The following is a 144,179-nucleotide window of genomic DNA, read 5'->3' on the forward strand; positions in this document are numbered from 1 at the left end:
GAGTGTTTGGAGTGGATTTCTAGGTCACATTAATTACAACAATCCCCGCTGAGTATTTGTAAACATACATAAAGTAAGGTGTTGCCCCACTTTATATCTTTCCTTACAGTGTAGAAGTGCTTGTAAGAATATCTAGTATGTGAGCAATTATCATATGTCTCAATTTGATTTCCTAAGGCTCGCGAGATAATTAATCTTGGATATATATATATATATATATATATACTGGTTTGACGTGGGTGCCGTACGTCGCTGGTTCGACCCCGGGCTGGGGCGAAAATTTTCAGTACCTAGTTGTGATTATTTAGTGCTTTATATTAATTGATTATCACATGTATCGTTTAGATCCTAGGGGTAAACGTAAGGTTGGGTGTTATAATTGTTTGTTTGTGCTTTATATCAAATATTCTATACAATTGCATCGAGAGATCCACTCTCCTTATAAAATATCTTAAGCACTGAATGACACAACGACTGTGTGAGATTGCATCAGTGTGTATAAGTAGCGCTTTAGGCGCATAACAAAACTTCCTTTTTAGGGAAGTCGTTGTGGCAGAGTGGACTTACGCACTGGTTTGACAATGTTGCTAGGCTGTGGGTGCCGTACGTCGGTGGTTCGACCCCGGGCTGGGGTGAAAATTTTCAGTACCTAATTGTTATATACAAAATGTATATATACAGTGTATATATATATATATATGTGTGTGTGTGTGTGTGTGTGTATGTATCTATACGGCACCGATAGTTATCAGAATCTCCATGCAACACCTCTGTATAAAGAAACAAGATGTACTAGTTAGTGATGAACAGAACATGCTTATAGGTGTTTTGATGTGCAAACTTTGGGCTATTAAGAAAGATCTCCACAAGGGACGCCTGCTGTTCCCTCGAAAGGCACACGCAAGACGAAATAGATCTTTCACAAGGCAACTGAGAAATACACTGGGGCAGTGACAATTTGGGTTATGAAACTAACAGCAAAATTTTTAATGCTGTTCACAAATTTATACTTAATTCAGGCAGATTCTCATGATAGTAATTCACTTTATGCTAAATGTACATGTATTTATTTTATCTATACACATGTTTTATGACAATTGTTATCAATCAATCTAAGGTGAGAACCTCGTAAGTTGTAAGAACTTGTGTTCAAACCTTTTGTATATTATATATGCAATAAAATATGTTCAAACCAACCAAATACAAATATTCCTCCCAATGGCCCACGATGAATATACAAGACACACAAGCGGGTTCTTCAATGGACATACGAGAGCCAAGAATTGGTCCTCCATATAAGGAACTCGACAAAAACCGTTCATTAAAAAGGAACACATACGACAAACCATTCTTTCAAAAGGCCACAGATATAGCGAAGTTATTCTACCAAATGGCGAACGAGAAGCACAAATGTTACTTTAAGGACATGTGAGAGATGAAATAAATATAATAAAAACTGGAAATGAACTTTAAACGATCTTGAAAATGGTGTGCGATGCATTTTTAAAAAAATTCAAAACAACGTGGTAAACAATTGCCCTGACATAAACATGAATAGGTCCAGAATATAACAAATAAGATCAAAGAGAGTATTAGCCTCGGTCTAATAAAAGTTCATAAACTGCAAGTGGCGTAGAGTCATTATTTGTAATGAGTCGGGCATGTAGCTGCCAATACGCAACTGCGTACACGTCATTTGCACGCTCGCGAGAGATTTTTGTCGTTCAGATATCTGTGCCCAAAATAACTGCATTAAATAGTACCGGTTTATGATTTAATCAGCATCATGATATTTATTCAATAAAATTTAAAGTCTTTCTTGAATTTCAAATTATTAACACTTGAATGTATATCGTATTATATGTACATGTGATAGACCGATAAGGATTATTTGTTATCAGTAATGTTTACCATCAGTGGTGGATTTAAAGGGGACGCAGCCGTCGCCCCCCCCCCCCCCCCCCCCCTTTAACATTTTCAAATTTAAGGTAAATCGCGGCATCTTGTTTCGGAAAATGTACTAAAAGATAAAAGAAGCAATAATTTCTTCCACTCCCGAAGAAATAAATGACAAAATCCTTTAATTTCTTGAATTACTTTATTAGGAGAACTTAATTTTTTCCAAAAAACCCTTAGAATTTGGGTAATTTGATTAATTTCACCTTATGAAAATGATAGAAAATAGTACAAATGACTTAATAGGAGAAATGTTTCAAGCCCCATAAAATCTGTAAAACCCAGGAGCTTCCTGGACCCCCTGCCTCATAAAGTGGCGCCCCCCGTAACCACAATTCCTGGATCCGCCCCTGACCATATATACATGTACTATTCGAAACTATAAACAATTCTTAGAATGAATGTAAAGTCAGTTCTAGTATACACGGTTGGCATAATAAAACACTAGAAAATCTCTTTATTTTGGAAATTGACAAGAAACCCTGTTTATATGAACAAAAAAGGTGATTTTATTGGAAAAACCCAAGAACTTCTGAGAGTTTCGCCCCCTGTGACCCTACCAGGGCTTTGCCTTGAACCCACTGGGGGTCTCGAGGCGGCCACCAGATCACTTGCCATAATTGGCGCACACTTCATTTTATTTCTGGCTACGCGCCTGTGTGTAGCGTATAGAACACTCTTCACTTGAAATAGAGTATGCGCATGACCTAAGCATGTTCATGCAAAGTAAGAAATAACAGCAAACGTTTTTGTCTGTAAATAACGTACATATCTGTGGACCGTTCCAATCCAACACTAAAACTCCAAAATCGTATTAACCTTTCGATAAATATAAAATCTTTCAAGGCTCATTTAAATTTCAAATTTGTATACATGTATATGATTCTATATATCGTACATTTAAAAAAAATCTTACTTATTGCACTATACATGGATAATACTGTTACAAGTTCAATCTGTAAATAAATATATTAAATAAGTTGAGAATTTCATCTTGATTGGTTTGCAGTAAATACTGACAAGTTCACTCTACACGCCTGTCTCCTGAGCTCCATGTTTTATGACGTCATCTTCCACTGAAGACGCATGAAAATCTAAAACTTCGATTTCTCCAGGTCTTTCTTGGACGACTGGTTCTCCTCCACCCAAAGGAACGGGTTTGTAGTCTTCACCCAAGGGAACATGTTCGTTACTCAAAGGAACATGTTCGCTACTCAAAGGAACATGTTCCCTACTCAAAGGAACATATTCACTACTCAAAGGAACAAGTTCACTACTCAAAGGAACAAGTTCGCTACTTAAAGGAACAAGTTCACTACTCAAAGGAACATGTTCACTACTCAAAGGAACAAGTTCGCTACTCAAAGGAACATGTTCACTACTCAAAGGAACAAGTTCACTACTCAAAGGAACATATTCACTACTCAAAGGAACATGTTCGCTACTCAAAGGAACATGTTCGCTACTCAAAGGAACAAGTTCGCTACTCAAAGGAACATGTTCACTACTCAAAGGAACAAGTTCACTACTCAAAGGAACATATTCACTACTCAAAGGAACATGTTCGCTACTCAAAGGAACATGTTCGCTACTCAAAGGAACATGTTCACTACTCAAAGGAACAGGTTCGTAGTATCCCCGTGGCATTTCTTTTGACGATGAGACTCCGCTGTCTTGTGACGTCATTTTGCGTTTAAGGGTGAAACAAAGTACATCATATCCACGATCTGTCCTGATGATCGGAGCACGCGAATCGGTCGACGTCTGACGTTGAAGGGGGGTTCTGACAGTGACAAAAAACCTCTAAAACGACATCAAAACGTCATCAAAATGTGTTGTATTAAAGTACCTTAATTAATTATGAATGCATCGTTATTTCCTGCAACATTGTGAAAAATATAGTATTATAGCTTGCTACTTCTAGACTTCTAACAAAAGTTAAATCCAACTAAATCTAATACTCATGTAAAGCACTTAATGATTTAGATACACAATCTCTATATGACAGTATGCAGTAAATCCAGATTACTTACACGCCGTACTCTCAAAGCGACGAACAACACACCAATCAAAAGTATTACGCTAAAAAACGACAAGAAAGAAAAATATGAACAAAAATTAGTGTAATAAAAATTAATGCCAAAGACGAAAATCGAAATTGAAACTTACAAAATTAGTATAAGTATAATGAAGATGGCGGCGTGAGAGGAAGAGGACTGAACTTTTGTTGAGGGTGTTTCCAGGTCCCCTAGATTATGAGTATTATTAGTAGTTGACACGGTGTCATTATCCACTGCAAAAATTGAGGTGAATGTTGTTACTTGTGTTGTCACGTGAACCTCTGTCGTCTGCGTGGTAGTCTTGTGAGTTGTCGAATGTGTCGACGTTGATGGCGCGGTACTTTGAATGTGATTTGTCGTTTGGCGACACGACGCACTAATAGTTTCGAAAACATTTCTCGTAGCAATATCACAGTGAGGACGCTGTTCCAAACACGCTTCTTTCTGATCGCACTTTAGCTTAATGTTGTCTGTGAAGCTTTTTGGGTAGTATCGGTCATATTGTGAAAGACAAACATCAACAAGTTTGGACAAAACCGTGCAATTAACGCCGCATTCTTTATAGTCTTTTGAACAGAGCAAGGAAAATTTTCTCGGTGGGGGACAGGGTACGCACCTGAACCACTCATCTTCAGATGGGAGGCGTCCCTGAAAAGGAAAAGGAAACGCTTCAGTACTTCAGTACCACTCATTAGAAGAGATATACACGATCCTATGATTTCATGTACGTTATACGCGAGTACATGTAAATACTTGCGACACGTCATTGCTCAGACTTTGGGTACATAATATTTAAACCATATACAGTCTAATAATTTTCAATATAAGATATTTTCTGCATTCATCAATATGATATTTCCAAGTGGTCTAAACTAAAATATTGTTTGTCCTTTGCGATCCACCACGTTGACATTTGGTACATGTACAGGAAAATATTTATCTTCTCTATTTAGGTCACCTGAGTGACTCGGGTGACCTATTGCTGTTAATCCCAGGGGTAGGATTTTTTATACCAGGGTGGGGCCAACACGGTCAGAGTGATTAAATGTCATTATTATTTGAAAGACTTCTTTGACTTTGTTAATACGTATTACATAAAGATAGTGATCAATCTTATAACTCCCATGATCAATACAAAATAGAGAGTTGGGCAAACACGGACCCCTGGATATACCAGAGGTGGGATCAGGTGTCTAGGAGGAGTAATCATTCCCTGTCGATCGGTCACACCCGCCGTGAGCCCTATATCTTCATAAGGTAAACAGAATTATCCGTAGTCAAAATTAGTGTGCCAAGAACGGCCTAACAATCGGTATGGAACACATCAGACAGCATTTGATCCAATGATAGGTTGTATTGGCAAACTAGATTGTTATATCGACCACTTGATAGAATTTGCGAAATGCTGACTTTAAACGAGACCGTTAGAACCCCTGCACCATCAACTTGTTTGTCAGTAGCCTGCTTCAATTTAAAAACTGACCATTTAAGCAGAACAAGAGTAAAATGTATTGAATCTTAGAAATCGTTTCTCTTTAATATTCCTATATAAATGGAAGGTAATTTGCATGTATTATCTTAATGTACATAAACTCCTCTACTTAAATGTGTGAACAATTTGCGCCCTCTCCCCTCTCCTGGTTGGGACTCAGATTTTTGGGTGTGGCCAATATATAGTGATATCATATATACAGATTTCTGAGTGAGGCCCACATATAGTGATATCATATATATAGATTTCTGGGTGAGGCCAATATATAGTGATATCATATATACAGATTTCTGAGTGGGGTCCATATATAGTGATATCATATATACAGATTTCTGGGTGAGGCCAATATTTTGTTTTATATTGCTGCTGAATATTAGAAATTAGTTTAGATATGCAGGACAGGAAAATTATCACAGATTTCGCAGCCCTCTACCCAATACTCAGCTAGGTGACCGATTAGGCCTTTGGGCCTCTTGTTTGTTAAAACATTCAATGAGTAGACTTGTAGAGTGATATTCCTCTACAGGAAGACATGTCCTATCATTTCCGATTTATAGTAAACCATTCCGGAAAAGGTTTCGTACAGATTTTTTATTTTTATTTTTTAGAATTCCTTGCGAGAAATGGTAAAAGGTAAAAAGCCTGGGGAAACAAACATACAGTAGTAAATAAAAATATTTGCAAAACTCTCATTGCCCTCCTTTTTTCAACGCAGACATATCTAATGAATGGATATACTATATGTCCCTCTATCAACTCGGAACTTGCGTAATTTGAAATTGTATAAGATCGAAAAGTAAAGAGAGAGAACCACAGAGTGATAGGAATATGACACATATTTATAATGGCTGACTTCCTTTTGAAACATGAATGAAAATATAAATATCAGCAATACTTGTATATTCCTGTTATAATCCAATTCATTTGAATGTAACTGTAAATCTGGATAGCTCAGTAGTATAGCGTGTTGTTATCTTGGGTTCGAGTCCAGCAGGGGCTTTATTTAAAAAAAAAAATTCTAAATCCGCCGGTGAAAATGAAAGTATCTGTCGCAGCGGTAATACGCCGGAAGCGATTCACATTTTAACCACAGGGGCTAAGCCCGTTTTGGGCTCAAACTCTGTGATACCATAAATATAGATCTAGATATATGGTACATGTACAACAGAGTTCGGACCCAAAACGGGCTTAGCCCCTGCGATTTTAACCATGAAAATCCTGTACATATTCTGGGGCCTACATCAGGTTTGTTCCGCTCGAAAGTGAAGTGTGACGGAATTTAGTACTTGTACATTAGTATGTTTATTGTATGCGTAGCATCAACGTTAGCAGTGCTGAGAACTTGCCATAAGTATTATGAAATGTTAGAAACAACCATACGCAAAACTTTACTAATCATCACAAGTGCTTGAGGGCAGGAAACAGCACCTAACCCAACCCCACCCAACCCCCGAGAATGCTGATCCCCGGGCCTCTTGTGACTTTTTAGTCAATACATTATCGGGGAAGGGGGTAGGTGCTGTATCCTATCCTCAAGCATATAATAGAATACTTTTATTCCTAATTCAGAGTCCAAAATAGACAAATATGAGATGATTACAACAATGAAGAGAAGTGATGACAAATGATAGAATATAACTATTAATCAGTAATAATAGCTGACAAGGCATATTCAAGAACACATAATTCTTTTATAAAGGTAAAATGAAATCAGAAGCCCCTATAACGGAAAACTTCGTCTGGTAAGTGTCTCTCGTGTAGGTCAATGGTGGTACTCTTAGCGGAAAATCTATCATGGCTACGCCAACAAACAAAATTATTTGAAGCTGTGAGTTTTTAATTTGTTTTAATGAATGTTTAAAGGCATCTTTGGACACAAATGTAGTGGAAAAATTAACTGCAGATCTGTAGCTGTCTTTGAAAACACCAATGACTTCTGGTCTGTTCCAATATTTTGTCAGAGAGCTACAGACCTGCAGCTATGGGAAAATATATTTCAATTTTTTTTTTATAATTCAGCTGTGAAAGTGATGGCAACAATATTTTTTTCAGAATATCTCAATGGCATAGGAATATATATTGATGACTAAGGAAAACATTTATTTTGTACAAAAACAAAAGAAACCTAATAAAACTATACATTATATAATCGCTTTTAGTGAAATGTACATGCATCAGGAAGAATTATTGTCTTGCAATTATTTAATCACCAAAATCACATATTCATGTGCCCGTTTTGAGGGTAAATTTTTTTTGAAATCATTAAATACTGTTATTGATTACTGAAATATATATATAATCGATAAGATGGGACAATTTTCATTGAATTACATTTTTGGTGACAAAATGACAGCTAATGCATATGCCCCTTTGAAATTTGGAAATTTTGTGAAAGCGAAGAAATTGCAGTGATATAAAATTCTTCAATCGCATTCGTGCACAGAAAAAAAAAAATCTCCGAGAATGACAGTTCTGTAGTTTATAATAAAGCCATTGTGGTATAGTTTGTTACATAGATATAGCTTTTCTTTTGCCAATGTTACCTTGAATGAACACATATGCAGTGCTTCACTGGTCCAACACAAGAGAGCACTGGCGTGTACTAGCCAGAGGATACCGCTCATAGCCTCATCAGTTCCCAGGAACCTGCCTCATGATATCACATCAAACAAGGAAGCATATTCCTACCCTATGTAATGACAACACCAACTTTTGAAATGTCTTTGATGCAAGAGTGGCCAACAAATCGTGATTCATGGACAATGTTAAATAATGAAATATAACTGGCACACGCTCCAAATATCCGGTATAAATTGTCCCCTAATATTAGCGATTCCTTTGTAACTTTTCTCCGATGTGCGCATATGTATTTTGCACTGAACTTTATACACTTGATCACTTCATATAGTATATTGTACCACTGAGATCTAGGCACGTGACTAAATTAATCTAGGTCGGTATATGAGGAAGAGAACAGGAAGAGTGAACATAAGCAACTAGGTTCTCAGGGAGGGGAGGGGGAGGGGGAGGGAGCAGACAAGTGACCAAAGAACCACCTAATCTGTAGAATATATATAAACATGCAGTGATCAAATCCTAACCGAGTTTCAAATAAAATCTGCCAGAGCCAGATTATTAAAAATGAGATGTTGCATGCCATATCAGCTAAAAATAGCTAAGGATATTATGTCATCAATAACACAGGGGCTCGGTTGTCAGATATTGAAATTTTGTATTATTTGTTCTTGAATAATATATAAATAAAATCCACCACCAAAACCCGCTCTTTTCGTCGTTTTAAAAAAGGTATATCATATACGTACATTTAAAAAAGTATACATATGATACACCTACAAACTAATTCGCCCCACGGAGCGAATAACATGATTAAAGTGGACCTATACTATCAAATGTAAATGCGGAACCACGCTTCTGTTTTCCGGATTGTGATATTTTAACGATATCCATTTGATTTTTACATGGCGATACGAGATATGAATATCCGATATCAATTCCTTCCTGGGTGTTCTTATCTTCTTATCAGTCAAGTCTTAAGTTGAGATTTTGTGTACATTACCTATTTATGTATGTAAAAGTTTTACTATGATCCAAATGTTCAACATATGGAATTGCGGGGCACCAGAAAGTGGGCGAGACAATTGCGAAAAGGGGGAGGTCAAACCAATTCAGATTTCCACAAGCATCATGATAATATTTCTTTTGTGAGGATCCCGGTTAGAATAGGTTCCAAATTATCATCAACAAATACATGGTACGCTCGTGTAAGAATGAAAAGTTCACATTTTGCTGCTTCAGTGACCACAGATATCGCAGTTGTGTTCGCGGCACTACAATGTTGCACAGCTATTGACGCAAGCTTCAAAGATCAGCTGCAAATAATGTTTTATTTCACCGACCGTCATGAATTTGTCATTTTTTCCTCATCCTCTCTCCTTTTTCAAAATTATTGGGGCGGCATCTATTAGTTCCTTATTGAGATTGCATCTACTTAGACCGGCGTAAGTGGTGTACGTGTACATGTACATATATCCAATTTATGTACATGTAAATGATTTCATGACCTGTAAAGATTCATATAAAACTTTGTCTCAGGATTTAAGATATATCACACATTACACGTATACATTAATCATATAAGTAAAATCATCAAAATTCAGTTTGTTACTTTTGTTTTACATTTACATTGTGCAAAGCCTCTCTAGAATATTTTTTTTCCAGATAAAATGTAAAATTTAATTGTAAACCACATGTATCTTATAATAGTTACAGTTTGGCATAGTTCAAATTATTATTCAAGGTTGTAAATATGCTCAAACTTCACATGTCTTACGAAAATATGATAATGTATAATTTTTCAAGATTTTAAGGGGGGTGGTTGTACTTGTTGTAGAGCTGATAGCTTCTAAAATAATACGTCAACATATGATTTTCCTACTCAAATCCTTATTCTAAGATAAAAATCTGTAAATCAAAAACAATTAATTCAAGGTTTAGTCCATAAAAATTAGAGAAAAGACCAATACTGACGTCAAATGGAATTTCCTACAGTATTTCCCTTAACATGTTTGGGCTCACAAATTATACATTGTGAAAATATTTATTCCAATTTATTAGAATAAATGATAACATACCATTAAATAAAGGGTATATAGTCTATGCTGCTTATTACAGCCCATTTGTTTGGGAAAATAATAATTAATAAGAAAAATAAAGAAGGAGGAGTGCATTTTCCTTAATATTGATGGGGTGCTTACTTTTGAGAAGCAATAACAATGAAAATAGCGTGTCAACATATATATTTTTCAATGTCTATCTATTACTGGAATGTATATTTATCTTGTAACGGCAATTTGTTCATGGTTGAGTCCATTTAAGGCCGAGTATAGATCTACCTTAAGCCACTATATGTTACAAAATCACGTTTATATGATACATTGAGAAAAAGTTAAAATATGTTAAGGTAGTGATTGCACGGCATCACGTGGTTTATTCATGTAGTATCTAAAACGAGACTATTTCGTTTCCGATTCCGGAATACGTCAAGCGCTTTTATTAAAGCATCAGTAATAATGACAGGCGATGGAAACAAAGACTTGTCAACTATAACCAGACACAGGGTAAAGTGAAAATATGTTTTATATAAATATACAAATAAAATACAATACAAATGAAAAATCCCTTATGTGTTAATTATCTTTTTAATAATAATCATTAGGCCCTAAGTCTCAATGATACATATATTCATGTATAACCCCTCCGGTTATTTTCCGTGAAAACCGTATATGATACTTTCATAATGAGTTACAATTACTGTCAACTACATAATATGTAAAAATCAGAAAAATTCATAGATTCATTAATTTTCAATGCTTCCCGTCGTGTTGAAATATTACTGTATCAAATCAACGTATGATATTAAGTCGTCATATATATGATGCTGTGTTCCGACGATTTCTCTCTCAAAAGTGGATGTTTTGTATGAAATGAGTATTTTTTGAAAATGCTTTAATGCGCCACATTTTGGGAAAACTTGGCTTTGGAGGGCATTTCTCCTGTGTGTTTATTATTAGCACGAGAAATAACGTTTGGGGAATTCAATTGATATGCATGCGTTTCATATGGTCTTCAAAGACCAAAACAAGATTTCTAGATTTAGTCCAAGGGAATTTATAGTTTCAGAAAATGTTTTAGAAAACCTTTTAAACGACCATTCAATATTAAAGAAATTTCTACTTTCGATCTCTGAAAGCACGATCTATTGCAGAATAAGAAAGTTTGGAATGTCCGATATTACTGATACTGAACTAGATAATCATGTGGATGCATCGAAGGTTTCTATATTGCGAAGAGAACATTTAAGGAATGACTTTAATTCTGGGGCAAGTTATACGAGTATAACCTGGTTTGGGTCAGTTTACGCTTTATAATCCGCGATTATAGTAGACGCTAGCTGCGAAGCCAAAGGTCGCCATCTTAAATCTTAGTTCTACGGAGCCTAGCCATTTATCAAAATATTGTATCGAAAGTGAAGTTTATCATGATAGAAAATATGTGTAGACTATCCATGTAATGCGTATTTCGCTGCCCTTTAGAGATAGAGATCGACTTTGAAGTCGCTCTTCTCCGACAGATTGAGAAAATACGGGAAATTGCATTGTTTAGGCCTACCCAAAATAAATCTTGAAATATCAGAAAATGCAATAATTTACGGCTTTCAACTCTGTGAAAACTTCTACTAAATGAAAACTTACCCTTGTATGCAATGTTGTCGCTAATAGTAAATCCGACACAAGAAAATAAGTAAGCAAGTAACAAATAGCATCCACATGTCAATGTGTCTGACGTCATGTGATAAAATGTGACGTATGAATTTTTGCTTGCTTTGTTGAAAGACGGATCAAGGAATGAAACAATGCACCCCCCTTCTTTTCCCCAGTGAGAAATGTATTTCAAAATGAACAGGGTAATGCTTACTTGCAATTGGCAAATCATTAATTCGAATATAATATATTTTGTTTTAATCTATCAATAGTATTATTCGACCATACATACAGAGAAAGATGTTTAACAAAAGTGATTTGCGTACAAGTAGGCCTAGATGCTAATATTGACAACGAGAAAACAACATGTGTATCAAACCGAAGTATTTTATTGTGCACGTTGACTTTCTATCCCATAGAAGTTTAGAGAGAGAGAAAAAAATAGTTCCGACATCTGGTTGTCAAGGGGGTGTGTCCCCATACCAAACCAGCTGACCAAACCAGGTTATACAAAAATAACCTGTGTTCCTCAATTGGAATTTGACCAATCAGAGACAAGGATACAATAAGAATTAAATTATTTTAGGATAAATAAGAAAACAAAATTTTTATTAATATCCAATGTTGTCGTCTAAGACATAAAGTCTGCATTCCGCATCATGTGAATGAAACAGATATGAACGAAAGAAAAATGAGCATATTAAAAACGCAGTTTATGATGTTAGAGGAACAATCTCATTTATGGCACGTAGATACCAACCATACACTTATACTATGACATTTGATCTTTTAGCATTGCCCTGGAGTCAGAACCTCTACCCTGGGAATAATGATATGAAATTTACAACTCCTGTGCTATGTACATGACTATGTGTTTTCTTAGATAGTTTTCCAAATGTCGCACATTTTTCTTTAATGTTTAATTCTCCAGACTATTCAGGCTGATTAACTACAGCTTCAGTGAATAGATTCTCTGTATTTGTATATACATATATTGTCACTTGGGGTTCACATTTATCAGCAGTTTTCTAGATGGCCATGAACAGTTTAAAGTTAACTTGTTACAGTTTTGGGGTAATTTGAAGTAATTCACCCCCTCCCCATTGACTAATTTCAGAAAGCCCACATTTTCCCCATCTTCGTTTACCTCGTTCAAAATATGTTTTTCTGCCAATTTCTTCTCATAGGATTTTTTCAACCTAATGTTTTCCTAGTCTTGCTTTATCAGAAAAACACCATATTCGTTTTGGACGATCTTTTGTCCTGTCCACACTAAACAGAGAAAATGCATAGATAGGCCTATAAACTTTTTTAGTTGCATGATTTTTCCTGTTAATCACATGATATAAACAATCATTCTCGTTTCCTTTCCCTTTTAAAGTTCCCGCAACATGTGATACATCAGGCTGTTTTTATAGCCCACTGACACTCTGATAAAGTTCTGCATATTTACCATTTAGTTGTTTGTCTCTTATTTTACAATTTTTTATTGTAATTTTACAGCCTTTCTTACTTTTGATTCCATGTAAATACATTTAAATCTCCACCACGTGATTTGCCAAACAAACTGGTCTTAACATCAACAACAAAAGGACCAAGGTGATGACAATAAATGCTCCAGTGGAACCTGTGGTTTTAAATGGAGAACCGCTAGAGGAGGTAGAGGACTTCACCTACCTAGGAAGCATACTTAGCAAGGACAACGGTGCCGGGAAAGACATAAAGGCAAGACTCAACAAAGCACGTGCAGCATTCGCCCAACTCCAAACCATCTGGAAATCAAACAGCTACAGTCTGAGGACCAAAGTCCAACTTTATAACAGCAATGTGAAATCAGTCCTCCTGTATGGGTCTGAATGCTGGCGTGTTATAGACAGTGATATGAGAAAAATTGAGGCCTTCCACAACAGCTGCCTTAGAAAAATAAACAGAATCTTTTGGCCAAACAAAATCAGTAATAAAAACCTACACCAAAAGTGCAAAAGCAAGAACATCAGCACAAAGATAAAACAAAGAATGAGATGGCTTGGTCACGTAATGAGAATGCCCCAGAACAGGATTCCCAAAGTAGCTCTACACGGGACACCACCTGGAAAGAGGAAAAGAGGCAGACCACGTACCACCTGGAGAACCGTAACATCAGAACTTGAGGAAATGGGCTACTCATGGGGACAGGCACAGTATATTGCCAAGGACAGAGGTAGATGGAGACAACTTGTTGAAGTCTTATGTCCCACTGGGGACGAAGAGGATAAGTAAGTAAAACGTGAATGTCCTACATTAATGCGCATATTACGAAGTACAAATGTAGTTCCAAAATTACATGTAGGATAAGAAAACGGCGATTTTAAACAATTTACAGTAAGCATCAATTTAATTGCACCAAATTCATTTCATGATATGACTAAATATTTAGTCCAAGACATAAACGTTGGATATTAGAAACTTTTACAAGATTTCTGGAAAAAGCCGTTGACAGAGGTACAGAGAATGCTTTTCTCATACTAGCCCTTTTGGTACGAGAAATTCCGAATGTTTTTAATCAACCAACATAACGGTGCATTACCTTGACAGTGTATTATAACGCAGCGTTATGTAATGTACGAACAAGAGAATGAAACCTAATGTGGACAGTGTATACTACTCAAAATTTGATAAGGATCACTAGGTTATATGTGTGTAATTTACCACTAACATAACAAAAGACATAAATCTGATTCAGAAACGTGTTTACTCAGACTGAGGTTATGAATGAAAATTCATGAACAGCATGAACTTTTATCAATACGGAATGCTTGAAATCTGATAACAACACCAAAAAGCATTTCATTACAAAAAGTTAACAGCAAACCAGAGAAAGAATTACACAGTTTGGGGGGATGGTCCATCATTACACTTAGTCGATGAAGTGTCAATACCGGGTATGGCCTCCCCTTGCATCAATGACGGCTTGACAACGTCGAGCCATGCTGTCAATAAGCACCCGGATGTTTCCAATGGGAAGGTTGTTCCACTCTTCCACGAGGGCGTTTCCGAGCTCTGCCAAAGTCGTGGGTTGTGCTCTACGGCGTGAAAGGGCAACCTGCAGCATGTTCCATACATGCTCAATCAGGTCCAAGTCCGGCGAGCGCGCTGGCCAGTCCATACGGACAATTATCTCCTGCTGAAGGTACTGCTCCACAACCCTGGCGCGATGAGGACGGGCGTTATCATCCATCAGGATGAACTCGGGGCCAACAGCACCAGCGCAGGGTCTGACGTAAACATCAAGGATCTCATCCCGGTACCGCACCCCCGTCATTGTTCCTCTCTCCAGGACATGAAGATCTGTTCTTCCATCCCTGTTGATTCCATCCCAGACCATGATGGAACCACCACCATAACGGTCATGTTCACTGATGTTGGCATCATGGAAACGTTCACGTTGTCGTCATCACACTCGGTGCCTCCTGTCTGTAAAGTCCAAACAATACCTGGACTCATAGGTGAACAGAACTTGAACCCAATCGTTCTGTGTCCAAGTGACATGATCTTCAGCCCAGTCCAATCGCTCCCGCCGGTGTTGAACAGTCAGAGGGACTCGAACACATGCCCTTCTCGAGTTGAGACCTGCATTGTGAAGCCGATTCCGTATCGTCTGAGTGGACACATTCACCCCCCGAGGCGTTCAGGAGGTCGTTACGTATACTGGTTGCTGTCCAGAAGGGATGGCGTCGTGCCTGAAGAGCCACAAAATGGTTTGGCGTTGGGTTGTTGACCTCTGACGATCACCCCCATGTCGGTGTGCTGCTGTACCAAAAGTTTGCTGTCGGTTCCAGGGCCTGTTTACAACGCTCTGGCTGACATTTAGTGCATTTGCAACGTCACGTTGTGAATAGCCAGCGTCAAACATTCCAATACCTCTGCCTAGTTGTTCTGTCGTCAGGCGACGCCTTACACGTTGAGGGGGCATTGTGTTGATAAACGTAGTGTAAACACTCAAGTGAGTTTGAAATTTTAGAAAGAATCAGACACCGATGCCTGATTGAAAATCGTGCAATGGTAGCAAAAGCATAAACTGTGATGAGAAACGCATTTCCCATGGCATGAAATGCACGTGCAAGTTTGTTGAAGACGTTTTTGATTTCACTTGGACACAATATTGCCAGTTATGCAGTTATTAATTTTTTAAACAGAAAAATATCTATGATCCTTATCAAATTTTGAGTAGTATATTATAAATATTTCATAATGCATCATTTAAAACAGTATATAATATATAGAGACGACAAACCGATATAAGAAAATTACTTAATTATATATCGTTTTGACATCATTATTGCACATTTAATCACATGTCATGCAAAAATTACTTAATGATGTATAGTCATGACTTCATATTATAGTTTTTTCACTGCATATCATATCAAGTGGAGTTGATAGACTTAATATAATATGGTTTTAGTGTCATTATTTAAAAAGACCGTATGACATGTTGTTTTGATATCTTATAACGTGTGAACCCATTGCTTTATGAATTAATCGATCCTCGTGTGATGTCATAGGTTTTTGCAAAAATCTTTATCAAATTAAACTTTGCGCATGAAAGAAATATATCTTCAGAGGAATTTTATTCACTGCATAAAATAAAAAATCTGGTATACTATTAATATTGAAAAAGTGTATATTTTCTATAGATAATTTTTTTATAATTAAAAAAATGTTGTCAAGGGCAATAACTCCTATGCTGGTATTTCTTCTACTGCATGTCTGTTATGCATGATTTCCCTAATAATAAATTTATACATATTTATGAATTAACAGGTTTTTTTTTAACTGTTGACATTTAAAATTTGTCATTTCAACAAGATTTTATCTATTTTGATTAGTCTGTATAACGAAAATATGTGATTTTCTGATGTTGACATATACTTCCGATTTTTTTATGTCTGACATCTTTAAAAATGTGGCAACATACACATTTTCTTTGGTTATTGTTTAAATTTAACTATATTGAATGGAAATTAATACAGTTTTTGCACTTTTAACCATTATTATTGATAAGTCACATGAGGATCGATCCATCTTAATAAAATACAGTTTAGACGAAATGTTATAGATTTTAGACTGAATATTATGCGCATTCGGCAATGTAATACATTGTTTCGACATCATAGGATAGGGTTTTCACTACATATCATATCAAGTAGACTTAATGATATAAAGAATAGACTTAATGATATAGAGAATAGACTTAATATTGTATGTTATGACAATATGATGCGTATTTTGTAGCCTTAAGACAGCTGTGGCGTTCCATAGCTTGTAATTACAAGAACATTGAAGCAAGTTAATCTCGCTTTAGTAAAAAAAAACCAAAAAAAACAAAACACTGAGAGTTCGAAGTTGTGTACTGTATTGAAGGTATTCAGTTTAAGGTTATGCCTCTCGACTTCTCTAAAGAGAATATATTGAAGGTAATTTATAAACAAGCTTGAAGAACAAAATCAATAAACAATATACTGTCGATTTCCACCATTACATACTCACCAATAGATCTATATCAGTCCTCCAGCGACGAACACACTGAATGAACTCACCACAAAGCATCTCATCTACAAATTCTGTTTTGCAAAGGAGTGTTCTGCACAACAACAAAATGTATTTAACTTAACTATCTGTCGACGTAAAAGACTGCCATAAAGCCTGCTTCAAACAAACTGCATGACGCATACTTCGCTCCCCACTATTCAGAACAGAATCACGTGTTTTGAGAATTTTCCGGCTGTGTTGGAATAGGATCTTTGTATCGAGCAAAGGCTGAGAAAAAGAGATACAGTCAATCTGATCTCGAGAAACGTAACAACAGATGTAAAATCTTAACACGAAATGATCCATGAAGTTGTAAAGCAGTACATGGATTAATCTATCTAGTTTTTATATTAACACAAAATAAATGTGATTTTTTTTTTTTACCTGTGATAGAATTTAAGATTCAAAACTTAGCTTACCTGTTGGTGCGAAGTCACTTTCGTATACATGTATATCTGAAATAATTCATCCGTACCTGTACGTGTTTGTTTTTAAAGGCGGATCCTGCGGAGTGTGTTAAACAGTACTATTCACAAAATCTTTAAAATAAAGAGGGCGAGCTAATGATAAGATAAAATAAAAAATGAAGGGAAAAAATGCTTAAGTTGATAATTTGGCTCTCTACTTTGAATCATACACCATACAGTTTTCTTAAATGTAGTATCTTTACAAAAGTGTTGGTTATCCTCATATCACGTCATAATTATCTTCGACAATTCCCAGATTTTGAAAGAAAAAAGATCTCAGACAAAGATGAGGGAGGTGGGGGGGGGGGGGGGATAGAACTAACTTGTTTGCCGCTCACAAAGATGTTTGGGCCGAGGTTTGTTCCTTGTGACAAGTTTGTTATATATATTTTTTTCCATTACAAGTTATGGACCATGCACAAAGTGGGATGGGAGGATAGAAGATGGATTATGGACACAGAGATACGCCGGTGATCCTTATATATTGTCCAAACTTATATATAGTATCTATTAAATTATGCGTTGTTGACTTTGAGTAAAAAAATACCGGTATTCAAAGATGCACGTTTTCGGCGCTTGAGTCGTATAGTTTCACTTTGATGGGACCACAGGGGCATCTTATCCGCTCTAATATAAATATTTGTGATAGAGAACAGAGCGGATAACATGATGGTATCACGGGCACTCGACGTTTAAAATATCTATAATAAAAAAAAACACTCTACGTTTTAAATATCTAAAATAAAAAAATTGTCTTCCTGTAAACAAAATATTATGTTTACAGGAAGACAATTTTTTTTTATTATAAATATTTAAAACATCGAGTGCCTGTGGATGGGACCTATATATATAAATCCCTCAATCGGGGGTCCCAATTTGAGTCGAGGCCTGCATGCTCGATATAACTGTGCACTCAGTTTATCTGCTACAGTACAGGTTGCATGATCAGGAGAAGAAGAAATATTTTGAAAGATGAAATAAATGTCCTCAACGTAAGCTATCTACATCTGGATTGGAAGAGTACATTTTCTGTGTATTCCAGATACTTACATTTTCGGATCAAGACTTGCAATGCACTATGCGCTCCTTGTAAAAAATATAGGTCATTGGTTTGGCTATATTTAAGTATGGTATTAGATATTCTGTCAATTTTATCATTGTCGTTTAACATTTCAATTTCTGAAGGAATGTTACATGGCCATTCTAAAATCGTGATGAGTACAAAACGAGATCAACCGTGGCCTGTGGGTATCCAACGAAGTTTTAATATACGAATAAAAATATGAACGATGGTGGTGATGGATCGGGTTAACCATATCATTCTACAGCCTCAGATAGGGTTCCTATTGCAAATATAGACTGTCACAGGGTTTTCATCAGCATTCATTATTTTATTTTAAATGTTTTGAGAAAAATTCTATTACCTATGTTGAACTTGGGAAGATAATACAAATTTTAGATTCACTGAATGCGTATTTAATGCATTAATTTGAATGTAAAACTATAATCGTCTATTGTAGTCCCATCCTACCCCCAGAGAACCATGATTTGAGCAAATTTGAATTTACACTACTTGAGGATGCTTGCATATCGATATGACTAATTATGGCCCCAGGGACGGATCCAGAAATTGCGATTAGAGGGGGGGGGGGGGACTTTTTAAAGCAGGGAATCTGAAGACCGCCTTGAGACCCCCAGTGGGGCCAGGGCGAAGCCCTGGTGGGTGCCCAAGGGGCGAAGCTCCCGGAAGTTCCTGGATTTTACAGATTCTATAGGGATAAAGATGTCTCCTATGCAGTCATTTTTACTATTTTCTGTCATTTTTGACAAGGTGAAATTAATAAAATGAAGCAAATTTTAAAGGTTTTTGGAAAACATTAAGTTCTCCCAATAAAAGTAATTCAATTAAAAAAAATTGTCATTCATTTCTCCAAGAGTGGAAGAAATTATTGCTTCTTCTATCATTACATTCTTCTAAATGAGAGACCACCCATTTACCTTAAATTTGAAAATTTTATGGGGGGGGGGGGGGGGGGGGGCTACCGGCTGCGTCCCCCTTAAATCCCCCACTGTTCTTGAGAAAAAGACTTACTTACGCTATCACAATCTTATGTAGCGATCTGTATATAGGGAACTTATACTACCTCATTATTAACGTACTTTACCCTGGTCCGTTTCTACACAGTGATTATAGAGCTAACATTTCTAGTGACGTGGTAGTCTCTCTAAGCAACAGCGAGTGTGATCAGCACTTGACTGGGTGACCGCTACTAGTTACAATATTTTCACTACATGTATTTCTTTATTATTCCCCTTTGAAAAGGGTGTGACCTTTCATTAGAATAATTTTTAATCCCCTTTATTAAAGGATGACTTATGGCAAGTTTAGTTGAAATTGGCCCCGTGGTTCTGGATAGTTCAAACAGGTGTAACATGTATAATAACAGATAGACCGTTTATACATCATTGAATTTCTTTTAGTCTTTGCATGGTCACAATAAGATGATGCCAACTATTATAAATGGTACAGACCTAACAAATTGTAAGCTGTTATATTCCATGCATATTACACTTGAATCCGTGTATTTGTTACAAAATAAATCATTCATATAAGTTTAATTCATGTTTAGAAAGTAATGAAGAAATACACACTTTTACGCTTGTAGGCGTCTTTTTTTTTTTTTTGTTGTTGTATATTATTGTTATACCAGTATTTGAGATACCTATATACACAATCCACAAGATCTAGCTGCTACCCAGTGTTTGTGTCGTTTCTTCTAAGTATCGGTAACAAAGTCAGTGGTAGAGCGTTCGCTTCGTAACCGGAAGGTCGTGAGTTTTAGCCCACTCGTACCATAGGCCGCGTACAACCTCAGTCTGCGTACAACCTAACACGTAAAAAAAAAAAGATTCCTCCTTCGCCTTTAGAACAAGAATCGCGGGAAGTAAAACAAAACAACCAAAAATCTTCTACGCGTACTACGGCGTACACAGTTCCAATTATCTAGCACATGTTTTGATAATTTCATGTTGTTTCCTCTAAGTATGCCATGGTGTAAGGGTAGATTACACAGTTCCAGTTGTCTAGCGCCTAGTTTTTTTTTTTGTTTTTTTTTTTTTTATAGATTCTAATAATTTCTGTAACAGGAGCTAGGCACTTAGAGTGTACCATGTGTTGTCCTTTGGATTGGAAATTTAACCTCCATAAGAAAAACCAAATTAAAAACCCGTTCTGACAATTTTCGACTTTTGAAAGCCCAGAAAAAGACATGATCTACTGATCAGCTGTTGTTTCTTTTTCTAATTTTCTCTCTCATATTAAACTACTATTGGGAGAACTTTCAGAAATTTTCTTATTTCAAGAAAATAGACAATATTCATTAAAATTCCTTTTTTATGTCATGCATAAAATTATATAATGATATATATATGTATACAATAAAACAGCAGACAACAGTAGATTTATACATCTAAACAGTTTAAATCACAACTTCCCTATAAGTAGATTTGATAAGATTATCAGTTTCCTTTCCATGAACTGTTACAAAAAACAGTATGAACACCTCACACTTCTTTATCCATAGTATAAATATTTACATTATAATATTATGATCACATCATTTCGTTATAACATAGACTAGTGACAGAATACCACATATCCTGTGTATTAGAAATAATGACATTCCCAACACAACCCATCCTCTCAGGACACTTACATTTATGGTGCCACATACAGTCCAACACCTGTCAACGTCAATATACATGTACATGTTACAAATTATGACTATTAACAAGCAATATATTACAAGTTAAAGTGTCTGATGTATGGAATGGACTATTTTAAAACAGTTTGTACAGTAACCATCAATCTGGAAAACTTTTGCTGAAATTAATATTTGAAAACAAAGAGTCAAACACTAGAGATTTATTTTTCAAAATTGGGTCAAACTATTTTGAAACCCTGCAACTAAAAGAGGTAATAAGTAGTTTTTAACTTTTAAGGAAAACATTGTTTTGTAAATTCAATAGCCCCACAAATTGCTAGAAATCTTAACTTCAGCGAACATACCCAGATTTACAGAAATAACATGATTCACTATTCATCAGATGAATAATACAGTTAACAAAATGCCTCTTTGTTTCAGTGTAAAGTCATAAAAGCAGAACATTAAATATGACCATTAAAGCACCATGTACTTTTAACTTTCATATTTTTTTTTCAGATCGTCTCTGTAAATTCCTCTTGATGATGCAGCTCACCTCACTTTGTCCTTGCATCGTACACCATCTTAAATGCCTACAACGAAAAACACTGCATTATAATCTTTTCACCTGAATTCTAAGGTACTATGACAAGGGGCCTTTGAGCCACATCACTCTCCTAAGCTACCACATTTCCCCCCATGTATTCTTAGCTAAAACTGTAAACCCCCATTGTTACACCATCTTGAATATAGAGACCATGCTGTGGACAGATTTAATTAGGATACATATCAATTTGACAAACTTGATTCTTGAGAAGATTTCTATGTAGTTCTCTACAACACTTTATACCTTCTTGTTCCCCTAACCTGACTGCAGGATCATGGTATAAATAAACTTGAAGCTACACTCAATGGGGATGCATGCACTCTACTCATGTGAACATTTGGCATATGAAGATGTCCCCACCTTAGCCTTGGAGGTCATCCAGTGAACAATACTGAATCTTCATTACATATCTAATGGTGCTTTCGTATCAATTTGACATATTGCACTTATAAAAGTTCTTGAGATGTTTTAATAATTTCAATATATACATTTCTATGTACAGTGGAATCCCATTGTTACATTTGATATTTTATCACATTTAAATAATGTACAGTGATACTGGGGTCAATGTAATCAAAGATGCCAGAGACATCCAATCAAAACATTCAGATATTGTATTTTCTCCAAACAAAACATCATTTAGGAATTGTATATTCTCTGTAATAAGGGTGAGGGTTGGGAATACTTCTTTATTCTGCTTCCTTGTTTTAAACACTCTGTGACACGTGATTATATGTATGGCTTATCGTAAATGTCTATATTTCTTCATGTTCTTATATTGCTAATGTAGGAACCATATACTTTAAATAAACTTGGTTTATCCCCTTCTGTCTCCATCATGCGATTTTCAGTAACTTTCACTTCCTTGCATAATGCTTTAGGTTTTATATAGTATCAGCAAACTTAAAGAGGAAGTCTTTCAAATTTTCAAATGATAAAAACCTTTAATCCCTATGACAATTTTGGCCCACCCTGGCACCAAACCCTACCCCAATCCCTGAGATCATGAAATTTATAATTTTGGTAAATGGCTACCTGCTCCTTCTAAATATTCATTCAGTTTCAATTTAGTATCAACAGCATTAGAGAAGCTATTATCTATTAAAATGTTTTACGCATAAACATTATATGACAAGTTTGGCTCCACCCTGGAGCCAGAACCTCTAACCTGGGGATCATGAAATTTTACAATTCATTTTAGTAGAGGCCTTCCTGTTCTACATGACTTTGCAATCAGTTTTTCTTTCAAATGTGCAGATGTAGAGAAGAATATGTTTGAAAATTGGTCAATGTTTTGCAGTTTTTGTCAGATTCCTATGGCCAAGGGGTGCAGGATTCCTAAAATTTACAATTTATATCCCTTTTGTCCCAAAAATGCATCATACCAAAATTGAAAAGATAGCTATCAAGAAGTTGAAAATGTTCAATTGTTTACAGATAATGCAATATGACAATGAACAGGTGACCTAAAATTGAAAAATGAACGTATAGACAGACAAGTACACAAATTTCTATCAGAAAAGCTCACTACAGTTTTGAGCTCAGGTGTGCGTATGAATTGCACTACAGTAAATGAGAGGCAGGAAGAGAAGTGCAGTACATGTTTACATGCCACGCTTCCTGGTTCTCTCATCAAAATGGGAAAGTAAAAAGTTGACGCACATGGTTGTGGTTTTGCTCTGAAGTGTTAACAATATGTAATTCACTATGTCATTTCAATGTACACAAAAGAAAACTAGACTTGTAGAAAGTAAACACTATATACATACATTTTTAGTACACAAAGTTTAAAGTCCAAGGTCATAAAAAATAAACAAAACATGTACTCTATATTTCAAGATAATTTGTTTGCGATAATGAAATACACTTTAGAGGTGCATCTTAGTGTTGTTTGTGATTAATGCACTCTAAAGGTGGATCTTAGTGTTGTTTGTGATTAGAGGTGGATCTTAGTGTTGTTTGAGATTAATACACTCTAAAGGTGGATCTTAGTGTTGTTTGTTATTAGAGGTGGATCTTAGTGTTGTTTGTGATTAATGCACTCTAAAGGTGGATCTTAGTGTTGTTTGTGATTAGAGGTGGATCTTAGTGTTGTTTGAGATTAATACACTCTAAAGGTGGATCTTAGTGTTGTTTGTTATTAGAGGTGGATCTTAGTGTTGTTTGTTATTAGAGGTGGATCTTAGTGTTGTTTGTTATTAGAGGTGGATCTTAGTGTTGTTTGTGATTAAGGTAATTCCCCAGACCACGTCAAATAACGTTAGAAACGTTATTCACGAGTCACGAACGTTATCACACATTCAACGAACCTGACGGCATTTTGGTGAATTTTGTAGACCGTATTAGGACTGATTGTTTGAAAGCAAACAACAAAAATTTAGAATTAAAAAAACAACAACATACGAATCGCAATAATACAAACAAGCCCTTTTCATACACATTGCGTTATGACACAGAGTCTTTTAGTAATTCCCGTGAGATTTCTGCAAATATTACAGATTATGATGTTAAATCTTGATAATTGTCAAGTTTCAATGCATCTATTGTAGGCCATTTCTTTTGTGTGATTTCTGATTATTAATGACGGGTAGAAATATCGAATCTCCTATACAACTGACAAAAGGCAAATTTTTGTGTGCTACGTGTACTGACAGTCACATATTTTGTTATGTTTTCCTTATAATTTATCTAAACCTGAAAGAATACAATAGATGTCGTCATGATCTAAATGAAATACCTGCAGGCCTACATGCATAATATAAAGCTATATATATGACATTGTAACACCCTTGCAAATTTTTTATATTTATTTACAAAAATCGCTTTCGAGGCCCTCCAAATCCATAATAAATGTGCATATACATGTACATGTATGTGTATATCTCTGTTGTGTCTAATCATTTCAGGGTGTTCAATTTAGATCATACGCTGACAGATTTATATTTAGGCCCTATATCTCTAGGCCTAGGTGTCGTACGTTTGTGTTCTTGTACGTACAGTATGGATCATGGGTGTTGTAATGTAATTTTCTTTTATCTAAAACACTTTTTTGGCCGGACATGACCTTCATTGATGTTTCGTTAAAATTGTAAAAATCAATCTGATCTACATTACTTTGTTCCAACTAGATCTGACGACATAATTTTATTTTTTCATCTATTGTTACGTCATGTCAGTGTTTGTGTGACGTAGGCTAAGCTCCATAGTAAAGTTAGGATTTTTCTAACTTCAAGCCCGATCCCTAAAGCTTATGGCAATCAATGAAAGTGGTTTTTAGTTATTTGAAGCTTTAATGTTTTAAACTGTTTTTAAAAAACTAGCCTGTGATATTTCTTGAAATGGTAATTTAGTAATGTAAATGGTGAATGAAACATGTTTGCAGAGATAGGAATTTTAGACACCATTTTCCAATATGCGTTTTTTCAAGGTTTTTAACCTAGATGGGGTCATTGGACTCTCAAATTATCCGATACCCTATCTACTTCTTAGGTCAAATGATTGCTGGAGTGTAAAGGTAAAACATATTGAAATGTTTCAAAAATCTGAAGGTTTTTGAAAACACAAATTTCCGGATACGGTAGGCTATGGTTAGTCAAAATTTGACTACTATACGTGCATTTTCATCACCTAGAAACCAAGAGCATGGTTCAGTAGATGAAAAATTATTGAAAATAGTCAAATGCATTACATTTTCTTTAATTCATATGAAAGAAACATATTTCTATCGTTTAGATAAAAAACAGTGCCTTAAAATGTGTGTATGTTAAGACTGCTTGTTTTAAAGTTATGTGTACTATTTTTAGAAGTGGCTGTACTCTAGGAAAGGCCGCTGAACATATTTTTCTTCGGGAATTTGGTCAATATACATCCTTGACAAAATACATCCGAATTTTGATAGAAATTTGTAGGTTTTTCAATATTAAGATGTGGTATGGGGAATTACCTTAATACACTCTAAAGGTGGATCTTAGTGTTGTTTGTTATTAGAGGTGGATCTTAGTGTTGTTTGTGATTAATGCACTGTAAAGGTCGATCTTAGTGTTGTTTGTGATTAGAGGTGGATCTTAGTGTTGTTTGTGATTAATGCATTCTAAAGATGGATCTTAGTGTTGTTTGTGATTAATACACTGTAAAGGTGGATCTTAGTGTTGTTTGTGATTAATGCATTCTAAAGATGGATCTTAGTGTTGTTTGTGATTAATGCACTGTAAAGGTGGATCTTAGTGTTGTTTGTGATTAGAGGTGGATCTTAGTGTTGTTTGTGATTAATACACTCTAAAGGTGGATCTTAGTGTTGTTTGTGATTAGAGGTGGATCTTAGTGTTGTTTGTGATTAATACACTCTAAAGGTGGATCTTAGTGTTGTTTGTGATCAGAGGTGGATCTTAGTGTTGTTTGTGATTAAAGGTGGATCTTAGTGTTGTTTGTGATTAGAGGTGGATCTTAGTGTTGTTTGTGATTAGAGGTGGATCTTAGTGTTGTTTGTGATTAGAGATGGATCTTAGTGTTGTTTGTGATTAATACACTCTATTAAAAGGTAGATCTTACTTTTTGCATGGCAGCAATCCAGACCTGTCCAGGTTTTCTATTGCCCCCACAGTCCACCATCATCTTGACCACTGTAATCCCTCCACTGGAGTCTGTGTACTTTATTGCAATGCCTCCAGCTACAGTGTTGCCTTAATAAAAAAAAAATTAAATTAAAGTTTTCAACTAACTGGTTATGACAGCTGCATATTTATTAAATAGAATGCCTTGTGTCATGAGAAAATCAATTTAAATGTATATATACAATGTAAAATTCCATAAGTTCATTAAATATAGTATGACCACGTTCATTAATTATAGTATGACCACATGTGAAAGATTTCAATTTGAATGTTGTCATCTACAAAGCAGAATCACATGGAATACACAACATTAATTAATGTGACATCCTACATCACATAAATCATAATACACAACATCAAATATCAACAACAACAAATAGTATACAAGTTTACCTATATATATTTCATCCTCTGAGAGCATTATAGGATAGTAATAAAAAAAATCATTAAATCATTTTAAAACATAACACAAAAAGAAATGGGCAGTAATTGTATTTTTCAAGGTTTTTTTTTTACTCCTTGAAAATAGGGGCCCAGGCCTTTCCAGCTAGGGAAAATTAGCAACATTTGGTTAAAATCTGGAAAAACAGATGTACAGTTATTTATTTGTACTACTCAAAGTTACAAAATGAAGGTGATTTTGGGAATAAAAACTAAGAGGCCTATGAACCACAGTGCTCACCTGAATTGCCTTGGCCTTAATTTTAAAGACCTTTACCCTCTTTAATCCCAGACAAATTTTGATCCCCTATTATGACCCCAACCTAGCCACAAGGTTGTAATTTGAATCCACTCTACATGGGGATGTCTCAAAATCAATATTTACTAAAACATGGCCGCACTGTTCTGGAGAATACTTTCAAAAAAGATTTTTACCCTTACATCAATGTATTATGTAAAATTTTATACCTGATTTTAGCCCCACCTTGACCCTTTCCCCAGAGTCCATGAAAAAAAAATCTTAAATTAGAATGTTTGCATATTGATATGATTTAGTGTGGCTTTACTACTCTTCAAAATATTTTTTCTAAAATTTCTTATATATTCTCGTATAAAGCTTCGATTCCCTAATGAGGCCTCATCCTAATCCAGATCATGATGTGAAGAAAATTGAATCTGCAGTACACTACCTGAGGAGGTTTACATGATTACGATGACCAACTAAAGATTGTTTTCATGAAGAAAAAAAAGTCTCCCCAGTTCCCCAAATTGGAAGTGCTCCACATGAAACCTCCTCCCCTTAATGGAGGAGAAAGCATGAGCAGGAACATAGACATTATGAACTCCAATAAGCCATATAGAAGAAGTGTTCACAAACTATTTTACACCCTTCACCCCTCAGATCCATTATAACTTTTAGCAAAACAATTGGATCCTCCTGTCCCTACAATATGCACATTTGCAAATGGCATTGAAGTATTGTAAAAAGTTTCAAGTCTATCGATTAAGCCATATAGGAGGAGAAGTGTTTACAAGTTATTTAAAGATGGAGGACCCCTCTTAGATACACATTTACAAATGGCAATGAAGCATTGTATTAAGTTTCAAATCTATAAGATAAGTCATACAAGAGGAGAAGTGTTCACAAGCTATCTTACATCCTTCACCCCCCTTAGATCTACCATAACTTTTAGGAAAATAATTGGATCATCCTGTCATGACAATATGCACATCTACATATGGCAATGAAGCATTGTACAAAGTTTCAAGTCTATCTGATAAGCCATATAGGAGGAGAAGCTTTCACAAGATTTTGTGACAGACAGACGGATGGACAGAAAGTATAAAATAATATGTCTCCTCCTGGAAGAGGGGAGACATTATCATGACCCTCCAAAATTTTGAGTAAATTTTTAAATAAAATTTCCTAGTATATTGCCATGTATAAATTCTATCCCCTATTGTGGTTCCAACCCCAACCCCCAAAGGTCACAAACTGAATAAATTTGAATCTGCACTTTCTGCGGACACTTGCATTATGAAATGACTAATCAAGGCGTTGCTGTTCTTGAGAAGATTTCATTTTAAAAAATCCTATATATATCCCAATGTAACACTTTCATCCCCTTTTTGTGGCCCCATCCTATCACTGGGGACAATGATTCCAACAGTTTTGATCTCAACTCATTAAGAAAGCTTACATGCAAATTTTATATTTTTCTGGTCCAGTGGTTCTTTAAATGATGCCATCATATTTCTCTTATTTCTTAATTAACCCCCACCCCCTTAAAAAGGGTGTGACCCTTTATTTGAACACTTTGTTAATCCACTTTACCCAAGGATGCTTTATGGCAAGTTCGGTTGAAATTGGCCCTGCGGTTCTAGAGAAGAATTAAAAAATGTGTAACGTTTATGGACAGACAGATGGATGCTGCACAGATCAGAAAAGTTCACCTGTGCTATAACCTCAAGAGAGCTATGAAAGTGATATACTACAATCTCTTGCTCTATCAGACATTTATTTTCTTTTTTTTGAACGTGATTTAAAAATCTTTTTCTTTCCTTTGCCAAAACAAAGATGCCCAAAAGTAATGAGGTTGACTAACAAAGCAGCCCCTTATCAATTTTAAAATCAATATATTTATCACTTTAAAATATGGGTTTCGTAAATAGTGTTAAATCATTAAAACATTTCCTTTACACCAACATCAGTTGTGAGGAATTGTTAGCACTTGATTCCTCTGTAACTATGTCCCTATGAAGCACTATGTGCCTATATGCATCACCAATCAAGGTATCTGCCAGCTCCAAACATTGAACATTGAATTGCAGTGGATGCTTTTGATCATGAGATTTTAATTCAGATCAGATTTATTCCTGATAGTACGGAGAATGTAATAACTTCCGAGAATGTAATAACTTATTGTTTTTGTATGTTGCTTTATGTCCCATTTGAGAAAATTTTGTTCATATAGGCTAGCATACATGCCAGGTTGTTGAATTGTAAAAGAGGAAGATTTTGTTTGGCCGGGGGTTTTGGGGCCGCCTATGCGATATCGTCTTGTCCTCCATGTGATACAGAAAAATCACACATACATTTTTCACAATTAGCAAATCTGCTTCCGTTTTTGGATTGATTAATGCCCGGATACGTTTTATATTTGTTCCTGAAACGCTGGCCGTATTGTTTTTTTTATTCTTCTGACCGCTATCCGACTGGTTGTCAGATATTTACAAACTAAAACTGTTTGAGTTTGATCCTCTGTGCGTTTGACATTACCATACATCTTCAACACAATTACATGTGCTTACATGATTGTAAATATACAAGATTGCTATGCGTAGCCATATGTCTCACGCCACCGCAAAAAAAAGTTGAAGCACAAAAGTCCCTTAACTCCTGTAAAACTTGTCAAATCAAAATGCTGGCACAATATGATAAACTGCATATGGTGACTAACAATTCTACAAAATATGAACAAAATCTGTTGAGCCCTTTCTGAGGAGTTGCGTCCACAAAGTGTTCCTAAAGTGTAGCATGAAGAAATGCAACAAAATCCCATAACTCCTGTAGAAATTTGAGCGGTTTCTGGGGATTTGCGTCCACAAAGTGAAGTGGGACGGACAAATGCACAGACACCATTATTTCTATGTCCCCTTCCGCGTTGCAGCGGGGACAAAAATCAGAACCAGTAACGGACGAATCAGAAATCCGGAAGACATCTGGAAACGCGTAGGGCGCAATTATGCATAAATCGGAAGACATGGAATGTATGGGGTAGCCACCAGCTTTAAATGAAGTCTGGGTAGCGCAGAGGTAGCGCTCTCCCTTCTCACCGCTGCAACCCGAGTTCGATCTCCGTGATCGGCAGTGGTTGTATGTGATGCTGTATGGCGGTCGCCCGCTTGGACACGTAGGTTTCCTCCGGTTTCCTCCCACATAAATGACCCCCTAGCGCAAAGGACCCCATTGGAAATAAGCTTTCATGGGCTATCCTTGTTTTTTATGTATGTATGTATATACCGAATAAACATTTTAAAATCTGGCAAACTGCCAAATAATGTGAGAGATTTTTATCCCACTGTAACAGGAAGGAAGAAAATGCAACAGACCAGACAGGGATTTGAACCCGGGCCCCCTGAATCTCTAGTCAGGTGCTCTACCAACTGAGCTATCTGGCCACCGGCGCTGATCGAATCCGGCTGACCACTACAATACTAATGCCCACCGTGGCCGAAAGACATGTTTTATTTTTAGTGTTTTCTTGGATAAATCCTCTGAAACATGACTTAGTTATGGAGAGCCTATCACACAGTGACATTCTTTCTGTCTATGATGTACTGTAGACTTCCTTCAGCACATCTTCACCAAGTTCACTATCTGCCTCAGTTTGTTTACTAAAGCTTTTTGTTTTTCCTATGGTAACATTTTCTAATGACGTTTTATAAACACTTGTTTCACCCATATGATACATCCACATAGTTTTCAGTTCATGTAGGCTGTAGTTATTGTTGTAAACTTTTTTGAAATTTCCTTCTTTCTAAGCTTGTTATGCCCTCTGGGCCTAAAATTGGAATAAACTTATCTTATTTCATTTATACATGCAATTCATTCACCGATACTGACTGAAAAGAATTTTGTTACATAAAACACAGAAGTTCCAGGAAATATGAATATTTAAAGCAACGCCTTTTAAAAATGTATTTTCAATTTTAATATAGGTAGATTTATTCTTAGCGCAATTCTTCAGGGAAACTTTCAAAGGTAATTTGAGAGAAAACACACTTTTTTCTACTGGAAATGGGGCCGAATACAAGCACCCCCCCCCCCCCCCCCCTTCCCCAGTTCATTCAGATATTTCTGTATGTAAATTATCATACAATATTTACAGTTCCAACTTTGAAGTGCCAACGTGTTAATGTGTTACTTTCCCCATATACTACATCAGCATGTAAAGAACAAGAGCCAAATATGGCCCTGTGATTTTGAGTAAAATAAAGTATCTTCATTCCAATATTTCATCATGGTATGAAATAGCTTAGACCTTCTTCTTTATAAATCCAGTGTGTTTTTTCCGAGAAAATCCACGCATATAGAAATTATTCTTGTAAAAGCTGATAATATCCAACAATATGTACCAAAAAATTGTATAACCCCCGATCCAATAAATCTTAATGAATTGTAAATCAGTATATTACATACTGCATAGAAGTTAAGAGTTTTTTTGGATCGAGGCCTGGGGGATAAGTGAATTTTTACTTTTTATGTTCTGCAAATAACCGGAATTTCACATTCCATGCAGGAAATCCAAATACTTTTCCAAACTATAGGTTTAATACAAATCGTAATATTTAAATATTATAGTTGGGGATTGTTCCATTGTCTTTTTACGAAACCAGTAATTATTCAAAGTTAATAAAATATGATTATTTCAAACAATATCATTGAAATAAAACCGGATCCGCGCCATCGTCGGAATTGGGCTATGTACATCAATCGATTTTGCCCCCAAAATTTCTATGGAGCGCCAAATTAACATAAACTCAAATAATTGAAGATATCTTCAATTATTTGAAGATATCATCAATTCATTTGATGCGCGAAACAATTTAATTAAAGATCTCTTCAAATAATTAATGATATCTTCAATTCTGAATTATTGCGCGCATTAAATGAATTGATGATAGCATTAATTCTTCAACTGAATTGATGCACGCTTTAACTGAATTAATGATCTCTTCAAATGAATTAATGACATCAACAATTGAATTGATGCCCGCTACAATTCAATTGAAGAGAGCAATAATTGATATAATGCGCGCATTAAATCAATTGATGAGAGCAATAATTGAATTGATGCGTGCATTAATTCATTTGATGAAAGCAATAATGGATTTAATGCGCGCATTAATTCAATTATTGCTCTCTTCAATTGAATTAATGATATCTTTAATTCATTTGAAGAGAGCAATAATTCTTTTAGAGAGAGCAACTAAATAATTAAAGATATCTTCAATTCAACATATCCACAATTGAATTAATGATCTCTTTAATTGAATTGTTGCTTTCTTTAAAAGAATTGATGCTCGCATTAATTCCTTATACAAAAGCATTGTAAATAATTAAAGATATCTTCAATTGAATTAAAGAGATCATCAAATTATTTATACCAAGCTCTAAATCAATCATTGCGAGCAATATTTCTACGAAATTAATGCTCTCATCAATTGAACTGAAGAGAGCAATAATTGAATTAAGTGGTGGATTCAGTGGTGGATGTAGAGAGGGGTGGATTGCATCCCCCTCTTAATTTGGGTTGAACTTTTTATATAATTAAAATTCATCCCTCCTCTTGTTTTGTAGGATGTCCAGTTAATCATCACTTTGCACTTTGTTTATAGTCAAACAGGATGATGCGTCGGGGTTGATGGAAACCTGATCCTCGTTAATTAAAGTGTCACTCACTGATCCTCGTGGCTTGTCACAAATCTCGGTGTCTCTTTTCAGTTTTAGTGTCCAAATTCTTCGAAATTTAGGGTCTTTTGGGAAAAGAAACATACTTAATCCATGTCCCGATTTCACATTGCAGTTCAAAGCAGCGCATTGTACCATAAATACAGGACTTTTCTATGTAAACACTATAAAACCCTATCAATGCAATCGAAAGTTGTCTCAGATGACGTCATAAGCTACGAGCAATAACTCACGTCACGACACATTTATCGATCGCTCAGGTAAAAGTTTGATAGCGCCGTGTACTTCACGCCAAGTGATTTTTATCAAAATTGCCATGGAAATTAATCCATAAGTGTACGACAGACATTTTTCTGTGTAAAAGTCAAGTTTTAGGAAAATCACCGTACTTGACCTTTAATTCAATTGATGCTCTCATCAATTGAATTGAAGAGAGCAATAATTGAATTAATGCGCGCATTAAATCAATTATTGCTCTCATTAATTCAATTGATGCGCGCATTAATTCAATTGATGAGAGCAATAATTGAATTGAAGCGCGCATTAATTCATTTGATGAGAGCAATAATTTATTTAATGCGCGCATTAATTCAATTAAAGACAGCAATAATAATTGAAGATATCTTCAATTATTTGAGTTTATGTTAATTTGGCGCTCCATAAATTTCAAATAGATTATATGCTCAATTTATGAACTTGAATATATATGTAACCATGTTAGGGATAGTTACAAAAACCTTGCACTAGTTAACAGTTTTAGTTATTTGATCAACCAATTACGAAGCTAAGTCCTCCAATCCACTCCAGATACAATCGAAATCCACCCATCGTCTGCGCCGTGCCTTTAATTCCACTCATTTTCTTTATACGTTATCACACTAGATCTATATATATTTTAATTATCTGAAGGCCGTTGAATTTAATAAATATCTGGCTTCACATGTTTCATCTCCGTGCATTCAGTTTTCTTGGTACTGATGAGCATGTTGAAATCGCTGTCGCAGTACATAAAAAGACTTGGAGGACCAAGAGGTGCCTAACTCGATAGGTTACTTAGATGCGAAGATATATTGGCCTATCCCGTATTGTTTAATGATTTCTAAAGTTATAGTACAATATGTGGGTACCAGAAAAAAAATTAGGCGTCCACATAACAATATAAAGAATAGACTGTAGGCTACAAGTCTCTGAGCTACAGATCTACAACATTCGTTCCGTTGTTTACGTGTTAAAACCGATTTGGACATACATTATCGGGTACCGTTATATTTCAACACACAGCTATTCCGGTCCATTGCATATTTCATCCGTCAGAAATCAATATATAGAAATACATACAAATATGAATACGAAAAATTTATCTAGCAATATGGATCTTGTTTTACTTTTAAATGAAATTCATTGACAAACAGAATTACATTTGATCTAATTAGCAAAAATACAAGGCAGTTAATAAAAACGGATAATAATAATGAATAATTCGAAAATGTAAAAAGAATGTTAACGAAAATAGTGTATATTTCATTGTTTCAATTATATTTATCATTGAAAATTCAGTCTTAACAGCAACTATTCAAAACCACAAATCTTATAACAAAATAAAAAAGACAAATGGAAAAAAGAAGACGATATCATTAATACTGATTAAAATAGAGGTGAACATATGAATCACACTCGTTCCTGAAGTAAAAGTTGATGTATTTATTTTTTAAATATATTATCCTACATAATTAAGTAAAATATTACTAAGCATTATATAAGGAAGAACTGAACACATTATTAAACCACTGTCCTGCTTAGGAGGTGTCTGATAACGGAAAAAGGTTTCCCTCATGCATTTTATGTAAGATAAGAACTAAACCTAATGACAGGAAGAAATGTGAAAGTGTTAAGATAAGCAAATTTTATGGTGTTAACCCCTTGATTGATAAAATTCTTGTTTCTATTTATGTGAAAATAACATCTGCTTAATTTTGTTTGCACACTAACCAAATATATGCGAAGAGGGAGTTTGGTTCTATTATATGTAGCAGTATCAGAATAAGACTTTTTAATTAATGAATTCGTTTCATAGATGTTATGGAGTTAATGATAATAATTAAGGCATTTTGAAATACACACAGGTCTAGATATTATTGTAATAAATGATCCGGATAGGAAACTAATGAAATTAGATAAATGGAACATATTTTACCTGATTATTAGTTCACGTGAACATTTTCTTAGCCTAATGTAAAATAAATTATATCCATATGGCTAAACTAAATGTTCATGTGTTATTCTGTACATGTACAGCTACTTTTGTAACAGTTTCCCTACCCCCCCCCTCCCCCCCCCCCCCCCCCCCCCCCCCCCCCCCCACCCACCCACACACACACACATCATAAACGTAACTCCCTATATAGCAAAACACAAATAAAAGTGTGAAACATAGGATTAAAATGTTTACTCACTGTCCAAAGTTGTACATGTAGCAAAGTGTGTCTGAAATAACGCCGCTGTCCGAAGCCTGGATATTACTGTTTTTGGCGTGATTACATGTACATGCGGGATAATAATAACACACACACCCCCCTCCCCCCCAAATAAATAATAAAAATAAAAATCCGCAAACTTATAAAAGATTGTTAAAAGAAGTGATCAATATGCAACATAAACTACATGTAATATTGAAACGCACACACATAAGTCAATAGATCTTATTTGTAAGTCAACGGTTGGATCCACCGTGTTTTCGTGTACATTTTAAGATCCCCCCCCCCCCCCCCCCAAAATATCGGTATGTGCAATAAATGGTTATAAAGTTAAAATATTGGGATTGGGTTTATCTTCATGTCATACTTAAATAACAAAGCTAAGTAAAGAGGTACTGAATTGATATTACTTTAAAACTGTTGAATGGTTTCATATATAAAAATTTTAAAAATATAAAGAGAGGGAAGGAGACAAACAGAGAGAGGAGAAAGAGATGTACAATTATACTATATAGGTGTGTGTTTTAATATAGAATTAACATAGACAGATTTAAATATTTACAATATCATAATTAAATTGCACTGAATAGTGTTTTTGTTTCACTTTTATACCTAGAGAACTTTCACGTAAAAGTACATGAAACGTTGTAAAATTGTGACGTTACGTTGCAAAATTGCGACGTCAATAACAATCTGGCCAAAACAATGGGTACTTTGAAGGTCAATAACTAAAAATAATGAAAAGATATCGGAAAAAGGATAACATATTTGAAAAATAGATATTCTTGGTTTCTGTCCCCGAGAATAATATCATGTTCTGACTAAGGGCCATTTTTGGCTATTCGTGGCTCTGGTTCTTTCTCACTTGCATGAAAATCAGCAACTTGTGGATGTAGACCATGGAAATTAACATGGAATGCCAGATGTATTTCAATTCCTATACTCAGTATTTTTTATATGTGAATTTATATTTTTATTTTTATTTCAAACATACATGTAGATACATTATAAAGAAATCACTGTCTAGTTTGATGGGTATGTGAGGTGATTAACTACTGTAACAATGGAAAACTTTCTAATTTATGCACGACTTTGTCGTTTAATGATGTTATACAAAATACTCGTATCACATTTTCTTTTGTAGTTAATCATCTCACACATCCCAAAAAATTAGACAGTGATTACTTAACTACAACCATGAGCCTTTACTACTTTGCACAAAACTTTGTTGCCATTCATCACTGACCTTCGTCATCCTTCCCAGATGGCAAAATCTGCAAGGTGTCGATTTTCTCGATTTGTACAGGCTCATGTTTATCACTGTCACCCTCAAACAACAGCTGTCTATAAAAATGTATACAACCAGTGTATAAAAAGTGAATCCAAATACAATGAATTTCAAACTGATTCTAATGGGGCATTAGCTGCCAAATCATATTAGTCAATTGTTACCAAAATGTACATAAAAATCAACATATTAAAATTCATAAGTAATTAACTTGCAATCTTCTGTTGTAATTTTGACATAAGAATTTCTTGTTTATACAGAACAATAGCCAAAATATTATTGTGTAGAAGGAAATAATTCATAGTGGAGAAATTTTACATAATTTATCAATTCGATTGGATGCTGCTGTTTTTTCCTTTTCAGGTTTAATTTTCTTCATTTTTGAATGCATTCCAGCATTTTAATCGTGGTTCAGAAGCTAAGGCCCCTTTAAAAGGTCAACAAGGTCAAATCAAATACCTAGAAGATCCATTTAGTGTCAATTCATTCAGAGTCAAATTCATTTCTTACTGTCTGATGCACAACTTTCATACTTTCTTAGTTTATGACTTGAAGTCTACATACCCTCTGTATAAAGTTTTGATTTTATGTACAAAACAAGTTTTCATTTTGGAACTGTTTATGTAATTTCACTTTGTAGATCTTTAGTCTCAAGGTTGAGGATTCTATTTGATAAAACAGCAGAGTCAGCCAAGCTCCTTTATAGAGAAACAATCAGAACTTGGGCTAAACAGTGGTGACATGTTCTAGAAATTAACATTACTTGTGATGTCAAACTTTAACTGACATTTCCTGTGATATCAAAAGTTAGACATTGGGTATGATGTCAAAAGTTTGCCAAAATTCCCTGTGATGTCAAAAGATAACCAAAATTTCCTGTGATGTCAAAAGTTAGCCAAAATTTCTTGTGGTATTAAAAGTTAGCTGATTAATTGTGATACATTTTTTTTTCAAACATCAGACAAAATTACTTATGTCATACAGTTTAAGATTATTACCTGTGAAGTCAAAAATTGACAAATGTTAAAGAGCTATAGACCATTATCTCTGATATTTAAGAGGCTTCAGAGCTATCTGAAAATTACCTGTGGTTGGCCGATAGCTTGAGGAAGAAGAGGGATGCTTGGTCTGGCCCCATGTCAGAATCACTCACCAAGAAATAACCTCCTGGAAAACAAACAAAGTCTGAGTAAATGGATGAAAAGACAACGATGTCATTTAATTTTCTTTATCTACACATTAAGATAACAAATAATACCATTTTGAAGTGTCTTTAAATGCTTTTCGAAGAAGTCCTCCTCTTTTCTGGAAACCTCTATGCAAACTTGGCAGTGGCGGACTGGGTCCAGGAACAGCATTCTGGGTAAATTCACTTTTTCTTGACAACAGTCATTACAGAAGCACTTCCCACATCGACGGCAGTGATGCTGACATGAAAATGTCAACAAATTTTTCATTATCAACATCAAATACTTTATCACTCCATACTTCTGAAAGCTAACTACAACATACTCCTTCATTAACTCTATTTTCATGATGCTTAATAAGACAGTACCACACAAGTTCAAAACAGGAGACCTTTATGATGTACATCTGTAATTTGAAATTGTAGGACACAATTAGACTAAAATTGTGAGGGAAAAGAGTCCAACTTATTTTTAAAAGCACAAAAAGCATAAGATGTCTCTTGTTTGACGTCTCTCTCTCGAGAATTTTTCACTCATATGGAGACATCACCAAGACTTGTGAAAGGCTTCAAATTTAGGCCTTTGCTCGGCGCTTATGGTCATTGAGCAGTGAGGGTTCTTTAGCGTGCCACACCTACTATGACACGGGGCATCCGTTTTTAAGGTCATCCCCAAGGACCTGTAACATTCACATCTGATGTTGAGCGTTTGGTAATGGAACTGTCACTACCCGTTTTAAAGACTTAGGTCTGCCGCGGCCGGGATTCGAACTCTGGCCTTCCGCATGCGGGTGAATGCTTTAACCTCTAGGCCACCACAGCAGTCGTTCTCCGATAGAGATTTTATTAAAATCTTGATATAAGGTAGAGTAAGCATCAATGAGTTAGAATCTATACAAAAAAACATATGCCTGGGTCATCTACTTTGACTTTCTGTAGGGGGTGTTTCAAAAGTTCAATGGCTATGACAAATTTGTAATTGCAAAATGAAGTAACAGGAATCCCCCTTGTACAATATAAAAGTTAAAATTTGAAAAACTCTACAACAGACTTCTAATCCAAATTGAAGTACAACTTTTAGAAGACAATAAGCTTACAAATTATAAGAAAAAATATAGGTCATCAGCAAAGATTTTTCAGGGGATCCGGGAGCATGTCAAAGGACAATTTTTGAGACATAACATATGTACTTTGTCATTCTGATGAAAACTCCTAGAAACAAAATGGAATTTTATTCCTTAAACATTTTTATGAGTTAAGAGTAGCATAAATTTATTTCAATATAAAAATTCTAACATTTCTTGTACATGTATTGAATGTAAATGCATGTACATATGTACATAATACATAGTACACGTGTATTGGCTATTGCAATCTCAGACACGAGTAACTGAAGTTCAAGAAATAGACAGCATCATTATACCTTAGTGTATTTTTTTCCGTATAAGCCGACTATTTTCACCAAAATACATGTACCTCTGCCGTGTGATCGGTGCTGTACTATCAGCGCCCAAGGCATGACAGTCTTCAAACTATTCAATGTCAGCATCAATTTCCCATACAAATTGGCATTGTGATGTCAAATACAAAGCACAGAGGCATCTTCAACATCACAGCTATAGAAGCTGTTCACAATATAATGACAGAACAATTTGCTTTGTTGGCAGGAGGATTTATTCTACTTTGGTATAATAAGACACCTAATCTATGGCTAGGAGGGCGATAGTGTGTTTATTGTCTCCCGAGAGAGAAACTATTCCTCTCTCAGCCTCAGCTCTGTCAATACACACCCTATTGTCAGATGGGAATAGTTGTTCTCGGGTGGGGTTTAACACATAAACACTTAATATACCAAGTTTTGCCCCGCTCTGGAGTCTGAACCCCTACCTCAGGGATCATGAAATTTATAATTTTGGTTGAGGCCTCCTGCTCTACATGACTAAGCATTTACTTTTTCTTACAGATGTGTGGTTGTAGAGAAGAAGATTTTCGAAATATGGTCAATTTTTGGTTGTTTTTGTCCTGCCCCTAAAATGCAGAAGTCTTGGAATTACAATTGATATCGCCCTTGTTCTCAAGATACCGAAAGAATAGGAAAGATCGTTATCAAGAAGAAGTTAAAAATGTTCTATTGTTCACACATTTAATAACTGACCATTGATTGAAGACGATGGACACAGTGGGTCACCCGAGTGACTCAGGTGACCTAAAAATAAGAATTGCAGATCTCCTTATATTCCAAGTAAACACACAAATGATAAATTTTACAATGCTTTTTCTTTTCTTCAAATGTTGAAAATTTACGAATTTCTATATAAATAATAATGACCCTATACATGTATAATATACTGTTTAAAAAAAGGATAACATCATCTCAGGATATCAAGAAGAAATTCTGGCATATTAGTTTTTTCCACAGCAGTTCTGGCAGCTAGGTCATATTTCCTCTTATAAAATGTCATGAAATTATAATATTGATAAAATTTACACATGGTGCTTAAAATACATAAGCATTCAGATGGAACAAACAATGTTAGCATACTAAGAGCAAAAATCAGCAATTTTAAAAAAAAAGAAATTGTATGCAATCATAACATTTAGAATACTCCTAGTTACATCCATTATGGCATTTTAAATGACACTTAATACTGTATAGATGTGCCAAAGTCTTTTAAAATACTATTCATTTCTTGCTACATATTTCAATCCATGTAATTTTTTATTTCTGGGTTTACACTTAAACAAGAGACCCACAGGCCTTATTGGTCACCTGAGTACATGTATTAGTTAAAAGTATCACTCCCCCCAAGGGCTATGAAATCTACAAAAATTTCCTGTTCTGAATATCTAAGCTAAATTCTAATGTTCAGCAACGGTATAAAACAGGATGTGTTTTTAAAACTTCACTCCCCTCGAAAGTGCCTATACTGATGAAAGGCTTTACATAATATAATATATTGTAACATTAACATATATATGACTAATCTGGATCCGTCCTAGAGTCAAAACCCTGGGATTGCAAAATTCACAATTTGGTACATCCTTTCTTGCTTTTCCTAAATATACATTTAGTTTTTAAACTGTATTGGCAAACTTTAAGAAATCTTTCAAATGATAAAGACAATAATCACTATAATTATAAATTTGGCTCCACCCTGGAACCATTGATTAAAAACCCTTACCCCCTAGGATCATGAAATTTACAATTTTGGTAAAGGACTACCTAATCCTTCTAAATATCTATTTAGTTTCAATTTAGTATCAATAGCATTAAAGAAGACGTTATTTTATTAATGTTTTTACACATATATACTGAATGTAACAAGTTTGGCTCTGCCCTGGAGTCAGAACCTATTCATGAAATCTACAATTTCGGTAGAAGTCTTCCTGCTCCATTTAGTTTTTCTTAAAGATCTGTGGTTGTAGAGAGAAGAATTTTGAAAATTAGTCTAACCCCTGAAGCCCCAGGAGTGCATGAGTCCTGAAATTTACAATTAGTCCCCGTTGTCCAAAAGACGACAACAGACGCAGACCAACTGCATTAGGTCATCTGAGTTTGCTCAGGTGACATAAAAATGTAAACCAATTTTGGACATGCTCTTTCAGACTATGGTATTTAATGACAAATGAGGACTCTGTATGTATATCGTTTTAGTTCTGTAGCTGCCCAGTAGTAAATATTGTGGTGTTGGACCGGTTTTATGTCCCAATATTTACAATCGGAGAGCTGCAGAACTACAGCTATATAATGAATTTCTGTAAAGGACTAAAATCCCACTTTATACCCTGCTTGCACGCTAATTCACACTCCCTAATGGTTACATAGGCTGTTGCATTTTACCTTTCTTCTTTTGAAGAAGTCAAATTTGGCTCTGCAGTTTTGACACTGTTTGCACTGAAAGAAAGATATAACAATTTACATGATATATGAATTTAAACACCATTCTATTATCTTAATACCCTCTTAAGTGTGCATATATGTTCTTACACGATTTTTCATGGATCATTTGAAAGACTCACAAATTTGGATAATTAATAAAAATCAGTATATGCACCCAGGGGTGCATGAGCTGAGTTGCATGGGATACATTGTAAAGCCAGGAATGATGTGGTATATTTATAACTGTGAAGAACTAAATTCAGTTTTAAACTTTTCGAGTTACTGTCCAGAAACCATATTTGTCTGAAGTTTTCAATCTGTAAGGGGAGAACATTTTTTATCTGACTTGGATGTGGGACATGAAACATTCACAACAGAACAAAAGGATAAACTACGTGAACTGTTTGTCAAACATCATGATGTTTTCGCCAAAACTGACGAAGACTTAGGATATACACAAACTGTCACTCATCCTATTACCTTGACAGACGATCAACCAGTAAAAATTCCTCATCGTAGGATACCACCAAATCAGATAGTGGAAGTGAAACACACATATAACTCAAACAAGATAAAAAGTTGGGAGATTTGTAAGGGGAGAACATTTTTTATAAAAAAAAAAAAAAAAAAAAAAAAAAATGTTCTCCCCTTACAAATCTATATTCGGTCACTGTGACCTTAACCTTTGTTATCCAAAATCAATAGGGGCCTTGCTTTGCTGGTATCCAACAATATATCCAAGTTTCATTTGATTCAAATTAAAATTTTTCGAGTTATCCTCCGGAAACCAAAATCCTTTTGGAATTTTAAATCTATTTTCGGTCACTGTGACCTTGACCTTTGACCTATTTTCTCCAAAGTAAATAGGGGTCTTCCTTACCTGGTACATAACAATATCTTCAAGTATCACTTGATTCGGATTTAAACTTTCTAAGTTATCATCCGGAAACCAAATATTTCTGAAATTTTCATTTTATATTCGGTCACTGTGACCTTGACCTTTGACCTTTTTTCTCCAAAATCAATAGGGGTCTTCCTTACCTGATACCCAATAATATATCAAAGTTTCATTTGATTAGATTGTAAACTTTTCGAGTTATCATCCGGAAACCAATTGTTGATGCCCAACCGCCCACCCGCCCGCATCACCAAACCAATAGCCGAGTTCAACTTCGTTGCAACTCGCCTAAAACTATCTTCCAGCTGATGAATAAAGTTTCACTGATTTTCATCAGATCATTTTTGTAATTATATTCAATGAAATATTGAAGAGAATAAGTTTTTCATGAAAGCATCAAAAGCTCCTCCTTTTTATCATCATCATCAACAGGTTTTGATTATACAGGCCATGTATTAATCCTCATATTGAGGGTGTGGCCTGTCTGTCTTTCAAGAGCGAAGTCTTCCTCTTTTATCTAAGCACAATAGGCCCATGGGCCACATCGCTCACCTGAGTCACATTGGTCCTGCCATTGTTCTGATTTTTAAAAGATGTTTTTTATCAATCTTTATTCCAATGAAAATTCTTGACCCCATAAATGTGACCTCAATCTAGCCCAAAAGGATCACAACATAACAGAAAATGAATTCAGATAACAAAGAGATGCATTAACACCAATATGACTAACATGATCTTGCTGTTCTACATAAGACCAAGGTCACAAGGTCATAGATCATAGTATGATATGAAAGACATTGTTAAAAGAAATCTATATACAAAATATGAAAGCTCGATATTAAATAGTTCAGGATATTGAATAAGTCAGATTTTTATTTAAAGTAAGTCAAACTTCCAGGTCAAGGTCACAAGATCAAACACCAAAGTATATCAAGGTATTCCCAAAAAGAATCTACTAACAAAATATTAAAAACTTAATCTTAAATAGTTCAGGAGATATTGATTATATCAGGTTTTTAAAGAAAGTATGTCAAGGTCACAAGATTAAATATGAACATGGATCTACTTTATGTCAGGAAACTTTCATGTAAATTTGAACTTTTCTGGCCCAGTGGTTCTTGAGAATAATATTTTTAAAGATTTTTCTTATAATATATATTCTCATGTAAAACTTTGTCATAAAAAAAAAACTATAATAAAATTATGAGAGCCCTTAAATAATTCTGAAGATATTCAACAGGCTATGTTTTCTTAAAAGTAGGTGAAATTTCAAGGTCAAAAGTTATAGTATGAAATAAAAATTATTGCCATAAAAAAATCTATAAACAAAATATGAAAGATCTACCTTTAATAGTTCAAGAGATACTGAATAGGCCCCGAGATTTAAAAAGTAGGTCCAACTCCAGGTTCAAGGTCACATATCAAAGCCTTACCAAAAAGAATCTATATAAAAAATATGAAAGCCCCACTTGAAATAGTTCTAGATATATTTAATAGGTTATATTTTCTTAAAATTATGCCAAAATTTAACTGCAAGGTCACGGGTCTGTCATGATATGAAATGAAAGGTTTTGCCATAAGAAATATATTTATAAAATATGAAAGATCTATCTTAAATAGTTCAAGACATATAGTATAGATCAGATTTTTATTAAACGTAGGTCAAACTTCCAGGTCAAGGTCACAAGATCACACACCATTGCATCACATGAAATTTCTTTTAATGACATGAAATTTCTTTTTGTAAAGAATATACAAACTATGAAAGCCCTAGTTTAAATAGTTCAAGAGATATTTTAAAAGATTTTCCCTATAAATCAACATATCATAACACTTTGATCCTCTACTGTAGCCCCCCCCCCCCCCCCCCCCCCCCCACCCCCCCCCCCCCCCTACCTGGGACGAATTGCACAAACTCTACTCGATGTCAGGAAGCTTTCGTGTAAATTTAAAATTTTCCGGCCCAGTCATTCTTGAGAACAAGATTTTTAAAGATTTTCCTTATATATTCCCATGTAAAACTTTGATCTCCTATTGTGGCACCCATGGGACAAAAATTTGAACAAACTTGAATCTGTACTATGTCTGTAAACTTTCATGCAAATTTGAACTTTTCTGGCCAAGTGGTTCCTTATTTAAATGACCCCATCCTTTTTTTGCATTTTCATGATTATCTCTCTTTTGAAAGGGGCATGGCTCTTCACTTGAATTCCTTTCACTTTAAGGATGATTGGAAGCAAGTTTGATTGTAATTGGCCCAGTGGTTCTGGAAAGTTTACAACAATGACACTAACAACAGAAAACAAAAAGTTTTGATTGGTGGACTGGTGGGGACTAGTTTCTTTAGGGTGGACATTGTCCTTTGACACATGGCTTGGATTGGTTGACTGGTAGGGGCTAGTTTCTTTGGGGCGGACTTTGTCCTGTGACACATGGCTTGGATTGGTGGACTGGTGGGGACTAGTTTCTTTGGGGTGGACTTTGTCCTGTGACACATGGCTTGGATTGGTGGGGACTAGTTTCTTTGGGGTGGACTTTGTCCTGTGACACATGACTTGGACTGGTGGGGACTAGTTTCTTTGGGGTGGACTTTGTCCTGTGACACATGGCTTGGATTGGTGGGGACTAGTTTCTTTAGGGTATACTTGGTCCTGTGACACTGGATAGACATGTAGTGGTTTATCTTCATTCTTGTGAAAGCTATTTTGAGTCTGGATTTTATATATATTCAGCATTTGACAATTAGCACAGCGCATTTATCATAAAGATGTAGAACATCAAAAGGCCATAATTTTGGGCCATTATATTGTACCAATATTACACTATCTTATCATAATCAGATCTGTGTGAGAAGAATTATCTAGCTGTATATATACTGTACTTTGACTATATAACATTGAACCTTCAACTTGTGTTGTTATTTCACACAACCACATGCAGTTTATATTTGAAGTGCCCAGTAAGGATCAAACTCCTGACCCCTGAGTTACATAATATTCATATTTGTTATCTGTTAGCAAATAATTTTCATGTTGACAGTTCCAGACAGCAGATGAAATATTAATTATACATGTACGTAGAACAAAATCTAGAAATTGTGGAATATTTTACATGAGATTATAATTTAGCGGTTATCACGTTTGTTGCAGCAACGATGCCCATTTGATGTTTCGCAAACATGAGGGGGGTGGGGGTGGAGGATGAATTTTCGTATGTACGCGGAAAATTTAATAATTACTTTTCTAGGCCTATATGCCAATGGAAGTGAACTTTTAAAAAATAACCTTTCAGATCCAACATTCCATCTTCCAAATTTCGAATTACTAATAACTAGAATTTGATCTTTGTATGTTATTAAACAGTATTAAACACTTTGTTGCCTTTTATGGGCGTTATTTATAAATCATGTAAATAGATGAGGGTTGTGCCTTGTGGTGCATGGTTCCAATGACTTTGACATTCGTGATGCGTGTAACTGACCTCATCGTCTGGGACCCAGGGAGGCTCTGGAAGTGTAAAGGGGCTCATGTCACAGTCAGACACGGGGATCATTCGTAGCCCACTCTTAGATCTTTCAAGTTTCTTTTCTGATCCTGCCATCTTTCAATAAACCGGAACACCATTCGGAACCCGTCAAATTGAAGGCATGCCTAATTGAAGACATTGATGAATTACGGAACGTTGGGAAACTTAATGCAGACCTATAGAAAAACAGGCTATATATATATATAAACCAATGTCGGTTGAATATATAAGATACGTGTAAATATCAAACCAGAATATATATATATCCAAAATATAGATTTGAATCTCGGTATTTTTATTCGAGTCGGTATAAAGAGAGATAACTCTTACTTCAAAAGTGAAGGGCCGCTACCCACTAAAGGCCCATGGGTCACATCGCTTACCTGAGTCATCTTGGTTCTGCCATTATTCGGTTGTTGTGATTTTAAAAAAAATTCCCATGAAAAGGTTTGACCGCGTATTATCTAGCTCAAAGGATCGGCAACATAACCGAAAATTAATTCACATAACACAGATCGAGATGCCTCAACACCAATATGACTAACATGATCTTACTGTTCTGGATAAGACCAAGGTCACTAGGTCATTGATCATGGTATGATATGAAGACTCTGTCATAAGAAAACTATATATATACAGAATATGAAAGCTCCATCTTGAATAGTTCAGGAGATTTCTTTTAAGAATCGGTAAGACTTTTTTTTTTAAAGTAGGTAAAACTTCCAGGTCAAAGTCAAAAGGTCAAGTTTCGCAAAATAATAAGAACTTCCCATAAAGAACTTATACACATACATAATGATGATATAAAAGCCTTACCTTAAATAGTTCGGGAGATATTGAATAGGACAGGGTTTTTTTAATAGGTCAAACTCCAAGGTCAATAGATCAAACACCATTGTGTACAAGGTCTTGCCATAAAGAATCAAAATATGAAAGCCCCACCTAGAATAGTTCCGAATATACTAGTATTTAATAGCTTATGTTTTCTTAAAGGTAGGTCAAACTCCGAATTCAAAGTCACAAGGTCAAATATCGTGATACGAAATGAAAGATCTATATATAAAGAAATATATATACAAGACATGAAAGATCTACCTTAAATAGTTCAATGCTTATTGTACAGCTCAATTTTTTATTTAAAGAAGGTTAAACTTCCAGGTTAATGTCACAAGATCACACACCATTGTAAAATAATCTTTATACATAAAAAAAAAGTATACATACAAAATATCAAAGACCTAGCTTCAATAGTCCCGGGGGTGGGGGGCATGGATTGCACAAACTTGGATCTACTCTATATCAGGAAGGTTTTATGTAAATTGAACTGTTCTGGCCCAGTGATTCTTGAGAAGATTTTAAATGAGCCCATCCTATTTTTGCATTTTCATGATTTAATGTCCTTTCCTGTGAAGGGGACATGACCTGTCACTTGAACAAACTCGAATCCCTTTCACCTTAAGGATGATTTGTAGCAACTTTGATTGTAATTGGCCCAGTGTTTCTGCAGAAGATTGATTGATTGATGTTTTCCGCCACACTCAACAATTTTTCAGTTATCTGGTGGCGCCCAGTTTTTATTGGTGGAAGAGAGAACCCAGATACAATGTACCTGGGAAGAGACCACCGACCTTCCGAAAGTAAACTGAAAATGTAGAAAGTTAATAGACAGAAAGGCGGCGGACAACAGGTGATCAGAATTTATAGATCACTTGAACTTTCAGCTCAAGTGAGCTAAAAAGCGTGTGCGCGAGTGGTGGTGGTGGTGGAGTGTGTGTGTGTGTGTGGGGGGGGGGGGGGGGGGGGTGGGGGGGTCCATGCCGCTATTTACAATTTTAAAAGCTGATAAATCTATAGTGGTGTTTCAAATCACTGGTCTAAAGGTAACGATTTGAGCAGAAAATTTTCAAATTTTGATTTTCCTATTTTCATACGCCCGTCATTAGACGTTATGGCGCTGTCCATGCGTCTGTCCGGCTGGCTGGCTTTCCATCCGTTCGTCCTGGGTCATGTTTTCCGGACTTTTTTCTGTAATGGATGCATGTACAACTTTGAAATTTAGTCACAATATCTCCCTCAAGAATGGTAAAAGTGAGTTTGCATTTCAGCTGGATTGGTCCATCCTTGACATACTTTAGGGCTATAAGTAGGTCAAACAGTTTTCTGGACTTTTTTTCGTTACATATACAGATATTGCCCTGAAATTTACAAAGCTTCCTTTCAGAGGAATATAAGTTCAGTTTGCATTTCAGCTGGATTGGTCCGTCCGTGACCTACATTAGGACTAAAAGTAGGTCAACAGTTTTCCGGGCTTTTTTCCATTATGGATACAGATATTGCCCTAAAATTTAATCAAAGGCTTTCTCTTGCAGGAATATAAGTTCAGTTTGCATTTTAGCTGCATTGGTCCATCCTTGACCTACTTTTGAGCTAAAATAGGTCAAACAATTTTCTGTGCTTTTTTCATTACGGATACAGATATTGCCCTGATATTTAGTCAAAGACTTCGTCTTTAGAGGAATACAAATTCAGTTTGCATTTCAGCTGGATTAGTCCATCCTTGACCTACTTTTGAACTAAAATAGGTCAGACAGTTTTCCGGGCTTTTTTTTCATTACAGATACAGATATTGCCCTGATATTTAGTCAAAGGCTTCCTCTCAGAGGAATACAAGCTCAGTTTGCATTTCAGCTGGATTGGTCCATCCTTGACCTGCTTTTAGACTAAAAGTAGGTCAGACAGTTTTCGAGGTTTTTTCATTACGGATACACATATTGCCCTGATGTTCAGTCAAAGGAATACAAGTTCAGTTAGCATTTCACCTGGCCTGGCGCACTATGACCTACAGTACTTTAGCGGTAGAAGTAGGTCAAACAGTTTTCCAGATTTTCTTGGTATGGTCAGGTATTGCTCTGAAATTTAGTCACAACCTCCCTTTCAGAGAAATACATAATCAGTTGCTTTCTAGACGTTCCGTCCCATAATCAATCCGTCCCTTAGTCGATTCGTCCCATTACCAATCCGTCCCTAGACTATCCGTCCCCTAGTTAATACGTCCCCTAGTCGATCTGGCCCAGAAAAAAAAAAAATTTCAAGTGCTATTTACAGTACTGAATTCATGGCCCCTGGGGCAGGGGTTCTCGTGTTAGGGTGGGGCTCTATTGGTCATATAGTGAAAATGTAGAAATTCTTTGAAAATCTTCTTATATTGGTTTTATCTAAGGAGTAAATAACCCTTTTCTTTATGATGTCTCAGACCTAGGTTTTTTAAAAAGGATCATTGATTGAACATAAAAATGACACATGTACTTCATGACCACATAGCTATTCAATGTTTCTTCCATCCAAAAGTAAAATTCTTATATTTAAACACAAACCTAATTCAAACATTGGAAGGTTGTTACATGATACTCAGGTGACCTATAAGGCCCCTGGGCCTCTTGTTCATTAATATTTTCAAAAGAAGAACTTGAATAATAATAAACACTGTTCATACGATAAAAACATGTATAACTCTGGTATAATTCGTAAATTATATATATCTTATATTGTCATGCATCGTACATGTGTATGTCATAACATATATTGTTGTGATTGTGTACTTATCTTGATTTTTTTCTTCTTGAATTTTGTATGCCCAACATAGCCTAGAATTGGATGAATGAATAAATAATTAAGATAAACGTTAGAAATAATAAATGAAAAGTATGACCTAAAATATTGCATGCGACGCACAAACAAATAATTTCAATATACCAATTTTTGGAATAGCAAATATACTCCTTTCAAAATGCTGAAATTAAAATAATCTTTATGAAAACTTTAGAAATAATCGATATATAAATACTACGTCTTTCATATAACTTTCAAATCAACTTGTTAATAATAATAAGTAATAAAGCTATACGACACGTCTTATCAGGTCAATCTTCATCAGGACATTACACCGCAGAAAATCTCATCAGGTCATTCTTCATCAGGACATTACACCACCGCGGAAGAAAACTCGTTATAATACTCGTTTAAACAACATTTAATAATTATGTTTTATAACATATTAAATATAACTATTCATACAAAATAATGACTACAAAAAATAAATATATACACTTAACATTACAGCTCAGATTGGTAAAATACTTCATCAGGACATTACACTAATTATCAGGACATTACACCCTTCGCTTTTGCTAAATGCAATAAAAAGGGTATTAAAATAAATTCTTGTAATTTCTTCTTTTCTAATATCATAAAGAATGATAAAACAAGATATAAGAAACAAAAATTATTTCAATACAACGTTTATTTCCTTAATAATATTACTTTATACCCCATCAGGTCAATCAGGTCATTACACTTATCAGGACATTACACCCACCCCACTTTAAGACTTTTTCTATTCAGAATGTGTGTTGTATCAATTCAGAGTGCACAGTATGCTTCGAGGTTGAATTTCACTGTCCGACGGGCGTATATTGTACCGTTTGCAGTACTCTTGTTATTGTTTACAATGATGTCTAATGATCAGCTAAAATGTTAATCTAAAATGGGTGGGGGGGGGGGGGGGGGGGGTGTAAAATAGCTCTTCTTACATGTCTTACCCTATACCCTTGAATCTCTGTGCAATACTTCATTGTCATTTGCAGATTTGCATACTATTCACAGGCAATCATATCGCTTGGATTCTAATTTACTACTCTTTAATAGAAATTCGAACTCAAGCGATACAATATTGTCTGTGATATTAGGACATGATTCAGTTGTTACCTTGAAAGTTATATAGTAGATCTAAGAATTGAATTCGAGGGCGGGGGTGTAAAATAGGTTGTAAACACTACTTTTCCTATATGGCTTATTGGATACCTTCATTATCATTTAATGATGTTCACATTGAATCTATTTTTTCGTACAATTTACAGTGGATCAAAGAGGAGTGTAGTTTAGCTTCTTCTTTTTTTTATTCATGCACAAATATATGTTCACTTTCCTACTGGTACTTCAGCATAACAGTAATTGTTTTGGGGTTATATACATAAATGACATTGGTCACATCGATGATTTTTCTTTCTAACCTTTTTCCTCAGTGCTCAATATCAAATGGGTAGCGTGGTCAAAGAACACGTCGTTTGAGACGTTTTACGTCTATTAGCGCATTTCTCATGTGGACCTTTCGGAAAGCCTCTAGATCTGATACTTCAAAATGGGCAACCTAAGGAGTTGGATGACAACAATTTTAACATTGATTTTGACAACTTCTGCTATAAAGGGTAATTAAGTACTCCAAAGTCAAGAGCTTTGAATCAGTAGTGAATCCATGTGCATTTGATTATATCTGTTTTTATTTGTGCAGTGATGAGAGATGATACGATTTTTACGGTGTACAATGTTAACAATAACTAGCTCCGCGAGGTACTCCCCGTATTGCCGACTCCTGTGCTTGGTCAAACGTCAACAAGTTTGAGGAACGTGTTCTATAAAATATAGGCCCTATACTATAGGTAGTAAGGCTATATTCATATGAAATACATTTTTAAAGAAATAATATTTATTAAGCGCACTCGTAAAGTCGTTTTCCTAGTTCCGGGTCACATTTTCATTAACGATTGCTAGTGGTATAATCCACGAAGATACTGTAGGTTTTAATCGTCTTGTGAGAAGATCAGAAGTTACTAAAATGAAAAATAACTAAAATTACTTGAAAATCGTGGTAAATGTCACCGGCCTTTGCATTTTCCATAACCGTGTTCATCAGGTTGGGAACACTTCCCCTGTAGCGAGATATTCTCGCTAAAACGCGATTATCCTTCATTAGCGAGAAATAAACATTACCATAAACAGGTGTTTTTGGCGTCTTTATTGAAAATAACGGCAAATCCTGTGCAACGCTGAATAAGTGCGACACGCACTCAACATGATGCGAATTGTTTCTATGAAATTAACAACATAGTCATAAAATTGCATATCAAAGTTGCTGCGTAAGAGGGAAGCAGTCTGAAATCCAATATACGTCGTGAGTGTTTTTGTTTTGATTCATATATTTGCAGAAGTATCAGACATTTTAGCACTTTTTCTTCTTTTCACATGTATCACGAAAAGATGTACTCCGCAGGTGTTTTTCTCGGTTGTACAGGATATATTTATTCTCGCTAGAGAGGGATAATCGCGTTTTAGCAAGAATATCTCGCTAATGGGGAAGTGTTCCCAACCTGTTCATAGGTCAGTTCCGAATAACACTGCCAGTTCCGAATCACGGAGATGTTTGAAACGACTGCAGGCCGATTCAAACTTTCACTGTATGTTTATTTCGCTTAATTTATACCTAGTTTTTGTAGAAATCAAATCAAACACTAGTTTAAATTAATCTTTACATTATTGACGTTATATATGTTGAACAATATTCAAAGCTTCACATTTAGGCATTGGCATAGCCAAAATTGCGGCATTTAAAATTCTCGTAATCAACATTAATAATTATCTTTCTCTGAGTGTGTTTATGATCTAACGTTATATCTACCCGGGATAACAATCCTTCGGCATTTTCTTGTGGAGTTGAGGTTGGGAAGAAAAAATAATACAGTCATACATGTATATTAATATGCTTAAAATTGAATTGACTACAGTATACTTTTTAAATATCAATTTCAAGATGTAAATCTACATGCAATACATAGTGTATTGCAACAGTTTTGTATCCCTCAGTAATCATTTTCAACTTGATTTACCTTTCTAAGTAAAAATCATTTCATTAATTAAGTATTTTTTAATGATAATTACAAAGTGATTAGGAACTGGCAATGATCCGGAACTGGACAAAAGACTGTATGACTGTGTAAATTGTAATGCGCACACCTGACCAAATATTCCCCCGTAATTGGGCCTAAAGGTTATTTACGTCTAAAAATATATGTGTAACAGGAAGGAAAGTGCAACTAGCCAGACCGGTATTCAAACCCAGCCCCCTTATTCTCTAATCAGGTGCTCTACCAACTGAGCTATCTGTCCACCAGCGATCGAACCTGGCTGACCACTACATTCCTCTCTCTTTAATTGTTTTCAACCTCCAAGACACAATCCAGATTCATTTTGTCTGTGTCAGGACTTTCACTACTCTCTGCGATTAAAATGGGTTAAACTGAATGTCTTGTCCGCTAACTTTTTGCCTTAGACATCCTATTAACTCAATCCCTTTCACAATGAAACATGCATTTCTAACCTTTATATATAAATGCAAATCCCACAGTGAATAAAGTTGGCTATTTTTGAAGCCGTTGCAAATGAACACCATTTCATATTTACCTTCTCAACACTAAAGAGTTCTGATAGTTTAGGACGCTCAGTGTGGTTAAAAATTACACAGTTTTCTATTTATTATTGCTTTTCACTTTAATGCTTTGTATAAAGTAATTGTTATTCAGTGAGTTCTGTATCTCCAATTGTGAAATATACTATCAGAACTCTTCCGTGTTGAGATCCGGAAGAGGCGTCAGTCTAAATATTCAGTCTCGATGAATCTTGCTGAGATTAGATTTTCACCTGCATGTCCAGGGGTGGTCAACGGCACCATATTTAACAGGAAGGGAGAAATTGCAATGGACCAGACCGGGATTTGAATGGCAGGAGGGGGTTGGAGCTGAATCTCTAAGAAGGTGCTCTACCAACTAAGCTATCAGGCCATTGGAGATGGAACGCGGCTGACCGCTTTACATGTAATGTGGTGGCTATTGATTTATTTGTATTTACATATCATTCGAGATTGTTTCACTCTTGCTCTTGCAGGGACATGACATCACCAGTTAAAGGTGAAAGGCCACAAATTTTGACCTTATGCCTTGTGCTTACATCTGTAGCAGTGAGTGTTCTTAATCATTATTGAATGCTTTAATGGCTTATTGTGACACTGGACCTCTAAGGTCATATCCGAAAGACTCATGATGTTCACTTCTAAATGCCGGGCACTTGGCACAAAAGAACAGTCACTTTATATGTTAAACACCTAAGGTTTGATCAAGCTGCAGACAGGTCAGGTCGCTGAGCCGGATAGCTCAGTTGGTAGAGTTCCTTACTGGAGATGCAGGGGGCTGGGTTTCAATCCCAGTCTGGTCTGTTGCATTTCTCCCTTCGTGTTGCATTTATTGTCATTGACCAGCCCCTGGAACTGACAGGTGAAAATGTCTCTCCAGGGATAAAGATCACGTGTTGATAACTTGATGATATATATATATATATATATATCATCATCATCATCGGCATTTTGATTAACGTGCAGGATTAGGTGCATCTTCCACAGCAGTGGGCTCCCTTCCAGGTAACTGGTTTGCTGCACGCATGGCAGACTTTAGCTGCAATAATGTAGCCCTCTCTGATTTTTTTTTTTTTGATTTTTTTTTTTTTTTTTTGGGAGAGGGCTACAACTCCTTAGGATCTCCGTAATGGTGCAAATGCGGGAGTGATTCACTCCCGCAACATTTGCGCTCATTCTAAACATTTCCTGACTTTCTTTACGTAAATAAAATGATATTCTATGTTTCTTAGTCAATATATAAATTTACAACCTGCAACTTTAGATTTGTGAGGCTCTATTCTACCGTTTTCAACAATTTCGATAAATTCCAATTTCTCGATTCATATTTGTGCGCCATGTTTGATGTACTGAAGTTTCAACTTCCGGTTGTCAAGTCATTTGCATATGCCATATAAGGTAGTATTTACATCAATGGACAAGTATGGAGGCGAAAGCTATTTCGTCAGTATTGAAAAGGTTTGAATTTAATATCAAGTTAAAAACCGAACAGCAGAGTGTAAATTCTTTCTGCAACAATATGATTTTCCTTTCTTTGTCGAAGTGGCTCGAGTAACTACATTTTCGCGCTGATTGTCAATGTTTAGGCCTTTCATTAGATCCACCTACGAGATCTCGCGATAACAAGCATGGCGGAGCAGACGAAGAATTTTGCATGCTGTACATTATATTTAATGAAAAACACCTTTATTAGACATACCCGAGCACAAAGTTGGTACTCCTTTTGGTGTAAACAACATTTGGGACTAATACACAGAGTTTATTATCGGTTATTCATAAAATTATTTTGCACCATTACGGAGATCCTTTGGAATTGTAGCCCTATCCCGAAAACGTCAGAATAAAAAAAATTGGATAGGGCTACATTATTGCAGCTAGGCAGACTTAACATTTGACTTCCAGGCATCTCTGTTCAATGGGTTAACATCACGAAGTCCCCACTGACGCTGGTCTTTTTCTAACTGCTTTCCAGGTCATCTTTGGTCTCCCTGGTTGTCGTCCTCCCTCTTTTTTCATATTGAAAACATTATTTATTGCCCCACTGGATCTAGCAACATGCCTAAACCAGCGTAGCCTCTTCTCCTGCAGGATAGTGTCGAGGTCATCGATCCCAAGTCGTGCCAGTAGCTTGCTTGATCTGACACTAGCCATGTCTTCTGGCTTTACCCTGCAAATCTGTCTGACCATGGCTCTGTCATTTCGTCGTAGGCGAAGGAGGTCTGGTTTTGGCAAGGGCCACGTCTCGCTTGTATACAGCATCGCGCTACACACATATGTACTGTACAACCTGCCACAGGTGTTATAGGAAAGATGACGGGAAAAGAGGATTAGGCTCATGTATTAAAAATATATATATTTATATATATATATATATAAGTGTGAATTTGTATAGACATTTAAGGATGGGGGAATAAGGTAGTCAGATGGGTTTGATTGCCAGTGGCAAGATAGCTCAGTTAGTAGAGCACCTGACTGGAGATTCAGTGTGCGACTGACCAAGACTACTAAGTCCGGTCAGGTAAAATATCGGCTTACTAGTCCGACTGGTCATGTTGAAAAAATATACAAGAAACTTTATTTCAAACCACAAGATATTTTATTCTTAAGTAGAAAATAAATGTAAAAACTTTGCAAACAATTTTAAACTGTGTGATGAAGTAATCTCTACTTCTAGATGTAACAAGTAAGTGACAGTCAGAAGTGATGTTTTATGACATCGACAGTCAGAAGTGATGTTTTATGACATCGACTCGTTGATTGAAAACATGAATGTGTTATTATTATTTTTTTGGAAAAAACAGACTGTTTCAGACCTTTTTCACTCTCTCTTGATTATTCCATTATAGTGAATAGATTTTTTTTCAAAGTTTTCAAACTTCTATGACTTTACAGTTCCTCCATTATGTTGTTGATAACCATCACAGTACAATCGGAAAGGAACTCTATTACTACCTACTGATTTAGAATACAAAAATAAACCTATGGAATTTGATTTCAATTTGGCATTGGAAAAAAACTTCAATGCATATTTGATTAACCTTTATTATTGCTCTCTGGTGACTGTACAATAACCTTTATTATTGCTCTCTGGTGACTGTACAATAAACTTTATTATTGCTCTCTGGTGACTGTACAATAACCTATATTATTGCTCTCTGGTGACTGTACAATAACCTTTATTATTGCTCTCTGGTGACTGTACAATAACCTTTATTATTATATAGCTAATAAATAGTCTAATATAAAATCTGCGTAAAATCTAGAGAATGTTAGCGTTCAATATCCTGAGAATTTATTGAACGCTAACTTTGCATTGCGTAAATTGTATGCGCCCGAAACATTCCGAGTATGAGCGTTCAATATTGACGTTACCGTAATGACGTAAACAAGCCAAAATGGCAGACGACGGTCCTCCGAATCTGACAGAGCCGGTATTTGATATTTACTTAAGCAAAATGTTTTACTGTACATAAATTATGATGTCCCCATTTACAAAATCAGTATGCTTCATGCATTAATGACGGGTTAAATATTGAACAGTTAAGAAGTGCATGCTGTTATTGCACACTGCCAATATTGATGAATTCTCGTCTATTTTGGAGTAGTTTGAGTGAAAAGGGATATAATTTAACAACTAAATACTTTAGCTATATAATAAAAGGGTTATTGAACTTATATAGGTGAATATTGGCACTCGTTGGCTTTCAAAATGCACTCGCAAGCTCGTGCATTTTCACAGCCAACTCGTGCCAATATTCACCAATATAAGTTCAATAACCCTATATTATTGCTCTCTGGTGACTGTGCAATAAACTTTATTATTGCTCTCTGGTGACTGTACAATAACCTTTATTATTGCTCTCTGGTGACTGTACAATAAACTTTATTATTGCTCTCAGGTGACTGTACAATAACCTTTATTATTGCTCTCTGGTGACTGTACAATAAACTTTTGAATGTAAAAGGTTTAAAAGCTGTATGCCTAAAGTTCATCTATTTTTTTAATTTTTTTTTTTTTTTTACAAAATTACTTTAAAGCAGATGATTCAGTTTAAAACTTCCCCTTAATTACATGCTTGAAATCATTTGCATTTAAAAATGATAATATTATTTAAAAAGTCAATATTATGTGTATGCATAAATTCCATTGCCACTCATTAAGTATGTTAGGCATCTATAAATAGCTCCACGCGCATCAAGGGAACCCTAACATGACGTTTATAACTTAAGACGCAACTGTTTAAATTAAAGTCTGAAAACTACGAATTACTAAGAGGTATTCGATTTTGATTTTTCATACACCCACATAAAAATGCGGATGTATTACGTTATAACCAGAGCTCCAGATAAATTTTTACCACAAAGAGTATTTACCCCCAGATTTTCAAATCAATGAGTATTTTGCTTTTCAGAAAAAGTCAAAAGAGTATTTTGTTTTAATTTACTGATTATCTTTGCTGCTTTGCCACTAATACAGAATTGGATCGTAATCATGTGACTGGGTGTATGACATATTAAATTTCAATATACCTCAATGATGAATTTCAGAATCCCGATGACAATGAAGAGTTTTGATAAAAAGAACTACAAAGGATTTCCCCCCGTAAATATACAAGTATCAAATAAATGCGTGTCTCCCATTCTCGCAAATGGGAGAATTTTAGGGGATTTTGATGAAACTTGGTACAAAGAAGATGACAATGTGTAGGTGTCAGTGCTCGAGCTGGGCTTCGCCATTTTCGCCAATGGCGAATTTTTTTCAAAAATGGTGAAAAAAAATTGAAAGTGGCGAAAATCCCTTTTTGCAATAAATTGTATTTTTAATCCTTTGTCAGTGACACATTATCGCTTGTTTGTTTATGCAGTCAAAATCTGTTTATTCAGTCAACGCGTGCGACCGGAAATCTCGCGTCGCTCCAGTGCACACAGAGCTGGTCACAGTCTCAGGTAATTTATGGCTGCAAAAAAGTCGGTGATTATGTAATAAAGTACATCGGACAGCTGTTTACCCTGCTGTGGTCAATTGTTTAACATTTAAAGTCGTATTCATTATCGTGTTATCATCTCCACATTAATGTCAATTCTTAACCAGAGAACCGACCGGTAATTAAATTGGCCGTATTATGGTGTATATGAATACATCAATTGTTTGTTTTTGCGGCCAAACTTGTTGATTACAAGATTTTGATTTTGATGTGTTTGATTTTAGTTCGAATATTTCATAAACAATGCGGTCGGTCACCATTGATATGGACATAGCAATTTTAATAAATAATTTTCTTTGAAGTTCGGTGCGCAACAGTATAAAAATGCTAATCTCATAAGACTATGCACCCCATTCTATTTTGACACTAAACTTGTAGCTTCTGACCCTAGTCAGTCTAAAATTAAAAAATATCTATGTTTGGCTTTACAGTTAACCCCACCTGCTCAAACATCTGATTCTCTCCAAATTGCAAAATCTTCCATACAAAAACGGAAATTTAATAGGGAATGGTTGAGATACGACTCTAAATTGGGCTTGATGTTTTGTGACATCTGCATTTCGGCCAATGTACACAATGTTTTCACTGAGGGGTGTAGCATCATGAAGTTTATATTTATATGATTTATTATCTGAATTTTGATTTCCATAATAGAATTTATCAAACAAATCAACTTCTTATTATTTCAGAAAGAAATGTTTAAGTATGGTAGCTGGATATGATTAAGTAATGTAACTGATTCAAAATGCTAAAATAAGTGTAATGAATAAAATAATATATAATATGATGGAAATAATTGTAAAGCATGTGATTATTTGTGCCGCGCCACTCCCCGAAAAAGTGGCGAAAGGGAATTCTGGTCCAGTGGGAGCACTGGTAGGTGTGCATATTACAAGGGGAATGCTGTCCCACTATTTTTGAAGGAGTTACAGCCTTTGGACTTCGATTGGTTAATGCAGAATACATTGTTATTGCAACTCCGACGAAATCCATTTGTGGATAATCCTTTCTTACTTGTTCAAATTCCTGTGTCAATAATGTATGCTGGCGTATCATGTACCAGTTTAGCGGTGCCCTATTTTTTTCTATTTAACTTATGGCACGGTACTGTGGTAACAAATTAACACAGGTTTACACAGAGAAGACCAACAATGCGATCAGTCTAAACTGGACTCGTCACTGTCACGTGATTCGAGCGTTAGAAATGCCGAGTGACCGTTATTTGTTAACACCGATTTAAAATCAAATAATTCTAGTCAAAATAGGTGAAATTATGTATGATATGTCTCACAGCCTCATAAATACATACGTCTGATGATTTAACAGTTTTTTTACAAGGTGGAAAAAATTGTCGATCTTTGAACCATACAACTCTAAGTATTGCAATGTTATGAAAATTAATGTCTTGATTAAATTCAACTGTCTCAACTCCAATGCTATAGCTTCTAATTAATGAAATATTTTATATCAAAACTGTTTACGATGCCAAAATTTCCAAACATGTCCAATGGATTTTCTTGGTTGATCAAGGGAGAAATAATGCCTCATAAAACACAATGTAGGACATGTCAGACACAATTCTTTATGTGAAGCAACATTTCAATTATTAAAGTGAAAAATGTAAATTGAAAATACAGTTGAACTTTCGTATCTCAAACATCGATATCTCAACTACCATGGATATGTCGAAGTGATTCGGAAGTCCCAACCACTTATTCTTTATGTATTTTACCCTAGATTTCTTGAATCCTCGGATATATAATTGAAGTTTTTTCTTGGTATCATCGAGTTCGAGATAACGAGGTTTGACTATAGCTATATTTATGCCCCCCCCCCCCCCCCCCCTTTGTAAGAGGCATCATATTGGTTTGCACCTGTATGTCAATAGACCAAGTGTTTTCGCTTTATTGTTTACTTTCATTTTCAATTACTGTTACAGTGTTCAATTTTGCTTTAAAAATAGACATGTATGAACCTTCATCTAGAGAAAGAAAACAAGTTGGCATGTCCTCCATTGATGTTTAAAGGAAAGATTTCAAGTATTATTTGTGTCTTTTATTTAAGCATATTGCATATCATATATATAGCATCTTGGAAAAAAATTCTATAATTTTATCAGGTGATTTGGGACACCTGCATGGGTTTATGCATTCAAAGTTTAGTCCTAGATTGTCGGTTCCAGTAGATTACACCAATCTCAGAAATTGGAGAATTGCTGTGATATAATTTTCAATAAAATTACAAGCTACTACAGTGAGCTAGTTTTCAGACTGTTGGTTTGTATTTTAGCTCACCAGGGCCAAAGAAGTTTTCATGTACATGAAAACTTCCTGACATAGTGCAGATTCAAGTTTGTACAAATCATGGCCCCTGGGGGTAGGTTGGGGCCACTATAGGGATCAAAGTTTTACATGCAAATATGTAGGGAAAATCTTTAGATATGGGCCTCTTGTTATTCATGAAGACAAATATTTTCATGCATAACCTAAAATACTGAATTGTTGCAAGAGGTTGTAAACTGGACTAGGAAAAATAAAGCTTGATTAACATACAAAGGCCCTAGCTTAACCTTATGAACTCTTTATTTCAGGTGTAAGGTTTAGGTGGGCGTACGGAAATAGTCTTGGCAATCAGGAACCCTCCAAAACTTCCATGGGCTCGCGGGGAGGGAGTTCATTATGGCAGGAAGATGTGTACAATGTGTGGGCATTTGGTGGACAAGGAAGGTATAATGGACAATCAACACTGAAGAACGATCTCTGGAAGTATAACACCAACGACAGGAAGTGGACATTGGAGCACCCCGGGTCTGATAATGTAGACATATCCGCCAAAAATAAGAACAGAGCACCTGTTCCTAGGAAGTTTACAGCAATGTGCGGGGCAGCTCACTCAGTGATTGTTGTGTATGGGGGGATGAATAAGAATAAGCAGGTGCTTGGAGACACTTGGGTCTTTGCCCTAAAGGAAAAGGAATGGTTGCCACTATCAGAGATGCTGAAGAAGCTTAGAAATGAAAGCATTGGAGAGTCACCCAGTCCCAGAGCAGATGCTGTTGTGTGGTGTATGCAGACAAAATTGATGATTTTTGGAGGAATTTCAGAAACTTTTGACCAGTTAGATGATATGTGGGAATTCAGCCTGATTGATCTCAAGTGGCGACAGGAAAAATTGTCATCTGAACTTCACAGGGAAGGCATCATTCGTCCAAGTGTTGTTTATCCAGCAGGCCGTAGCGGGGCAGCATCTTGGGTGGGTCATAATCAACAGCTATACATGTTTTCAGGAAATGTGAAAAACAAAAACAAAATTGATTCTCATCACAATGCAGGATTTTCAACTGATTTATGGAATTTTGACTGCAAGAAAAACACTTGGACTGTAGTGATGGGGAATCCAAATAAATGCATTGAAGGATATTATGGGAAGAAAGGATATGCTAACGAGAAAAACATTCCAGGATGTAGAAGGGGGACTGTGAGCTGGACAGATAGTGAGGGGCATTTGTGGATGTTTGGGGGAGAAGGAGCATCCTCAGACCCCAGAACAATCTCTAAAGAAATGCCAGATGTCATTCTAAATGACCTTTGGTATTTCGACCTAGACTACAAAATGTGGTCATGGATGGGTGGTTCCAATAAAGCCAGTGACCCAGGAAGTTATGGTACAGCAGATAATGAGTTCGAAAGGGGAAGATATCCAAGCTGTCGTACTGATGCCATGTCTTTCAATATGTGGAACGAGTTGTATGTAGTTGGTGGGATTGGACATGACTCATCGAAGGCTTTTAGTTTGCTGGATGATGTGTGGGGCATTGATGTCCATAACGAGGTTAATTATAGAAATTCCGCCCTGCCCAGCTCTGTGTTTATGCTGATTTTTTTCTTTGTTGGTTTGGTGCTGTTTGTAGTCATTACCTTTATGTTTGTTCGTAAGTATTTTGCAGTGAACAACCAAAAATCCAAGAACTATAATGTACAATACTCCAGGCTTCGGGGGGAAGAAGATTAGGAGCTGTTCGCCTTGTTCACATTTGAAGTCATAATAAGAATGGGTAAAAAAGATTTTTTATTAGCCTTAAATTTTTTGTATGTGTTGTTCAATGTCAAAATATTCATTCGATTTTTTCCCCTTATCAATGGAAGACAGCTCCTACTAAAGCATTCGATAAACTGTGATAGTAAAACCGACCAAGATATTGAATTCTACATCTATATCAGGTCAATTTCCCCAAAGTTAAACACTTGAATAAAATGACTGATGTGTATCTAATTACTATGAATGCTAATCATAAACCAAAGATTTAGATCTCCGAGCCAGTAGCACATGAATATCAACTTATTTGAATTTTCACTCACAAAACTGTAGCTACCGTAAACAGTTTTTGTATTATGCATCAAATTTTATTTGTTTATTTTTATATATGGCATATTAAGAACAAAAAACCCACCTGCATTGAAGGCTGACAGTTTATTCAAGTCAGCCTGTACATGTGAAATCCTAATCTTTGTACAATCATATCAAAATATTTTGATTGCTCATATCTTTATTTATACTTGTACACATTTTCATATTAGATTGTATCGTATTTAATTCTAGTCCCATTCATAAGTTAATCACTGTGAAAGATTTAAATGCACTACAATGAAGAGCCATATTGTCGACACAAAGCAAATGTGCATTTCGTATTTGATATAAAAAAAACATAGTTACAGCAAACATGTTTATAATGAATTCACACTTACGAGTGATTTTCATTACCGGTAGTTTTAAAACATATTTATACATGTATGAACTCACTGGGTGTTACAAATTATGTTTATAACGAATCAAAATTTGTTCATCCCTAGCATTTCGTAATGAGCCTGTTTTACTATACAGTCTGAAAAATAATGGTATTATCAGTAGGATTTGTATTATCAGTAGTAGGATTTGTATTATCAATAGTAGGATTTGTATTATCAGTAGGATTTGTATTATCAGTAGGATTTGTATATATCTGGATACCTCAACTTCTCAATGATATATATCTTGGGAACAAATTATTTTGGCTCATTATTTTTGTAATAGACCATGCAATTTGGTTATCGGGATACTTCATGTATCCTGCCTCGGACCTAAGTGTCCGGATTAATCGGGATACTTCATGTATCCTGCCTAGGACCTAAGTGCCCGAATGAATGAGACTAGCCTGTATTTACAGTCACATACTAACGATAATCCAAGTGCAGTGTATTGACTGTTGATGCAAGTTTATCGTATTATGTCTCAGATTGCCTTCACTGTAAACTTGAACGACGTTGATGACTGCTGTGTACTTGGGATAACAAAGTGTCAGATATTATCCTATCGTATATTTTGTAATATCTGACACCTGCTTTTACTGCATCCTGTGTCTTGGTTATTGGTGAAAATTGTCACATTACTTTTTGTTTAAGAATTCAAAAAGAAACATTGGTTGCATATTTCAATAATATACACCTTCATGCCATAATTTATAGCATAATTATCCATTTATGGCACTACGCTGTGGGATATTTAAACGCCCTGTATTGGACAAGAAATATACAATATTTCTTTGTCCTTGGGTGTAGCAAACTCACTTTTAAACTGTATTGTACATTTTCTGGGTACTGTTAAGAACTCTTTTTCCTACATATGACTATTCACCCATCTTGACCTGGTTCATGAAGAAAATGAGACAAGGTTTCGGGTTTGTGAGTCGAATCACCAAAATTTTCACATACGGTAAAACACGCTTATAATGAATATGCTTGTAACAAATTAACACTTATTACAAAGTGATATTTATTCTCATGAGAGAAAAATAACAAAAATGCTATTGGATATAACAAAAATATAATGAACTTGTTTTTTTTTTCCCCTGGCCCTGGAGGTGTGCTATAATCATGTTTTACTGTAGTTTTAGAAACTGTGATGGAGATTTGATTCTTTTATCAATATGTTAGTCCCAGTTAACACAGTGACTGTTATTTTGTATGTGATAATAATTTTTTTTACAGTGGACTGTAGTATACTGTAGTATAGAAGGCATATTGCATTCAGATTTGTCCCTCCGCAGCTAGTCTGAAGGTGGGTTAATACACTAAATCTGTATTGTTGAAAGCTTTAACCAGAAACTCCTGTCAAATTAAAATTGTTGTTGAATCTTGTATACATTTTCTATTACTATCATAACTTGTTATAATTGATTCTGTGTACATTTTGTATTGTTTTTATATGGTGTTAAATAAACATGTCAAACCGAATATGTGTATGTAAGAGAAGGGGTACATTGTAGAGTTTATATTCTCCGCATCGTCGCAAACCACGGGTTATTGTTTCATTCTATTTCGCAAACCACGGGTTATTGTTTCATTCAATTCCGCAAACCACGGGTTATTGTTTCATTCTATTTCGCAAACCACGGGTTATTGTTTCATTCTATTTCACAAACCACGGGTTATTGTTTCATTCTATTCGTGTTATAGAATGAAGCAATAACCGTGGTTTGCGACGATGATATTCTCCGGAAAGTTTGAACAAATACACTATCGTTTGTATGAAATTTGATAGAAATTTTCAATGATAACAAGATATGTTTGTGAAACACAAATGCCCCCGATAATGTCCAATCCCAAAGATGGCTAAGGTCACAAGGACAAATATCCAGATACCAGTAGAACAATCTTGTCACAAGAAATGCTCACTACAATATGAAAGCTCTAATATTTACCGTTTAGAAGTTATAGCCAATGTCAATTTTTTAAAAGTAGGTCAAATGTCAAGGTCAAAAGGTTTAGTACCCACAGAAAGGTCTTGTCACAAGGAATAGCTGTAGCACTTGCTGTTCAAAAGTTTCAATCAGGACAAAACAATATGCACCCACCCCGGCCTTGGGGGGGGGGGGGGGGCATAAAATCCAAAAAGCCTTAAAAACGAAACAGATTGTATAATTGAACTCTTTTAATTATGATGATTAAAATTGGTGTTTCAGGCCCCTGCGAAAGTTGCCCCATATAAAATCTTTCGACTTGACTGATACAAAGTTGGAAAGGGTGAGGGTGAGTAAGCACAAAGTACAAGAATACCATGTGCAATTAGTTTCGGATCCAGTCTCGGAGGTCTGGGGAAACAATAAACAAGGGTTGGATCGGCCTTTGGGCATAAATACATTGAAGAAGCTGGTGTCTAGTTTAGTGCAGGAAGAGCTATTAACCTCTTATTCTATATCTAACTGCTGAGGTGCGAGTACTTTCAATAATGAAAAAAATTCAATAGTATACCATATTATATGAATGCATTTCGGTAAGATATATATACATGTATTATTAAAAATCATTATTGATATGTAGTAAGTCTTAAGATAACTATATCTGGGGTGTTGCTAAGACCGGGAATTGAAAACGGAACGGAAAATATTTTATGCAATAATATCAGGAGGAGGTCAGCATTTTGTAAAATCAAAAGGCTTATGAACAAGGGAAGCAGAAAATGCAAACAGAACGGGAAGACATACGCAGTATCCACCGTTACTAGAGGGAAAACTCGGCTCTCTAGCAGCACTCAAAAAATTTCCCAATTTCAACAAATCGCTGACATTACTAGTAGTTAATAATTGGATTACTGTAAAAACATTTGGTCTATATAATAATACTTTCTCGGGAAAAAAATGTAGATACCAGTCCACAGAAAATTGTCGTCAAAACACTAAGATAGATACTAGATCTAGACCTACGGTAAGAAGTACCTCAGATACTGCCCCATCATATATAAGAACGACTTTGACCGTTTTCTTATTCTTCTCTTTTCATTTTCTTATCAATTATTTGGATATTTCAGCGACGTCAGATAGGTGATGACACCTTCTATGGTTCGAGGTAATGAAAAAATACAAGTTCGTGGGTCACAGATTGAAACCGGAACGAAAATTACAGAGAAACCCGGGACCTACCTTTTGATTTTTAGGTTCCACCCGGAATGCGAAGTAGCCGGAACGTAAATTATGCGACACCGGTCAACAGTTGAACTGTTACATGCTTAGAGAAGAAGGAACAAACAAACAATGATAAATTGCTGTACTAGTAGGCAATCTACTCAGAACCCACAGTCTATCTCACTTCTATGGCAAGCCGTTTTACTATTCATTCGAAAAAGAGATATCTCTTTAACTTTGAGATATATCTATAGTTTAAAGAAATATCTTTTAAGGTTAAGATATATTTCTCAACTTTGAGAGATATCTCTTTAAATTCTCTTAAACTCTCTCACTTAAAATAAGAGAGATATCTCTTTCACTTAAAGAGAGATATCTCTTTTACTTAGAGAGATATCTCGTTTACTTTGATTGCTATCACTTTCATTTAGAAAGATATCTCTTTAAAATAAAGAGATATCTCTTTAAAGTAAAGAGATACTAGTATTTCTTTCACTTTAAGAGATATCTTCATAAGATTTTGAATAAAAGATATCTCTTAAAACAGAAAAGATATCTCTTTCCGAGTTCAAGAGAGATCTCTCTAACTGAAAGAGATATTTCTTGATTTTTAAAAAATTATTTTTAGATGCACACGGAATGCTTCCAAAGCGGAAGCGCGCCAAAATTGTGTCACATGGCAGAAGTTGGAATTGAAGAGATGCAGACATTTTCGGCTTGAAATCTATGGCATGTCAAACGTTGCAATATTTGATCTTTTCCATTTGTATTGTATAATTTTCCATTTGTATTCTATATTTTCCATTTGCATTCTATATTTTCCATTTGCATTGTATAATTTTACATTTGCATTGTATAATTTCCATTTGTATTGTATAATTTTCCATTTGTATTCTATATTTTCCATTTGCATTGTATAATTTTTCATTTGTATTGTATCCAGGGAATGTTTATTTTGATTTGTTACGAAGGATTTCATTAGTTAACGTCACTGATGTACCACATCTGTACTGTAGACGTGCTTAGCACACAGGGCCGCATCGTCGCAAACCACGGTTTTGAGTCCACTCACGCTCGAATAGAAGCATCCGTGGGTAACCGACGATGACAGGCCGTAGCAATGACGGTTCTTTATCGTGCCAACGCCTGTGCAGCGATACGGAATATCTGTTTTTAAGGTCTTTTAAATGCCGAGTGTTTGGCAAAGGAGCAATCACTGTCTTTATGTCTCTAAAGCTTTGATGCGGCAATAACAGTAACGGTTCTCGAACTCACGACCTCTCGCCCACAAACCAAGCGATATATTACTGAACTACCACGACCAGATCCTGGACTAGTTATTTTTAAAAATACTTAGCTAGCTCTAGTAATGGCGACCCCCCCCCCCCCCCCGATCATTTAAAAAAAAAAAATAGAACTGTCCAGAAAAGCATGCACATTTTTATTAAGTCAGAATTCAGTAGATTCGGGGGACTTAATTCAGCCCTTGGGTCCCCACCAATTGTTAACCTCGAGTTTGGTTTGTTACAACTATTCAATGGATTAATCTTAAGTTATCATTTATCGAATTTGAGTCTAATGTGATCAGCATATTCAAACTAGTCTCCTATTTAACCACTGGCTGATCTAGATAATTCTGAACGAAAGGATGCAGTAAACTGCTGGATGTCTGGGGACTATCTTAAGATCCCTAGTGAATCCAGTGCAAAGCCTTGGGGGAGGGGGGTTGCAGTTGGAGGGCGAAGTCAGTGGCGGATTTAAGGAGGGCCCCTCCCCCTCAAAATTTCCAAATTTAAGGTAAATCTTGGTATCTTGTTTAGAAAAATGTATCAAACAATAAAAGAAGCAATAATTTCTTCCATTCCCGGAGAAATAAATGACAAAGTCTTTTGATTTCTTGAAGTACTTTATTGAGAGAACTTAATTTTTCCAGAAACCCTTAAAATTTGCGTCATTTTACTAATTTCACTTGATTAAAAATGACATATTTCAATCCCTATGAAATCTGTAAAATCCAGGAGCTTCCGGGGACTTCGCCCCCTGGACCCCTACCCACTTGAGGCAGCCCCCAGACCCCGTGCCTCATAAAATAGCGCCCCCGTAACCGCAATTCCTGGATCCGCCCCTGGAAGTCCCCTGGACAAGTGCGTTCTGACAAAATAAAACGTACATGCATGCTTTTTTCGACATCTGTATATAAAATATAATTTGTGAAGGGGGGGGGGTCTCCCGGCGCAAGATTCCTCATTGCTGGCTACATTTATGTTCAACTAGTCCTATATGGAACCGATCGCGGTAGTTCAGTGATATGCCCTTTGGTTCGTAACCGTGAAGTTGCATGTTCGAGTTCTACTCGTGTCATGGCTGCATCAAACCTTAGACGTAAATATCGACAGGCGTTGACACGTTAAAGTACCCCCAATGTTACGCCACTGTGCCCATACATGTAGCATAGTAAGTCTATTTGTGGTACGTCACCTGGTGACGGCTAAATATAAGTGGGACCTAAACTAATGAAATCCTTCGTAACAAATCAAAATAAACAATCCCTCGGATGCAATATAAATGAAAGATTTTGCAATGCAAATGGAAATTATACAATGCAAACGAAAAAAATATATAATACAAATGGAAAATATAGAATACAAATGGAAAATTATACAATGCAAATGGAAATTATACAATGCAAATGAAAAATTATACAATGCAAATGGAAAATATAGAATACAAATGGAAAATTATACAATACAAATGGAAAAGATCAAATATTGCAACGTTTGACATGCCATAGAAATCGATGGACATACATGTATGAATGAAAAATACAAACGTCTGATACATATATACTAATATTTATTTACTTTGTCCAACAAATCTACTGTTCAACACGGTAGAGACATATTTTGATCACGTGCACTTATCATGTCATACAAAAGGCGAAGGTCATAGACGGTAGTAACCATTTTAGTCAATTCATTAAGGTTATGCCTTTAACTTAAAAAGATATATCTGAAAGTTAAAGAGATATCTCTATTACATTTTCTGAAAGAGATATCGCTTTAAATTAAAGATATATGTCTTTGCATCGGTAAAAAGATATCTCTTTAACTTTAAGAGATATCTCTATAAGTTAAAGAGATATCGCTCTAACTTTAAGAGACATCTCTCAAAGTTGAAGAGATGCCTCTCAAAGTTAAAGAAATATATCTTTTTCGAATAAATAGTAAAACGGCTTGTCATACGCTAATCCGTCTTGCTATCGCTTACAGCGCGGAAGTAAGACGAACGCGAGACAGGTCACGTGTTACAGACGATGAGAAAAAACGATGTATCATCTGACGTCCTGTTTACGAACAGATTCACAACAAATTAATGATAAAAAAAAAAACTGCAAGCAAATACTTTGTCCTAAGCAATTGATTTTGCATACAGATGGAATTTTTTTACCTGTTCAACATAAAATATTCACTCGGTGCATTTGCTGTTCATGTCAACGCATTAAACGTGTGTAATTAATGCCAATTTACGCATGGAAATGTTTGATTACCGAAAAGGCTGGCTAAATGTAAGTATGATGTTAAGGGAGAAAAGCGGGACAATTTTTCGTACCTATAGATAACTTTTGAAAATATAATAAATGTCATTCTATAAATAGCGACAGATGATAACTTAAACTATTGATTAGCTATTTTATTATTGCAGAACACTTGCTTTTAATGTTACGCTCTGTCACCAATTTCATGTACATATCGAGCGCCAAATTAACATAAACTCGGATAATTAAATATATAGGGCTCATGGCGGGTGTGACCGGTCGACAGGGGATGCTTACTCCTCCTAGGCACCTGATCCCACCTCTGGTATATCCAGGGGTCTGTGTTTGTCCAAATCTCTATTTGTATTGCTTATAGGAGTGGTGAGATTGATCAATGTTCGTTATCTTCGCCTTTTATTTACCCATTCAGCATGCATCTCTGCTAGTGAACAATCTGTCCCCGCTTGTCGCTCGATATATGTTCTCTCATGAATATAAACAATAACGATACAATACTGGCTGACACGTCGCCCAGTATAAAACCAGTATAAAAGGTGTCACTCTGTGGAGTCAATAAGGGGCACAGACTCTAACAGATTGGTTGGAGTCCCTCGGATTATCCTTCGAGATAGCAAAGATTTGTCATATGTACAGTCAAATAATAATCAGCTTTGGTACAAAAATTCATATACCCAAATTAAAGATTGTCATGTTCCTTAAGGAAATATTTTCTATGATTCTTTTTCAGATCTCATGTGCTCGATGTCAAAATGTTCTGTAAAAATTGTAAAACTTGTGATATACTGATCACTAGAAATTCATTTAGTAGTAATCTCACCGGACGTAGTTTCTGTACCAATTTGTTGTTGATAATTTGACTTGTAAATTTTCTAACGTTGTCTACGCTATTGTGTGTAACCTATGTGGCTTAATTTACCCGTATGTAGGAGAAACTAAGGTCACAAACTACCAGGAAATGGAGGAAAATTCGCCTTCAGAAGCCCATGTTTTAATTTTCAGATTTTATTACCATGGCAACCAATTTTCAAAAATAATGTATATGGTTCTTGAAAGCACACATGTGAAAGATTTTAAAGGTCCATCATGACATCTGATGCTAGCCTGGAAATGGGTCGAGATACACTCAGGCACCTGCCATCCTGGAAGTAAAAAAGCAACAAAAATGAGGAAAATATACCCATTTTCAACCCCTCCTAATTCAAAAAAAAAAAATTCCCCAGTATAATGACAGATATCAACTTTCAGCAAAATTCCTAACCTTTCCAACAAGGCCAAATTTGCAATAGGGTCCTTGATTCCTTTTCGAGATATTTTACATCAAAGATGCAGCATGCTCTTTTCAACTTACCGTTTAAAGTGAAAGTAGAATTGCCCGCCTAGAAGTCAAACTCTCATACATCTCACAGTCAGTTTCGAATCCCATAAAAAGGCACTGGATCAATGTAGAATGGTCACCTCCCTATATTAATACAGATATCAATAACAATGAAACTATTTAAATTCTATAAAATACTCTTTTAACATATTACATTTTAACCCTGGTCACTTTAGCTTCGTATTGGCAATTCGCCAGGTATATTGAGACTTAAGGGTCCACTTAATAAAATAATATCGGAACACAGATTTCAAATAAATAATGGTGGTAACCAACTTCTCTATAAACAATTCAATTCCCCAGACCACTCCATCTTGTCCATGAAGGTCAGGATTTGAGGAATTTTTTTTTTACCATCAACAATCCAACATTAAGTACCCCTAATCGTAGTCAACGAGAAAATCACTGAATCAGGACTGTAGGTACATGTACTACATTTCCATATGGATGCAATGATAGTGTATATGATGTGGGAAATTTGACTAGTCCACAAGGAAATAACGTGAATGTGATTGGACTCTTTCCCAATACTCAAAGGCGGAAATGCAGTCATGGACATCGTTCATATAAAAGACCAAGTATACATGTGCATGATGTCACGTTTGGTTCACTAATTTTGCCTTACGTCAGCAGACTATTAGGTCCACATCACATTCGTAGAAAATTTTACTCTGCTCCATTGAGAGTTTTGAATGCGTGATTTGAAGAAGCCAAAGCAAGTCTATACTTGGATTTTTTAACACCAGAATAGACTGAACTCTATGATTATGGACAATCACAAGCTCTTTAAATCACCGGGGATCATAGATGATATTCTTTCTGAACAATGCCGCCAGTTCCTTAAGCTCAAATTTACAAACAAAGGAATAGATGCAGACAACATAAACAACATTCTTCGTCATAAAAGAGTTCAGTCGTGTATTCCAATTTATTTCAAGTTCAAGTCTACATACAGTATTTCTTACAAATATACTTCTACTATTGCATCCAAACTTTTTAATTATAAACAAACTTTGCAGTGCCTAGATATAGACCATCTTATACTTAATCCATCAAAGTGTTCTTGTTCTTCATCTTCTTTCAACTATAGTCCAGCTGGACATGTCATTACTGGTGATGTTGATATAGTTGAAAATGAGGACTTCATATCACTTATTCTCGAAGGTCCCAATCACAGAAAACCTCGGTCTTTCAATTGGCGACAGAACTTCGTCTCCATTATGACTTCTCTCGAAGATTTTGCCAGACGATGGGCTAAACATGAAAAAGAACTTGATACATTGTCAGAATGGATTAAAGGTATAGGAGGAATATTAGAATCCCGCATTAGACACATCAAAACAAAAATACGTACTCTCTATCCTTCTGTGTTTAGTAAAGCAGAAGTGATAAACGAATTAGATAGATAGGTTACATGAGGAAAATGTTTTTGTTCCAGCTGACAACGCTTGTAACAACATTGTCTTTGTTTGTAAGGCCCATTATTACAACTGTATTTTAAACGAACTTGGCTTTAATTCCACTTTTGGTAATCGTACTTATACTCCAACTGCCCTTTCAAGAGATGAAATTTTTCAAAATCAGTTTTAGACACATTTAATATCCCAGTCAAGGGGTCGGATGAATATGAGTTACGGTACCTATATTGGATTCCTAAACTACATAAAACCCTTACAAACAAAGAGACATCGCTGGGTCCAATAAATATTCTACCAAACCCCTATCTTTGCTCCTCACGAAAATAGTAACAGCTGTGAAGAAGAAACTTCAAACATAATGTGCGCTACATATGATATACACTGTAAATCAAATGTGGATTCTAAAAAAAATTCTAAAGAACTTACAGTAAATTTGAAATCGCAAAACATTTCTCAAATCAATATCAAAACGTATGACTTTTAAACACTTTACACGACCATTCTTCACGGTAAATTAGATACTAGACTTTTTTACTTCATAGGCAGCTGCCTCTTCAGCAAAAATGGAAAACGCAAATATTCATATCTAGTGGTTAGTCATCCAAAACATTACTTTGTTAAACACCACTCTGATTCCATGCACAAGTACTCTGAAGTTGAAATAAAAAATATACTGGGGTTCCTCGTTGACAATATCTTCGTAGTCTTTGGTGATCAGGTCTCCCAACAGTCTATTGGAATTCCCATGGGCACGAATTGTGCTCCTTTGTTAGCTGACCTGTTTTAAAATTCTTATGAAGCAGGATTATGCAAAAACCTTTACGTGAGTAGAAATACAATCTCTTGCACCGGCCTTCAGCTCTACATTTAGACATATCGATGACGTTTTATCTATTAACAATAATCATTTTCATTCATATGTCGATTCGATATATCCATGTGAACTCGAAATAAAAGACACCACAGAGTTGTCCACTTCTGCATCATACTTAGGTAGTTTATTGAAAGTAGATATTAACAGCAAACTAACAGCTCAACTTTATGACAAATAGGATGATTTCAGCTTCTCCATCGTCAACTTCCCATAATTATGTAGCAATATTCCATTATCACCTGCATATTATGTTTATATTCTCAACTAATTCGATACGCAAGAGCTTGTTCTGCGGTTGGCCATATTTTAAATCGAAGCAGGCTTCTGACAAAGAAGTTGATGGTCAAGGAGTTTCAACAATCTTGTTTAAAGTCAGTATTTCGTAAATTCTATGGTCGTTATAACGATCTAGTTTGCCAATACATTGACCTATCATTGGGTCATATGCTGTCTGACGTGTTTCATACCGATTGTTGGGCCGTTCTTGGCACACTGATTTTGACTACGGATAACCCCGTTTACCTGATCAAGATATAGGGCTTAAGGCGGACAGTGTGACCGGTAGACAGGGGATGCTCACTCTTCCTGGGCACCTGATCCCACCTCTGGTTCAGGGGTCCGTGTTTGTCCAACACTCTATTTTGTATTGCTTATAGGAGTTGATAGATTGATCACTGTTCGTTATCTTCGCCTTTCATAATTGAAGATATGTTTGATTATCTGAAGATATCTGTTCAATCATTGCGTGCGATAATTGAATTTATCACATATTTACCCCTTTATCCAGTGGATATTTCACTCATACGATAACTTTTGAGTCCATATCCACACTTTGTATTCCTATGCCACGTGACGCAATGTAAATAAACGAATACATTTGCATGGGAATGGATCAGAGTGATGAAATTCCCAATAATTCAATTGTAAAAAATGCTGGAAGTGGCACAGGTGTTGTAAAATCTTCAAAGTTTGAAAACGATGAATTTATATATGAAGTTAAGAGTGAGAGAAAAGGTTTGTCATTTCCATTTTCTAGCCTAGTTATTGTCTTTTAAAAGTGAAACAGCCCGCAGTGCTCAGTGCAGTGCTCTCCCTGATCATGTTTTGTATAGATCGTCGAAGATGATATTACTGACAATTTTTTAATGATCAAGAAAACAAAAATACATTGAAAATAAAGAACATTAGGTGACATGAAATAACTGAAATCACTTCTTGAAACCGTCTTATTGGCACTCACCCCCGGTCAGAACTGAATAGATTGTGTAACTTTTTTTCTGAGTGATAGTTCACATTAGGAACTGAACACACCAAGATCTGTTATCACATTTATATTTATCCCTTTCCCTGGGGGATGTCAACTTCCCAACTCCATGCACCAAATGAACCCGGGATACGCCACATTCAACTGCACACAAAACCATTCCATCACAAATACAGCTGTAAGAACACAAGCACTGGAAGTTCTTAATGTCACAAGAGACATACAAAATTTTCTGAATGGCGATGTACATGGTGGGAAATTCATGGTCAACATAAAAAACTGCGTCATCTATGACACAGATTCGGATAACTGACATTTTTCATGAATAATCACACAATTTCAAAGTAAAACGTCTTAAAACTTACATTTTTCTCTCAATCAAATAATGACCTTTTATGAATTAGATATTGTAAATAGTCAATACTAGTATCTATTTTTATTTACATTTTCCAACGAACTATTTCTAGCAGCGTAATGTTACGAAATAATGTAGTTCGGTTTAAAGTAAACGAAAGGGAATATTTTGAAATGCAAATTAAATAGTTAAATCAAATCAAAGATAACATATGTTATAAAAAGAATCTTCCATGGTTTGTGGTTGGATGTGATTGCTATCTAACTCGTCGTGTTTTCTATCCCCTCGCAAAGGCTCGGTTATTAAAAACCCCCAAAGAACTCGTTTGATAATAATCATATCCAACCACAAAACATGGGAGATCCTATATTGATGCGTGCAACAAATCAATTACTGCTCTCATCAATTCAATTGATGCGCGCATGAATTCAATTATTGCGTGCAATAATTGAATTGATGCACGCATTAGTAAAAGTAATGCACGCATTAATTCAATTGATCCGCGTATCAAATCAAGCATTGCTCTCATCAATTCAATTGATGTGCACATCAATATGGTGGAAATATTGCTCGCAAAAGTTAATTTAGAGTTTTGTATAAATGATTTAATGAACTCTTCAATTCAATTGAAGATATCTTTAATTATTTACAACGATATCATATTAGGAATTAATGCGCGCATCATATTTTTTTTAGATAGAGCAAAAACTCAATTCAAGAGATCATTAATTCAATTGTGGTTATGTTGAAGTGAAGGCATCTCTAATTAATCGTTGTTCTCTCTTAAAGAATTATTGCGCGTATCAATTGCATTAATGATATTATTAATTCAATTGAAGTGAGCAGTTTTTGCGTGCAATAATTCAATTGAAGAGATAATTCAGTTATTGCGGGCATTAATTGAATTGTTGTTCTCTTCAAAGGAATTGCAATGCGCATTAATTTAATTGTTGATATCATCAATTTGTTTGAAGACAGAACGATATCACTAATTCTATGAAGATACAATGTATCTTTAATTGAAATGCTGTGTGCATCAAATGAATTGATGATATTTTCAACTGATTAAAGATATCTTCAATTATTTGAGTTCATGCTAATATGGCGCGTCATACACGTACACGCTTTTATTCTTCAGCATATTCCATGCACAGTGAAAAACTAGTTTTAATACTCCCTCGCCGCAGAAGTAACCGATTTTCAAATATACGCAGGATTATAGACACATTGATAGAGCACAAATTTCTTAAATATCTACAAGATCTGGTCCGCTGGTTAAATGGTTAAAAAGCTTGCTTCGCAACCGAGAGGCCCCTGGTTCGATTCTCGATCTCAGCTCGCGTCAAACATTAGACGTTTAACGTAGGTAATGACTGTTACTTAGCCAAGAAGAGAAAGTTACGGGTTGTTGTCATTAACATTGGCATGATAAAGAACCCTCACTAGTGGCGGGTTTGAAGGGGCGTAACCGGTTCCCCTCCTCCTAAAATTTTCAAATTTAAGGTAAATCGTGGTCTCCTGTTTAGAAAAATGTAAACGATAAAAGAAGCAATTAATTTCGGAGAATAAATCACAAAATCTTTTGATTTATTGAATTACCTTTATTGGGAGAACTTAGATATTTTCCCAAAAACCCTTAGAATTTGCGTCATTTCATTTCATTGATTTCATCTTATTAGAAATGACAGAGAATAGTAAAAATGACTACATAAGAGATATATTTCAAGCCCTATAGAATCTGTAAACTCCAGAAACTCTCGGGGGCTTCATCCCCTAAGCCCCCACCAGGAACCAGATCCCCTGCCTCATAAAATGCGCCCCCTAACCGCAATTCCTGGATCCGCCCTTGCTCACTACTACGACCTTGAGTGCCACACACAGGTTAAATATGGTACTTCGTCTAAAGCTGGTGACGTCTATATATTTCTGATTTTTTTTTAATGGGACGTAAATCAAAATCCACACATTGTTCTGCAGAAACGCTGTAGTTAAGTCTTGCATGATGGGTATCGTCAGTCCAGTTGCACGAAGGTTAGTTAACTTTAACTGACAGTTAATTCGTCATTCACTCTTTCATTTACACTGTGCTAACTAGACTTTAATCATCAGTTAAGCTTAATTAACTAACTTCTGTGCAACTGATGGGGGGAAAAAAACCAGCAAAAAAACTTTACTTTAGGTTTAAGTATCCATACCGAAATTCATAAGTGGCAGAAGGACAAACTACACGAATTCTGCTTGCGTAACTTCTGTGTGTGTACGTGTAATTTTCTGAGGCTCTACGTATGATTTCTGGGATATGTGGTATAGAGTTTACGGTTGTTCAGTTGCAGTAGGTCCTCCTTAATCTGTAGGGAAGTCCGCCGGAATTAAGTATATGTACAGGAAAACCATTCCACACCATGATGACGGTATTAGATACAAATACAGACATACCGATAGTAGATATGTGCTCATTATAATATATCAATTCCCTGATTTAAAAATTTAAAATGCAGAATCTAAAAAAAAAAAATCACATTGCATACAGGCAGTATATTGACAAACAAGGGCATATAACACGGGGAAATATTTGATAAACAAAATGAAGTAAATTGAATCCGTGTGTCGTGAAGGAATCCGCATATCGTGGACAAGGCTAATGGGACATCGATCGTCGTACAACGACTTAACGGTCCACTGAAAAGCGGAGGCAATTTATGCCAGGTTCCTTAACTGCCTCCTCCGACGTGAAACCGAAATAAGCAGCAAAGAGGGAGATGTGACGAAAGGGAAGATGACAAGCCATTTTAAAGTACTCTTGTCGTTCACGCATAAAGAGGGCGGTGGTGGAGTTTACTATAAACACGACGGGGAGAGATTCTCTCAGCCCCACACCCTGAAACTGAACCAAAATACGGACTACACGGTGGCTGTTCAGTCCCCCCTCATTCTCAGGTGAGTTTTTCTTACACGTTGGAAAACTTTGCTCGCTTATCTATGTTCTCTGGAGATTACACCCCACCTGTTTCTGTATATAGCTTTGGCTGATAGATACATATCTAGGTTAAATTTTTATCAGTTTATTGTATAGCAGGAACATGCACATAGTTTTCACCACGTGAGGAAACGCCCCCTTTGCAAAAGTCACTGCACATTAGGAACTTTGTACTGCGTACTAATTATTCTACATCACTTACACGGTTTGTTTTACTGAGGTCGCTATACAGCCGTTAGACGTGAAAGGATATTATGTTTAAATGTCTTGGAGCTTTAAAACATTTCACGTTTGCATTTAATCGATATATTATACAAATATTAGATACAGTTGTTTCTTTATGGGGCGTCATGTGACCACCTCAGACTGGTGAATTTTAATATTCGAAAACGACACACTTCAGTTTTGCTCACAGACCCGAATTCCACGTGTCGGTTTATAAGACAGGTATTCATGCCTGAACAAATTCAGATATCGAATTGAAATAGAGTGCATCCTTTTCATAATACTTGATCACTTATAAAACATGAATTGGCCAAGTTTTCTTTCACAATACCTTTACTAAAGTGAGAGTATTTGAAAATGTTTATAAAGGTCAAGCGCCCATGGACTAGGTCAATTTCGGGTCATGCGATATTGTACAATACTAATCGCGATTTGACCGCTGTCTTCATGGTGAATAGGCGAAAGTTCGACATAGAAAGTCACAATAATGGAAAAATCTCTACCCGGGACGTCGACTCAAACTTTAAGAAGGAATAACGTTTATGGTGGATGTGCACAAGCGCGCAAGAAAATTATTAAAAACACCTAAACTCGGCTGAATATTTGGGCTGACGCCTTCACCGAATCTCGGAGCAGTCCTTCATAATTCATGTCTGAAAATTTACTTTCAGCTTCGGCCAGTTCTAGCAATGAATTTGAGATGAGAATTTCGTTTACAGTATGTAGTCGTACTGAATGTTGATTTCATGTTAGACATGAAATTTAACCCCCCCCCCTTCCATTGCTCAAAACTGTTCTCAATAACCTGTTTCCGTCTGAATGTCTTTTATTGCCGAATATGGAATGCCGTTTCTGCCTTATAGTGTAATTCAGCCTTACGTTATGTCGATACATCTTTATGTTATGTGGTTACATCATTACGTAATGTGGTTACATCATTATGTTATGTCGATATTTCTTTATGTTATGTGGTTATATCATTATGTTATGTGGTAAAACCATTACGATTAATCCGAGATTCCTCTGACTCTTAACCCCGCTTTTATTTTGTGACTTCTGCGGGGGAGAGTCAGAGCGGACTCCATATTGAAAAGTGGGAATTCAGCGACACCAGCTGGTGTCGCTGCTTTACCTACCTCTTACAACTTTATTTCGCGGATCTATCCTCCAAGATGAGAGGATTCGGTTATCGGAAGATAAATCTATAAATAGATCGTGATTAATACGATGCTATCGCCGTTTAAACGGCCCTAACACCGACAAATGGAGCATCACTTGAATTAGGTCGCCGCCTCGCCATTTGATTTCTTTGCGCATGACGTCAGCACATATAAACACAAAATTCCATCGTTTAAACGGCGATAGCATCGTATTAATCATGATGTATTTGTAGAATAATCTTCCGATAACTGAATCCTCGCGTCTTGGAAGATGGGTCCGCGAAATAAAGTTGTAAGAGGTAGGTAAAGCAGCAAACACCAGCTAGTGTCGCTGAATTCCCACTTTTCAATATGGAGTCCGCTCTGACTCTCCCCCGCACATGTCAAATATAAAAGCGGGGGTAAGAGTCAGAGGAATCTCGGATTACATTACGATATGTTGATACCTCTTTATGTTACACTATAAGGCAGAGACGGCGTTCCATAGCCGAATGTGTCCCGTTAACAGCCTGCAGGCCGTCCACACTTTCATGTCTTGATGTAATTTTGTTGACTTCTGAAATTCCGCGTGCATCGTTATACGTGATCATGAATATTTCGAAATGGGCAGTTCACTATCCGACTAGGAACATACAGAATTAGATAGGAGATTAGCTCTATTACTTTGTAATCCGATCAAGTTAAATTACATAATTTGCATAAAGTGTTTAACTTATATAGCTTGATATATATAAAACTCGTGTTGTTTTAATATCCAAAGATTATGGCATATATTGTCAGTGATAAACAAGTCATATGTACATGTATTTCATTTCTGGATGAAACGATTACCTTTCAACTTGATATAAAACATTATACGTGTATATACATGTAAGTTACATGTACAAAATATATAGACTTACATGTAAATGTCTAGTTTGTTTTAAAAATATACATGCAAGAACAAAGGAAACATGGGAGTATGATTTCCGTATAATCATGCAGCTGTGTCGACATGTACTATCTAAAGATATAACACATACACCGCCATTCAAACCTTTAGGTTACGTACATTATATGCCTGCTCATGTTGCACATCAATATTAAGGCTGGGGTCGATTTTCTTGCCTTTGGGTTAGGTTCATTTGAGATGAACTTTCACTTTGATGGAGAAAATGAAAAATAGATTAGTGGTACGCGGTCCGATGGTTGATTGTTTTTAGCATTTACTTTTTTCTGTTCACACACACACACACACACACACACACACACACACACACACATTTAATATTTTACCTATTGATTAGCGGACACTGAGGCAATTGTTCACATTTGTGTGTGTGTATATATATATATATATATATATATATATATTGTTTGGAAATGTAGTCGACTTTTCTCTCCGTTTTAATTTTAGAGATATGATGATTCACGGTGAGAGATTCGAGGTCAAGGAGGTGGAACCTGAAAAGCGTCATTCTGCCGAAGACTTCCGAAAATTCTCCGCCACCTTCAACACAACTGGATACATGGTGGAAAAGAGAAACAAGCGAAAAGACATCGCGGTGGCGCTAATGGTAAAATAAAACAAATGTTGATTCATACTAGATTTATAATTTATATGGTATTATTCGATTTAATCCAAATGTTTGGATTTATAATCTTCGGACTGGATACCATCACGTAAACCTTCTTCGTTAGCTAAGGGTTTTCGGTCCACTCCGCTCCCCATTTATGGCTTGCGAAGATACGCGTAACCGGGTAGACCCAAAATTATATTTTGGTATCTTTGATATAAAAGCTTTTACAATGGATATTCAAGTTTTCAAACATATCAAGCTAGTCAATATGACGTATTTATAGATTGCTATTTGCAGGCTGTAATAGGACCCTTAAATAATATTTTTTCTAATCATGCTGTTGCTATGGCAACGTCACCAATGTATATTTGCGAGCAATTGCTTTGATGTAATTGAAATATCATCCATCATTTCAGTTTGATGGTGACGTCACATTAACGGTCGTGCTACAGTGTAAGTTTTACCAACAGACAGAAACAGAACACAGTTCCTGGGGAACCAGTCTCACTTGGATAGAATACGACTGCACACTGACCGAGGGCGAAACCGGAGTTCTAGTCAAGAAAGAACAATATGTCTGACAATATCGTTGGATTTAGGCACTGACTAGTGTATAGCTGCATTATTCTCAATGTAGTCTTCCTCAAAATTTAGCGAAGACGATAGATGATTTGAAAGAATATTTCAATACCGCAGCTTGCTATTTGTACATGTATAATTTAGTATGTAAAAATAGGATTTATTATATATAAATCTCTTCAGCAAAAACAAACTTTACACCACCAGAGAGTGTGTACATAACTTTGCTTTGCAGAAGATGAAATGACGAGATGATTTCAGAGTACCCCCCGACTCCCGTGGACACCCCTGTGATACAATTAATAATTTTTTTACCATCATACATTAGTGACCAGAATATTACTTTACGGTGTTTGATAGATTGACTACATACGTTAATGATAAATCAATTTTGGGAGAACGCAAAAAGATGAAAGACAATTTTCGTTGTAAACCACAATCTGTCATCTTTGGCACCACGCTAGTAGTTACAAAGGTTTTCCACGCATCAAATGAAATAGGATTTTGCTGTGTTTATATGAGATATGTTTTTATTATGTGATCAAGCAATAATACTAATACACGAGATGCATCAATAAAAAGACGTTTTTGAGGGATTCTTGGGTAGTGTTTTTCTACTGAATTTTCGAGTAAAGATTTGTGAATAATGCAGAAATAAAGTGGATTCTTAGGAAATGTGTTAAATATGGACGTTTAACAATATTAAACCATTTACAGAATGTTTTACAAAACAAAAGGCCCACAGGCCTAGTTGGTCACCGAACTGAACTGAATTTATTTCTCATCACAATTACACAATTGTATACAGAGATTTAGTATATATATTTTATATAAAAGTGATAGTAATATATCACTAAATGTTTTAAGGCATGCATGAGTATGGAGATAGGCAACATATGCAATTTTAGATTCGAGTAGTCATTGGGTCGGGGAGCATAGTTTATTAATATTTCTTATAAAGGAACACAATTTTCTTAGAAAAGATTGCTTGTTTGAATTCATTATATTTTTAAAAGTGATGATGTTTTTGAAACGTATTTGTTTTGGTGATAAACATTGTTTTCTTATATCAATCAGAGATTTGCAATTAAATTTCATTTAATTCACATTTATTACGATGTCTTGTTTCTCGGGGCTCGTTTCGCCAGCGTCCACTTTCAATAGGTAAATGATGATTACAGGTTCGAAATTTACAAAAGGTTATAGCATCTTTTCTGGGTAGGATATCCAAATATTTTTCAAATTTTAATTCATCCTTGTACATTCTATAGTTTATAGTTTTTGATAGCGTTTTGATGTCAGAATTCCACTTTTGCTTGAATTGATCGAGTAAAATAAGTTTTACTTTTGACTTTAGCCAGTTTGGATTACATGCGTTATTTTGCCAACTGTTAGAAAGTCCGCAATTGTTAAGGATATTTGACACGTTCTTGAACCAAGCAATCTCTTTCGCGTATTGGTTTGTAACATTATTACCCAGTTTTAACAGGAGATTCGCTATTTTTGTTTCTTTACTAAGTGCAATTTTGTGCCAAAATGAGATAATACGCGTTTGTATTTGTATGTGCATGGGATGTCGGCCAAGTTCACCGTACACCATGCAGTCGGGGGTAGATTGTTTTAATTTCAATAATAATTTACGAACCTGAATACTAGTGAAAAAGTATCACTACTCCCAAGGGCCATGAAATCTAAATTGATTGATCGATGTTTTCCGCCACACTTAACAATTCTTCAGTTATCTGGTGGCGCCCAGTTTTTATTGGTGGAAGAGAGAACCCAGATACAATGTACCAGGGAAAGACCACCGACCTTCCGAAAGTAAACTGGGAAACTTTCTCATTTACCGGCGCGAGCGGGGAAAAAATACCTGTCCTGAATATCTAAGTTAAATTCTAATGTTCAGCAACAGTATAAAACAAGATGTGTTCTTAAAACTTCAATGCCCTCGAAAGTGCATACACTGATGCAAGGCTTTACATAATATAATAGGTGTATCAACATTAAAAAATATGACTAATTTGGGCCCATCCTGGAGTAAATACTCTGGGTTGTGAAATTCACCATTTTTTGTACATCCTCTTCTGCTATTCCTAAGTATGCATTTAGATTTTATACAGTATCATCAAACTTGCACATAAATACTATATACTAAGTTTGGCCCCACCCTGGGGTCATAACCCCTGCCCCTGGGACTGTCAAATTTACAATTTTGGTAAAGGACTACCTGCTCTTTCTAAATATCCACTTAGTTTCAAATTAGTATCAATAATACTAAAGAAGATGTTATTTAAGTGTTTTACACATAAACACTCTATACCAAGTTTGGCCCCACCTTGGGGTCAGAACCCCTACTCCAGGGATCGTGAAATTTACAATTGTGGTAGAGGCCTTCCTGTTCTATATTGCTATACATTTAGTTTTTCTTAAACATGTGCGGTTGTAGAAAAGAATATGTTTCAAAATTTGTCAATTTTTGCCCCGCCCCAAAGGCCCCAGGGGTGCAGGAATCCTGAAATTTACAGTTTATGTCTCCATTGTTTCAAAGATGCTTCATAACAAAGAAAAGAAGTGAAATGATAGTTATCAAGAAGTTAAAAACGATTGTTCACCCATTTAATTACTGATCATTTTAACCCCACCAATACCAAAAACCCTTACCTCTGGGATCATCAAATTTACAATTTTTGTAAAAGACTAACTGCTCTTTCGAAATATCCAGTTAGTTTCAATTTAGTATCAATAGCACTAAAGATGTTATCTAATTAAGTGTTTTACACATAAACACTGTATACCAAGTTTGCCCCACCCTGGGGTAAAAACCCCTACCTAAGGGATCATGAGATTTACAAGTTTTGTAGAGGCCTTTCTGATCTACATTAACATGCATTTAGTTTTTCTTACACATGTGGGTTCTAGAGAAGATTTTTGAAAATTGGTTAATTTTGGGCAGTTTTTGCCTTACCCCTAGGAGTGCAGGAGTCCTGAAATTTACAATTTATCCTTGTCCCAACGATGCTTCATACCAAATAAAAATAATTGGAATAGTAATTATCAAGAAGTTAAAAATGTTCAATTGTTAACCCACGACGATGGACAACGACAAGTAAACTCAGGAGACCTAAAAATTCTATAACAATATTTTGGTTATATCATGTCCTTAAAAGAACACATCAACCATAATGTGCCTTGAATATAGTACTATATTTGCTTGAATAGACACCAATACACGTGTAATACTGACAATATCCATACACGGAAAACTTGACACCAATACACGTGTAATACTGACAATATCCATACACGGAAAACTAGACACCAATACACGTGTAATACTGACAATATCTGTACACGGAACAATAGACACCAATATATGTGTAATACTGACAATATCTGTACACGGAACAATAGACACCAATACATGTGTAATACTGACAATATCTGTACACGGAACAATAGACACCAATATATGTGTAATACTGACAATATCTGTACACGGAACAATAGACACCAATACATGTGTAATACTGATAATATCCATACACGGAAAACTAGACACCAATACACGTGTACTACTGACAATATCCGTATACGGAACAATAGACACCAATACACGTGTAATACTGACAATATCCGTATACAGAAAACTAGACAGCAATACACGTGTAATACTGACAATATCCGTATACGGAACATTAGACACCAATACACGTGTAATACTGACAATATCCGTATACAGAAAACTTGACACCAATACACGTGTAATACTGACAATATCCATACACAGAAAACTTGACACCAATACATGTGTAATACTGACAATATCCGTATACGGAAAACTAGACACCAATACATGTGTAATACTGACAATATCCGTATACGGAACATTAGACACCAATACACGTGTAATACTGACAATATCTGTACACGGAACAATAGACACCAATACACGTGTAATACTGACAATATCCATACACAGAAAACTTGACACCAATACATGTGTAATACTGACAATATCCGTATACGGAAAACTAGACACCAATACACGTGTAATACTGACAATATCCGTATACAGAAAACTAGACAGCAATACACGTGTAATACTGACAATATCCGTATACAGAAAACTAGACACCAATACATGTGTAATACTGACAATCTCCATACACGGAAAACTTGACACCAATACATGTGTAATACTGACAATATCCATACACGGAAAACTAGACACCAATACACGTGTAATACTGATAATATCCATACACGGAAAACTAGACACCAATACATGTGTAATACTGACAATATCCGTATACAGAAAACTAGACAGCAATACACGTGTAATACTGAAAATATTTGTACACCGAACAATAGACACCAATACATGTGTAATACTGATAATATCCATACACGGAAAACTAGACACCAATACACGTGTAATACTGACAATATCCGTATACAGAAAACTAGACACCAATACACGTGTACTACTGACAATATCCGTATACGGAACATTAGACACCAATACACGTGTAATACTGACAATATCCGTACACGGAAAACTTGACACCAATACACGTGTAATACTGACAATATCTATACACAGAAAACTAGACACCAATACACGTGTAATACTGATAATATCCATACACGGAACAATAGACACCAATACACGTGTAATACTGATAATATCCATACACGGAAAACTAGACACCAATACACGTGTAATACTGACAATATCCGTACACGGAAAACTTGACACCAATACACGTGTAATACTGACAATATCTATACACAGAAAACTAGACACCAATACACCTGTAATACTGACAATATCCATACACGGAAAACTAGACACCAATACACGTGTAATACTGACAATATCCGTACACGGAAAACTTGACACCAATACACGTGTAATACTGACAATATCTATACACAGAAAACTAGACACCAATACACGTGTAATACTGACAATATCCGTACACGGAAAACTTGACACCAATACACGTGTAATACTGACAATATCCGTATACAGAAAACTTGACACCAATACACGTGTAATACTGACAATCTCCATACACGGAAAACTTGACACCAATACATGTGTAATACTGATAATATCCGTATACGGAAAACTCGTATTGCACAACACTGCTAACACATTATTGGGGTTACAATATGCAATTGTTTAGTTTACAAATATGATCCATTTTTGGAGAAATGTATCTAAAAACACCAAAATATGTCTTATTTTCTCAAACCTTGGTAGTTTCAAGTAGCACCCCCCCTCCCTACGTGACCAACTGAGGGCCTCTAAAGTATAATGATCCCCCCTCCCCCAATTTGTTGACTGATTTTAATTTTTAATGCATAAGAGGAGTGTGTCCATCTATCCAATGGCAATTCATCTTCCACCAGACACGGTGCAGAAATGTCAATATCTATCCATGCATAAGTTAAAAACTGGCTCTTTCTGAAGAATACACCTGAATAGGTACATGGGTCATGGTACAACAATAGCATTAAATTGTCAAACATATTTTTAAATAAAAAGATATATACACATGCAGAAATATTTATTAACAAAGAAATAATTTAAAATAACAAATGAAAAGTAAAACAGAACATATGTACATTGTAGACATTAATACTAACTCATCTGGCATCTGTTGTATCAGAATGTCATCGATTTCTTTGGGTGAAGAACTATATCAATATTGTACATTGCATATAATGGTCCAGTTTAATGAAGGCTTTTTATATGAACATTTTTAATCTTCATTTAAATTTTCAATACCACTCAAAAAGAGAATTTAAAAAAAATTTTTTTTTTTAAAAGATTTGATCTTGCAATATTTTTCACCACTAAAGAACAAAATTCATTTTGCTACTAAATTCAATATCTTGTACAAATGATACACCCTATTATTGCATTGTTGATAATAACAAATATTGAACTGCTGTAAATGACTTGTGTTTTGTGAGGATTTATTTCGGCAATCTTAAAGGGAAATCATTTCCGTAGGAAATTCAATTGTTTATCACTTGGTATACAAAATTATTCATGAAAATTTTAGTTCTGCATCAAGACAACCTCACAAATTTATGCCAAAACTAATTCATCATGAATAAACATTATTTACAACATGAAGAGAAGGTTTACAGCCTAGCTGTTGTCCAATCCTTTTCTGTACTGAATAAAATACATGTATTTAGAAACTAAATAAATAAACATGATTTACAATACTTGCATCATTCATTATTTTTTTGCTTGTGAGATGCTATACATGCACCTCTGATGGTGACAATTTTCACTTCCCATCTTCTTGAATCCACCATATAAAATGGCTGATCTTAAGGGAGCTCCATCCTCATCTGAATTATCAATATATGGTTGAAAGTGGAAAAACTGCGTTAAATTTCAACTTAATACACTTTAATTAATCAATAACCAAAGAAAATATGTGTTGCAAAATTTTTTAAAGAAGTCAGACGTACATGTCAACATCAGAAAATTGCACAATTTCATTAAAAAGAATAGAAATGCATACAATTTTGTTAAAATGACCAATTTTTAATGTCAATAGTTAAAAAAACTGCTACTTTTATAAATTAATTGTGGTTTTCAGTGATATCATTGCAAATACCAGCATAGAGATATTGCCCTTGAGAACATTTAATATTAAAATTTTAAATAATCTATTATAATTTATGAAAAATATAAACTTTTTCAGTATCAATAGTTTACCACATATATTATACTATTCAGTGAATAAAATTTCTTCAAAACATATATTTCTATCATGCACAAAAGTTTAATTAAATAATTTTTTTTTTTAATTTGTAAATAAAAATTTTGGAAGAACCTATGATGTCACTTGAGGATGGAGTTTCCTTAATCACTCACAGATAGTCAATTTAAAGTTTGAAGTTTATATCTTATGACATTACATTATCACTATTAACACATAGACATATAAAACAAGAAAAATATTCTGCACCACACATCCGTTATTGCACATAATTCTGGAAGTAAAGGGCTGTATGAGGTACTGTTTCTGCATGGCCCACAGTAAACTAGACTGTAATGAACATACTGTCAATTGCCTGAGAAAATTTGACCTCAGAGTACAATGCATGCACCTGTATATATATAATACAACAGATTTACAGCTCATTATTAGTCATTTTATCTAAAAACTGATTATACACATAATACGTGATACAACAAATGGATAGTCCTATATCTGCAGAGTACTACCTGTTCATTGAGGTGACTTGCCCTTTACAAGTTTACAGCCCTGGATTTCATATTAAACTACTGTTAGTGTGTCACAAACACACATACTGAATGGTATATGCCTAAATATCATAGCCATCTGCTTACATATCAACCTTAGAAAACAGAATATGGCAAATCATCAATTTCCATTCAGATAAAAAAAAATTGATACATGTCATCCATACATGTTGCAGTGTCGTAAATCACATGACAAAAATTTGTTTCCACAGTCGAACAACTTATCTGGCAGTCAAAATAAGGTAATTAGCAATTTTTAAAAATATAACACCTACACTGTATAGAAAATTGCTGATTAGAAAAATTTTGAAAACGGGTCCATAAGTTCAAATAACATTGTGAACAAAGTTTCCAGTTGTGTTCATATAATACTGGTAAGGATTTTTTATTTTTGGTAAGTATGTTCCTAAAACACCCTATATCTGTCATCTGACAGGAAGTAATAAACCAACAACAAACAGGTGCACTTATTCTTATGAAGTGATGTAGTTGGAATGTAAACAATTCTTTTGATCCGGAATTCACTACACTGGTTCTAATCCAGTTTTCGTCTCCTCTCTCGCACAAAGAAACAAATATCAATGATTTCTTAGCAATCCATACTAGTATACAAATGTATTACATGAAATAATTTCAAATAAATAGTCGCCATATCATATTACATATGTGTAGATAGAAGAGTCGATATCTTGATAGTTCCGTCCATGGAGCCTGTTAAACAAACCTTGGTGTCAATATTAGGTGACCAATCAACTGTGGTGAGAAAGGATGATGCATGACCCTGAATATTCATGACATGTGACAGTGACTTGTCCTTGATCTGATACATGCTCCCTTTAGCATTATCACAGGTCAACATGTACTCTCCATCAGAATCAAGGGAGAAAATCTGACCACGAGGCATTTCTTTTAATCCTCCTGACAAGCCGGAGAGGAATGGCAGTGAGGCAGCTCTGTGGATTGGTAGGTCATTCTGTGGAACGGGCTTGTGGAGACTCCACTGTATCAGCTGAAAGAAAGTGGATTATAAGTAAAAACAATGAAATTAATGTAGTCCACATAGTCAATATTGAAGTCTTTGCTACAATGTAGTTATTTTTTCTACATATAAAACAAAATACATGTTGATGTACAAAACCAAACCAATATGGGGTAAATGAGCATTTTTTTATGGAGTATATAAATCTCTCTTTTTCTAAATGTTCTTCATAAATATTCATATCATTATCAAAATCATATTTGTTTTATCAATCTTTGGCTAATTAATAGATTGAGTGGTTGCAGCCTACACAACAATGAAACATTTAGATTCAAATATTCAAGTAAACAAGTATGTGTGTATGAAGTGCAGCTTCACTGTAATGAAGTATCATAGCACAAGAGACATTTTTCCTTTATGAATAAAATATTCTCTTCAATTATTTTACTAACCCTTCCGTCTGTGCCAATGCTGTAACAGCTTGTCTCATCAGAACTGAACTGCAAGGTCTGCACTTCCCCTGCATGACCATCCCACTGGGAGATCACTTTGTGTTGCTGCATGTCAAAGAGTCGGATGACTCCATCCACCCCACCTGTCAGCAGTAGGTGTCCGTTATGGTTGAATGAGCAGCAGTTGATACTTACAGGGCCTGACTGTATCTCGAGGTGCTTTATCTGTTTCATGGTGCGAAGCTCCCACAGTGTCAGTTTTCCAATGCGGGCAATGGACGAGACTGGTCCTGCTTCACTTCCAGATGCTGTGCGTGCTCTGTTGACAGTGGCACAACAAACAAAGGCTCCACTTGAAGGACTAGAACTTAGACTTACAATGCGAGGGTAACTAGAATCTGAAGATGCCTCATAAAATGATTTCATCTCTTTGACATCAAACAGCCTGATATTCCCAGAGCGATTGCCCAGCAGTAACCATCGGTCCTGTTTGCTTGCCCAGTCAAGGGAAAGAAATGCTGACTTTGACATGACTGTGGCACAGGTTGTTGGCTGTGGGCTCCATGACCAGATTTTGACAATTCCATCAACATCAACACTAGCCACATACTGCCCCATAAGACTGAACCGTGCATAAGATATGGCTGAACTGTGTTCTTTGTAATTCTCCTGACTTAGGAGGAGAAATGGACCTTGATCTTCTGTCATATAATCTGACTTATCAATAATACTTGAATTCTTTGTGATATCTGGAATTTTTTTGCTATCGTTCACTGGTGTTAAATCCTCTGGAGTTTCACTAGATTTCACATTGCTTGGCTTTGTGTTTGCAGGCACTTCTCCTGAAGATAATTCTTCACCTCTCAGAGTCCCTGACATGTCCTGGTTAGGGTTTTCTAGTTTTAATGCATGCATATTCCCAGCTGCAGCAGAATCATCTACGTTTGATACACTGGATTGTCTCCCTTGTAAAGGCACTGATTTGTTTCTAGAAGCATCATTGGAAGAATTTACATGTATATGACTAGTTCTATTCTGATGACTCAATGACCGTGAAGTGGTGTCAGGATGACCTGATTTCTGGACTGCTCCTCCACAACTGAGTGATCGACTTGTGAATTCTGAGTGACCTTGGTTGGATGGTGAGCCAGAGTTGGGATATCCCTTTTGAATGGTTACAGCTTGAGATTTACCCGATTTCGTCTTACCCTGTGATTTTGATGGACTTCTATTGGTTGACAAAAAATTTGGTTTTCGGTTCAGTAATGGAGATGCTGAGAAGGGGAACTTTCTACTTGGTTTCTGCTGCTTCTGTATCTCTAAACTTTCATCTCCAAGGTCACTAAAGTCATAAAAAAGTTCTGCAGAATTTGCCCCTCTCCTAATTACTTCCTTTTCTCTTGTATTTGCAGCTCTCATTGCTGGAGCTTTGTCTGCTGAAAGCAACTGTGTTTTCAGCATTTCATTTTCTTCCTGCAAATTTTTCATTCTTTTATGTTCAATATCAAAATTCAATAAAATGGGTGCCGGCATGACATTAATGATGACACTCAGGAAGTTGAATAGTGACAAATAAAACATATCCTGCCATGTTTTAGTGAAGTGCATTGAGAAATGACTGTTCTCCTCGGGACTTTTGATAAACGGGAAACAAAACCATTCTTTAAATTCCGGTTGTTGTTGCAAATCGTTTGTCATTTTCTCAAAGAAGTCAGTCACTTTATCTGGTCTGTTATTTTGAGACGCATTAACAACGTAAAGTTTTAAAAGCCCTACTTCTAGTTTCCTCACACTCGGAATGTAACGTTTTTCCAAGCGACAAAATAGTCGGCTGTTGAGGTGGGCCCAGAACTCCCGGAGACCTGAGAGGTTGTAGCTTCCCACAAATTGCTGAAACTGTTCTAAAATCTTGTCAGCCCTTAATCCTTTATCTTTGTCAACCTTAAGTTCGTAATCGAAATTTCGGAGAGAAGCTGTACACCCTCTAAATAATAAGTAATCTTTCACCAGTTCATCTACTCTCCCGGTTGCAGCCGCCATATTTTTTTTTAAAGTGAAAGTAATATGGTAGCTAAATCGTACGTGGATGGGGTTAAGAAATATAGTGGAAAATAGAAACGTAAAACTAAATTAATCGATGAAGGATATTGCAAACTTTCGAATAATTGTCTTAAACAAAATTAAATTTTTTTCCCCTTTGAATAGAGTCGAAATATTTTTTTTTAATTCTTTCACGAAATTTATTGGTACATATTACATCAAATTAAAAATCAGGATCTACAATATTGCATGATGGGAGTTGTCAAAATTACAGACAGGTGTAATATTGGTGTTCCTGATTCAACACTTTCGGTATGTTACATGAGTATTTGCACGCATTTTTCTTATTTTAGAAGATAACGTCTCTTATTTGGACGACTAACCATTTAGCTTGCACCGGTGTCATTGCAATCGTAGTTCTCTCCAAATCTTAAAAGGTAAATCGCATTTTCCCCAGTGACACTTTGCCGATCTGTTTTGGACAGCTGTACATTTTCTCCGAGCTTCATATCACTTGGATTAAAAGTGTATGTTTTTTCTCTTTTGGTAATGTAACAGGTTATATCATAATAAAGAAAAACAGCCTGTGTCTTGGGCAGAAACAGTCCAGGTTCACCACATGATACATCCCTAAATTGGGGGAGGGGTGGGTGGGGTTGAGAGGTCTCTCTCCTCAACACCTTGCTCCCAGTTTCTTTCATTCCTCCCTATATTTTCTTTCTCTTCCTTCTCTCATCCTTTCCCCTTCCTCTCTTCTCTTGTTCTCTTCACCCTTGTCCACCTTCACATTTCCTCTCCCACCACTTTCTCTTCACTTCCTTTTTAGCTCACCTGAGCTTAAAGCTCAAGCGAGCTTTTCTGATTGTCTGTTGTCCGTCTGTCTGTAAACTTTATACATTTTTTACTTCTTCTCCAGAACCACCGGGTCATATATCACCAAACTTGGCCAAAAGCATCCTTGGGTGAAAGGCTTTCAAGTTTGTTCAAATGAAGGGCCATGCCCCCTTCAAAGGGGAGATAATCACCAAAATGCAAAAACAGGGTGGGGTCATTTGAAAATCTTCTTCTCAAAAACCACTGACCCAGAAGAGCTGAAATTTACATGAATGGTTCCTGACATAGTGCAGATTCAAGTTTGTTAAAATTATGGCCCCTAGGGGTAGGATGGGGCCACAATAGGGGATAAGATTTTACATACAAATATATAGGAAAAATTTTCTTCTCAAGAATCACTTGCCCAGAAAAGCTGAAATTTACATGAAAGCTTCCTGACATAGTGCAGATTCAAGTTTGTTCAAATCATGGACCCTGGGGGTAAAATAAGGCCACAATAGAAGTTTTACTTACAAGTATGTAGGGAAATCTTTAAAAATATTCTTAAGCACCACTGAGCCAGAAAAGCTGAGATTTACTTGAAAGCTTCCTGACATAGCGCAGATTCAAGTTTGTTAAAATCATGATCCCTGGGGCTAGGATGGGGCCACAATAGGGGATCAAAATTTTACATACTAATAAATAGAAAAAAATCTTTAAAAATCTTCTTCTCAAGAACCATTGGGTGAAAGAAGTTTACATTTGCACGAAAGCTTCCTGACGTAGTGCAGATTCAGGCTTGTATAAATCATGGTTCCCAGGGGTAAGATGGGGCCACAATAGGGGATCAAAGTTTTACATACAAATATATGAGGAAAATCAATAAAAATTCTCTTCTGAAGAATCACTGGCCATTTACATGAAAGCTTCGTGATACAGTGCAGATTCAAGTTTGTAAATATCATGCACCCCCCCCCCCCCACCCCCCCCCCCCCCCCCGAACTAGGTTTGGGCCACAATAGGAATCAAAGTTTTACATGCAAAAATATAGGGAAAATCTTTAAAAAAATTGGGCCAAGTGACTCAGGTGAGCAGTGTGGCCCATATGCCTCTTGTTTCTCTCCCTTTCCTTTCTCCTTTTCCCCTCTTCCCTTCCCTCTCTCTCCCCATTTTTCTCCCCTCCTATTGCCTATCCCTTCATCACTTCCACTCCCAAATATTTAAATAAGTTACACAGGTAGGTAAGAAGACTTTAAATAAATGAATTTTGAGTGCAGCTGTCTTGGAAGAATTGTTTCTACAAGTTTTGAAAATGTAAATACCAAGTAAAAGGCTATCAATTTTGCCATATTCAGTCTTTGCACTTAATGATTTTTACCACAAGTCCATCGGACAAGTAAGAGTGCAAAATTTGGTAGCCCATATAAAATTTTACTAACCCAAATGCTATGCAAGAATGATTCAACATGATTCGAAATTTCAAGTTTGAACATTTATATTGAATATTACAATACAAGTTGAAGATGAGAGTTCAAGCCCTCTTTCAACTTCTAATTCTGTCATTTCAGTCAGATTCTCCTGAATCCTCCAATGTTTTAATTCTTCTAGTTCATCATCACCACTCTCATCCTAAAAAAAGTAAAAACTAGGGGTGTTGACTAATAATCATACATTCTGAACATCTGATGTGGCCGCTTGTGGTTTTTTACTTTAGGGTAAAATGCTTATGCCTTTTTCTATAAGTTTTCGTGTTCACTTACAGAATCAGTCCTGAAATTATCTGAGTCTGATACGCACTCAGAATTTGCAATGTTTTCCTTTTTGCTCCAAATGCAAAATATGAGACCATTTTTGTATTTAAGCCAGGGGCAGTCCCTCTGCCAATCATGCTGATCATTTTCTTTGTCGCTTTGTTTCCTTATTTTTCATAGTGCCAACTTTCTCTTCCTCTGTAAGAACTGGTTGTTTCACTGATTTCCTACCAGGAATCACACTCTAATAGCAAAATCATAATCTCCGCCAGAAATATGTACTGGGCATGTGTATCAATAGTTTTTGATAGCCCGATCCTGATTTCACTAGCCACGGACATTGGGCTACTGCTTAATTTCGAAGACAGCATATTATTACTTTGATTTGAATAAAATTTATAAGAAAAGACCCTGTGGGGCCAGTTTCACAAAATTATCTTATGACTAATATCTGTCTTAACCCTTCAAAATTATCTTATGACTAATATCTGTCTTAACCCTTCAAAATTATCTTATGACTAATATCTGTCTTAACCCTTCAAAATTATCTTATGACTAATATCTGTCTTAACCTTTCAAAATTATCTTATGACTAATATCTGTCTTAACCCTTCAAAATTATCTTATGACTAATATCTGTCTTAACCCTTCAAAATTATCTTATGACTAATATCTGTCTTAACCCTTCAAAATTATCTTATGACTAATATCTGTCTTAACCCTTCAAAATTATCTTATGACTAATATCTGTCTTAACCCTTCGGCTTATACCTTAAATTTTATCATGATGGCTGTGACAGCTGCATTGATAAGTAAATCTTATGAATATTTACAGTTAATTTTTAAAACCATGTATCTCAGCCACTATTTGTCCTATGGGTACCAAACTTATTTATGAGAAAATGGTGAAGATTTCAATGCCAGTTACCATTTTCTCATAATATTTGTAGCTAACACTCCAGGTAAATTTAAAGGTAAACATTATTTAAAATTCCACTCATCATTCTATTCATATGAACTCTCCTTCTTTCATATTTCAGAACCAAATAAAAGTGAATGCAGCTTAGTATATAAAAAAGTCACACATTGTTAGAATGTTTTTAATTTTGTCAATTTTTAAGGACGGGTAAAACAAAATAAAGATCAGCTTTCATCTTGACGAAATTTTCCGGATGCCATATATTTGCCAGTATAGGTTTCTCTGCATAGATATTGGTCTGTTCTACAATATTACTTTAAAAAAGCATCACTAATGAACAGTAAACAAGAATCAACATAGATTTTTAATTATCCATGTGAACATTTAATGTTTCGTTTCCAGTAATAGATGCGTTCATTGGAGCGACATCACATGAGACCAACCTTCCTCATGATTGAGCTGCAAATCGCGACCATTCTCAGGCACAGTCAGACATTGGCACAAAAGTCAATACATTTCTGTTCCTCAAGTCACAGTCTTCATCAGAAAATCCCTCAAAATCATTGTTGCTGTCACTTTCGTCATTAAAAAAGTTCTTAACAGTCTCCTCGTTAACTTTGTCATTTTTCTCAAGTCATAATTTTTTAATTGTGTCTCTGTAGCTTTCATTTTAACCTTATAAAAACTTTAGAAACCTTCCGAAAATATCGTTTGACTAATCAAATACAACCTAGTCTCTTACATAGCTCTTGTTGTTTTATTCAAAGAGAGGCCTTGGGGAAAACCAGAAATCATTTGGTCGCATGTAGCAGAGGTGTACCTCAACATTCAGCACAACAATAGTTGCACTTTGCAGTCTAAGGGTTAAAACCAAAAATTCTTATAAAATCATATCATAGCTGTTTCACAACGCTGTTATATCTTAAGAGTGTTAGAATCTTAAGACATCCAGATAGGGTTGGGTATGATATGGAAAAGTATGATATGTATTGCGATACAGAGAAACAATATGTGATATGCATTAACGATACAATATAATTACATTTACACTTAATTTTGAGTATTATAGCTTCACCTTCTCCTTTTCTTTCATTTGCATATTACATTGTTAGCTTGAATTAATTTATCAGAAAAGACATGTGTGCATGTCTTTGTTATATGCCTTTCTCAATATTGTTAACATTTTTTCCTTAATGAAAACAGGGCATCCACTTGCCCTGACTTTAGACAAGCCCTAGATGCTGATATAGTACTGAAAACCCGATTTCAGTCCCAAGTCTGAGGCAGCAGAGGAAAGAAAACTTATTAAGGATGGTTATTCTCAAATGCATTATAAATTCAATTATTTGTTCATATATTTCTTCAAACGAGAATCGCTGTCTTCAGATCGCATCTGACTTTGATCACTCCAGATATCATTCATTGATATCAAAAGATTTTATGCCATCTCTTTGACAGTTAGTTTAATGGTGTCATCGCAAATGTATTCTTTGCTATAGACATATTGATATTTAAGAAGAATTTTCCAGTTTGAGGCATGGCTGTTGGGAGTTAAAACAATATTTTTAGTTGCCGAGTTTTCCATATTCATGTATTTCAGTAGAACACTCAAAGTGCTGGGGACAACCGATCTTGATTTGTTATCAACATAATTTGTTATATGCAATAAGTTCATAATGTGATTTGAAACTAAGGGAATGAAAATCACTCCGCTATAAGTATGAATTCATTATAAGCATGTCCACTGTAACTGTGTTTTACTGTACATTATTGGAGTAATGTTTGATTTATTTTGATTTTGTTGACATTGCAGTAATTTTACAACAGACAAACAATGAGGATCTCTTGATACTTAACCTACAGTCATGTCTGGTGTGATACCTATGGTGTCAGCATCCCCCCCGCCCTTCGAAGAGGAGGGGGGTGATGACTGGGATGAAGACTTTGGGAACTTCATGGGAGCTGGCCATAGTGTATCAGATTACAGCACATCTGAAAACTGGGCAGCTTTCCCAGAATCAGAATCATATTCTAATGACAAGCCTACTAGTCAGTCAATTTTGTCTCAAGAAAATAAAATCTTGCAAGAAAATGTATCATCAGCGGCAATGGAACTTAAACTGGATGCAAAGGGTAGTAATCTGATAAGTAGTAGTGACTCTGGGTTAGATTTGGAAGTCATTAATGTTTCCGAAAGTGTGTCTCCCGACAGGCAGGGCACGGAACCTCACATTGACTCTGGACTTAGTAGTTCGGCAGTTTCACCATGTGATCCCAGTAAAACATCACAAGCATGTAGTGGTACAGAGTTACAATCTTCATCAACATCAACAGCCTGTGATTCTCCCGAAGACCTGAATGGATTTTCAAATGCTAACAGTAATATTGAAAAAGCTGAAGATTCAGAAGTTGAATATTGTGATAGTACATCTGAAAACCCAGAGAAAAATATTGATTCAGATGAAAGCCATCAGAGTGTGGTGTCTTCTGAAACTGATTATAAAGTTGATTCAGTAAAAACGTATGATTCTGTAACTAAAGTCCCAGAACAGGACTCTAGTAGTGGTGAATGTGAAGACAATGTTCAAGAAGACTCGTCAACCATAGATCTCAAAACTGATGATAGCGGTAGAACAATTCATGTCGATGATAATGATGACTGGGGAGACTTTGAGGAGGATGTTATGAATTCATCGACTACTTATGAAAATTCAGGCATTGATGATCAAAGTAATGAAAAATCTCCATCCAGTCCAGAAGTTAACACAGAAGAAGTGTCCAGTGAGGAGAGTGAAGATTCTGCATCAAGTCCAGCAAGGGAGACAGGAGTTCCAGCAAGGGAGACAGGAGTTCTAGACCTAGATAAATCTGTGGAGGAGAAACCTGAAGAAAATAAAAAATCAGAACATGAAACAGATAGTGTTAAAGATGGAGATGATACGTCAGTTGATGCAATGAGTGATTCGTGTGAGTCTTTGTATAAAGATGGGACTGTTGTTGCTGAAGATACAGAAACTAATGATGACATTGGTAACTTCAACTCTATGGCTCCGAGAACCGAGGAAACAGATGATATTGAATTGTCAAAGGGGGGAGACAAGGATCCAAATAATTTTTCACATCATTGTCAAATAGAGAACAAAAGTGATAATGAAACAGGAAGTATGAACAAGGATATCACTACTGATGACCAGAGGGAGAGTGATAATGAAACAGGAAGTGTGAGCAAGGATATCACTACTGATGACCAGAGGGAGAGTGATAATGAAACAGGAAGTGTGAGCAAGGATATCACTACTGATGACCAGAGGGAGAGTGATAATGAAACAGGAAGTATGAACAAGGATATCACTACTGATGACCAGAGGGAGAGTGATAATGAAACAGGAAGTATGAACAAGGATATCACTACTGATGACCAGAGGGAGAGTGATAATGAAACAGGAAGTATGAACAAGGATATCACTACTGATGACCAGAGGGAGAGTGATAATGAAACAGGAAGTATGAACAAGGATATCACTACTGATGACCAGAGGGAGAGTGATAATGAAACAGGAAGTATGAACAAGGATATCACTACTGATGACCAGAGGGAGAGTGAGGACATTCAGACTGAAACAAACAATGTTGGACAAGAAGACGATGATTTTGATGATTTTGCAGATTTTGACTCTGTTCCAGTAAATGATGTAGAGGTAAATAAAGATGGTCACTTTCCAGCCTTCTCAGAAGACAATGCTGCAGGCAGTGGTGGAAACTGGGCCTCATTTCAGGACACCAGTAATGATGCAGTGGCTGGAGGTGATGACTGGGCAATTCCTCAGGAGCAGCGGGCAGACAGCCAGGGAGGAGAGCAGTGGACAGACAGCCAGGGAGGAGAGCAGTGGACAGACAGCCAGGGAGGAGAGCAGTGGATGGATGGAGAAGGTGAATGGCAGAAGGGGGGTGAAGCAGATTTTGGAGACTTTGAAGACTTTGACGAGAAGCCAATTGTGTCAGCACAGAATGAAAAGGTTCGCATTTTCGTTAGTACATATATATAAGCAATTGGTTTACATCCTTATTTAATGTAACATGGATGAAAGAGTTGAATGTGTTTACTGTGTACAGCTTTTAATTCTCTCATGGTTATTCTCATAGTTTCTTATTTAATTCCATGTTAGACAGTTTTTAGCTCACCTGAGCCGAAGGCTCAAGTGAGCTTTTCTGATCGAAATTTGTCCGTTGTCTGTTGTTGTAAATTTTTCACATTTTCATCTTCTTCTCCAGAACCACTGTGTCAATTTCAACTAAACTTTGCACAATGCATCCTTGGGTGAAAGGCTTTCAAGTTTGTTCAAATGAAGGGCCATGCCCCCTTCAAAGGTGTGATAATCACAAAAATGCAAAATTAGGGTAGGGTCATTTAAAAATATTCTTCTTAAGAACCAGTGGGCCAGAGGAGCTGACATTTACATGAAAGGTTCCTGACATAGTGCAGATTCAAGTTTGTTCAAATTATGACATGGGGGGGGGGGGGGGGGGGGGGGGGTTGGGGGTTAGGATGGGGCCACAATAGGGGATCAAAGTTTTACATAGAAATTTATAGGGGAAATCTTTGAAAATCTTCTTCTGAAGAACCACTGAGCCAGAAGAGCTAACATTTACATGAAAGCTTCCTGACAAAATGCAGATTCAAGTTTGTTCAACTCATGACCTCCGGGGGGTGGTTGTGGCCACAATAGGGGATCAAATTTTTACATACAAATAAATAGGGAAAATCTTTAAAAATCTTTTTCTCAAGAACCTTTGGGCCAAAGAAGTTGACATTTGAAGCTTTAGGCATTAATGAAAGCTTTCTTACATAGTGCAGATTCAAGGGTTGGGCCACAATAGGGACTAGAGGTTGTACATGCAAATATATATGGAAAGTCTTCAGATATGGGCAAAGTGACTTAGGAGAGCGATGTAGCCCATGGGCCTCTTGTTAGTTAACCTGGCCTTTTCTGATCTGTTTTCCGCCATCTATCCATCTCTCTATAAACTTGACATATTTTTGACTCGTGTGTCTGTGTGTGTGTGTCTGTACATTATAAGTTAACAATGACTGATTATGATTAGATGGATGAGCTTTCAAACAAAACTGTGACTACCTGTTTCCATGGTGATGTGAGAGATACAGACTCCGTGGCTGAAGTTTCAGCATTAGACAACTACATCCAGACTCAAGAATCCACAGCATCTCAAAAGTAAGTCTACCAGTTTAAATTATTAAAATCTAAAGCATCTCAAAAGTAAGTCTACCAGTGTAAATTATTAAGATCTAAAGCATTTCAAAAGTATAAAGTCTACCAGTGTAAATTATTATACCCCCCGAACAAAGTTCAGGGGGGTGTATAGGAATCACTCTGTCTGTCCGTCTGTCTGTCTGCAGAATCGCGTCCGGGCCATAACTTCTTTGTTCTTTGACTTAGGCATACCATATTTGGCACACAGGTGGATCACCATGAGATGATGTGTTGAGTACCTTCATGACCTCTATATGACCTTGACCTCAAGGTCAAAATTAAAGGTTTTTTTACAATGGATTCGTGTCCGGGTCATAACTTCTTTGTTCTTTGACATAGGCATACCGTATTTGACACATGAGTGTATCACCATGAGACGATGTGTCATGTACCTTCATGACCTCCATATGACCTTGACCTCAAGGTCAAAATTAAAGGTTTTTACAATGGATTCGTGTCAGGGCCATGACTTCTTTGTTCTTTGACATAGGCATACCATATTTGACACATGAGTGCATCACCATGAGACGATGTGTCTACACGTGTGTCGGGTACCTTCATGATCTCTATATGACCTTGAACTTTGACCTCAAGGTCAAAATTGATTATAGGGTTTTGACAGTCATACCATAAGACATGGGTGTATCACCATGAGACTGTGTCAGTACATTCATGACCTTTTTATGACCTTGACCTTTGATCTCAAGGTCAAAATTATAGGTTTATGCCATGGATTTGTGTTCGGACTATATCTTCCATTTTCTTCTACAAAGGCATACCATATTTTTACACTCAGGAAAGAGGTAATTTATACCTATTAACAACACCCTTTGAGAGATTGGGGTAGGGGGGGGGGTATTGGTATTTTTAGTGAGCATTGCTCACAGTACCTCTTGTTAAAATCTAAAGCAATCTCAAAAGTAAGTCTACCAGTGTAAATTATTAAGATCTAAAGCATCTCAAAAGGAAGTCTACCAGTGTAAATTATTAAGATCTAAAGCATCTCAAAAGTATAAAGTCTACCAGTGTAAATTATTAAAATCTACAGCATCTCAAAAGTAAGTCTACCAGTGTAAATTATTAAAGCCCACAGCATCTCAAAAGTAAGTCTACCAGTGTAAATAATTAAAACCCACAAAATCTCAAGGGTAAATCTACAAGTGTATACTATCAAAATCAACAATATCTCATTAAAAAAGTGTACCAGTGTATACATTTTTCTCTGGGTTTAAAGTGAATTGCCTCACCCGATCTTGGTACATGCATCTTAAAGATGGAACATTGGTCAATGGTCAAAAATTCAGAATCATGACAATTGAAAGTTGAAATTGCAACATCAAAATGGCATCAATATCATAGCTTTCCAATCAAAGTTAATACATGTAGGTATGAATATCAATTTAATGGAATAGATAAAAAAAAATGTTGTCAAAAAGTATATGTTTCAAAATAGACAGAGGATATGAACATGATGAAAGTAATATTAATTTATCATTTAAATTATTTCTTCATTGCTTTATCATATTTTTAATAGTGAAAAACAATAATCTCTCAAAAATGACAAGGCGGGTATAAAACACTAAATACAATAAATCGTTCAACAAACCTTTAGGCCTCATTTGATCTCTACAATCTAAATGTGATCATGTAGAGAACGAAATCAGTCTGAACACTAAAATATGTACAGATACAGAACAGGCCCCACCCTTTTACTGCCTTTACCCCCCCCCCCCCCCCCTCCTCCCATTCAGAAATATCTGAATTCACCGTGGATAAGGGAAAGGGGTACTAGTGGGCGTGTATCACACAAAGTATACAGTTAGGTCACATGAATATCGAATATCTACTGTTGATGGAATTCTGGTAGAAGATCTTGTTGTTTCCAGCCATCTTGTTTAAGAGACAGTCACTGTATGCGATACTCTCCCTTTCAAAAGACTCTCTCTGTGTGTGTGTGTGTGTGTACATGTATTCTTTTTTAATTTGAACATTCGGATTCCAAGAAAATCTTTTGCATCCAGTTCTATCATTTTTAGTCCTTGTGATGAAATATCAATTAATGTATCAAACCTCAGCTGGTAGTCATTTGAATCAAACCCTCCCTAATCTAAACAGCCTTTTAAAAAATTGATGAAAATTGCACGATAGTTTAAACGTATTATGATAAAATATGAATATTATATATATTTTATTATAATAAAATTGATGGCCATATTAACAAAAATCAGTCCTTTTTTTTCAAAACATTTTTGACCAGCTACCCCCTTTTGGTGTCTCTCCTCTAAATATAACCTACTGTTTTATGAAATTTCCTACACATCAAAACAATGCTATCTATGCCCCTGCAAGTCATCTCATGAGTAAGACTACCAAATGAATGTAGATATTGTTAAAATCCACAGCATCTCAAGAGTACACAAGTCAACCAGTGTATATATATATATAATTTTTCCTATATCTAGTTATTGATTAAAATTCACATACATGTACCTGTGATGTCAAATAAAACAAATACTTATATGATCATGCTTATAGCCTGTACAGCACTAGGTGAGATCCCTGTGGCAGTGACAACTCTGAATATTAACCTTGTAACACTGATGCATGCCTTTCAATGCATTTTAGACAAGTCAGAATAGAAAAACATATTTTCATTTATTTTTTTAAAAGACTACAAATGATTCTACACATTTTTTTTTTTACATTCTGCATTTTTATAAAACAATGATTGATCAAACATGAAAATTAGTTGTTATTCAATGTGGCAAACGTCAATAATTTGTGATTTGCTGGTGGAAAGCTGACATCAGTAAACATAGTATTTAAAATCTACAGTTCTTCTGACTGACACCTGTACACATAATACTATAGGCATTTCATTTGAAGGTAATGATCGCATTATCAAAGTTGTTTAAATTCTGCATGTTTAAAATCTTGTTAATTAACTTATATTGCATTTTTATAGTAACTATAGTTACATAAAAAACCCATCTTTTCCCCTTTGTTACAGGTCCAGAATAGGTCTGAATTTTATGATAAACATATGATTGGAGATGCTCAGTTCCCTCAGAGTGTAGGTTGTGTGGTTATATAGAGGAGACTTTTGAAAACAGGTCAAATTTTGACAGTTTCCCCATCTGGGGTGCAGGGGTCCTGAAATTTACAATTTATCTCCTTCTTGTCCCAAAGGTGCTTCATACCAAATTTGAAAAGAATTGGAATGATAGTAAAAATGTTTAATCACAACAGATGATGCACGTCATATGACAGTTGCAGACCAATTGCAATAGATCACCCGCTGAGTTTAAAGCAATATCTATTATCTATATCTATTAGTGTTAATAAGAAAAGTACATTTGTCATCTAAGGGTACATTGAACATGATATTGATGGCTATTACCAGCTCATTACTTTAGGATATATAATTAGGTGCCAACCAAGTTAAATTCCATGTATTACGTCAACCACTTGTGGAGGTTTTATGAAAGTAGGTCAAATAGGGCCCATGTCTCTGCTTGCCCAACCATCGATCCCTAAAATATTCCCCGACCCTAGACAATTTTAGCATCCTTTTCTAGAGATCATCATGGAAATATTTTTTTGGAGTTGACACTTGAAATTACTTTGTAGGTATCAAAGCATATATAAAAGTTACTGTCATGAAGTCTGGTACTGAAATTACCAATACTCATGAGAAGTTCTGAATTACTAGGATTACTCAAATAAACACAACGAAGTCCAGTTTCAATAAACAAAACATTTAATTACAAGAAAAAAAATATACAATAGACATATAGAAGGGGAAAAAAAGAAATCCTGTTGAAAAATAATAAACCTAGTTTTGGAACCGGTTTTGAATAACTTTCAAATTTATACTCAGTATACTTTTCTTAAATACAGTCACTTAATTTGATTATCAATTCAAAAGTGTTCAAATATCTGCTCCCGGATATTAAAATGCCAGCACCGTCATTTCCAACTCCAACAGCTAGGCCACTATATATTGCGCCACGTTGATATTGACTGATGAACTGGTCCAGGTCCCCGTACTTAGTCTCATCGCGTCAGTAGTGTATTAAACAAACCCTCATCCTCTATGATAATTGACATAAGAGTGAGAAAATAACAACCTACATGAAACTTTCAACATAACAAAATAGCGAAAGTTCACATAACAAACACATGTTACTAAATATGAAGAAAAATTCCGGGTACTTGTATATTGTTATAATAAACACAATTTAAGAAACAAAATACATAAAATTAAATATAAATACCTTGAAATTGGTCTTTTAAAAAATATAAAACAAACTGGGGAGAATTCCATCTGCCCAACTTCAGAAACACCGAGCTAATGCGTCCACTCACTCTGTCTGCACGGACTGAATTGGTATTTAAATCAATACCTGGACATGTCAGCAGAGCAAGTGGACAAACAGGTTTTGTCAGCAAATAAAAAAGGTGGGAAATATGAAACATAACAGCTACTATCAAGTACTTTACAGTTACATAATAGTGAAAAATAAATTACAGTGTATTAAGATCTGTTATTGATTTCATCAGTATAATGCTATAGTGCCAACTTTGATTTTCCAAATTGAGTTTTCCTTTCCAAATTGTAATAAATGTAGAGAATATTTTATACATAGTGTAGATTAAATAATGAACATTTATAAGTTTCAGTATAAGTTTGATATGAATTGATTACTTTGGAAATGATGAACTTCAAAGTTGCAGTGTTTAATTTACCTGTTCATCATATTACATGTAGGTTTCTACCTTTCCTCTACTTAATTGGGTGTCAATTTGAAAACTTAATTATTTCAATTCAAACAACCATTTTTGACAAGATGGATGTCGTGTACATTGAAATCCGTTTGACTTGAACTCGAAATCTTTCTGAAAATAGAACCTCCATCTTCTTTCCTTTCATATTTCATGGGGCTTGCAATATCCAAAAACCATGATAAATATATGTTCAATTATAATTTTAATTTTGATGTTGTAATTTTGTTAGATATCCTTAAGTTTCTAGGGTTATGACTTTCTTTCAACTTGAATCTGGAATTTTTTTTACACCATCCAAATTTTCTTGCATTATCAGTTATTTTAAAAGTTTGCTAGATAAATCTGGTACTCATAAAGTCTCACCTATTTATAGATGTGTTGACAGCAAGTCCTCTGAGCTGTGGAGCTCACTTACAAAGCAAGCGCCAGAGACACCACTTAAGTGGTCCCAAACCAGGAGCCACAATCAGCTGTACTCCAGCCTTAGAATCGACACCCGCAATATTGTAAGCTATGAAAAAGATATTCTCAGATTTCATTATGCACTCCTCCTGTTTAGGGGAGACATGTTGTTGTGTTATTGTAGGATAAGTGCACTGAACTTGGCATCTTTCATTATTTTCAGACTCTTTCTACAATGCCTAAATTTCAAAAACACTTGAAAGTTTAAAGTAAACTATGAAGTGTATGTGTTAAATGTTGGCATACATATGTAGATACCTCGACGTATTTGATTGGAAAGAATTGATAAAGTTTACTTCATTGTTTTAAATCTGGAATTTTGCAGTTGGAAAATGGAGGTGAATCTGTAAATTTTTTCTGTTTGATAATTATTTTTGAGTTATCAAAGTTAAAAATTTTGAAAGTTGGCAAAGAATACTTAGTAAAAAAGTTCTTTTGGTTATCTCTTTTTTCTTTGTTGTATGTATTTAATGGCTGATTCGGATCAGTAAATGAACATGCAGATACTAGATGGTAGATTTTTAGCATTCACAATTTCACCAGCGGCTAGATATCTGCAGTGAAACATAATATTCAGCAAGTTATAATCAGTTCATTTACTTACAGTGTACTATGGAGAAAACTTGATATTTTCACAGTATTTAAAGAAATTAAAAACTAAAAGCACACATTTGACTGTTATTCTATAATATTATTTTACTTTCTAGCATACAATGACCTTTCTTTGAGAAACATCAGACAGCTATGTGCTCACTATGTTGAAATGCATTGCAAATGTTAACTTTGGTGACCCATGCCTCAAACTTTGGCTTAGATCTTTTTAAAATCAAACTTATAATTTATATACTTACTTAAAGTCACAGTTGAGATACAGGGAAATCACTTGAATGATAGAAAAAGGATCATTTCAAAATTTTGTTTTCTTTCTGGAGGTTCACGGAACCAGAGTTTCTCTTAATTAGGGGGGGGGGGGGGGGGCATGTTTTTACATAAAAACAAATGTTAGTCTCATATATTATCATTTACATTTACCAAATGTTTTGTTACTACATTGTTCTAAACTTTTGAGGTTTTATTTTTTTGTAATTTTACCTTTCAACTAGACATAATTCATGCTTCCATTGTTTTCACACAACATCATATTGCAAACACACCAGACATTTATTCCGTGGAGTCTATTGCTAAATCAACTGTATGGTAAAGCATGGCTTAATCTAGTAAAAAAAAAATGTCTCTTGTATTTGTGGCATGTACATTGTAACAAACACCTATGAATATGAAGCATGCTCACTGTCTCTGTTTAATAACTGTAGCTGATAGGTCACAAGAAGTCCTCAGTGCCTATCTATGCTTCAAACCTGACTCTCCTGGAACCAGTGAAAGGACCTGCTCAATCGACCATTCCAGAACCGACTCTGGTGGACACAGATAAGGAGGAACCACAAAAACAGGTAATGAGACACAGGTAACACAATCTGGGGAGGGGGATATCCGGAGGGAGGGGGGTATAATGGAAAAAGTAGTGAGACACAGGTAACACAATCCGGGGAGGGGGATATCTGGAGGGAGGGGGGGGGGGTATAATGGAGAAAGTAGTGAGATAGGTAGCACAGCTCAGGGAGGGGGATATCCGGAGGGAGGGGGGTATAATGGAGAAAGTAGTGAGATAGGTAGCACAGCTCAGGGAGGGGGATATCCGGAGGGAGGGGGGTATAATGGAGAAAGTAGTGAGACACAGGTAACACAACCCAGGGAGGGGGATATCCGGAGGGAGGGGGGTATAATGGAGAAAGTAGTGAGATAGGTAGCACAGCTCAGGGAGGGGGATATCCGGAGGGAGGGTGGGGGATATAATGGAGAAAGTAGTGAGACGCAGGTAACACAATCCAGGGAGGGGAATATGGTGGAGAACGTAGTGAGACACAGGTAGCTACCATAGACTAAACCTTGCTATGCAAAACTTACATTAATAGTGAGTGCAGCAAGCAGCCCAAAATGCCACTTACATTGCAAGACCTAGTCTAGAAATACATCCAGTGAATTTTTCAACTTAAAAAAACATTCCATAATCTTACCAACTGTCAACTGCAATGTGATGTCTCGTGAAAGACTGTCAGACAAAGGTCACTTAAAGGTCATTTTGTATAGGTCAACATCTCTCAGAACCTTATATAGATGGGGGAAAAACCTTCATTTCAACAATATTTCAACAGTTATTGATCATGATTCACACAAATATAGATTGTGCGAAGTGACTTTCTAACAAAGGCCTTTAAAACTACTAAACAAACGTGAGGGTATGAAACTTCCAATGACTGAAATACAGACTGAGAAGAAAACAAAATTTTGAACTGGTATTAATCATATACTACACAAATAGGCAAATGGCTTTCAGATAAAGGTCACTTAAGGTCATTTTGTAAAGGTCAAGGTCACTCAATGCATACTTAAATATGAAGAAAAAGCACCTTTCATTTCAACAATATTTCAAATGTTATTGATCATTGTGCGAGTTATTCTTCATATGAAGTAGTTCATTGGTTAGATGCAGTTCAAATAGCATCCATCATTTTTACGAATATTTTTGTTTAAGACTTATAATTTTATCAACTTGTATGTTTATACAAATGTGACAGAAATTATTGATCAGCCATTGTCATTCCCTGTTTCATATTTATGAAGAACCTGGATGTAAAAAAAAAACCCACTTTCCCTTATGACCTCTGATCTAAGACGACATTTTAATGTACAAAAGATCTATTGCATGGGGTGACATCGACTCCCATGGAAAAAATATTCAGGATCCTCAGGTGTACATATATTTTTCTCACTGTATTATAGTTATCTGCTCTTTGAGGCTGCAATGAAAATCTTTGACGTGATAGTGGTTAAAGCATAAAGAAGGATACCTGTCTTCCTTTTTTTGTGGCATTTATCTACATTTGATTTGGTTGTTTACGTTATGTTGTAGGATATTCCTCCTGTCCAGTTTGATTGGTCCTCTAGTGGACTCGTTAATCCCCTACAAGGTCAGTATGTTTGTCCCTTTGCTCCAATAGATAGTTTAGACACCTATAGATAGTTTAGACTCCTATAGGCAGTTTAGACACCTATAGATAGTTTATACTCCTATAGACAGTTTAGACACCTATAGATAGTTTAGACACCTATAGATAGTTTAGACTCCTACACCTATAGATAGTTTAGACTCCTACACCTATAGATAGTTTAGACTCCTACACCTATAGATAGTTTAGACTCCTACACCTATAGATAGTTTAGACACCTATAGATAGTTTAGACTCCTACACCTATAGATAGTTTAGACTCCTACACCTATAGATAGTTTAGACTCCTATAGGCAGTTTAGACACCTATAGATAGTTTAGACACCTATAGATAGTTTAGACACCCATAGACAGTTTAGACACCCATAGACAGTTTAGACACCCATAGACAGTTTAGACACCCATAGACAGTTTAGACACCTATAGACAGTTTAGACACCTATAGATAGTTTAGACTCCTATAGATAATTTAGACTCCTATAGTTTAGTGATGGTGAAATACCGTATATACACAAGTTTAGGGATTCAATCTTTTATGTTTGTACCTGCACCCGTTTCGAAACCATCCGATAGTAATATGTCTATGTTCGACAAATATCTCATAGGAATCTCAGTTAGAAATTATTTACCGGGCCAGTCCATAGAAAATTGGGAATGATAATGGAAAAAAATGTTCTATCAAAAGATAACCTTTGAATTTTACACAATCTAGGCTAATCAAAATCAAACTTCATAGATACTCGCCGTATACTCTATTGTAGCGATTGTGAGCGTATTTAACTAGATTGACTCTCACGTTTGTATTTTTTATGGGATTTACTAGTATGAGATTGATCAGATTCAGATTATAATGTATTTTATAGCTAGATATATATTTAATTGAAAAATGCCTTTAAAAGAACAAAAGACAAAAGCAAAAAACTTATTGTGCACAACGTTATTTGTAACCCCCCCCCCCCCTTTTTAAAAACATCTACATGTAGATACAATATTATAAAATGTAAATTAGGCCTATTAGTACATGTAATTTCTTCACAACACACGTCAAATGCGAAATTGAAATATTAGGACACAAAGTTAACGAATTGTAGCATTTTGAGGTGTGAAATTTTGCCTTAATGATTCATGATATATTAATAAATGTAGCACTTAAAAGCATATTAGGAAAAGGAAAAACTTGTACTTGTTTTCATAATGAACTTGAAAAAAAAAGCTTTGAATATTGGACTGACCTTGCAAGAAATAAGGTTTTATCAAAATGGGTTTTTTAAATTGAATTCATTTCCACTTTTACTATATTTTATTTTTTCAAAATATATATAGTGAAGAAATGAAATGATGAGTCCCTTATCAATATAGTATGAATATGACAATATTCGGAAGATATTTCATTTAATAAAAGAAATAAAAACAATTCGAACTAGGTAATGGGTGACATTAATTTTTATGTGCAATCACAAACCTATTGAATACAATGTCGCATTAAAGCATTCAGTGGTGGATGTAGAGAGGGGTGGATTGCATCCCCCCTTTTTGGGTTGAACTTTTTATATAATTAAAATACATCCCTCCACTTGTTTTGTAGGATGTCCAGTTAATCATCACTTTGCACTTTGTTTGGAATCAAACAGGATGATGCGTCAGGGTTGATGGAAACCTGATCCTCATTAATTAAAGTGTCACTCACTGATTCTCGTGGCTTGTCACAAATCTCAGTGTCTCTTTTCAGTTTCAGTGTCCAAATTCTTTGAAATTTAGGGTCTTTTGGTAAAAGAAACTTGCTTAATCCCTGTCCCAATTTCACATTGCAGTTCAAAGCAGCGCATTGTACCATAAATACAGGACTTTTCTATGTAAACACTATAAAAGCCTATCAATGCAATCGAAAGTTGTCTCAGATGACGTCATAAGCTACGAGCGATAACTCATGTCACAACACATTTATCGATTGCTCAGGTAAAAGTTTGATAGTGCAGTGTAATTCATGCCAAGTGATTTTTATCAAAATTGCCATGGAAATTAATCCATAAGTGTACGACAGACATTTTTCTGTATAAAACTCAAGTTTTAGGAAAATCACCGTACTTGACCTTTAAATCTGACAAAATAAAGTATGTAAATGTAAGCAAGTTTTCTAATCCTATAGATAGATGTAGGCGCCTTTGTATAGTTTTAAACTCCTATAGATAAGTATAGGCCCCTTTGTGTAGTTTTAAACTCCTATAGATAAGTATAGGCCCCTTTGTATAGTTTTAAACTCCTCTAGATAAATGTAGGCTCATTTGTATAGTTTTAGACTCCTATAGATAGGTATAGGCCCCTTTGTATAGTTTTAAACTCCTATAGATAGGTATAGGCCCCTTTGTATAGTTTTAGACTCCTATAGATAGATGTAGGCTCCTTTGTATAGTTTTAAACTCCTATAGATAGATGTAGGCTCCTTTGTATAGTTTTAGACTCCTATAGATAGATGTAGGCCCCTTTGTATAGTTTTAAACTCCTACAGATAGATGTAGGCCCCTTTGTATAGTTTTAGACTCCTATGGATAGATGTAGGCCCCTTTGTATAGTTTTAAACTCCTATAGATAGATGTAGGCTCCTTTGTATAGTTTTAAACTCCTATAGATAGATGTAGGCCCCTTTGTATATAGACTCCTATAGATAGGTATAGTCTCCTATATGTAGTTTTAGACTCCTATAGATAGGTATAGGCTCCTATATGTAGCTTTAGACTCCTATAGATAGGTATAGTCTCCTATATGTAGTTTTAGACTCCTATAGATAGGTATAGGCTCCTATATGTAGTTTTAGACTCCTATAGATAGGTATAGGCTCCTATATGTAGTTTTAGACTCCTATAGATAGGTATAGACCCTTATATATAGTTTTTCCCATGGGGATCCGGGTTAGAATATGTATTCAGTACCCCTTGCTTGTCATAAGAGGGGACTAAATGAGGGTGACCTTCAAAAGAGACCACAAAAACTGAAGCCTGATGTCAAAGCAAGTGTGGCATGGTAAAGATCCCTCCCTGCTCGAAGGCCTTAAGCACTGAGCATAGGCCTAAATTTTACAGCCCTTCACCGGCAATAGAGACATCTTCATATGAGTGAAAAATTCTCAAGTGGAACATTAAACAATATAAAATCAAATTAAACCTGTACATGTTTTTAGTTTTAGACTCCTAAAGATAGGTATAGACCCCTACAATTACTGTTCGTTTTAGAGTTCATAGAGAGGAATAGAATTACTAGGATTTGGATATTTAATACAGTTAGTGTATGTATCATTGAGAAGTGGAAATTAATGGACAGAATTTTAGGTAGTTAATATCAGGTTAATAAATGAAAGTGTATACAATGTACATTGTATTGTCAGATTAAAAAATGTATCTCTCTCTTCCATTCCTTTCTCTCCCGCAGTTGAATGTAATACTGTAAATTATTGGATTTTCTGCTCCATAAATTGATTTTAAGAAATGCTTCACCATAACGGAAAACAGAGGTCAAGGACTCTGTGTAAACTCTATAAAGTATTCTTAGGTCTGTGTATACATAGTGTGTGACCTTAAAGCAAGGTCATGTAGGAACATGCTATAAAAGCATATACCATGTATCCCACCCCACCCCGTCCTTCCCCCAATTTCCTGTGTTAAAACTATTTTTATTAAAACCCAACCACTGTCTGTTATTCCAGGAGACACCAGCAAATCCCTGGATCTGGATTTCTTGGTGGTCCAGGAAACGGAGTCTGGAGGGAGATCTGGAGGTAAGGCTGGACTCGCTCCCAATTGTACACACTGCATTAATATCCATGCTTCATTAATATCTCTACTAATAAACTTTTCATAACACAAGAAATCACTTTAAGATGTATATAATTAAGCTTGAACATGGTTGAATGTGCACTAACAATTGTCACACGTAGTCTTGGAGTGCAGCACACAGTTGTGTTTTTTTCCTACAGCATGTACCAGAAGAAGGAAACAAGAATAGCCTCTAAATATATGTTCTGATAAACGTAATTAAGATATTTTGAAATGGTATATCGTTACATTTTAGCTCACATTAGTGTTATATTTATATAGCATTATTTTGATTTCATATCAACTAGCACCATAAGGGCTATTCCAGAAATAAATACATGGGGGGGTCGGGAGGCACCTTTTGTATATACCAAGCACCCATAAAAAAAAATAAAAAATTACCCCATGACCCATCAAATTAATAAACTCATTTTACAATGACCTATCTAATAAAAAAAAAACTAACCAGACCCACCACAAAAATATTTTTAAAAATGAAAACGGTACAAATCTCGTGAGGTTTTCGGGACAAACATTCTAGTCAATGACGCGGTAATGCCTGTGCGACATTGTATCACAGTAGTTCTGAAGAAACGATGTCACATCAACAATCAAAGGCATCTATGGCAGGAATGTTGAAAAGATTGGGAGTCCAAACGATGCTATTATCATGAAATGGGTATGGATATGTTTTTCCACGAATCGTTCGTCTTCTAATGGAGCCCGCGCCCGGAGGCCTCTATATCACCATCACACTGACTGATAAATATAACGCATCGGTACCCTCGTATAAATCAACTAAGGTTTGCCTATTTTTATTAGAAAATGGAATACCTATTGGTTTCAAAATATTCCCAAAATCGATGCACTGTAAACTGTAATAATCTACAGAACAGAGTTCGCCGCCATCACGTCCAAAGGGACCCTACTAAATGCGCCTCTAATTTGAAGAGTGCCGTAATGGAAAGTTATGCGCTGCAAAGAGCGACAACTCGAATAGTTCTATGTTACTTCCGATTTCGAAAGCAGCATTTCGAAAGCACGTTTTCAATTTTCCCTCCAATGTTTCGTAACCAACACGACAAGAGCGACAATAAAAATATTCTGAAAACTCAACACCCACGTGGCACAAAATAAAACAATAGAAACTACCCACTACCCATAATAAATATTTTTTTAACAGTCCAACCACGGACCAATTAAAATATGAAAAGATACGACCACCCACACAAAAAAATATCGTTTGCCACCCGACCCCCCCCCCCCCCCCATTTGATCATTTCTGGAACAGCCCTAACTTAAAATCAACTAGATTTTCTGAAAAAAAATCAGAAATAATGTGAAACTAAACAATGCACTCTTTGATATAAATTGGCTTCACATTGTAGACTGGGATTGGGGTAAGCGCTACACTGTGTTTCTTTATGTTAGTGTGTTGGTTTTTCTCTATGTTGTTTGAATGAGAGGATACAAACACTTATTCAGCAGACAGTGCAGCAGTAGAGGTTTCATTTTTTTCAAGTTCTGCTTGTAATCTTGAGTTCAGCAAGAATGTTTTAAACATGTAAAGTGCAGGCAAAAACAGATAAAATCAAAAATGCACTCATGAGCCCCAGGAAGTTACAATGTGCCAGTTTGAGGGAAATTGAATGAAAACTTATGGGTACTTTGAATTTTAGAATTGTATTTCTTAATGATCAGGAATTTAGCTCTCTCTGATTGGTTGAGATGACTCAGAGTGAATTAACCTTACTCAAACATAAAGGTGGATTTTGAATTCTATCATTGACCTACCCGAGATCAGATGACATTTTGACCAATCAAATTTTATGTTGTAAAGAGTGTTCACTAATGCGTCTTTACAGAACTGCCAGGATATCATTTTTTGGTGAGAAATAGCAGTTTGGGCAAAGGAGAGTTTGAAAGTGATCTGTGTTCAGCTTTAGAAATTTAAAACTTTGGATTTGTTAGGTGGCAAAAATAGCATGACAAAGGTTATGAAATTCCTGATCATTTAATAAAAACATTTATTGACTTTTGATTTCAGCCTATCTGTGACTAAACCTCATCAAGAGTCAATAATTGTATAGACGGTGTGACATGTTATGACATGATGCACATTATAGTCTTTGCATGAGTCAGGATTTTCAGATACTCTGCTCCGATTGTGAAACCCTTTCTTATTATCATACTAAATGTGTACTTATAGCATTTAACTCAGAGAGCTAATTTATGACTAATGGTATTTGTAAAATATTACAAATAATCAGGATGTACAACTGATCTAGATTGTGACTATATTGATATAAGTACACATTTGTTTGTTGAATGAGCCACATTCATCTACAGCATGCTTGGTTGTTTTTATTTTCTATTTGATATGCTTTTAGTCTGCATTAATTTGAAAAATGTGAAATCATTTAAGTAAAAGGAGAAAACAGTATGGCAGAGAACATGTCAGAAAGATTAAAGTTTTGTCTGATTAACACTAAAAGGCAAAAAATCCTATTACGTGTATTGTCATTTCAGAGAGGTTATTTTTTATGAATTCTTAGAATGTTTTATCCATCATTTCAGTATTTGATTCTGAATTGATGCAAGGACAGAAAGCTAACCTTCAGCCATTAGAAAACATCCTTGCTAATCTGAAGGTCAGCACAGTGAAGAAGACGAGACAGACGGACAAACTGGGAGTCGAGGCCTCTAGGATCATTCAATCCCTGCCTGACCTGTCCTTCATGCAAGCCAAAGTCTTGATGTTTCCAATCCGACACCAAGAGTAGCCACTGGTCATTTCTGTAGCCAACTCAGGGGACGTCCACTAACTTCAACATTCACTCACCAAAGGACTATCTCATTACGTCCGATACCGAAGCATATTGTGCAGAGATCCGCTGGAGTCGTATGTACAACAGAACTCCAGTTTTCACAAGTAACACATACAAGTGATGATAAAACATTGCTGCTTGTATCACTGTTGCAATGTTTTCAATATGATAGATATCATCTAGGTTTTATGATGTTTCATTGTGTTTTCATTTTTCATCTTTTAATTGTTTAATTCACTTCAGCAGACTGTCTATTGTATGTCTGTGTATTAATTTTTTTCGAACTTATATCATTTGCATGAATTCAGAATGATTGACCTATCTTCATTGACTTGCCATTGCAGTCTATGTTATGTGTTAAGTTATGTTTATAGATTTCATTTGGAAAATGTTTTTTCTTTTATCACTGTGTCATCTGTTATTGATTTTATTAATTAGCAAATCAAAATGAGTTGCAATTTAATAATTTTGTTATTGTTTTTATTTATATTGATATACATTCCAAATGTATCGACAATGTCTAATATTAGTCAGGTTTAAATCTGCTGTATGTATATGTTTTTTGCATTTTTAAGCGATGAAAAACTTCCAACATTCAATTTTAAATTCTTTTAATCCATACTGACTATACTATGGGATTTTAGATCTTGAGTAATGTAAAATTGCCTATAAGGAATTCCTGAGGACCCCTATTTTTCAATAATTATACATATAAATCAAGATTCCTTGGATCCATATATGGATGTGTTATAAGAATGGTGTGAAGAAATTAGCATTTTTTTTTTACAACTGAGAATTCCTTAGCAACAAGTTCATTATGAAAAAAATGTTTTACTGTATATTTACATCAAATGTTACAACCGATAGAAACTAAAGCGAGTTAAAAAATTATTTCCACTGGTGGTAGTGTGTTGATGTCTGTTTTAAATATATATCAGATGGCATTATAAGATGTGTGGATGGTGTACTGTTTCTCTGTGTGAATGTGTTGATGAGGTGTGGAATAGGTGGGTTATTGTTGTTGCCAAATCTCTATGCCATTAATTTAATGTGTATTTATAGCAAACTCCATGTAAATCATTAGCATGTTTGATGTCTTCATATAGTAGAGTTTGATATATTATATCACATCATTTAAAAGTGAAAAAAAAAAACATTAAAAATTGAAAAAACATTTTTAAAGTGTTTGTATTGATGATCACAAGTTTCCATGAAATACAATACATAACTCTCCATTACCTTGGAGGAAATAAAGAATATCTTATCTTATCTTATGTATGGAGGACAGATGTACAAAACACTCATGGAGAGTTACTTGTAGAGAGGTTATTCAAAATATCAATAGACTGTATCTTGCAGGTGGTTTGTCTAAAATGCTCATGGACAGTAACTTGTAGAATGATTGGTTAAAACGTTCGTGAATGGTAACTTGTAAGTGGCTTGTATAAAATGTTTGTTAACAATTTGCAGTTGGGTTGTCCAAACCGTTCGTAAACAGTAATTTGTAAGTGGGTTGTTCTAATCTTTCGTGAACAGCAACTTGTAAGAGTGTTGTGCAGAACAATTGTGAACAATAACTTGTAGGAGAGGTTATCCAAAAACGTTCGTAAACCTGGTCTTGTAAGGGGGTTGTACAAAACATTCTTACTGATTGATTTGGAGATGGGTTGTCCATAACGTTCATTAACAGAAACTTGCAAGTGGGTTAGACAAAACGTTTGTAAACATTAAATGTAGGAGGTACTGTATGTCTAAAACATTGTGAACAGTAACTTGTAAATAGGTTGTACAAAACATTTATAAACAGTAACTTGTAAATAGGTTGTACAAAACGTTTATAAACAGTAACTTGTAAATAGGTTGTACAAAACATTTATAAACAGTAACTTGTAAATAGGTTGTACAAAACGTTTATAAACAGTAACTTGTAAATAGGTTGTACAAAACGTTTATAAACAGTAACTTGTAAATAGGTTGTACAAAACGTTTATAAACAGTAACTTGTAAATAGGTTGTACAAAACGTTTATAAACAGTAACTTGTAAATAGGTTGTACAAAACGTTTATAAACAGTAACTTGAAAGTGGGTTGACCAGTTATTGTCCAAACCGTTCGTAAACGGTAACTTATGAGTGGACTGTCTTAAATTTCCTGAACAGCAACTTGTAAGAGGGTTGTGCAGAGCTATTGTGAACAATATCTTGTAGGAGGGTTATCCAAAAACATTCGTGAACAGTGACTTGTAAGAGCATATTGTACAATACATTATTGAAAGTAACGTTAAGGAAGCCTGTTCAAAACGTTCATGAACAGTGACTTGAAAGTGGGTTGTACAAAACATTCGTGAACAGCGTACTTAAATATCAGAAAATTCCAAGTGCGTCAAACAAAACGTTCACGGGCAGTAAATTATAGGAGGTATGCCCAAAACATTCGTGAACATAAACCTGTATGGAAAGTTATCCAAAATATTCATGAACAGTAACTTGTAAGACGGTTGTACAATATGTTCATATTTAAAACATTAACCTGAAGGTAGTTAGTCCAAAACATTCATTAACAGTAACTTGTAAGGGTTGTTCAAATCATTTGAGGCCACTAGTTTGTAGGTGGGTTTCCTAAATGTCCTTGAACAGTAACCTGTGGAGGGTTGTTCAGAGCGTTTGTGAACGTTAACTTGTAAGTGTATGGGTTGTACATAATATTTGTGAATACTAGAAGTAACTTATTGGGTTGTACAGAATGTTTACGAACATTAATTTAGGAGGGTTTTTACAGAATGCTCGTGAACAGGAACTTACAGAAGGGTTGTGCAAAGTATTCATAAGCAGTAACTTGTAGGTGGTTTGTCCAAAACATTCAAGAATAGAATTGTCCAAACTAATGTTCACTTGTAAGTGGGTTGTCCAAAACGTTTGTGAACAATAACTTTTTAAGTGGGTTGTAGAAAACGTTTGTGAACATGAACTTGTAGATGTATTGAATATTTTTCACTCATATGAAGACGTTGCTATTACCGGTAAAAGGCTGCAAAAATTAGGCCCATGTTTGGCGCTTACGGCCTTTGAACAGGGAGGGATCTTTATCGTGTACACCTGCTGTGACACGGGGCCTCGGGTTTTTGCGATCTCTTCCAAAGGACAACCCCATTTAGTCGCCTCTTACGACAAGCAAGGGGTACTGATGACCTATTCTAACCAGGACCCCCACGGGAATGAACTTGTAGAAGGATTGTACAAAACGTTCCTAAACAGTCACTTGTGCAGGTGGTTTCGACTCTGTACTGCTTTCGTGAAGAGTAACCATTAGAAGGGTTGTACAAAATGTTTGTGAACAAGACTTTTTAAGAGTAATGTACAAAATGTTTGTGAACAAGACTTTTTAAGAGTAATGTACAAAATGTTTGTGAACAAGACTTTTTAAGAGTAATGTACAAAATGTACATGAACAGTAAATTATAGAAGGATTATACAAAACATTTGTGGTCAGTAACTTTTTTTTAAAAACTTCAAAGTGTGTCAACATATGAAACTAAATTATGTGTTAAAAGAGTACGTCACGAATGGGTTTTCCCCGACAGAATTTTGTAATAATGATAAAATTTACTCCAAGGCGCTTTCATGCAATTTATCTTTGACTACACATCTGTACATCGCGAGTTTGAATCTGGAGGGTATTTTTGCTGGCATTTAAAAATCAGATTTTTTATATAAAGTTATTGGCTCACCTGAGCTGAGAGCTCAATGAGCTATTCTGATCACCTGTTGTCCGTCGTCCGTCTCTCTGTAAACTTTCCACATTTTCATCTTCTCCTCCAGATCCGCTGGGCCAATTCCAATCAAATTTAGTACACATCATTCATGTGTGAAGGAGATTCAAGTTTGTTCAATGAAGGGTTATGTCCCCTTCAAAGGGGAGATAATCACGAAAATACAAAAATAGGGTGCGGTCATTTAAAAATCTTCTCAAGAACTACTGGGTCAGAAAAGTTGAAATTTATATGAAAGCTTCCTGGTATAGTGTTGAAATCAGGCACCCTGGAGGTTGGGAGGGACCACACTAGGGGATCAAAGTTTTACATGCGAATATATAGGGAAAATCTTTAAAAATCTTCTCAAGAACTGGGCCAGAAAATTTCAAATTTATATGAAAGATTTCTGACATAGTGCAGATTTAAGTTTGCTCAAATCATAGTCTCCGGGGGTAGGGTGGGGCCACGATAGGGAAACAAAATTTTACATTCGAACATATAGAGAAAATATTTTAAAAAATCTTCTCAGAAACCACTGGATCAGAAAAGTTCAAATTTACATGAAAGCTTCCTGAAATAGAGTAGATCCTTTGTGCAATTCATGGTCCCTGGGGGATGGGTGGGGCCAAAATAGGGGATCAAAGTATTACATGCTGATATTTAGGTAAGAATCTTTAAAAATATCACTTGAACTATTTTAGCTAGGGCTTTCATATTTTGTATATACATTTTGACGGAAAGACCTTTCATTGTAATGTAATGATGTGTGATCTTGTGACCTTGACCTGGAAGTTTGGCCTACTTTTCTGACCTATAAAATATGTCATGAATTATTTGAGGTAGATCTTTCATATTTCTTATGGCAAGATCTTTCATTTCATTTCATGATCTTTGACCTTGAACTCGGAGTTTGGCCTACATTTAAGAAGACATGACCCATCAAATATATCCGGAACTATTTTAGGTGGGGCTTTCGTATTTCATGTTTAGCTTCTTTATGGAAAGACCTTGTGCACAATTTTGTCCTTGGATTGCTTGATCTTGTGACCTTGACCATAGAGTTTAACCAATATTTCAGGTCTCCGACTTAGTCAATATCTCCTGAACTATTTAAGGCAAAGCTTCTATATTTTGTATATAAATTCTTTACGGCAATACCTTTATATACTTCAGTGTTTGATCTTGTGACCTTGACCTGGAAGTTTTAAATATTTTTTAAAAGTTTTATCTCAACTATATTAGGAAAATGAAGATAACGAACAGTGATCAATCTCATAACTCCTATGAATTGATGATATCTTCGATTATTTCAGTTTATGTTCATTTGGCACTCCATAGTTGTGTTGCGAGTGAAATTAATCTGAAAAGTAGGTATGTTAATTATTACTTAATCTTGTAATTGAAACATTAAAAGTATAAGTTTTATCAATGAAGTCAATATGTAAAACATGGTACTTGTGAAAATATCAATACATGACACCCGTGTACTATATACAGGTATGTAGCCTCTAGGATAAAAATCAAATAATGACATGTAAATTCTTGTTTGGTATATAGCTCCCAGGATAAAAATCAAATAATTACCTGTAAATTATTGTTTTTAACACATTTTTATTACTCGTGTAAAAAATTTAATCATCAGGGATTTAAATGTTAGATAAAATTCGAAACTATACTGTTCTATATAACTTCCATTCTCTACCCAGAGTTCCGTGTGCTCCTCGCGTAACGCGCTCTATGGTGAGAGAATGTATAACTTCCACAATGCCGCACTATGGCATCCAAAACATGCGCCTACTCTACAAAAATATAAACGTATACGCCATCGCCCGAGGGTGCTAGCAATCAAGATTCACATGAGTGTTGTTTACAATTGCAGCGCGTTCATGAGGAAATGGCTATATATCATTACAATTTTTAAAGATATCAAAGGCAAAAACATTGCAATATAGAATGCAATTTAGTTTGTGATATGATGTAAAGGACTAGATAGGAAAGTATACCTTACAAATAGCAAATTTGATATAAAATAAAAGTGGAAAAATATACATTTTGTGTTGCTTGTAGGAGTTACGAGATTGATCACTGTTCGTTATCTTCACTTTTCACAATATAGATAGAAATTTAAACAAAGCGAATTAAACAGTTGCAATATACAACGCAAATAAAGATTATATGACAGGCATACATATCATAAACAGGCATACATATCATAAACAGGCATACATATCATAAATAGGTATACATATCATAAATAGGTATACATATCATAAACAGGCATACATATCATAAACAGGCATACATATCATAAATAGGTATACATATCATAAATAGGTATACATATCATAAATAGGCATACATATCATAAATAGGCATACATATCATAAATAGGTATACATATCATAAATAGGTATACATATCATAAACAGGCATACATATCATTAGGCATACATATCATAAATAGGCATACATATCATAAATAGGTATACATATCATAAATAGGTATACATATCATAAATAGGTATACATATCATAAACAGGCATACGTATCATAAACAGGCATACATATCATAAATAGGCATACATATCATAAATAGGTATACATATCATAAATAGGCATACATATCATAAATAGGTATACATATCATAAATAGGTATACATATCATAAATAGGCATACATATCATAAATAGACAATATAAATAGGCATACATATCATAAATAGGCATACATATCATAAATAGGTATACATATCATAAATAGGTATACATATCATAAACAGGCATACATATCATAAATAGGTATACATATCATAAATAGGCATACATATCATAAATAGGCATACATATCATAAACAGGCATACATATCATAAATAGGTATACATATCATAAATAGGCAATATAAACAGGCATACATATCATAAATAGGTATACATATCATAAATAGGTATACATATCATAAATAGGCAATATAAACAGGCATACATATCATAAATAGGCATACATATCATAAATAGGTATACATATCATAAATAGGCAATATAAATAGGCATACATATCATAAATAGGTATACATATCATAAACAGGCATACATATCATAAACAGGCATACATATCATAAATAGACAATATAAATAGGTATACATATCATAAATAGACAATATAAATAGGTATACATATCATAAATAGGTATACATATCATAAATAGGCAATATAAATAGGCATACATATCATAAATAGACAATATAAATAGGTATACATATCATAAATAGGCATACATATCATAAATAGGTATACATATCATAAATAGGTATACATATCATAAATAGGCATACATATCATAAACAGGCAATATAAATAGGTATACATATCATAAATAGGTATACATATCATAAATAGGCAATATAAATAGGCATACATATCATAAATAGACAATATAAATAGGTATACATATCATAAATAGGCATACATATCATAAATAGGCATACATATCATAAATAGGCATACATATCATAAACAGGCATACATATCATAAATAGACAATATAAATAGGTATACATATCATAAATAGACAATATAAATAGGTATACATATCATAAATAGGTATACATATCATAAACAGGCATACATATCATAAATAGGTATACATATCATAAACAGGCATACATATCATAAATAGGCATACATATCATAAATAGGTATACATATCATAAATAGGCAATATAAATGGAAGAAATCAAAATTGTCTAAACTTACTCCCCTTTTCGTTGCTATACTAGAAAACTTTGTGTACATTCAGCTTGAGAAATTCACATTGAACAAACACGATAATTTGTCCTGAAATTTCTGTAGTTTAAAAAATCGCCTCTATTCGTGTGTAATAAGATAACGATGCTGTCAACTGCAAACCAGAAATCCCTTAGAACATTAAATATTTACTAACTAATTAACATTATGCTTTAACGTATACAGTGCTAATTAAGACAAAGGAATCTGCACCTAAGAGAATTGAATATATACACACACTTAAAATGCACTGTTTGACCAAATTATCAATATTCAAAGGAGACACTGCTCATAAGTTTTATGAATCTTCACCATTACAAAATTACTTCATTAAAAAAATCACATGATCGAATGCTTCTCGGAATATATTCATTGCCTGTCACAGGAAAACAATTGGACATCACTTGCTTCAATGCAACATTGTTCCCGAGGATGAGCTGGATATATATAGTTATTCCGATGACATTGCCAGAGCTTTAAACGTCGACTGAGTGTTGGCCATACAACCTGCAACAGAAAACCCTCACAACCCCGGTAAACAAGACACAGCGTCAACACCAAACGATAGGATCTCACGGGATTCCTGCCAGATTCCTAGCAGAGTAACTCAATGAATGGAACCGTCATTGGAAGTGGGGGATTTCGTTTATTTTGGGGATTTTAAAGAAGAAAATTAGACTGCACCAAAAAATGCGTTTGATATATTAAGGGATTTTGGAGTGTTTTTGGTATTACAGACAAAGCAAATGTCAAAGAATTGACGTCATTTTAACCTTAGAAAGGATATTAATTCCCCGGTAGACATTTGAAGATGACGCCAGAGGGCCCCGGATGGAGACGTATGCTGGCTCTCTTCGTGTTAGTGATGGTTTATTTGTGTGTGGGAGCTGCTATCTTCAGCCATATCGAGGGCGACCCCGAGATAGAGAGACGTCTACAGCTGGAAGCATTCCTTAGAAACTTCCTAGGTAACGATCATCCTTTTACCTTGTAGAATTTTGGAATTCTTTCTATTTAATTGCAATTATACCTCAGTGGAAAACCGATCACTACACACAATTCCGCGCCGCTGTCCTTCAGTGGAATTTACTCGTTAATGTAGTACGGAAGTTAACTTCTGGTACTCCCACTATGCAAATTATTAAGGGACAATGTCGTCAATGATTGTATTATCATTACAATGGCGCTTGGAATGCTGGACCATCTATTACAAGTTTATGAGTAATTGTACTCATAATAACGCACGTATTGCGTCGCATGAGAATCTTGTCACATGCGGATTTTTGCTGAATTTAAAACATATTTTGTTCTTCGTGGTTACTTTTTATGGGATATACATGTATAGGTAAAAATAGCGACGTGAAACTCGACACTAGAGCTATAAAATGATGATGTGACAAAACTACATTATGAATTTTAAGTTGGTTACCCCGATATTTTTTGTGATTTTTTTTTCTTACAGGTAACCATAGCTGCGTGCAACACGAAGACTTAATCAGTGTTCTACGAGAAGTAGACCAAGAATTCACGTTCGCCTTGAACACTCTTCGTAACACAACAGTATACACTCAGTGGGATTTCATTGGGGCCTTCTCTTTCGTCGTCACTGTAGTGACCACCATAGGTAAAACAAATTCGACAAAGTTCGTCTCGCTAAAAAATGGCATGCAATCCTTATTTACACAGGGGTGATCTGATAAATAGTCCTTGGGTCTGACCCCAGGGGCCGTGGATTTCACAATTTTGGTAGATAATTTCATGCTCAGTATAATTCACGATTAAACAGTCACCTTTATGTCAGATGCCCAGGAGTAAAGAATATTTATTTTAAACACTCAATATATATACATCCCCGTTAAGGCAGGGATTAGAAAATTCAAAACTCTTGTTTTCACTTTAGAGATTTCTTGAATGAAAAATGTATTCTGAATTATTTCAAATTCATTTGTCAGCATTGTTATTTAGCCTCAATTCAATTTATTCTCATATTGCACAAAACAACATAGAGAAAATATACATATTTACAGATACTGATAGTAGAACGAATATCCGGCATATCAGTACTATCTGAATAGAAACACGCGCAGCTTGATTACTACATGTACCAACTAGAGAGATACATTTATCAGGAAAACAGATAATTCGGATACCATTGATTTTGTTTCAGTGATAAATGTTTTACGTCATTTTATAGAAGATGAGCAATACACTAATGCTTACGTCAAATAAGAAGTTTATATCAGGTCTTCCTACAGTATTGAAATTCCTTTTGGCACAATCTGTGCGCCCTTATTAGCTGGCCTGTACTGTTTTGTGTTCTTTTGAGGCAGAATATATTCAATGGCCTCTACTCTCTTGCTGTGGCCTTCAGCTCGACATTTAGATACATCGACGTTTTATCTATAACAATGTTCCCTTTCATTCATATATCGATTTGATATATTCTAGTCCAGAGAACTCTAAATAAAAGGCACCACAGTCTTCCACAACTGCTTTATATTTAAATGCTTTACTGAACATAAACTTTAACGCCAAACTAACAACTCAACTTGATAACAAACGGGGTGACTTCAGCTTCTCCACTGTCAACTTCCCATATTAATGTAGGAATATTCCATTGTCTCCTGCATATGGTGTTTATGTCTCTCAAATGATTCGATACGCGAGAGAATGTTCTGCATATGATAAATTTTAAAACGAAAACAGGCTACGGACAAATAACTTGATGCCAAATGGAATTCAATTGTCTCGTTTAAAAATAGCTTTTCCCAAAATCTTATGATCGTTATAGGCTGATTTTGATTACGGATTACTCCGTGTACCTGATCAAAATAGAGGGCTCACGGTGGGTGTGAACGGCCAACAGGGGGTACTTGCTCCTTCTATGCGTTTAATCGCATATTTGGTTCCTGGTGTCCATGTTTGCCCTACTCTCGACTTTGTATTAATTATAGAATTTATGAGATGAATCATTGTTCATTATCTACCACCCATATTATCTAACTCCATGATGCCACAATGCTTATCACTTGTAAATCTGAGTAAATATGTTTGCATCCATCTGCATCTAAAGCCAAACTCATCTGTATTTCTGACAATTCCTTTTTATCAAAGACTGAGGTTTTGAAATATTAATAAGTATATATACTATGATATTCTAATTTGAAGGTTATGGTAATTTGGCACCAAAGACGTATTCCGGGAAGGTGGCGCTGGCGGTGTACGCTCTCCTCGGAATTCCCATCACACTGATCATGCTGAACTACCTGGGTCAACTCCTGACACGCCTCTCAACCCGGGTCAACAAATGCAAACTGTGCTCGGCTAAACCCCTTGTAAACAAACTGCTAAACATGGTCCTTATTGTTGCCTTGGGTCTGACCATGCTATTTATCTTGCCTGCCTTGGCTTTCAGTTACATCGAGGATTGGACCGTTTTAGAGGCTCTGTACTACTGTTTTGTTACTCTCAGTACTATAGGATTTGGAGACTATATAGCAGGTAAGTTATTTAATGGGATATATTTCAAAAATATATATATATATATATATATATTGGGTCATTAGGATCATCAAGGATTGGACGATTGTCGGCATTGTTGAAATATTAATTAAACGGTGCTCGTAAGCGCGTAAATTTTTCTAACAAAAATGTTAATTAAATTCCCGGCATTTTAGATGTATCATCCTACCCGCTATAGTGATAATTACATCACTACCAGCCGCAATAGCTATAAAACATTTTTTTCTGTAGTTATGTATTACATCGAATTACAACTCAAATCTGTCGCGGTACCTTAGTGGTAAAGCGTCTGCTTTGTAATTGGGAGTTCGTAAGTTCTAGTCCCGGTCGTGTCAGACCTAGGACGTAAATATAGGCCTAGTTTCATATAATATATGATTTATTAGATAAGCAAGGCAACTTTATCGGCTACCAGAGTATCACAAATGATTACTCGATTCAGATTCCATTTACTACATATGAGGGATTGAAACAAGTTATTGTGCACTCATGGCCAAATATCAAACTGCTTATACATGATACAACTTTTCAACCTGAATTCATTAACATTCTATTCAAATACAAAAAGGGTTCTAGGAATATTTATGACTATTTAATATCAAAATCACAGCATCGACCTATTTGCGAAAACAAATGGGTCAATGATTTAAATTTGCAATTACATTTAAATTGGAAACATCTAAATGTATATACAAACATCAAATTCAGGACTGATATGGTTCAACTATAGAAGCATTCATAGAATATTAGGTACTAACAAACTCCTACATATATCAAAAATTAAAAACTCTCCACTTTGTTCAATATGTGCACTAGAACCAGAAACAATTATCTTTTTTTTTTATTGTCCTGTCTCTACACTATGGGCAAAATTATCAGATTGGATTTTTTTAAAAAAACTGGTAAAAGAATGGGATTTAGTGTACAAACTGTTATTTTTGATTTTCCAAAAAACAAAACACATGGTTTTAAACTTTATAATCCTCTTAGTAAAGAGATACATATTCCAATATTCAAGAAAGAATGTCAATATTGTTTTTGATGATGTTTTGAAATGTTTATATGATTACTACATTTTGAAGGAAAAACTTACGGAACAAATATTTTACAAAAAGAAATGGACTAAATGGAAATGTCTTTTCAATTAATGATAATAGCATGTCTTCTTTCTTTTTTTTTTTTTAAACAATAAGTACTAGAATATACATTTAATTGTCTATATCGCTTTCTTTAATCTGTATGAGAGTGTGAGTAAAAGGTGTAGGCCTATATGTATTTGTTGAAAATGATTAAAACAATTTAAAAAAATATAGGCCTAGTTCGATAATCAACTAAAGTAACTTCATTAACCATAGTAGACTTCCGAAACTTCATTGCGCATGCCTAGCTTGCTTCTGGACCTTCAGTGCGCATATCTGGTTACTAAAGTTCAACCGCTCTGTAAGCATAGGTGTGTGGTAGAACAGACATGCGCAGTGACACTCCTTCCGGTTTCGACCAAAGGCAGTTCGATCGTACTTTGGTTAAACTCTAGTTCGAACCAGGCCATAGGTAGTGATTGCTTCTTCGGCAAACGCTCGGCATTTAAAAGTGAGGATGACGAATATTTCGGATATTACCATGCATGTCACGTTCTCCTTTAAAACCCATTCATATCTAATACATTGATTGGTTGATTGATTGAATCACTACCTATTTTAATATCTTAGGTGTGACCATATCTGATACAAGATCAATAATAAAACAACATAGCACACTAAATGGACTAGCAACGACACACGACATCTTCAGTGTTATAACGATAAAGCAGAGCAGAAACACGAAAAATATAATTATCAATTAGGATATCTGGTATGCTTTATTTTAAACTAGTGGATATACGGTGATCAATGTGCGCAATCACACCGTCCCGTTCGGAGTCAACAAACCATGTGCATCTAGTAAAACAACCTAAAAATGAAGGTGTATAACAAAACAGTTATAGACTGTCCTCGGACAACAGCTGTTTTGTTTGACCCTCAAACGGATCTGTTACCCTATGCCTACGGCTTTGCATCATTACGAAGAACTTTTGGAATTGCAGCCCTCTCCCGAAAACGTCAGAATAAAAAGAATTGGAGAGGGTTACATTATAGATTAGGTTTCAATGAAAGGATGTGTCAACTTAACACGCCTTTAAGCATCTTACACAGTACAAGATTTTGTCAATGACCGATTTAATGTAAATTCTAACTCTTCTTAATGGTTTATTTCGTTGATTTCTAATACATGTACATTGCATCGTGCTCTACATAAAAAAAACCAAAGGAAGAAAACACCCCACCCCCGACCCACCTTTTAGCTATTGATCTTAATTACAGTGCTTTATTTTGATAATTTCATAGACCAGGGATGTGACTGAATTCCTCAGAAATCAGAGGAACACTGGTCAAAAAGGGAGGAAAACACCTCACCCTACCTGGAAAAATAAAATTTTCTGACACTTTAGATCAAACCCTGAGTGTTTCATTTTTTTTTTTCGAAAATTTAGCAAATCAGAGGATTTCCTCTGAAAAGAGGAAAAATCACACCCCTGATAGATATAAGATTTCATGTCATACTGCAATTTAATTGTGTTTTGCGCTTTAGGGTTATTTGTTTTTTAAAATAAGGCGCTATATGAATTTTATTACTTTTTGAGAATTTGGAAGGGGGGGGGGGTACAAGGTGTAATTGCTCTCTCATAATTTTCATTTTAAGAATTCCATCTACTTATTCTGTTCCTAAGCGGTGGGCATAATCTTTTCTCTCTCTAAATTATGGGCCCCGGAGTTAGGCGGGGCTAGAAATGGGGATCAGATATTGATATTTTAGCACCTATGTTGTGTGGATTCATGTTGAGTCATGGTACCGTGGGGTTAGGTTTGGGTTATAATATAGGGTCAAAATTTTTCATAGCAATGAAGAGGGTAAACAATCATTTAAAATTCTGAAGATGAACACCAGGACCAAGTTGACTCAAATGAGCGTTGTGGTCCATGGGCTCTTGTTAATTATGCTTTACATCCATCGATATTGAACGAGGAAAGGTATCATAGACAGACATGTTTATAGTTTCCATTTATTTATAGCTATGTCGGAGAACCGCCTCGGTCACCGCGGGGCGGGAGACCTGTATAGGATAGTGACGTATGTGTGGATTCTGTTTGGATTGGCTTACTTGTCGCTTCTGATAAATTATATCTCCAATGTTTTCATCAAAAAGGCTGAAGAGATGGAAAGACTTACAAAAGAAAAATTGGAGGTAATATGGTTACAAGTTTGAAAAGACACTACAGCTTATTTTCCATTTACACGTTTTCTATTCTCTTTAGAGAAGTCGAGAGGCATAGCCTTCATCGACTTCTCTTCGCAAGCATTCATGTTTTGATTCCGGAAAACGTGTAAATGCCGGAGTCGGTGACGGTTTATGCTCTGGCCGACGTTTCGACTCAGATGTGCCTGGATTTACGCAATAGACAAGTTGTTTTCAAACATTTTACAGTAATGGTCAAAACTGTCACAAGGAAATCAGCACTTACTTGCTTTTAATCCATTTTCAACATGTCCCCTGTCCCGGGTTTAAATCATAACTTAACTGGTCCCCTATTGTGACATTGCTTCTCCTAAGACCAGTTAATGTAAACCCAGGGCAGGCCTGAGGGGACATGTTGAAAATGGATTAAAAGCAAGCAAGTGTTGATTTCCTATTTTGTATTGCTTGTGGGATTTATGAGATTGATCATTGTTCGTTATCTTCACCTTTTATTGACACGATAACAATCGCTGCATAAACTTATACATGCATCGGAAGTTTTCCCGGCTTTCTTAACATCCCGGTGAGGCAGCCCCTTTCATTTACGTCTGTTCTAAACCAACCTACAACAAAACTGAAAATAAATCATAATTAAGTTTCAAGATTACATAAAATTACAATATATCCTGTGAAAGACAAATATGTAAGACGGGAAAATTTCAATCACATTGAGTGCCAAAATTTAAGGCTGTAATGCCCTCAGCAAAACCTTTTTGTCCCCCGCCACAACGCGGAAGGGGACATAGAAATACCGGCGTCTGTCCGTCCGTCACATTTGACTTTGTGGACGCAGCTCCCCTGAAACTGCTCATAGGATTTTGTTCAATTTTTGTAGGATTGTTAGTAGTTGATCATATTGCGCCGCCATTTTGATTCGACAAATTTTACAGGATTTATGGGACTTTCTTGAATTTGTACATGCTACACTATAGGAACACTTTATGGACGCAGCTCCTCGGAAACTGCTGTACGGATTTTGTTAAAATTTTGTAGGATTGTTAGTCACCATATGTGGTTGATCACATTACACAGTGATTTTTATTCTACAAATTTTACAGGAGTTATGGGACTTTTGCGCTTAATTTTTTTTTTTTTGCGACGAGGGACATATGGCTACGCGTAGCAATATTGTTTTTTTTTTCACTTTTGTACAATCTTATCATAGGGGCTTGTGTAGAAAAATCAAGACACCCCCTATGGAAAATATTTTTCCTTGGGTGATGTCTTGGTTTTTCTACACAAGCCCCTGTGATCTTGTATATATTAAATGAATTTTACGTCATCTTGGTTATGCATACACTACAGAACGAAAATAATTTTTTTTCTTTACTTTCAGGCTGAAGTATCTCGATTACAACAAGAATTGTCGAAAACTGGAAAATCCGTATATAAAACAGCCGCAAATGTTAAATCCAGTGTGAAAGGGAAAATGTGGGAAGCGCCATCTGGCAATGGCATTGAACAAGAGACAGGAAACGTAACTCTACTCCGTATATCTCAACTGAGCGAAAGTTAGAAAAGATAGGTCTTTTGAAAAAAAAGATATATCTGTGTTCTTTGAAATCCGTCCCAGAGAGAGAGAGAGAGAGAGAGAGAGAGAGAGAGAGAGAGAGGTGGCATGATCGAATACTCTGTAAGTAAATTTCCCTTTCATTACAATGTTTATCTGTAAAGGTTGTATCTCACTACAGAGACCACAACAATGTTTTGTGTGCGTATTTACATTCAACAATTGCAAGAGCCCATGTGTGCCATTATATACGATCGAGCACGTTCACCTTATTTTATTCACACGCCAAGGATTTTCTTGGAGAGTGAAGCAGACCTGAACAGATGACGACAGTTAGTAAAGATGACGTCACTTTTGAAATGATAATGTCTAAATGATTTAGGCTACATTCAGCCGAGCGATGTTCCGATTGCACCGGGGCTTGGTGACGCGACCTTTATACAGTGTATATACATGTAGATAATACATGTACAACCTAATAAGGCAGTATGACTGTACACATAGGGAGAAACATACGCATGCTCATGCACAAATATATGCTCATCGCAATCAGCAATGTTTCAGAAACAACAGAATAAAAAAAGTTCTGTATGGTTTGTGAAAAACACAGTTTTCCAGTGTTCTTAATAAAAGAAAAACGATTGATGTTATGAAGTCTAACTTATTCATTTGTACATAGAACTTTACATGACAACTTATTCAACTAAACAACGCTCAACACAGGAAGTGATATATTTTTCATATCTAAGGTGGCTCACTACACCCTGAAATAGTTTCTCAAATCAGTACGAATTGATTTAATTATAAAAGATATGATAATATACAATATTAAAGTATATATGCCAAAAAGGCAAAACATATACGAATTTTGATAAAAACATGATTTTCAAAAAAATTATTTCAACACATGAATAAAAGACTGGGGATTTGAACTCGAGATCTGCGGTTCACCAGCCCAGAGCTACAATGATAGACAAACAATTCGATCGATACAAATAATTTCACAAAACATTAAAATCGCCATCTTGTGACGTGGTGTCATACAGAGTATAAACTTTAGTGTAGTGAGCTACTTTAAAATTAGCTGCAGAACTGTAGCTCTCTGAAAAAATATTTTGACATAACAGAGAGCTACAGAGCCACACCTTATAAAAACCTTCGATTTACGGCGCACAGAAAGCTGCGCACGGTTTAGGCCTTATATCGTTGTATTCTCGAGTTGCTGTCTCATAAATTTAATATAAAAAAATTCTTAACATATTTTCCTACTATACTTGTGTCTAAACATACTTTCAAATATTCATTAAAGCCCCATACGACCTGAAAACTCCAAGCTTCAAATGTGTTCAACCTCAAAATGTTCTGCAAAAAATTGCAAAACTTGTGATGTACTGATCACTAAAAATTCATTTAATAGTAATCTAACTGGACGTAGTTTCTGTACCAAAACGTTTGATAATCTGACATGTAAATCTTCTAACGTTGTCTACGCCATTGAGTGTAACCTGTGTGGCTTAATTTATGTGGGAGAAACCAAGGGTTCACTTAATAAAAGAATATCGGGGCACAGATTTCAAATTAATAATGGTGGTAACCAACTTCTTTACAAGCATTTTAATGCACCGGACCACTCCATCTTGTCCATGAGGGTAAGGATTTTAAAAAAAATTTACCATCACACAAACAATCCTACATTAAGCACCCCTTTTCGTAGACAACGAGAAGATCACTGGATCAGGACCCTAGGCACTGCATTTCCATATGGATCCAATGATAATGTATATGATGTGGGAAATTTGACTAGTCCACAAGGAAATAACGTTAATGTGATGGGACTCTTTCCCAGTACCCAAAGACGAAAATGCAGTCACGGACATCGTTCATATAAAAGACCAAGTATAAATGATGTCACGTTTGATTCACTTTTGCCTCACGTCAACAGACAATTGGGTCCTCATCATATTCGTACAAAACTTTACTCTATTCCATTGAGGGTTTTACATTCGTTATTTGAAGAAGCTATGGCTAGTCTATACTTGGATTTTTCAACACCTGAATATAGACTGAACTCTATGATTATGGATGTTGCCTACCACAGGCTCTATAAACCAGCACGGACCATGGATGATATTCCTTCCAAATCATGCCGTCAGTTCCTGAAGCTCAAATTTACAAACAAAGGAATAGATGCCGTCAACATAAGCACCATTCTTCGTCATAAAAGGGTTCAGTCGTGTATTCCAACTTATTTCAAGTTCAAGTCTACACCCTGTATTTCCTACAGCTATACTTCTACTATTGCATCCAAACTTTTTAATTATAAACAAACTTTGCAGTGCTTAGATATAGACCATCGTATACGTAATCCACCAACATGTTCTTGTTCTTCATCTTCTTTCAACTACAGTCCAGCTGGACATGTCATTACTGGTGATGTTGATATAGTTGAAAATGAGGACCTCAAATCACTTATTCTTAAAGGTCCTAAATACAGAGAACCTCGGTCTTTTAATTGGCGACAGAACTTCATCTCTATTATGAGTTCTGTCGAAGATTATGCCAGACGATGGGCCAAATATAAAAAAGAAGAACTTCATACATTGTCAGAATGGGTTAAAAGCATAAGAGGGATATTAAAATCCCGCATTAGACACATGAAAACCAAAGTACGTACCATCTATCCTTCTGTGTTTAGTAAACCAGAAGTGATAAAAGAATTAGATAGGTTACATGAGGAATATGTTTTGGTTCCAGCTGACAAAGCCAGTAACAACATTGTCTTTGTTTGTAAGGCTCATTATTACAACTGTATTTTAAACGAACTTGGCATTAATTCCACTTTTGGTAATCATACTTATACTCCAACTGCCCTTTCAAAAGACGAGATTCTTCAAAACCATGCTTCAATTTTAGACACATTTAATATTCCAGTCAATGGGTCGAATGAATATGAGTTACCGTACCTATACTGGATTCCTAAACTACATAAAAACCCTTACAAACAAAGATACATTGCTGGATCCAGTAAGTGCTCTACCAAGCCCCTATCTTTGCTCCTCACGAAAATGTTAACAGCTGTGAAGGAGAAACTTCAAACTTACTGTGCGACTACATATGCCAGAAGTGGTGTTAATCAAATGTGGATTCTAAAAAATTCTAGAGAACTTTTAGTAAACTTGAAATCACAGAATTTTTCCAAAATCAATAGCATTAAAACCTATGACTTTTCAACACTATACACGACCATTCCTCACGATAAATTAAAGACTAGACTTTTTGACATCATAGACAGTTGCTTCTTCAACAAAAACGGAAAACGGAAATATTCATATCTAGTGATCAGTCATTCAAAAACTTACTTTGTTAAACACCACTCTGATTCCACACACAAGTACTCTGAAGTTGAAATAAAAAAATATGCTAGAGTTTCTCATTGACAATATCTTCGTGGTTTTTGGTGATCAGGTCTTCCAACAGTCTGCTGGAATTCCCATGGGCACGAATTGTGCTCCTTTGTTAGCTGACCTGTTTTTATATTCATATGAAGCAGAATTTATTCAAAAACTTCTACGTAAGAAAAAATCTCTCGCTGTGACCTTCAATTCGACTTTTAGATACACCGATGACGTTTTGTCTATTAACAATGATAGCTTTCATTCATATGTCGATTTGATATATCCCTGTGAGCTCGAAATAAAGGACACCACAGAGTCGTCCACTTCTGCTTCATACTTAGATATTTTATTGAAAGTAGACATTAACGGCAAACTGACAACTCAACTGTATGACAAACGGGATGATTTCAGCTTCTCCATCGTCAACTTCCCACATTTATGTAGCAATATTCCATTATCACCTGCATATGGTGTTTATATATCTCAACTGATTCGATATGCAAGAGCCTGTTCTGGGTATAGTCAGTTTTTAAATCGAGGTAAGCTACTGACAAACAAGTTGATGGTACAGGGATTTCAACAGTCTCGATTGAAGTCAGCATTTCGCAAATTCTATGGTCGTTATAACGATCTAGTTCGTCAATACATCCTTGCATTAGGTCAAATGCTGTCTGACGTGTTTCATACCGATTGTTAAGCCGTTCTTTGCACACTGATTTGACTGCGGATAACTCCGTTTACCTGATCAGGATATGGGGCTCACGGCGGGTGTGACCGGTCAACAGGGGATGCTTACTCCTCCTAGGCACCTGATCCCACCTCTGGTGTGTCCAGGGGTCCGTGTTTGCCCAACTATCTATTTTGTATTGCTTGTATGAGTTATGAGATTGATCACTGTTCGTTATCTTCCCCTTGCATTAAGGTATTTTATGGCAAGATTTATATCAATGGATTCGGTACATGTTTGAAACTCAAACGTTATATTATTATTTAGACCAGACTGTATTTTCTTTATGAAATGAACTTTAAGTCCAAATCAGATGCAAGGATGACTTTTAATTCTAAGGTTAAAAATATTTCATATCCATTAGGCCTATTGCAATTGCAAGATTACCTATTTTTACGATTATATCTATTATAAAATCGGGATTTTCCCCTTCATATTCTCATAATCATTAGTAAAAGCAGTGAAGAAACCCTTTTGTGCATCCTCGCACGCTTTCACACTACTATTATCCAGGATAGTTGGTTGTATGCCTCACATTCCAAGTTACAGATCAAAGACAGTTTTCCAGTAACCCGAAGTCTATCAAATTTCAAAACTCCACCGTTAATTTCTACATACATTTCAACTTTGCATACGGGAAAAAAACGTACAAGCTCAGTAATATGAGGAGTTTTGTTTTGAACAATTGAAAAACTATTCTTCGGTATAAAGAATAATGAAACTAACAACTTTTTATTAAACAAACTGAGAGACGTTTCACCAAAAAATAACATTAGTAACATTAAAGCTAATTCTTTTTTTTTTAATGTTTTTTCTGAAAATATGCATGCTAAGATTATTCCTAAGTGTTAGAATTTCAAAACAGGATATAAAAATGTGTTGAATTATTTCTACATCTTATTTTCAGAAAGAACAACTGCTATCTGAAATGAAATTGATATTTTAAGGTAATATTTCGTAGTAAGAAACTTGTAAACCATTGTATTGCAGTCACGGAATGTGGGTAGCAATGCTTGTTTCAAACCAAACTTGAATTAACTCTTTGGCGGAAACATTGCTTTCCAGGTGTATAGATACAATTCAATGTTTCATTTTTTGGATTTCTTTGGGTACGAGATCATTACAATTTATCATATCGTATAAAACGTTGGAACATTTTTTCGTTCATTAGTATAGATTCAAAGTAGAGAGTGTACAGTGCAATACAACAGTATTACCAGAACTATATTCAAGTTTTTTAGGCTGTGTCTGTCAAGAGATCATCCTAAAGTCAATACCCTGGGGTTGTGAAATTCCCAAATTTGATACATCCTTTTCTGCTTTTCCTAAATATGTATTTGGTTTTTATACCATATCAGTAAATTTTAAGAAGTATTTCAGATGATAAAGAAAATATAATCAATATAATAATTTTGGTTCTACCCTGGAACCAAACTCTTACCCCCTAAGGTCATGAACTTTACAATTTGGTAAAGAACTGCTTTCTCCTTCTACAAATCTAATTAGTTTCAATTTAATATCAATAGCATTAAAAAGGTATTATCTAAATCCTTTACATGTATACACTGTATATACCAAGTTTGGTCCCTTCCTGGAGTTAGAACCTCTACCCGGGGATAATGAAAGTTACAAATTTGGTAGAAGTCTTCCTGATCTACATCATTGTGGATTTAGTTTTTCTTACACATGTGCGGTTGTAGAAAAGAAAATTTCATATAATGTCCATTCAATCAAATTTAAAGTCCTTTTTGAATTTTAGATCATTAACATCATGTCAAATATCACTTCAGATAATGTACATCATACATATAGTATACGGACGTTCTTTGTTATCAGTAACATTTACTATATACTAGTATATATAAACAACGGGGGGAAAATATCTTAGAACGAATGTAATGTCAGTCCAAATACATTGTACATACGGTGAGTAGGCATTATAAAACACTTTAGAAAATAATTTTATGAACTCTTTTGGGTTTCGAAATTGACAGAAACACCGTTTCTATGCACAAAAATGTGATTTTATTGGTAAATTCCAGGAGCTTCCAGGGGCAAAGCATCATATTAATTATGACCAAACACAAATTTAACTTTGAAATGGCACATTTTACCTAAAGTATACTTGAAAAATGTGATATATATATCATAAACAGAGGAGAATACAGGTGAAAGTGTCTCTGGAGAGAAATGTAAACCTCAAACAATTGAGTGGTGTAAATGAACAAAACTTAGTGCATATACCTACCAAAAACAAACATGTGCACATTACAGACAAATCCATCAGTCTACATCTGATTAATGAAAGATCTGTACCAGGAAAGCTGTATCCCTCTGTGAATATATAACCGATAAATGAGTCGACATCTTGGCTATAACTGAAGCCTGGTTGCGTGAAGGAGATGATTCACATATAAACGACTAGCTGCAATAATGTAGCCCTCTCTAAATTTTTTTTTTTTTTAGGGAGAGGGCTACAACTCCTTAGGATCTCCGTAATGGTGCAAATGCGGGAGTGATTCACTCCCGCAACATTTGCGCTCATTCTAAACATTTCCTGACTTTCTTTACGTAAATAAAATGATATTCTATGTTTCTTAGTCAATATATAAATTTACAACCTGCAACTTTAGATTTGTGAGGCTCTATTCTACCGTTTTCAACAATTTCGATAAATTCCAATTTCTCGATTCATATTTGTGCGCCATGTTTGATGTACTGAAGTTTCAACTTCCGGTTGTCAAGTCATTTGCCATATAAGGTAGTATTTACATCAATGAACAAGTATGGAGGCGAAAGCTATTTCGTCGGTATTGAAAAGGTTTGAATTTAATATCAAGTTAAAAACCGAACAGCAGAGTGTAAATTCTTTCTGCAACAATATGATTTTCCTTTCTTTGTCGAAGTGGCTCGAGTAACTACATTTTCGCGCTGATTGTCAATGTTTAGGCTTTTCATTAGATCCACCTACGAGATCTCGCGATAACAAACATGGCGGAGCAGACGAAGAATTTTGCATGCTGTACATTATATTTAATGAAAAACACCTTTGTTAGACATGCCCGAGCACAACGTTGGTACTCCTTTTGGTGTAAACAACATTTGGGACTAATACACAGAGTTTATTATCGGTTATTCATAAAATTATTTTGCACCATTACGGAGATCCTATGGAATTGTAGCCCTATCCCGAAAACGTCAGAATAAAAAAAAATTGGATAGGGCTACATTATTGCAGCTAATAAACGACCTCTGCCCATCCGGGTACAAATACATTGGTGTGCCCAGACCTACATCTAAAGGGGCTAGAGTGGGAGGGGTTGGCTCTGTTATTAGGGCCAGCATGGATATCATATGTACCCCTCAACCTGAATTCAAGACATTTGAAACTTGCGCGGTCAGACTCAATGGCAACCATCCTGTCACTCTAGTGCTTGTGTATCATCCTCCCCACTCACGACAGAATGGTCTCACAGTGACCCAATTTCTCCAAGAGTGGGAACAGTTCCTGTCACACGTGTGCACCACTACTCCATCCCAACTGTACACCGTGGAAACATGAACACCCATTATGACGAACCGGACTTGTCCAACACCAAACAGATGCAGAACATAGTGGCTGGATTAGACCTCAAACGACATGTAGATGTCCCCACACATGCAGCTGGACACACTCTGGACTTAGTGTTCACAAGGGATGACTCTATGTACTCACTGGTAAAGTCAACGTCTGTGATTGATATAGGGATTTCAGACCATTATGCTGTTACATGCCAACTCCATACCTGTCCATTACACCTGGCAAACAAAACTCGGAGAATCGCTGTCTTCCATCAAAGAGGGGAGCAATGTCGACGATCTGCTGTCAGATTTCGATTCCAAAGCAAAAGAGGTTCTGGACAGCATATCACCCCTTCGAACCATCACCATCAAAGGCGACTCCCTCAAACCGTGTTACAATGACTCAATCCATGAAGCCAGACAACGGAGAAGACAGTTGGAACGTAAAGCCATGAGTTGAGGCCTGGAGGTGCATAGACAGATGCTTGCGGAGAAGACTCGAGCTGTGGTGCATATGATCAACTCCTCCAAGTCCAGCTATTATCAAGAAAAGCTCATCACAGCGGACAGTAAAGAGACTTTTAGAGTTATTAGCAGTCTGGTGAATTATAAAGTAGGGACTCCTTTACCACCGTCTACCAGTAACCAGACCCTTGCTGACGATTTTGTGCAGTTTTTCTACAGCGAAGTTGAAAAGATCAGACAGGGTCTCGATGCCTCAGATCTCCATGACAATACAGCTTCTCCAGACCTGGACAGATCAGTGCCTCATCTTGGTTCCTTTAAGATCCAGACGCAGGAAGAAGTGGACAAGGTCATCAGGAGCTGTGCTAATAAGACCTGCTCACTGGATGCCATCCCCACTGCGCTCTTGAAGAACAGCACTTCTCTCTGTGGTGCTACCGAGCATTACTGAGCTGGTAAATACATCACTTTCAACCGGAGTCTTTCCAAATGAGCTGAAACGTGCACATGTTACACCACGTCTGAAAAAAACTGGACTTGATATGAGAATTTTTAGTAACTATAGACCAGTATCAAACATCCCATTCATCAGCAAGGTCATCGAGCGTGTTGTTGCACAGCAGCTTAATAGCCATCTCATCAGGAATGGTCTACATGATGATCTGCAGTCAGCTTATAAGACCGGTACCAGCACTGAGACAGCCATCCTGCGAATAAAAGCAGACGTAGAAGCAGTACTGGATGAAGGTGACGCTATGCTCCTGGTCCTTCTTGACCTAAGTGCGACATTTGATACCATCGATCATACCCTCTTGCTGGAGAGACTACATGAGGAAGCTGGATTGACAGACACAGCACTCCGTTGGGTACAGTCTTATTTGAGTGGCCGCATCCAAGCGGTGAAGATCAACACCAGTGTGTCCTCAGATGTACCACTGTCCATCGAAGTGCCCCAAGGGTCTGTTCTCGGCCCCCTTCTCTTCCTGGTGTACTTTCTCCCACTCAGGAGAGTTACCAACCAATATGCCATAAACCATCATGGGTTCGCAGATGACACTCAACTTTACAGCCGTTTGAGTGTAAAAAACACTGCCATGCGGACCTATCAAGTCAACATTATGGAGGAATGCATAGCAAGTGTCCGAACCTGGATGACTGTGAACAAACTTAAACTAAATGATGGAAAAACTGAGATAATGGTGGTTGCTAGTGCCCACAACCAGTGCCTTGTGAAGGATATCCGTCTGAAGATTGGTGAAGCAATATTGACACCTAAGTCTACTGTTAAAAACCTCGGTGCTGCCCTGGACGCCACCTTATCAATGGAAAAACAAGTCAGTCCGTGGTAAGGAAGATGTATTTCAACATCAGGAGAATATCCAAGGTGAAACACCATCTCACCCATGAAGCGTGTGCGAAGGTCATCAATGCAACAGTCATATCCCACCTTGACTATCACAATGCCCTCCTGCTTGGCATGACCGATCGTCCCATGCACTGACTACAAGTGGCTCAGAACAACGCTGCACGGTGTCTTACAAGAACATGCTACAGACAACATAGTTCGCCGGTACTTCAACAACTACACTGGCTGCCTGTAAAGCAACGCGTTGTGTTTGAATTGCTGACAATCATACATAAGTCACTACACTCTTTCTCAGCACCTGCATACATGAGAGAGCTATGTCCTGTTTACCAGCCACATAGGACCTTGAGATCATCATCCGACCAATGGAAACTGGTAGTGAAGAAATCATCAAACAAATACGGTGCAAGAGCCATAAAAACACTAGGTGAACAATTGTGGAATAAACTGCCACTGGAACTTCGAGAGCTTGAAGCACATGGAGCATTCCGCAAGAACCTAAAAACACTCTTGTTCAAGCGTGAATATGGCCTATGAATGTAAAATTCAGTGTAATATCAAGGATTCCATGTGCAAGCTCTTGCAAACTGAATTTTGATCCAGCATACGAATACCTGTATGCCAATTGTATCCTGTCAAGTCAAAGTCGACCACTTTGTCATTTTACTACCATGTTTTATTTAAATTCTTTCTATTGTTTTATCATTTCCTTTATAGATCTTGCAGGTCTTTTATTAGTATATTATCAATGATTATTAGCACAAACATTGTACAGCGCATAGAAACTATTTGTAATTTTGTGCTTTATAAATGAATAAAATAATAATAATAAAAATAATAACTAGGATCGATAACCATACATTTTCAAAACTCTGTAAACAATAATATATCCCAATCTTGGTGTAAACAACAAATAATGAACTATAATGAGCTTGTCATAATCATAATTTCTGTTGTGAAAACCTTTTAAACACATACAGCCCAGTGGCTAAGTACTTCGTTACTAGCTTGAAAATACGGATGTATATTTAATTGCTGTTATAAAATTTAGAAATTCATTTCAAAATTAAGGATGATCTCCCTCATGCATAGCTCTTATCCTTGGACGAATTTGGCTCTAAAACTTCACAGTTATTTCGGATTTCAAACGTTTCGGTTGAGCATCACTGAAGAGACATTATTTGTCGAAATGCGCATCTGGTGCATCAAAATTGGTACCGTATAAGTTTTACATTAAACAATAGATTTCGATCATTAAAAGTGAAAAAACTAAATTTTGAGGAAAGTCATGAATCAGTCTCTTTGATATTAAAAATAACTAGAATTAGATCAGTTTGATGTGAATGAAGGACTAGAACTGATTTCTCGTGCTTACAACACACCCGAATGTGTAGTTCCAAATATAAAGATGTAAGACATAAGAACCCGAGGGTCTTCATCGAACCAATGACTCAAACCCACGAGTACTCCGCGAGTCATTTAAGAATAAAGTTTTTGAAAAAGTATTATTATATCAGACCCTCTGTCTTTAAATTAATTAAACTTTTATCGACACAGAATGCAAAGGAATTATGTAACTTGGGTAAATTTATTAAGAATTCCTTTGAAATTAGAAATACTAATGTATAAGCACAATTTCTATTCTTTCTTGACCTTTATATGATTTTAGATTTATTACATTGTATACTATGTCTATAAGCTGTATTTGCTTTTGACTAATAAACAACAACGACTCTAAGTAAGCCGTGTCGCTGACGTAATATATCCCTGACTCGGGTTAGTAGATCTGGAAACAATCGCTCTGCAGTCGACTTGGTTGTCATGGTACTGTACAGAACTGGGATTGTTAATGCTGAGGTGGGTGCTAATTTTCAATAATTGCTGTGACCCAGTTATGCCTGCTTGTAACCGGGTATAATTACAGGGCCGTAAATTACATGGAGGCGGAGGAGGCAGCTGCCTCCTCCAACTTTTGAGCCAAAAAAAATTAAAATTTAAAGTTCATTAGAATTTATGTTGTTTCCAATAACTAAGAACATGATACCTCCCTTAAAAAGCATTCCAAATCTTTCTTTTAGAATGAGTTAGTCAAGTAACATCTTAGAAGGCCCTAGAATCAAGGATTTTGCACGAAACGTGTTCAGTGTGCACAAAATGTGCTCAGCGTCTGGGGGCCTGGGCGGCCCCCAGACCCCCGCCTAATTTCCTGCCTCCTCCAAATTGAAGGTTAATTTACGGCCCTGTAATTAGGGCACAACAACTTGCCAAATGGAAAACAACTTCCATAAATCTGTTAAATACATCAAAATGCAT

The 144,179-nt window shown here is 35.7% G+C and overlaps 7 protein-coding genes and 1 long non-coding RNA gene across 11 annotated transcripts; 4 read left to right on the plus strand and 4 right to left on the minus strand.

The window, feature by feature from the left end:
- Window positions 1-2,079: 2,079 nt before the first annotated feature.
- LOC125650256 (uncharacterized) lies at window positions 2,080-17,571 on the minus strand. Of its 2 annotated transcripts, none has more exons than XM_056166370.1 (4): window positions 17,319-17,571; window positions 4,126-4,664; window positions 3,990-4,038; window positions 2,080-3,759 (listed from the first exon to the last, which is right to left on the minus strand). In XM_056166370.1, the coding sequence occupies exons 1-4, from the start codon at window positions 17,376-17,378 to the stop codon at window positions 2,986-2,988; spliced, it is 1,422 nt and encodes a 473-aa protein (XP_056022345.1). In that variant the 5' UTR covers window positions 17,379-17,571; the 3' UTR covers window positions 2,080-2,985. The 2 variants fall into 2 exon arrangements, with proteins under 2 accessions (XP_056022345.1, XP_048734338.2); XM_048878381.2 differs by lacking the exon at window positions 17,319-17,571 and adding an exon at window positions 8,052-9,066.
- Window positions 17,572-21,207: 3,636 nt separating this feature from the next.
- LOC125649757 (zinc finger FYVE domain-containing protein 21-like) lies at window positions 21,208-46,742 on the minus strand. Its single transcript, XM_056166371.1, has 8 exons — window positions 46,665-46,742; window positions 46,370-46,539; window positions 41,953-42,006; window positions 38,184-38,352; window positions 38,011-38,092; window positions 36,884-36,981; window positions 26,687-26,817; window positions 21,208-22,124 (listed from the first exon to the last, which is right to left on the minus strand). Exons 2-8 carry the CDS (start codon window positions 46,487-46,489, stop codon window positions 22,089-22,091), a joined length of 690 nt encoding a protein of 229 aa, XP_056022346.1. The 5' UTR covers window positions 46,490-46,539; window positions 46,665-46,742; the 3' UTR covers window positions 21,208-22,088.
- Window positions 46,743-51,208: 4,466 nt separating this feature from the next.
- Window positions 51,209-64,965, plus strand: LOC125651833 (uncharacterized). Its single transcript, XM_048880634.2, has 2 exons — window positions 51,209-51,678; window positions 61,287-64,965. The coding sequence occupies exons 1-2, from the start codon at window positions 51,612-51,614 to the stop codon at window positions 62,705-62,707; spliced, it is 1,488 nt and encodes a 495-aa protein (XP_048736591.2). The 5' UTR covers window positions 51,209-51,611; the 3' UTR covers window positions 62,708-64,965.
- Window positions 64,966-69,974: 5,009 nt separating this feature from the next.
- Window positions 69,975-117,626, plus strand: LOC125649746 (aftiphilin-like). Of its 3 annotated transcripts, none has more exons than XM_048877468.2 (8): window positions 69,975-70,197; window positions 98,042-100,244; window positions 101,332-101,459; window positions 106,660-106,792; window positions 108,062-108,199; window positions 109,720-109,777; window positions 113,514-113,585; window positions 116,200-117,626. In XM_048877468.2, exons 2-8 carry the CDS (start codon window positions 98,094-98,096, stop codon window positions 116,403-116,405), a joined length of 2,886 nt encoding a protein of 961 aa, XP_048733425.2. In that variant the 5' UTR covers window positions 69,975-70,197; window positions 98,042-98,093; the 3' UTR covers window positions 116,406-117,626. The 3 variants fall into 3 exon arrangements, with proteins under 3 accessions (XP_048733425.2, XP_048733426.2, XP_048733423.2); XM_048877466.2 differs by lacking the exon at window positions 69,975-70,197 and adding an exon at window positions 92,941-93,057; XM_048877469.2 differs by lacking the exons at window positions 69,975-70,197; window positions 109,720-109,777 and adding an exon at window positions 92,940-93,057.
- On the minus strand, window positions 71,175-71,911 carry LOC125649749 (uncharacterized). The gene is made up of 2 exons (XR_007360798.2): window positions 71,537-71,911; window positions 71,175-71,327 (listed from the first exon to the last, which is right to left on the minus strand). It is a non-coding gene; the product is annotated as an uncharacterized LOC125649749 (long non-coding RNA).
- On the plus strand, window positions 71,937-83,082 carry LOC125649748 (CB1 cannabinoid receptor-interacting protein 1-like). Its single transcript, XM_056166372.1, has 3 exons — window positions 71,937-78,411; window positions 81,233-81,392; window positions 81,812-83,082. Exons 1-3 carry the CDS (start codon window positions 78,251-78,253, stop codon window positions 81,974-81,976), a joined length of 486 nt encoding a protein of 161 aa, XP_056022347.1. The 5' UTR covers window positions 71,937-78,250; the 3' UTR covers window positions 81,977-83,082.
- On the minus strand, window positions 87,536-92,765 carry LOC125649747 (WD repeat-containing protein 91-like). Its single transcript, XM_048877470.2, has 2 exons — window positions 90,706-92,765; window positions 87,536-90,283 (listed from the first exon to the last, which is right to left on the minus strand). The coding sequence occupies exons 1-2, from the start codon at window positions 92,743-92,745 to the stop codon at window positions 89,933-89,935; spliced, it is 2,391 nt and encodes a 796-aa protein (XP_048733427.2). The 5' UTR covers window positions 92,746-92,765; the 3' UTR covers window positions 87,536-89,932.
- A 6,856-nt stretch (window positions 117,627-124,482) lies between the features above and the next one.
- Window positions 124,483-133,002, plus strand: LOC125652717 (potassium channel subfamily K member 16-like). The gene is made up of 5 exons (XM_048882085.2): window positions 124,483-124,954; window positions 125,449-125,610; window positions 127,155-127,487; window positions 130,619-130,791; window positions 132,179-133,002. Exons 1-5 carry the CDS (start codon window positions 124,798-124,800, stop codon window positions 132,356-132,358), a joined length of 1,005 nt encoding a protein of 334 aa, XP_048738042.1. The 5' UTR covers window positions 124,483-124,797; the 3' UTR covers window positions 132,359-133,002.
- The last annotated feature ends 11,177 nt before the right edge of the window (window positions 133,003-144,179 follow it).

This window comes from Ostrea edulis, chromosome 5 (genome assembly GCF_947568905.1).
Source record: "Ostrea edulis chromosome 5, xbOstEdul1.1, whole genome shotgun sequence".
NCBI classification, from domain to species: Eukaryota; Metazoa; Mollusca; class Bivalvia; order Ostreida; family Ostreidae; genus Ostrea; species Ostrea edulis.

What these genes read in the sequence shown, in the direction of transcription:
- LOC125650256 (XM_048878381.2), bottom strand. Translation starts at nt 8,132, where the DNA reads ATGAGCGGTATCCTCTGGCTAGTACACGCCAGTGCTCTCTTGTGTTGG. An exon ending in TGCATATGTGTTCATTCAAG is followed by an intron (nt 4,665 to 8,051) that starts GTAACATTGGCA and finishes TTTCCTTTTCAG; the next exon opens with GGACGCCTCCCATCTGAAGA. An exon ending in TCGCTTTGAGAGTACGGCGT is followed by an intron (nt 3,760 to 3,989) that starts GTAAGTAATCTG and finishes ATGTCGTTTTAG; the next exon opens with AGGTTTTTTGTCACTGTCAG.
- LOC125649757 (XM_056166371.1), bottom strand. Translation starts at nt 46,489, where the DNA reads ATGGCAGGATCAGAAAAGAAACTTGAAAGATCTAAGAGTGGGCTACGA. An exon ending in CCTGGGTCCCAGACGATGAG is followed by an intron (nt 42,007 to 46,369) that starts GTCAGTTACACG and finishes TCTTTCTTTCAG; the next exon opens with TGCAAACAGTGTCAAAACTG. An exon ending in TTTAAAGACACTTCAAAATG is followed by an intron (nt 38,093 to 38,183) that starts GTATTATTTGTT and finishes TTTGTTTTCCAG; the next exon opens with GAGGTTATTTCTTGGTGAGT.
- LOC125651833 (XM_048880634.2), top strand. Translation starts at nt 51,612, where the DNA reads ATGGGCAACCTAAGGAGTTGGATGACAACAATTTTAACATTGATTTTG. An exon ending in GACAACTTCTGCTATAAAGG is followed by an intron (nt 51,679 to 61,286) that starts GTAATTAAGTAC and finishes TCTTTATTTCAG; the next exon opens with GTGTAAGGTTTAGGTGGGCG.
- LOC125649748 (XM_056166372.1), top strand. Translation starts at nt 78,251, where the DNA reads ATGACAAGCCATTTTAAAGTACTCTTGTCGTTCACGCATAAAGAGGGC. An exon ending in CAGTCCCCCCTCATTCTCAG is followed by an intron (nt 78,412 to 81,232) that starts GTGAGTTTTTCT and finishes TTTTAATTTTAG; the next exon opens with AGATATGATGATTCACGGTG. An exon ending in ACATCGCGGTGGCGCTAATG is followed by an intron (nt 81,393 to 81,811) that starts GTAAAATAAAAC and finishes CCATCATTTCAG; the next exon opens with TTTGATGGTGACGTCACATT.
- LOC125649747 (XM_048877470.2), bottom strand. Translation starts at nt 92,745, where the DNA reads ATGGCGGCTGCAACCGGGAGAGTAGATGAACTGGTGAAAGATTACTTA. An exon ending in GCATTGGCACAGACGGAAGG is followed by an intron (nt 90,284 to 90,705) that starts GTTAGTAAAATA and finishes ACTTTCTTTCAG; the next exon opens with CTGATACAGTGGAGTCTCCA.
- LOC125649746 (XM_048877468.2), top strand. Translation starts at nt 98,094, where the DNA reads ATGTCTGGTGTGATACCTATGGTGTCAGCATCCCCCCCGCCCTTCGAA. An exon ending in TGTCAGCACAGAATGAAAAG is followed by an intron (nt 100,245 to 101,331) that starts GTTCGCATTTTC and finishes GATTATGATTAG; the next exon opens with ATGGATGAGCTTTCAAACAA. An exon ending in ACTCGTTAATCCCCTACAAG is followed by an intron (nt 109,778 to 113,513) that starts GTCAGTATGTTT and finishes CTGTTATTCCAG; the next exon opens with GAGACACCAGCAAATCCCTG.
- LOC125652717 (XM_048882085.2), top strand. Translation starts at nt 124,798, where the DNA reads ATGACGCCAGAGGGCCCCGGATGGAGACGTATGCTGGCTCTCTTCGTG. An exon ending in CACTGTAGTGACCACCATAG is followed by an intron (nt 125,611 to 127,154) that starts GTAAAACAAATT and finishes TCTAATTTGAAG; the next exon opens with GTTATGGTAATTTGGCACCA. An exon ending in TTACAAAAGAAAAATTGGAG is followed by an intron (nt 130,792 to 132,178) that starts GTAATATGGTTA and finishes CTTTACTTTCAG; the next exon opens with GCTGAAGTATCTCGATTACA.